The sequence below is a fragment of the Polyodon spathula genome, chromosome 6 (assembly GCF_017654505.1).
Source record: "Polyodon spathula isolate WHYD16114869_AA chromosome 6, ASM1765450v1, whole genome shotgun sequence".
In the NCBI taxonomy this organism is placed as follows: Eukaryota; Metazoa; Chordata; class Actinopteri; order Acipenseriformes; family Polyodontidae; genus Polyodon; species Polyodon spathula.
In genome coordinates this window covers 18144785-18288963 of record NC_054539.1, presented here as the reverse complement: position 1 = coordinate 18288963, position 144179 = coordinate 18144785, and the positions used below count along the sequence as shown (strand labels likewise).

Sequence of the window (144179 nt, the reverse complement as noted above, 5' to 3'; positions counted from 1 at the left end):
TTTGAACTTCTGTTATGTTTAATTGTCCATAAAGGCATGCATCTGTGTGCACCACCCTCACTATATATATATATATATATATATATATATATATATATATATATATATATATATATATATAGACTTTGGTTTACATATACAGTAACTTATTTTTCTTTACATAAACAGGGCTGGTGACTGTGATGGGGTTGTGTAACATGTTGCCCCTCATATGACTAATTAATTAAAATTGCATCCTTCAGGAAAATGTATTTACTGGATCTCTCTCTTGCAGTCAGTTTCAGCCAAGATAGGTAGAACAGCTAATCTCACAGACATTGAGATATTAAGATGTAGGCTATTTTGTATTGACTAAACTGCAGACTTCCACATTCATTTTCCCTGGGACTTAATTCATGTGATCATAATCGTTAAGGAATTATTTTATACCTCCAGAACAATTTAAATATCTTGTACACCTGACATCATTGCTGCCCATGGTGGCTCAAATTACCACTGTTATGGCAGGTCTTTGTTTTTTTTTTTTTATATAGCTGCTGTAATTCATGGAAGTTGAAAATTCAAATATCTATGTAATTGGAATGCAATTGTTTTTGCTGTTGAAGGTAGAAATGCATTACCAGTTTACCAAATATTACTTTGATGCAATTGAATTCCAAGTCTTTACTTTAGATACTCTGAAGAAAAAAGTTCCATGTTACAGCCTGGCTTGGTATTCTGCTACTGGTACTACAACTGAACAAGGCAAGTAATGGGAATGCAATACCATTGGACTGGGCTGCAGCTCTACTGAAGTTTTATGCACATGATGTTGGTAATGCTTTCTTTACAGTTGCAGTGACTTCTATTAAAATAATATGCTGCTTTAAATTTCTTTATATATATATATATATAGTTTTTTAATTGTTATAATCACTAAAGGCATTATTGCTTCATTCTGCCAAGTACAGTGAATGTGTTTGTTCATCTTTTTTTTTTTTTTTTTATCACACAATGCCACACTGGTTGTATTTGGTGAATAGCAAAGGGTTTAATTACAATATGTGGTTGATTCAAATAACCAGTGATTACAGCAAGTTACTTTCAATGTACTAAGGCTCCAAAGAATATGTTGTATTATTTAACCCAGTAAATGCTACAAGCACAACTTTAGCTTAATTAATTTGCTTAAACACACTCGACTAGACGAGACAATATAGACAAAACAATTATTAAACCAGAATACAAATCAAATACAATATATCAAAGTGTTCATTGTAAGAGGAAAAAAAGAAAAAAAAAAACACATAAACAAGGTAGACCAGTTGATTGTAACATGACAGCAACTTTTGTTTTTTACAGTTTATTTGTGAAAATGCAATCATTCAGTTAAAATATGCAGGCTATGTTCATAACATGGTCTACTGCCCCCGTACAAAAAAGAATAGGAACACACCACAAGCTGTATATAAGAATGCAGTTATTTTTGAAAATTAAGCTAGAATATTAAAGGCCTTTTTGTTTCTGTTCTGTGTTAAAAATTAAAATGAGTTTTTCACGAATACTGTTCCTATGCTCTGATATGGTTTAAGTGGTGTTTTGGGTTCATGAAAAAAGGACCCCTTTTGGAGTTTCAGACAAAATTGCTTACACATTCATTAACATTTCTGCTGTGATAATAGTGATCACTGCTGAAGTAATAACATCACGAGACACATGCAGATTTTCTATATTAGGATGCACCTTTCATGACTTACACCATTCTTGATTTGGTGGCTGGTGTTACATTTGTTAAAAGTACCAAATTATCACTGGTCCATTTTTATTATTCTGGGAATCTTTTGGTATTTTTTTTTTACGTTAACTCAGGATATGCAACTATTTCAAAGGCTTATAGCCAATAAAATAATTCCATAAGTTGTACCTGTCATTCACTTGCATTTGCTAAGTAGGTCTCACATGTGCAGTTTCAGAAGAAGCACGTTTTCTATCAAACATTCATTTTCATTTTAAAATTATATCTGAAACCTTACTAGGTTAAAGAAAACCCCCAGTTTGTATGTCTGCCAGGAATCCGTTATACTTGAACATTTGGCAATTGGAGCTCAGAACGCATTTCACGTTAGGGGAAGTAGGCTTTGAAGGTGTATCAGAAAAAAAAAAAAAAAAAAATTACAATGAAAGGTACAATCTTGCTATAACATGTGCTTCTTTCAAAACTGCACATGCAAGACCAACACATTGTATGGAAGAGCATGACAGATAAGATCCATCATTAACCTCGTCGGGAAAATGAACATTATATACAGCCAGGATATCTCTTAGGTTAAGAGGCAACCTCTGAGTGGTGGTGAATATTCGACAAGGTCAGCTGAGCTTGCATTGTGGGATACTGCCCTCGTGACCGCACCCAGAGCTTTCCAAATACTCCAGTGAGTAAAAGAACAACCAGCAGCAGTCCTCCTAGCACAAAGGTCTCCACCGGTGGCAGATGTGCAGTGCCTGCAAGAACACACAATAGAAGGGTTGAGAGAGTACATTTCATGCTAGTATTTACATTTGTAAGTCAAAAATACAGATTGCTGCCTGTGCAGAATATCAGTTTCTGGCACTTGCCATGTAGGCCATCACAGATGTGAATGGGTGCATGATATAAAATGATAATGGTAAGTACATTTTTAGTGAAGAATGAATCTGTCTGATAAAGGCAATACTTTACAAAATCCACCTCCAAAAGGAAGACAGTATTGAATATGATAGTGAAGCGGGTAAACTTTATTCATTTGAAACAGGTGCCAGATTTGGTGTATGTTCGTCAGAAGACATGATAATGGTTCACAAAGACGGCTGCAACTGACACTTAATCAGACTACAGCTGCAAGTCAATATTGCATACATTACTCCAGTGGTGCACAACTCGGTCCTGGAGGGCCGGTGTCCCTGCAGGTGTTTATTCCAACTTCACACTAGAGTACTTTATTGGACCTTATTAGAAGCTTAACTGGTCCAATTAACTAATTTAGGGTATGGTTAGAACAAAAACCAGGAGGGACACCGGCCCTCCATGACCTGAGTTGTGCACCACTACGTTACCCTCTCACTGAACAGTGGATAAGTTACTGCTGGAGTAAACCGACTCCAAAAGTAGCTATTCTATTGGGTTACATGAGAGTGGAATTACAGTTAGTAGCTGATCCCTGAGTAAAAACACAATCACTTAAAATCAGTAAACCGAAATTTTAGTAAAGGTGTTTGGTAGCATAGTACAGTGGTTCTCAACACTGGTCCTGGGGACCCACTGTCCTGCTGGTTTTGTTCCAACTGACCTCTCAATTACTTAATTGAAACCTTAATTGAACTATAATTTGCTTAATTTGACTTGATTAACTTACAAAATGTTGGGGAATTCAAGTTCCTTATATAATTTTATATTTAACTTGAAATCTCCAACTCTTTTAAATAAGTAAAAGGCTCCGATTAGTTCCATTAAGGGTTCAATTAAGTAATTGAGAGCTCGGTTGAAACAAAAACGAGCTGGACAGTGGGTCCCCAGGATCAGGGCTGAGAACCACTGCCTTAGCATGTTTTATTTATTTTTTTATTTTTATATTAATACCGCTTATAAAGGTGTCAATTGGAAAGAAATGGTGAAAAAAATAAATCAAGTTATCATAATCATGGTATGGTGTTTGTATTAGAAAACAGCCCATTTATTTATGGTTTGAAGTCTTTATTTTGATTAATAAATACAAGCGCAGCAGCACAGTTTGCCTCGCATTCCTACCTTTTGTGTACTGACTTCCTGAAACCTGACATCACCACCCACACCACACCCCTCACATCCTGACAGCACTCCATCATAACGAACCAGTCGCCATATCGATATGTTTTACTGGCTTTCTGTTGATTTAACTTTTAATTAAAACTGTAAACATGGTTGACTGACCCTCGTCCTTTCATGTTTAAAGGGGTGGAAAGATGATTACTTACTCTGACCTGCTTTTCCTTTACTGGATGTCTGTCTTCTAATAGGACCATAGGAAACTGTGTGAGATGGTACAATATCTCTTTTTGTCCTTGTCATCCCTTCTTCTTCTGAACAGTTCTGTTGATAGATTGCTCACAACTTTTATATCCCAATATAACCACTAATCTTCTTTCTAGGCAGGATGTACTTTAACTAACCCTTTACTGAACAGAGCACTTAAAAAGGATGCTAATTTCTTGTCAATTGCTTGTATTTGTATTATATGAAACAAAAGCCTTAAGGATGCATTCAAAACTTCCAGTCATAGTAAACCATGACAACATTGAAAATAAGAAAATAGTACATTATATGCAGAAGTTTTATGTTAGTTTTAAAAGGAGCTGCATAAAAAAGACAGTTTTGTCTAGGTTTACAAGTTAATGAAGACTATGTCGAAGACGACTAAGAAAATGTGAATATAAAGTGAAGAAGCATGAACTATGGTAGAACACTTACTGGTTGGCAGACCCCCACTGTGTTGTGACATATTTGAACATTGCAGTGCAGAAATACGTCTTTATAGGAGTCTCCCACAAACTTGAACATTTGTATCCGAAACATTGCCTCTGAACCCTCGCCGTTCTTTATTACTACTAATGTTTGCTCATTAGTTCCTTCAGGACAGCTGTGAATGAAATATAATTATGGGAAGGCATTCATCTTTGAAATCATTATCCAGTACTTAAGTCCTGTCTTCACAGATGTCTCTCTGGCTTTGATAAGTATGGAATCCTTCCAAACCTTCTAACTAACACCTCAGTTTCAGTGACAAATAGGGGTGAACTCATTTCTACTAGCTGTATGTTTTATTGGGAGCTGATGACTTGCCCAAATTCAAACTGAATTCCCAGTTTATTCCCAGTAACCACAATTTTAGCCTATTATTGTAGTCCTAGGAGTCATGAGCTTGGCTCATACCAGTTGCCCTAAAGAGTATCATTCACTTTTCAGTTCTCAGTACCTGTATTATAGTAACTATTTGACTGCTGTAAATGTTATTTACCGCTACTGATATTATGCTACGTTATGCTATTTTTTTTTTCAAAGTGTATCCTCTCAATCTTAAATTGTATTTCTGTTTTAATATATTGCTAAATTAAACTTCACTATCTGTGCAGGAAATTAGACAGAAGTCCAGAAATCATGGTTGGACAAGATTTGACATGACATTGAATAAGGATGTTTACCGAACAGCTTGGTAAACAAGACTCGTTATTACAAGCTTTCATCCCGTGACTGTAAACAGAAATCACAATGTACTTCTTAATTAAGCAGTTGCTAGCAGACCCAAAATACTAGACAGTTGTCAAGAACATGTGCAGCTGTTCAGTGTAAAACAATACTGTTTCAACATCATGCTCAACTGACTCTAGTCACAAAGTTGTCATTTCACTGCAACTTACTATTCACTAAGTATACATGGTTTGACTGACTTCTGCATTAGAATCTTCACTTAATCCAAAGTCATTTGTCTCTTTAAATGTCAGTTTCACTATTTGTGATATTTTAAGGGGATATATTGGAATATTGCAGGATACTGTAGGAATATTACACTGTTGTACCACATTATGCACACAGACCTGTCTCTGATGAAAGTGTACTGAATGTTACTGTATGGGTCATTTGTTGGGGTAGCCCAGCAACTCTCGAGCCGCATTATTAAATGAGCTGGTACCTGCAAGGCAATAGAAAAGGAAAAAAAGTGTTAAATCCCACAAGGTTTATTGCACAGCAACAAGCAGTCCTGTCGTAAAAGCAGGTTGAATCCACATCTGCTCGATCTAAAATTACATTTTACACGTATAATGAATAACAAACTGCAGTGCATTATTGAAGAATTATTTTTAAAAATTACAGATACTTGATTATCAGTGTATTCAGTAGTATAGTAATTTACCTATGTAACAAAACAACATATAGCAATAATTAACCAGAGCACAGGGCACAGGCAAAAAATGCACATACGCTGCAGCTTCTTTCAAGAGGATTTATTTAAAAACTTAATGACCTGGCAGTAGAGTTAACACAAACCCCTTCTACCAAAACAAATCACACTGCATAAGCCTCACAGGTGCAGTTTTAAAGGAAGCATGTTATATCTGGTACCTATACAAGGTCTCAGTTTGTATGCCTTTATTTCAGACAGTCTGTTATTCTTCACTTCTTAGCTCATTTTATGTCAGCAATACGGACGACCTTGAATTTGTGTAGTGTAGCAGACAACCTAAAGAATGGTACAAAACATTTTTTTTAAATGAAAATACATGTTTATTATAACATGCGATTCTTTCAGAGCTGCACATGTGAGAGCAACATTAGCGAACGGGCAGGTCCAATTTATTGAATTATTTAATTAGCTATAAACACTTACTGAGCTACATGACAGTGTCTGCAATGTGTTCCTGTATGAGACATATTTGCTTGGAAAAAGATAATACCAGGACAGAAGGGTTAAAAACACCTTTTCCACTGGCCATTTTAATCAAATTCTTGCTGTCTTGTAACTAGAACAGTTCCTGACTGCACCAAAGTCAACTGTGGTAAAGATTCAAATAAATGTATTATTCTCTCATGCAAGCAGGCTATCTGTACATACTATCGGGCAGATAAAGCTCATACAGAATGAAAGCTTGACTGCTAACGTGCCCACTCAACTATGATCTTCAAAAACTAGCTGAAGATGTAGGTTGTATTTGTAATGGTCTTCATATCTAAACTTGGGGGAAACGGATACAAGGGGCTGTGGCTGATAAAGCCAGTGGGAGCTATTAGTATTCTCCAGGAGCTCAGGCTTTCCTTGTCACATTCAGAAGCTGCAGATTTAAAAGTGAGCTACAGTATATCTTTCCAGTGAAGGAAAATATCATCAGCTGTAAGTAAAAGTTACTGTTCCCAGCTCCAGTTTTCAGACCACAAGCAGTTTAAAGCAGCCTTACAGTTTGCCAGAATCCATTTACTCAAATAACTAAAACCTGATCTCACACTCAAACCCCTAGCTGCAACACTGCTGAAATATAACTGGGATACCAGTTTTAAAACTCCAAGGTCATTCAATGTTTCATGCCAAACTGTACATTACAAGGGTGTGGGCAATTTGCCCATAGTGATAATATATACTCCTATGACTAAAACGCCAGCCATAAAGCTGGTCATGCTTAGCAGTGCTGATCATTAGAACAGATGCTGCCCCACACAGAGACAGTAAGGGAAACTAATACTGAATATCTTATTATTGCAGACGCAGCCATAACTAGGGTCAAGCTCTATGTTAACTAATGTTATTAAGCTGGTCTTACTGTATACACTGTACAGTGGGAAATGCCTTTTCATTTTAAATGCACAAGGGCCAGCTACAGCCTGATTTTCTTCCCAAATTACAGGTAGAATGTCCAATTACGTTCCCTCAACACAGCAATTCCCCACTCAGTTGAGGAGAGCTGGTTTAGTGGGTGGGTGTCCTCCGATCCCACGGCCAAGCCAGTTTCCTATTTACACCCAGGAACATAAGAAAGGATGTCAACAAGCTACCAGCCTCTGGAGGACAAAGGCCAGCCCCATAGGTGTCCACTTTTGCTCAGCAGGAGCCTGGCCAGTAGGCTGCATTGTATTCTCCCTGTTGTTTACAATGAATTTGTATATCATTTCCTTTTTCCGTCATAACATCCTGGTAAATGTTAGAAATCACAAATTGAAAGCAACCATGTGGCCTCAACTAAGACATTAGAAACTTGTCTAACCAGTAATGGCTACTACACTCAAGTGCACAAGATGTACTCAAAGATAAGATGTGTGAGGGCTCTAATGAGACCACAGGGGTGCTTTAACAATGTACCAGGATGTGATGACCATAAGAGAAAATTGCATAAAAAGTTAAGATAACTGCAATAGCAATACCCATACCCAAGGTGTTCTTTTAATTTACAGAACAGGTCATACCATATAGACTTGTACATAAATGTTGTCTTCCAGTGCTAGAAAAGGAACATCTGTCCATTTGTCTTCAAAACCCTCATCCTTGTACAGCATCATTGAAACAGAAAAGTTGCCATCTTCCGTGCTGAGTGTAATTGTCCTGCACAACATACATGTATTCCATCGATAAATATAAAACCTTCTATTGCAGTGCATAATAAAGGGAACTTCTTGACAAATGCCAGGACTTAGAGTTGAAAGATTTGTCCAGAAAGTATACATTTCTTTTAGTATAACTGTATACATGTATTCCTCAGTTTAAATACACTGACACGTGGTAACATGTGTCCACTTAAGAATTGAACTATTATGTTTTTGTTTTTTTTTGGTTTTTTTTTTTAATATAAACAGGTTTGGAATGGTTCTGAACAAAACTGTCCCTGAGCAGTATTTTTAAGATGAGCCACTATGTATTTCAATTGCAGTAATTAGCATTTTATCACAGCATAATGAAAATCTAGCTGCATTTTATCATATAATAATAATAATAATAATAATAATAATAATAATAATAATAATAATAAATATTTGAGAACGGGGTCCATTTAATCAAAAATGAATACAATACTCTTATAGACAAGTGCTATAATTAAACAGCTTACCTTAGTTCCGTAACAAGGAGAAAGTTATTACCTTATATCAACATTTATCATGTTTTTGCCATTAGTTTGCTTGACCATGTAGTTGATAGGGTAGCGGCACACAAACGTGATGTTGATGTAGGTTCTTGTGATGACATCCGAGTTATTATTATGTATGTTGTTTATAAACATGATGTGGGTGTCATCAGAAGCCTGAAGTGTTGAGAAACATGTTTTACATTCAAATAAATATGTTACACAGGTGGCATCAGCCAAAGTGTCTTACTGTTAGTAAGCAGCAGCTCCATCTAGTGAACACCTACTCCACTCTATTTTTGTGATTTGCAGTAGGAGCCAAATAGAATGACCGCAAGCAACAAAAAACTGGAACTGACTGCACTTATCAGAGACGTGGAACTGGATAATTGTCAGTTGGCAATTGCAACTAGGTTTGTGAACTTTGATTTGTATACAAATAATTTGACTCTGGACTGTCTCCATATTTCACTTGTTTCAAAACATAATCATTTTTATGAATCCTGTAAGAAATTGTAACGGTACAGTTTGTAGATTACTGGACTGCAGCAAAATTAATAGTCAAGATTTAGTCAAAATAATTGATAAACATTACTTAAATATGGCTTGCTTTTTCAGCCAGTTTAAAGAGATAACAATATTATTAATAACAGCTCAATTAATTTATTGAGCTCCCAAGCGGAGCAGAGGACTGAAGCAAAGTAATGAGGCAAAATGCATTGCCACCATGGTAGCGCTCCACCTCCTTTTGTGAACAGTCTGCATTACACATTACTTTTTATTTCATAGAAACCCATGCTGAATCACTAATTGTACTAAAACGTGGCATCTGCGTGATTGCCAGTAAACAGTGGTGGAATGAAAGGGAAAGTGGCCTATAAACCACTCTTTGAATTTTACACCCCTTGTGTAGAAAACTATATAGTGGCTATATAGTTGGATGAATGGCTCTTTACTCCAGAGGCCAGACAGCCTTTATTAGGCCAGACCAACTATGCAATTGGTCTGAGGCATTACCTGACCTGGAAGTTTCTACCATTGGCACTAAATGCCACATACAATAAAAAAGTTCAGCTTTTGCCAAAAAAAAGAAACAAACAAAAAAAAAAATAAGATAACTTTGTTGTGTTGGCATTTTATGGAGTGTCCCTTATTCTTTGTAAAAGGTTTTTTTTGTTGTTGTTTTTTTAATACTAAATCATCTGGTGATAATAAACACTGATTCTGTATAGCATACAGCACTAGCAATGAAACAGTTTCCATTTACCATCTCTACATAGAATACACTACCTGTATACTGTAAATACTTCAATGGTAAGTCACTTTAGGGGCTGTGTTAACATTGGATATATACAATTCAAAACACTGGATATACAAAAATCTTGTAGTTTTGTAACCTATTAGATCAAATAAACCCAGCCACTTAACAAATGCTGTTGTTAATGGATGCTGTTACTATTCCCAGCTTGTTTTAAATTATTTAAAACAAAATGATATTATTGTCTCTGTTGTTGCAGGATTTATTCTGTATGTTAATGTAGATTTAATTGATTGAAGTTTATAAAATCCAATATGTAATAGATAAGGTCAAGATATATTTTCAAACTTTTGACAAATATTAGAACAGTATAAGGAGCAAAAGCAGGTTGAGTAAAATAAGCTCAGACCGAAGCATCATCTGAGGTAATCCAATTTGGGCCTTTTTGTTTTGCCCAGGCTGGTATGTGGAGGCCCTCGTAAAACTGCTTGAAACTAAGAAATCTTCTCCCTCACAAAGTCAATTTAAACTTTTACACGCTTTATAAGGAATGATCTGTGCATTCTAAGTAAGAAATTCAAAGATAATTAAGGCTGCTTTGGGCCCAGATTTATCTCTTGTCAGAAGGAAAACGATCCTCCTTGCAATGTGGTCACAGCAAGAGAGGAGCAGGAAAAAATACGGCAACTGCAAACAGGGACATTGACATATGGATGGCCTATTCACAGCCCTCGCAAACACTACGATAATTTCCATATAAATCCAGATAATTTAGTGCCGTGAAGCATTTGCTCCTTAACAGTGTTCTAAAGAAGCACTCAGAGAATGAATGTAGGAGAAAATCAAGACACCCCTTCTTGGAAGGCAGAAATAGCCACCACGCATTAGCATATATTTCATAAGAGTGTAAAGTCCCCATTAAACTTTAAGGAAGACATTTCTCCAGTCATTGTTAAGCAAAGTGACTCCATGATTCATGGATAATTGTCATCCGCTCTGAATTAAGTCTTTTAAGAGATTTAATTTATTTTGACCATTTGGCATTTTACAACTAATCCAAAGGTTAAAGCTTGTGTACTCCACTGCAGAGCAATCACTAGCTGTAAAAAATTCTTCATTTAATATTATGCTATTTATTGCCATTGGGGCCATGGTGGAAGAGAAATAATAAAACAAGAACTTGAGGTCATTTACATTTTAATGTCAATGCTGTGATAGCCACAAGGACTTATGTGGTTATAAAGGGATGTTATAAAAGTTTCATTAGCTTCAATTATTATTCACACTGTTTAAGAACTACTGCATTCATCAATAAAATAATGGTTATAAATTGAAATTTAGAGTGATCTACAGTTAAAGAGGGTTTGATGGGTCATTTGAGCCATGGAAACAACAGAAGTTTTAAACTTCTATGAGCTGCCTTTTTTCAAGAAGTTTATTGATTCGGGGCTTGTTGGTTTATCAGACAAAGGGCTTTCAATCAGTTTGCAGTACAACTAACTTACAAACAGAGGAAACGAAGAGTAAGAGTAAGAGGTAAGACAGTACCGTGATGGTTCCACAGTCTGACAGGTTGGCTTTAATTGAGAATACATAGGAGTTCTCTGTTTCCATGCCTCGACATTCAGGGTCATTAAGGTGTAAATCCCAAATCTGAAGAGCAAGAAAAACAATAAAGATTGGAATTTAAGACTGCGGCAAGCATTTGAAAAACATTCCACCATGTTTCAAAAACGCAATCATACAGTAAAAGACAGCTGATAAGACTAAACAGTCCTCTTCACCTCCACCTTTCCCCTTTGAGCTAGTTCACTGGAAAACCTCATTTTGCAACTTAAATGAGGCATGTGCTTCTTTGTGGAGATATTATTGATATGATTTATAAGTGAGTTAACTGTACCAGAAATATACACATCACGATTAAACTTGACAGTACTGCTTTATATGCATACTCTCCGAATTTCGGAAAAGATGGACACATGATCTTGCTGTACAAATCAAAGCTAAAGGACAATATTCAGAGGAATACAATTATTTTATTAGTATAAAACTAGCAAGCATCTACTCAGGCTTTTCATTTACCCGGCCTTAACTGCAATATAGTTGTTCTAGTTTTGTAACTAACTTCTTCATCTCTGAAGATCATTGGCCTTTGCAATTGCAAATGTTTACTGTACCACTGGTCTAATGTAATTTGTCAATCCGTACGTTGTTCAGTAGTTTTAGAGCAGTGTGTTGCAGTCGAAGGGGCCCTGGTATAATATGTTCTGTGTGGTCCAGCCCTTGTCAGGTTAACGCACAATAGGCACCATGCCGGTAAAATATGACATTAAATTGGCCTCATTTTGAACTATGTTTGGATTCATTATGCATATAATATGACCTTCTAGTCCTTACTTTCAGTAACAGGTAAGTGATACAATTGCACTGGCTTAAATCACCCCTTTTTTCATTTAGGTTTTTAGATAGCAAAAGTTTTTACTTACATAGACTGGAGGAACTTTGTTGAGAAAGAAGACACTAGGTATGTCTACTTCCATAAGGTCTTTAGTACAAATGACAGTCTCATTGATTTCTAAGAGGAATTTGAAAAAAAAAGGTAAACTATACAACACTGATTATGCAGTACCATTTTACCTTTTAATATTATATACATGTTATGACCTGTATGATGAACTTACTTTACCTTCAGTTTCCACTTCTCACCTGAACAAGAGACCTTTGTATTGTATATGCACATTCAGTGGATCCCATTAAAAACGTACTTTTTTTACATGGACCAGCACAGCTTGTTATATAATACAGTACATACCAGCTTCCCAGTCTCCTCTATTCTATACCTTTTTGCAGCATTAAACAGTCACACTTGGGATTGATGGTGCAGCAGATTTATTTATTAGCCCTTCACTCTGGGAATGGGGGTTCAAATCCACCTTGGATCACAGGTTAAATGTTTGGTGGTCCCATCACATTTAGCACAATTAGCAGTCTCTGAGTGTGACTCAGGATTGCCCGGGCCACTGACAGCTCCTGTTATGAACATTAAATGAAAAGGGTCTATGACAGGGTGGCCAAACCTCCTGACCCTACAAGCCACATACCAAAATTTTCATATGACCGAGAGCTGCAAGACGCATACTGTAAAACATGAAATGTTTGCGAGCAAGACATTTTAAATACTGGAATTATTGTAAACATTCTTTTTTTTTTTTTGCCCTGATTTCAGCAAAAACACCACATAAAAAGACACATTTTTGAAGGATTCTTTTTGACAAGCTCCTCCCCTGAAGATCTGAATGCTCGGTTTAAAAAAAAAAAAAAAAAGAGTGTATTATACTATAATACTTGTATTTGCTCGTGACGAGACCCAATATATGTAAATATAATATACATTTTATTCCATTTTTTAAAAAATATCACATTACAATATATATTCCATGCCTACGTTATGTCCTTTTTTTAGACGACTCTGTTCGATTAAACGATTGGAAAAGTGTTGATTGTGAAATGTTCGCTTCATTTATTTTTTTCTCCCGTAACCTGGTACTGACTAACACAAAGTAACTATTACGTAAAGTTTGATAATTGCTTGCATTTGTCGTAAAATTTAACTAAAATTGAACTTAGCATGAATCGTAATTGGGAATAAACGTTTTGCAAAACAACGTATAAACGTTGTTTGGGGAAGTATAAAATGAAGGTACTTTAGTAAAATTGAATTTAAGCGAAAAACAAAAGCCAACTTAACCTGAAAATTGGGTAATAGTTTACTTTGTTTTAGTGTCAGAGTAACTAACTGAAATCTTTTTTTTTTTTTTTGGAAAAACTAGAACTAAGTCTTGACGAAAAATGCTTCGCAAACTAATCATTGCCACACGGTTGTATTGCTATCAATTTAATAAGTGCACTGTTTCATTTGAATTTTGTTTCTTAAAATGTTTTGAGCCCTTACAAAAACCCGTAGTTGACTTGCGGTTTTGCTCGAACGCCTACGACTCCGACGAAAGGCTCTGATTGAGACAAAGAGGAGGAGTTCAGTCAAGATCCTCCTATAACTCTACTTTTGAAAACAACACTAAAACATTTGTATTCATATTTATGAAACTTGAGCGGTACAGACTGTAAGACATTCGAGCGGAACATCGCCTTGTGTCTCCAAATGTTTTTCGGAAAGCCTCTTTCGTGAGAAGGATGGTCGCACCGAATTCAGAGTTATACTCGTGGAAATAATGAGCACCTCCCAATTGTGTTACGATAACAAAAAGTGCTTTGCTCAAAATTCATGAAATTTAGTTTTAAGACTTTAAGTGAAAATTGACGTGCAGATCGAAAGTGCGCTCCACTAACTTTATGCGTCCTCGGTCGGCGCTGTATCATTAACTGTCCTTGCAGTGAACTTGCTGGCTCAAAGAAACCGGAGAGAGAGAGAGAAGGAATAACAAACGCCAATGAACACATAGAACACAAATAATAAACTTGCGTTGATTTTTTCTTTTTGTTTTTTCAGTTCTTTCGAGCCGAGTGGGCGTCGTCCAGCATTTCACTGGGAGCCGCGGTTTGGTCATCTCTGGTCTATATAACATGGGAATTTTTCTTTAAGTCTTCAGTATGTTGTTGAGCATAGTGAGATGTGATAGTATGACGCTATATATAATATATATATATATATATATATATATACTATATATATAGATTAGATATATATATATATATATATATATATAATATGTTATACTATAACTCTACGAGAGTTTACCAATCGTCGTTGCGACCTTTTTTAACAGATGTAAGCGGAATTTTAATCGATTTAACCTATTACCCGTACGGCCTACGGATTTTATAGAAATGGACAAAAATAATTGTGCCAATAGACAAGTTAATTTCTGCACGTATATCCAAATATACAGCTTCCATAAAAGGTATTTAATTTCTTCCTTTATTAACAGTCATCTCACCTAAACATGCCACTTTTTTAAACCTAAACCTACATACTCAATACTAGATTATGATATGCCAGCCTGATTACAGCTCTTTGCCAGACTGAATGGCTGTTTATGATCCCACTGTCATGCAGCCCTGCCTATCTTTATGTCTCATTGTCCTGTTGCTGCTGCCTGCAGGTCACCCCTGGAAACGAGGTGGGGATTTTTAAAGGGATCTTCCAGTTTAGTCATTGTGAATAAATAACTATAGGAAAGAAGATTCGACTGCAGTTCCTGATAACAAATACATCTGACACAAGACTAAACTATTTAAATATCACATTGGAGCACCTGTAATGTAATTTCTAATAAATCCATGTTTAATATGCATACCACTTTTGAATGTATCAACATCACTTTTGTGTCAACGTATTTAAATATTAAAACTAGACGAGAATTCACATTGCTATTATTATTAAAAAAAACAAAACAATTTCAGTAACTGCTTTTCCACTACTACTCCAGCCACCCCAATCTGGGTTTAATTTGTTTAGCTGTTATTTGATTTAAATGTGTTTGCCTAGAACACAATATATACATTTTCATTAATAAAAGATGGAATCATGTCTAATTTACTTACCCTCCTCATGCTCCAGATATAATGAAGTTGAAGAACCTATCAAAGTTAACAAGGACCATGCAAGTGCCAAACTCAAGAGAGTCATCTTTACAAAAAGTCCAAACCAACTATCAGTTTAATCCTAAAACCCAGCTTGATATTTTTACTATAAGATTTGCTGCATGTATTGTGGGTGATGTACAGAATGCAGTTGTGTTGTCCTCGTCCTCCCTCTGGAAATATGGTAGTGATGGGACCAGTGCCGCTCTCCAGCCCTAAAGCACCAGCTTGAATGATGTCCAAACCAACAATGAGATTCCTAACATGAATAGGGGAAAGCCAGAGGAGTCCGAGGTAACACAACACTTAAAAATCAGAATTGCCCCCCACAGTAAACTTCTACAACAAAAAAAGCTTATTTTTTTCCCAAACAAGTAACTCGTACCCACTTTACACAAGACTGATTTCGTCATTCTTTTTGTGTGTGTTCCTGAACACAATAATACAATGTAAAGGATTTGTAGTTAGGGTTTGTTTTGGCGGGAATCCCTACAATTCTTTAGTTTATTGGAAATGTTGCAGTCGGATCAAGGGCACTTAACCAACCGTTAGGTCTAATTCAACTACACTTAAATTAACAGTGAGAATTTGTAATTATTTAAGGAAGTATTAGGAACATGTAACTGTTTAACTTACCTGACTTGAAAGGTTTTGAAAATGTATTTTAATAAAACAAAATCCAAAATGACTATTATTTGTAGAACATATACATGACTGGTTACTGATAATGTTCACAATGTCATTTCTGTAATAATCCGCTGTGTTACTTTAATTCCTAGACTATTCTATATGGCAACTATAAGCATATAGTGTGGAAGCGAGGTGTTATTCCTAGATTACCAAAAAAAATTTAAGCAGTTGTTTTCATTTAAAAGCAACCATAAATACCTTTAAACTTTGTTATTTATATTTATGAAAAGTACACTCAGATCAGATTCCACCATAATGCACGGCACTGGATGGAGATGTGATTATTTCAGTCTTCTATATAATGTACAATGGGTCGCATTTATTGTTACATCATGTGTCATATAGCACTGCATAATAAAGCATAGTCATGTATGATAAAGTATATTAAACATGGCAAATGCGATAAATTATAGTAAATGCATAGTAAAAACATGGAGAAAAAAACATGATCAAACTGCAAAATAAATGTTACAATGACATGTATACAATCCCTTATTGTTACAGAATATTCTCAGAAATTGCTTTACAATTGCTCTTTTTTTATTAAATGGTATTAAATATCTCAAATGTGCAAGGCTGCACCAGTAGGAGGCTTGTATGTGTAAACAACCTGATCTTCCTCATTGTGTGGATTACAAATGACTTGGAGATGGTGGTCATGTTGAGGTCAGTGATCACATGGCATGTTTAGAAAGAATTTATCAACTGGAGAAAGAAAGATAAAAATAGAAGAGGTCATATCAAGGGTCTAGGTTTTAAAATGCTATCCTCCCATCGGGGAAAGTTAACATTTTCACCACTGGTTATAAGAATGTGTTCATTAACTAGGTTGTATGCCGAAGGAAACAAAGGAGAAATCTATACAGTGATATTGGTTCTTTTCAATTGTTCTGAACAGTGTTAGATCATTGGTCTATGATCATGCTTTTTGCATAGATAAAAAAAAAAAAAAATTCGCAGTACAGCTGGAAAGTGAACTTTTCATTTAGGTACCTCAATTTGAAATCTAGCCTTTGGGAATTCAATAAGGTTAACTCTTAAAGACCTTCATCCTAAGGCATGGTTTTAAAATGTAAACTGAATGTAAACTGATGCCATTAATTGTTGTTTGCAGAAACCTGACTGTCTTTATTTTTGTCTTCTCCCTTTTTATGATCCGATTTTATTGCAAAGGTTTTATTGACAATGACTCACGTTTTTTTTGTCTTGCAAATATGACAAGCCCAAATGTTAAAGCCAATTGTCATTACTTCTAGCAAAACTAGAAAAAAGAATCCATTATGCTTCCATTGAACTAGAGACACTTTCTGTAACATAAGGCAGTGTCACTGACTTTGTTCCCAAAAAAGCTTTTACATTCAGGTGAAACAATTCTGTAATAAAACTTTATGATGTACAGTAAATTACATCAAATACCGGTAATAATAAGAATAATAAAAAAAAAAAAACTTTTATTTTAGTACTTTTGCTCTTGTAGGGTGCAAGAAGGAAGAGAACACAATGAGGTCTATTGAAATTACATAAACATTGGCATATCTGAACACTTGCCATTTCAACGCAGTATCAATCCTGCTGGGGTTTTCCTCCACGGTTGATTTATTGACCTCCTTTTTACCATCAAAAAAGACCATAAAATACAGTTGAATGATTTCTGTAAAAGAGCAGGCTTAAACATCCTACAACGGTGATAATTTGGACATTGCATTGCACAGTTATAATTAGGGCTCTACCTAAATCGCGATTTTGTGGATTTCGCAGAAATCGTGAAATTGAGGAGTCACCGCGAAATTCACCTCTGCAGGGGCCAATACATATGGAAAAAAAAAAAAAAAAAAAAAAACCGCATTTAAATTAACTGCACAACGCAAGAGACGCAAGCTACGCATCTTCCTTCTGTAGAAGTCCTTTTTTATTCCTTCGACGTCCAGTGTGCATTGCACGTAGCAAAAAACAAATAAAAAAAGTCCACAAATAACATTTACAAAAAAAATTAAAATCTCCAAAAAGCAGTTAACGTTGTTGTTTACTATTCAAATGAGAACAAAGTTTTAATCAGCACATCAGTGCATCTGTACTGCTTTTCTGTTACCTGTACTGTGCCGATTGAAGTAATTGTTTTGCATATCTTAATGTGTCTTTGGAGAAAATATGATCGATCGCTATTTTGCTTCAGAATCACACATTAAACAAAAGCTGCTACAGAGGCAGTTGAACAGAACGTAAAATAATAAACAGCTTTCAGAAACCAAATTGGAAAGTCAGCACAGACAAAAAAGTATTCCTGTCTGCAAGTTAAATCAGTACTAAAACGATCTAGCACAGCCACCCCATCTCAACCTGCTGCTTACTTTTTCGCAGTTGAAATTTTAGACCAGAATAACCACGTTTTGGATGGGTCGATGGGACAAATAACACGTCAACGAACATGCTGCATACATAGCCTTTATTAAAGTATGCCAGATGCCCTTGGGTAACCGAGTTTTGGGTCTGTTTCTGATCGAGTTCCACATCTGTATAACTTGGCAAAGCTTTGCCTTAACACCAATTCAGTGGATGCAGAACGCGCAATCTCAATGTATGGGCAAGTCAAAGGCAGGGGGGTGCTGCTTGCTTGCCTTTAACAAATGACAGCACTCTGTTTTAGGATTTATAGTGTTCTGAATTACTGTCTATGTAAGTTCACTTAATGTTTTAACAGGTCCGTGAAATGCCCGCAAAATCATAATTTTATTCCGCAACCTACCCGTGAAAAATATGTACATTTACCGCGATTTAAGTAGACCCCTAGTTAGAATTGTTCGATGACTACCTCTAATCAACTTGCGAATGTATTTCTAGTGTACTGTTTACTTTGTTAGGGTCTGTCATACAAAGAGTGCAAGAAAAAGTATACCCTCAACTTGATTAGAGGTAGCCACTGAGCATTTCTATACATATTATAACAGTAAATCGAAATGAAAACTACATAAACCTGACATTAACACGCTTAATCTGTCTATATAGAAACTGTTGCGGTTTAAACATTTAGAATGCTTTGTAATTGACATTCTGAGTGCGAGCTCTACACTAATCGCTATGCTAATACATTCCAATAAGGATGTGTACTGCACTTCTATTTTGGGATTTCTCTTTTCCAGATGGCCCTCAAGATTGTAATTACATAACTATGTCGTCTAGATTACATTGGTTTCCTGATACTCATGGACCAAATGCAACAAAGTCCTGTTCAAATTTCTTCACTACCTGGCACCTGCCTTGTGTTTAGGAGCTTGGCCCTTATTTACTGACTGCTGGAAAGATCTAAAAACACCCTGTAAGCTGTGCTTGGTGCTGTACTACCTACAAGACACAGCCTGACACTTTGACAGTGGCTATTGCTTTTAGTTAAGATACTGTTTTTTTTTTTTTTAAAAAAGTGATATTTTTAAAATTTCAATCAAAAATCCTAACTCTGTAGTGATCTGTGAGGGATATACTGTCTAGACTGTCCTGTGAATTATTTCAGTGCGATCAAGAATTCCTCAAGTAACAAAACATTACCAAACTGTACCCTATACTCGGTGCATTACTTTTGCTGGTAAAATATATCTTTAAACAATCAGGCCTGTACAGGTGATGTCTGTTAACATTATCCTTCTTATACTGTTGCTACTGCTTTACTATTATTATTATTCTCTCTGCCAGGTATCATTCCAGAGCTTCAGTGTCCTCTGTGAACAGATCTGCCAGGTCTGCTACTGTCAGCACAGACACCTCAGAGTGCTTCATGGAGGCGGTGCCATGGCTAGAAAAATCAAAGGGAATAAAGTTACTATCTAAACAAACCTCAGATAAAATGTCTGTGTTCAGTCCACATACACCAGCAATGATAAGGTCAGTTTAATTTATAGTTGTATTATCATTCACAGAGAATCTACAGTATAGGGCTCAGCCTTTTCCAAGGACAGGGGTGGGCTTACCTTCTTTCTGCTGTTTTCAACATGGTCTGCATTCTTTCTTCTATGGTTGATTTTATTAGAAACCTCTGAACAACAGTGGGCCTGAAAAAAAAGTTAACAGGAGCTGTTTAAAATGATAATGAGGAGACAATAAAACCCTATTCCAGAAACATAGCCATCCTTTTCCAATAACGCAGCTAGACAAACACACATTTCAAAATAAAAGTAAATGGGAAAAAAAAATTAAGTAAAAATACTAAAAGTGCAGTTGCCCTTAACAGCAGTACAAGAGCATTTGATACCGGATTGTGCTTTTCATTCATTATAGAAAAAAAAAAAAAAAATGCATGTTTCTATGTGCTGGGATAAAAAAACAAAAAACAAAACAAAACACAACAGGGACTCATTATCTAGCCAATCTGGCTCATAAACTCATCGCAAAAGGGAAAACCAGTAATAGAGACTCAAAGGTTCAAAGCAAAATGCAACTGACAGTGTTGACCACTATGCAGATTGGAAATAGAAAATCAGATTCCCTTAGGTATTTATGAGGGCCACCACCCAAAGCTCAACATAACTCCCAGCGCTACTAAGCGTTCTGTAGTATAATTTATATATTGTTATTACTATTATTAGTTGTGTCAACAGAGTCAACATGTACTGAGAAGCATTTAGGTAAGTGCTACTGCACGCTCCTTGCTTCATATCATATTCAATAAAATGTGCACAACCTTTTATGGTTGTCAATGTTTTGTCATGTGGATTCTGTTTGGCTTAATGGCTGCCAAGCAAAGAACTATGCAACAGACAGCACTGGCAACCATAACAGTTAATTATCCTAGCATAACAACATGTAGGTACACTTTAAATGAAACAGAGCACCCCAGTCAATTATCATTTGCCATACTAAGGATTGATGTGAACCCGCCCCCTCTATTGACAAAAGATTAAGCACATGCAATAGGCCTAAGAGTGTTGAAATAATAATGAGTGTGGGGTAGACACAATATTCAGAGACAAAGACAAACCAGTGTTGCTGTATGCTGTTAGCTGGCTAGGGTTCACAATTGTTGTACTGAACATGAACAAGTGTGTGGTAGTACAATGTGAAATAGGAGGCGATGCGCTGCTGTATTGTTTAGTTTGGATATGCAATAAACCAATTTTCCAAGTGCTTTCTTAACATGCCAAGAAAAAAAGGCAGTAACCAAATTAGCATTAAAATAAGATTTTTTTTTTTTTTTCAAGTTTATTTTATTAAAGACAGTTACTTTGTCTGTCCTATGCGATGCACTCTGCCAATGGCCTGCAGCTCATGGGCTGGGTTCAGTATGGGCTCTACCAGAAGAACATGCGTAGCTTCAATTATATTCAATCCATTCGAGCCAGTGTGTAGAGGAAGCAGTAATATGTTGATCTTGGCATCGTACTTAAACGAGGACAGGTTCTCCTGAAAGAAAAGTACATCAGTGGTTTACACACTTTGTCGAGATTACACAGCAAATATTCTACTGCTGGAATACAGGTGTCCTTTATTATTAAACACAGTTAGACTGAGGTTGTATTGGTGTTGAGTACTGCTGTGGCTAGTGCTGGCTGACTTTGTATAATGTGGCAATAAAAAACTTTCCAGCCAACCAGACTCATTTGAAATACAAGCAAGGGTGCTGGAACTAGGGGTGCGGCAGCACCACATGCCTTCCATCATATACAAGGGTTTCAGTTTTGTTCAATGGCTTTCAGCACCCCCACTTTAAAAATTGTTCCAGCGCCACTGAATACAAGTGCAGCAAGGTTCTCATAAAGAAATATAATCTTACCCACCTGAAATTTATGAATTCCGTTTATCTGAGAAAACTCCATGCTGTTGTCATAAAGAGCTTTTGCAATGATATCCAGAACACCTTGCCACTAGAATGAATACACAAACAAACCATACATTCATATATAACATGCATGCATGTATGTATACATAAATACATGCTTATCTGTCATTTTTATATGCAAAATGCAAAGCCAAATGCTAAAAAAAAATGTATAGGCAAGATGATTAAAATTAAATAAAGTACAATACAAATTATTGAAATAATTTCCATCATTAAAAAACACTGAATAAAACAGTATAGAAAGTATGGTGCTAAACAAGTAGGTCTTTATAAAGATCATGAATCAATCAAATAACAGAATCACTTACCTGATTTCACAAGCCTAACTGTAGTGCTGTTCAAGACATTTCGTAACTAGTAATGAATGTTCTCTGGGGTTTCTAAGTCCCTAAGATTCACTGACAGCTTAGCTGGGTGTCAAACTCCAGTCCTCGAGGGCCACAGGGTCGTCTGGTTTTCATTCCAACTTAAGCTCTCAATTAACATAATTGATCTAATTATTTATTGAATTTGACATATTTAACATTTCTCCCTGCTGGTCCCCACCAAAACCTGACCAGAGTGAGCCACGACTAATTCTCAACCCATTCATCAGAACAGAAAATACACTAGGCTAGGTGCTGTCTAATATACTAGCCTTAACTTCTTGAGTTCTTAAATGAAACTTGGTGGTCTAAACTCACATTAAAAACAGAACACAATCACTCTTTTTTTTTAATGACCTAAATACAGTAACAAATGTATTGTTTAAACATCTACTTGAGAAAATCAAGAACTGCCTACACACACTATTTAGCTATAAATACAATGTACCGTTGAGAAGACTAAAGCTTTAGCGTCCGGATTCTTCAACTGGATCTTCTTCAAGGCTCGTACCACAGCTTCCACTTTGGTAGAATGGCTACCCTACAGAAGACAATGATATAAACTAGCAGTGGGCAATAGTAACAATAGAATACGTTTAGAACCAACAATAGGACAAAACTGGCATGGACATCTACAAGCACACAACCTGGTCTCATAATAACTGGTCACATTACGGTTTTGGTTACCTTGACAGGGATCTCCTCATCCTGGTTTGCAGTCTCAGCTGTGAACACGTAGGAGATTTCTTTATGGGAGGTGGTCTGTCTGCAGATGGCACACTTGATTGCCCTCCTGCGGGTCCCAATGCTGTACTGCTGCACAATGATAGCTATGCACTCATTACAAAAGCAGTGCCCGCATGTTAAAACTGCCCACTGTGGAAAAAGAAAACATTTTCCTCACAAACTGGTGGACAGCAGCTACATTTTGAACTCTAGATCTGCATTGCGATGCATATTAAACGATATGAACTAAACTATATCAGATTTATACCTGTTTCATATGAATAATACTGCTTACAGATGCAGGTCAGTTGTTAGTGGAAACGAAGTCTGACAATGGCCCATTCCTGGGTGCAGTGGGGCCACAGAATGAAAAAAATGTTGATAATTGCTTACTCGTTAGCCTTCCCTGCCGTAAATCCTGTATTAGCCTGCCCGACACTATGTGCCTGTTGATGTACAGTGGAGAGGTTTGTCCTTCTCAGATCCTTACCTGTTTCCCCAGCTGCCGTGCACAGATAGGGCAGGGTTCTGGATTCTGCTCTCCACTTGATTTATCCTGAGACTACAAAACATACCGAAGCATTTATAATGTACTATTGCAGCTTAACAATTATATTTCTAGATACAAACCAGAGAGAATTTGTACGTCTTAAGATTGTATTAAGATGATACACCACTTCTGTATACCATACTCTTGGCAGGAGAGTAAATAATAAATCACCAATGAAACTAAAATTTTACAAACATATGCAACATGGAAACCATAACAATTGAAAGATACAGTTAAGAAGACTAGGTTCTTACTTTCTCTAAGTTTGTGAGGTACAAAAGTTGCCCAAGTTTCTTTTGTAACTGGGATTTTGCAACCACTTCATCATTTAATAATTTCATCCTGTTTTGCTCCACCTTTAAAAAGGAAAAAAAAATGAATAAAACAGTTTTTATACTGGGAAATGCATCTGTGTGTGTGTTCTGTATTTACAGCTATATTTAAAAAATATTTTCCCATTATTTTTTGGAGGAAAAAAAAAATTACATTTTCACAGTGAGTCTCTCATTTTGAAACCCACTATATGCAATTAAGACTATTGAAATAAGAATCTAAGCACACTGAACAATCTGAATGTCAGGTTTGGTACTATAAATGAGAAAATAGTCAATAATATTGATGCACATAGATCACAGATAAAAGTTCAGCAGGCCACCCGCACAGATAGCCTTGCCTTTACCTCGTGTGGTTCAATGATGTGCAACACTTTGGGCTTGGGTTCATCCGGGTGGCGCACACGCAGGCGTTCTGTTGCCATGCCCAACTCGTCGATTGCAGAGACATGATCCCGCAGCACCATCCAGTATTCATGAAGCAACTGCGCATGGGGGGGGGGGGGAAGGGCAGTCTATCACGCAACAATAAAAGGGTATACTAATACTAAAGGAATTCTCTTTCTGGAGTACAAAACAGCACAGATATTCATATTTGGAATCCTAAGGCATAGTCAATGGCTGAAGATTCCACTTGTACCCTTCTAATACCTTGTATTCCTTCTTCCGGCTCTCAAACAGCTCCATAAATGTGTTCCCATCCTCAATGAGGGCAGCATCCATCCGCCGGGCTTTGGCAAAAGACAAGATGGCCTTCATTACTCGCTCCATCTCGCTCGCTGCCCAAAGCCCACGGCTTGTTGTAGGCAGACGGTCATCAACGAGGCCTTCTTCATCTTCTATCATCTCCTCAAAGATGGCCGTCTGCCCTTTAACACTAAAAACGCCATAAAAAATGTTTTTTACTCTGTGTACTGTGCTTTTAGTGAAATCTTCTTTGTAAAACTAATGAGAACTAGAGGAATAATCAACATATGAAACGTACTTACGTGTGGGCAAAGAGCTTGGATTCATAATCTGTGAAGAGTTCATCAGCTTTACAAAACACACAGCTGGAGAGAAAGACGCACATGGGTGTAGAGTTCAGTACCGCTCAACAGAAAGAAAAAAAAAAAAACATTCCACATTGGTTCGGGTACGCTGCTAAGCATGCCCTTCACAAGGGCATGGCTCTTTCGTACAAAGAGCATTTTAAAAGCTGGGGTTTGGTTTTAAATATCACTTTGTCTCTAAGTAACAGGTCCCCTTTTACAACGGTCTTCCCGCTGGGTAAAGATACAACAGCTGAGGTGGAGTAACAGTTGAAAGAACATTCTCAGACACTTCACTGATAACCTAGCTAAAGTATGATTGTACAGCAATATGTTATGTCACTTATAGTTGTATATGTGATTTATTTGGAGCACTAGGGTGCATATTTTAAACAGTAGCTTGGTGGGACGTCTTCCTCAAGCCACATTCATTAATTGGCAATACTTGACAATAAAAAACAAACAATCAAGGTTAGATTTGGGAAAAGGGTTGCACTGCATGGAATATAGAGGTATAAAACAAATCCGATTCATTTAATTGCAATTACAACATTTGTCCACCAGGTATATACTTAGTTAAAATCATATTAGCATGAAAGAGATATGTATGCATATTGGCCTGCATCACTCATTTAAGTATTGTTAAATGGAATTCAGTGGGAAAGTATACATTGAACTGATATTATTTGATTACTACTCTAGCTGTGATTTTCTTACGTACTTGTTGAGGGGAAGCCTCACAGGGCGAAGGTGGCAAATGGTGGCTTCCTCAATGACTTTCTTAGAGGGAGGACCCTCCAGTTTCTTGACAGCAGCTTGCACGTTTTTTTGGGATTTCATCAAGTGCTCCATCTGTGTGCTCAGCAAATACTGCAGCCCTCTGCAGTCACGGAACCTGACAGCAACATCCATCACAGAACCATCAACATGTACTGCTTATTTAATATTTTAGACTCCGCCAAGACTGTACATTATAACTGCATTATTTAAAGTTGGTGAAATAAATGGTACGACAGGCACATGCTGTGGTGTCTGACACAGAAACAAGATTAAACTGTCCACGTCCAACTTTGGTCATTGGTATTCCCCTTGGATGGAAACTAGTTTGAATCAGACAAAGTAAATACAGTATCTGGTTGTCTCAGTCTGGCTCTAACACTAAAATACAAGCACCAGGAGTAAAAAAAAAATAGGTATATGCAAGACAATTACTAAGAACATAATGGCTTTCCCTTTTGCCTAATACAGTCAACTGCTTCTTGCTCTACAATGTGGTAGTACAAGGGAAAGAGCTGTAACATGTAGAGATTAAGATGTGCTACAGAGGGTTCAAACAGAATAGCAAAGTGATGTAACTGCACAAACGTACTTGTCAGCCATGGAAAGTTTACTGGCTTGCTGTTTGTAGTTACTGATCAACTCATTCTGAATACGAAGAACCAAGTCATCATCAATCGCATACTGGATTGCTCGCTGAATTACCTCCAACCACCAGGGAGATCCTGAGTGAATCTAGACAGCAAGAAAATGTGTCATTTTGCTTTGTGCCAAGCCATTACATAGACCCAGTTCAGAAGACTCTTCATGTAAAGTACATTAGTTTAATTTATAAAAAGGGCTTTATTTAGTACTAAATGAAACTGTATCATGAACAAGGTGCCACTTTCCCTGCTTGAACAGACAGTTGTACAAGACTGCTGATGGAACAGCATATGATAATTACGTCAATGGGAAAAACAGTTAGTGTGCCCACTGAGCAAAATTTACCGAGTTGTTCTGCTTTTTAATCTTTAATGTCAGGGCAAGTGGGGTTAAGTACCTCTAAAGGTTTGCAATAAATACATACATAAATAAATAAATAAATAAAAAGATCAAATGTGAGCAGAATGCACACATGACATATTAGGCAAACTAATTTACTGTTGCTCCAAATGAGACAAGAGTAACAATACTGGATAACTACAGAAATGTGTTTTTTTTCAGTCTTTTTTTTTATTTTAATGCTATGGGACATTACATTACTACTCCACCACCATCACCAAGGTAAGCTGCCCCTACCTTGCAGCTGGATGTATGTATTTAGACTTAGTGTTGATGACTGCCATGCTGATCTGCCAGATCAATCAGGTACATTAATCTGTTGCGTATCCGCCCGTCAGACATCCACCCTAACCATTTATCCACCATGATCACCCTCTTCAGAAATGTTAATTTATTATTGAACAGGAAAGATAAGTTCAGATATTGTAGATCCTACCAAAGTTTTTGTACACTGTGTTGTATGTGCTATGTGCGCTGCCATTGCTGGTAGTGTCATGTGAGCTGTTCAGTGTGTTGATATGTAAATAAATCCTGTTCGTCTGCAGTGTGTATCAACTTCAACCTCCGTCTCAATCTCCTGCCTGTCACTCAGCAGTGAACGCACACAGCCACACGGCAGACTGCTACCCTGTCACATGCATTGATACCCTGTATATTACTAAACAAGCGATTTAGGGAAACTCCCTAATAAAAACTGAATCTCAAAACAATAATTGTGTGAATATAGTAATTGTTACAGCTGTGTCTAACTGTATTTAAAACAGGGCTCATTCATCCAACTTTTTACATAGCCCTTACTCTGGTCCCACTGCAGTCGGATATGCGACAGATTACTGTACTAAACGAGTATCTTCAAATGTCATTTGAACAGTTTTTTCCTTATTTTCCCTTACTATTATCTGATGTTTGTTATCATTCTGAGTGGCTCTAGGTTTTGTTGCTACAATATTAACTTATTATCATTTCTCTCTAAATCTGCCTTACCTGGCTTTGAACTTGCTTTGAGCTTGCCAGGTCTAACAGACTTTCTCGTTACAGTCCAATCATATGGCAGAGTGACCTTTGAACTGTGCCAGCCCAAGCTACTCTCTGTCAATATATATATATATATATATATATTATATATATATATATATATACGATATGCTTAATGAGAAGTCAATATTGGTGCCACAGCACCCAGTATCACTTGGAATGATTGCAAACATGATAAAGCTGTATGGAAAACATATTGTAAAACAGCAAAAGCTAATAACATTTGAATCTACTCTTGAAGCTACACTAGCCACTGAGAGTCTTACCTTGCGTTTGAGCTCTTTGATGTTCTGAAGGACTGGCTGCAGGGCCTGTTGTGCTTCTGCAACTTCAGAGTTGGATTTGGTCATGTAGTGCTGTTTGAGCTGCTCTGCCTGCATACAATGCAAGGAAAAAGATTAGACTAACGGATACGTACGCACGTAGAGGCGTATATATTGATACAGGATAGTTCTTAGATGTAAAATATCACCAGAGCTAGAACTGCAATAGCACGGTCCTCACTCTCTGTATGTAGGGGAACAGTGATCCTGCAATCCTACAAAGCCCCAGCCAGCACTTCCTGACAGTGATAGTGAAAATACACTTTAATAGAAACATCTGTCTTAGTTTAATTAACATGCTACTTGACACACCACTTGATTAGATCCTGGACTGTCAACTAACACAAGATATTACCTTGGCATGTGCTAGCACCGCTCCATTCTTACCTCTACTTTCAGCAGATCATCTCGAAGGGTTGGGGGAATCTCAGAACGGTGTGCTTTCAGCAGTTCCATTAGGTTATGTGTAGCATGCAGCCGCTATAAAAAAGAAAAAAAAAAAAATCAGTTAAAAATATATTTTTTTAATGTATTTAACAGATAATAATCAATCGATTTTTATATATCACTTTTCCTGTAGACCATTTCAAAGCTCTGTACATCTAAAACCAATAAAGTGAGCATGCAAACATGACTACTTCCATGCTTTCAGGACTTATATAACTTATTTATGGATTACTGGTATGGTTACTGTTGCAGTACATTCTTATTAAAGTGGAAATAAATGCTTCAAATGGTATTTGTCTTACCTGTAGAGAATCAGTTTTGAGTTTGTCTTTGTGCTCCTCTGAGGACCGCAGTACTTCCCTGTACCGCTCCGCTGCCAAAGCATGTTCACCTCCAAAAGATAAATGATCTATTTTTCAGAACAACTTAACAGACGTGTCTTATATAATGTATCAATATACATCAAAGTCAGCTACTACCAGCACTCTGTTTTCTTGCTGTTGCATGAAGAGGTCAGGATATTCCCCCCCCCCCCCCCCCCCCCCCCCCCCCAAAGAACAAAGACAAATCAACAGACATGGTGGTGTAAATCTTTCATATCTTCAGGGTTGGTCTCCTGCTCTGTGGAGACACAGCACACAGAGCCGTTGCTGGATTTAGCAGGTGTTGATATGAGCTTACAAACACCCCATATCTTTTTGCAGCTATCGTCTGCAACTAAGTTGAACCATAGTATTTGCAATCATTTCTGCAACTGTCCACTCATAACACGTGGGAAAGTGGTTATGAACATACCACTTGATTTGTAAAGTCCAGAACGAATGCAGCACTAAGTTATGGTGGATCACGAACACGTTAACCTGCTAAAAAATATCCACAGCAAGTGTAAATGTGACATACGTACAGGAGCCTCCACAATGTCCTTGCTGTCTGTTATAAATAAAGTAATATACTTAAAGACATGTGCTCTTACCTCTGATTATATGGACCCCAGCCAGCCCATTGAAAGCGCATACAAGCTGGCGATGTGCCTCCTCACACTCCACTCTGCATTTCTTCTGCAGGGACAACAGCAGCTCCTCCATTGTCATGGTGCTGCAGAATTCAAAGACAACGTGATGAACATCGTATCAAAAATCATGATTCAAAACCAAGCGCATAAATCTACCATAGTTCTTTGGCAATAACTACGACCTGAGTTTCATGCACAGCCATAGTCACCGAGTGTGCACTCACTCGGGAACAGTGCTATGGTAATAAGTTACAGCTATCATGAAGTAAGTCAATCAAAATAACAAATCAGACACAGTAGAATCACTAACATAAGCTGTATCAATAAACTAACACAAAAGATTACCACAGTATAAAGGAGCGGAAATACAAGTTTAACACCTGAGCAGCTGCCCAGAAATTGACGGAATTATGACCTAAAACACCTGCCACTGATGGGGTATAGATCAGTCCAACACCACTGCCCACCTCTTCTGAAAAGGCAGAAACTCTCCCCGCACAGCCTGTGGGTGGCAGCAGGCCTGCCTCACCCTGAGCAGGGGGTACAGGATGGAGTTGACGGTTCTTCTGTCCAGACTGCCGAGCTTCAGGTTCCAGTCAGAAATCTTCCTCAGCTTCACAAGAGCATCCTGGGAGCAGACTTCGTGCTGGCGATGGTAGAAGTGACCTTCCACTGGAGAGAAGTGGAGCCAGTGTATCTCTTCCGTTTGAGGGGGAATCTGGATCTAAAGAGAACAGGTCAGTTATCCAGCCTATAACTAATTACTGACCATGTGGAATTAAATTTCAGTCCCTAGTAAATTTGCACTGAAGCTAATGGCAGTCAAGTGGAAGCTGCTTAAGAAAATTGTCAACATCGTCAGCCCTTCTATATTTATGAACACATTGTTTATTTATATTTTTATTTGGTCACTTTCTGGTCTGCTAGTTGTTTTCACTTCAATGTTTAATTGAAATCTTTACCATCCCCACCAGTCTCCAGCACACTAGAAAGAGATCCACTAACTCTAAATGTACTGTACTTGTACACTAATCTTATCCAGTCAGTGCTGTAAGGCAAGCACATTCTTTGCTATATTTATAATGTAGATACACTTTTTTTTTTTTTTTTTTAACAGTACACTTGCCCTCAGTCAGGGTTGGTACCAGGGAGGCATATACCTTGAAGATCGGTGGAAGAATAGAGAGCCAGCGTCTGAGACAGCACAGAGGAGGGAGCAAACTTTTAAGGGTCAAATGAATTTTAGAGGCATAAAGTTATAAAGCGACTGCTCTTCAAAGGACGGTTAGGGACTGCTAACAAAAAACAGATGACTAATTATGGCAAGGGCTTCTAAACGTCCAATGAAAATGCGTTCTACAAAAGTATTCTTATTTGTCAATTCTAATGTTGTTCTTTGGAATATTTACTTGGTTGTATGTACGCCACATACCTGGTCGAGAACATCTTTCTTTGAGGACCTCCACATGAGCCTGGCAATCAGGCTATAGAGGAGAAGGGGATTTCCTCGACGGTATGGGCGATACAGGAGTTGTTCCCACCAATGTTTCACCCAATATGGGTCGACTCCGAGGAACAGAACCAGGCCATATAAATCTGAGGAGCAGAGACAGCTCACCAGAGTGTGTATTGAGCAACACCACGCTTAGAGCTCATGATCCGATACAATGCAGAGGATCATGATATTTTTTATCATTAGGACACCACAGACGGTATACAGGGCTGTCAAACACAAAGTACAAAATACGTACCAACCTACAATAGTGTTTATACTACTGAGGAACACAGACAGTAGTCTAGGTTATAAGATTATCTTACTTGTAAACAACTACACTTTACAGCATTCAATACATTTTAGAGGCAAAGGGTATGAAATGTAATGTAAAGAATCCTAAGTAACATGACAATGACTATTACGGGAAACAAGCAGTTAATCCCTATGGGGATGAGGTCACCAAAAAAATGTAACAGATCATATATAACACATCCTTGTGCATCCCATATCTGTTATCATACCCCTGAAGGATTACAAAAATATAACCTGGATAAAACTCAGAGCTTTAGAATTGCTCACCTTCTAAACCTCGCTGTACCGGAGTTCCGCTGACACACCAACGGTTGATGGCTCTCAGCCTCAGTGCCATTTCTGCGGCCTGGAAAAAAATTATTGGGTCAGGTTGTGTGACTCTGGAGTTAAGCACAGGTGATGGAAATCATTGTGAGAAGGCCACACATGCCATTCATACCTGAACTGGAAAGCTGCACTATTTTTAACACTTTGATCTTTTTATTACTTTTGTTTGTCACCATCAGATTATATATATATATATATATATATATATATATATACACATACATACACACACACACACACACAGTGCATTTATCATGAAAAACATACAGAAACTAGTAATGCAAACCAAAATAGCGTTTAATGGAGATGTATGCAATACATTAGACAATGATACTTCTAGCAAAATCTTTTCAAAGTGCGATACACCTCCAACCCTGTTTCCCTAGGCTTTTCTGTTAAAAAAAAACAAACATATATACTACAAAAAAAAAAAAATTAAAATACTACCAAGCTACAAGATCATAATACATTTTATGATGGGAATAAGCTATTCAGCCCATCAGAGCTCAAACAAAAAATACTATTCTATTCATTTTTTTTTTTTTAAAAAAACTTTAAAACTAAATAAACAAACTAAATAAACAAGCCTGCTGTGCAATTTAAATTTGTCTTACATTTCAACAAAATACCTACCAACAGAAGTGTTTTTTTTTTTTTTTTTTTTATTGCGTAACAGCTTTTTTTAAACAATTCACTGCTGCAAGTCGTTCTTTTGAACCTTGATAAAGTCCACCATAGTCTTTTGTTTCAGTGAGGCAAAATATGCCTGCTGGGCTTCACTAAGTAACTGCCCCAGGAGAACTAATTTTACAGAAATTAATTTTAATTTAACTCCACAGGTTAGACTGACTCATGCATCTATGTCTGTGTCTGTGTGTGTGTGTGTGTGTGTGTGGATCGATCGCAGGCATTAAATCTATGTTGGCAATAAAGTGCTGTATTTCAGAGATAACAGTCGTCATGGAGCCACGGATAATTTAAGTCGCGGATGAACGGGGTGTGGGTAAATGAGGTTCTGCTGTATATATGAATACATGAAGTACTTTTCTCTTTTTTCTGTTGTAGAAAAAGGTACATTTTGATGTCTTCAAAGCATGTCTGTGTGCTACGGTGTACGGTTTTGTGGCACAGCAGAAGCCCTGTTGTAGTAATAGTGTGTGTGTATGTATGTGTTGTGAATATAGGGTTGGCAGGGAGGGGGTTAAAATCATCCTTGCCAGAATACATGTGGCTGAATAAATGATGATTAACTAGGCCCCAGCCACGTGGTATATAAGGAAGGATAAATCCTTTGTGTGTGGGAGTTTGGTGGGTGTGCACAATGTGTGGTGTTGGTAAAGATTTAGTAACTTGGTCTGTGGTGCCCAGTCTGACGTTAGAATTGTTTTGTTTAAACCTTTTATTTTGGCCCTTGTGCCTCGTTAATTTGTTCTTGTGTTTTGTGTGTTTGTTAAATAAATGCGTGCATACATGCTTTAACTGCAGTTTCTAGCCTCTGACACTACCCTGCTACAGTTTTTCAATTAAAGTCATCCTTAGATAAGACTAATACGGGATGCTCATTACAGAGGCCCATCACCTTTGCAGTGGGGCACTCCACCATCTGTGCTTCATCCAGGCAGACTCTCCACCACTCCACCGCCACCAGGGGGCTGGGGATGGCCATGTAGCGCTTCTGATTTCGGAAGCGACGGCCATCTTCACTGTTGCTGTGAGGAATGTCTACGTAGTTCAGCTCGGTGCGCAGGACGTCATAGGTTGTGATGACCACATCCTGTTCAGCCAAACTGTGAGGCTGAATAAAGCCGTGCTTCTTCACTCCTTGGTAAACCTACAAGAAGACAAAGAACAGCTTCCCTCATTGACGGACAGGAAAATAAGGACTTCAAAGCAAGCTGCACTGGTGATTTGTCTGAGGCTGTCCAGATCAATATTCGTAAGTGGACCCTGGCACCACACAAAAGGACCTCCATAGTAGAGGCTTCTTAATAATGGATTCTATTAAGAAACTAGAACTCACTTAACATACTTCAAAACTGCTTTCTAAATAGTGTTTGAAAATTATCTCCAAGATAAAGCACAAGACTAAATATCAAAGTCTTGAAAGTTGAATTATTACTGAACCCTTGTGGGCTTTTCCTTAAAAAGTGTCCGTTAAATTGGATAAATCATCAATATCAGACTACTTGCAGGCCCGAGGCTTTTTGATGATCACAAAAATCGTGAGCCTCACGTATCAAATGTACCATTTTCATGTACTGGCCCTTGAGGCTTTAGAAAGAATCTTCACTAAAAAAATCTTCACTAAAAAAAAAACAGACAACCGAAATCTTACCAGCACTCGAAGTGAAGATGACCTCACATGCCTGTTGATCTCATCTACCCACTGGTGGCAGATAGAGCTGGGTGAAATGATGAGCGTAGCCCCTGTGGGCACTGGCGTCATGGCAACCAGGCAGTGCGGGCAGTAGAAAGGCTTGGTCCCCAGGTCCTCCTGCTTGTAGTTGACGCACTCCGCGTGCTGCCACAGGAAGCAGTTCAGACACTGCACTCTGGCTTTATAGTCAACCAGGCCAAGCTCTCCACAGATACATTCAAACCGATAGACAGACATGTTGAAAGGAAGAACTGCTGTGGACTGTGGACAAGGTGCATTGGTGCTGCAGTGTGAACCTGATTCTTGCATCTCTGGGCAGCCTTCATTTTGCTTTACCTTGGATTCACATTTGTTGTTTATCATATCCAGAGCTGAGTGACTCTGTGTGTCATCGGCTTCTATTAATAAGTTGTCCTGGGTCTTAACCACAGTCTGGTCCACAGTCTTATCTAGTGGTTCACAGACACCCTCTCTCAAAGTACTGTCTTTTGAAACCCTGTCTTTGCTCTGACCACAGTAGTTATGTTCTTCTAGCCCAGGATTCATTGGTTTTATGCTTTCTGGGTCACTTTGAAGCAGTTCATCTTTGTTTTCTGCATCAGTCAGAACATCTTTTTCCACCCTTGCATGTTTCCTTGTGGCTCTCCTAAGTCTACAGTCTGGTTTACTGTCCGGAGGGTTTGATTTCTGAAAATATAAAACATAGATGCTTAACAGGCTGATATACACTAATCAGAATGTCTCAACTGATGAGAATCCTGTAAAATTGCATTTGATGCCGGTAAACCACTATTGTGTACAATCAATCACAGAATATGTTTAATACTTCAAAAAAATAAATAAATAAATACAGAACAAAAAATATTACGCTATTGCTGTTCATATTAGAAATGTATGGAATTAATGTCAAGAATGGAATTGTATATCTTTTATATTGAATAATACCTGAACAACTACTGTGCCTACCTGTTTTGCAACTGTCCCGAGTTTCTTGGTCTCTTTATACTTCTTTCCCAGCTTGAACGACCCGGCAAGCCCCCGGCCTTTCACCTGCTCCACCAGCTCTTCAGCGACCAGCTTCTCCAAAGTCTTTTTAATGAGGCGCCGGTTTCTCTGAAGGTCGTACCTGTAAGTGGCACGGATGTACCCAAAGATAGCGTTGACTGAGGCCCCCTTCCCCACCCTCATCTCCTTGATAGCAGTGAGAAGCATCACCCGTAAAGCTGCAGGTACAAAAAACAGAACAATTCAAAATGGCAGTGCCTTCTTTTTGAGGAACTGCTCGTTTTCGCTGACACTGTCAAAATTATGCCTTCAAGTGTCAACAGGAGAACACTGCCATTTATGCTGCCCCTGCAACTGTGGCAAACAAGAAATCTCTATATAAATGAACAGTTACAGCGTGAACAAAAATTACAGCTTCACACTCATTTTTCAAAGCATTTCGGCTTTTAGAAGTATTTTAAGCAGGCCCAGTGCTTAAGCGATAATCTAAGTGTAACAACGTTGTGTGACACACTACTGTTTTGGATTCTGTCCCATGCTGGTGAAGTGAATGAATGAAGACAAGCCTAATTTATTTGAATAGTGGTTATGACGCTTGCTAATGTTGTGCGTGGACACCGGTACGCGCCCAGCCTCTGCCCTGTTACATAAGTAGAAACAACAAAAGAGAATGACAGAGAACACATAAAATAGGATATTTAACAGATAAAAAATGTAATATTAAGAAAATGTGTAGATCACATAAAGCATCCCTTTAACTTACAGTGAATGCCACACCTGACAGAAATTAGAAATGTGATGGTGTTGATTGATTTTAAGGACACCAATTAATAAAGTACATTCAGGGCAAACACTTGAAAATCTCTTTATGTACTATCCCTCGCTTATTTGAACTTCAAAAACATACATGTCACAAATACTGAAGTTAACAGGCTTGAGACAGATATCAAGGACACTGGAGAAAAACAGCGCCATCAATCAGATTACAATGGATAGATTTTAAAACAGAAAAGTCTGTCCTTGCTGTCAAGACAAAACACCGGAAGATGATTGTTTTTTTTTTTTTTTTTTTTCTGCTGTCAGAAGAAAAAGGAAAGATATGACATCTGATGAGTGAAAAATGCCTGAGCAGTTGGTAACACGTGTCTTCCATTAAAATAAAACTGGCATCATCAACCTCACTGCTCATGCCTCCTTGACTTTCAGGTAGATTGCTTCAGCAATACATCAGTTAAAACATTTAAACCACCTAATAGATTGCTGCTACCACTCCAAAATAAAGCTGAATCGAAGGTTCAGTGCTAGCCGTCTTATATTTGGCAACACCTGAGCAGAATTGTAAAACTCTGTAAACAATCCAAGTTTAGGGAAAAGAACGAAAGAAAGTCTGCAGTTCATATGATGCCTTACTATACAGAGTAAATATAGCACATGAACTGTGTTGAGATGAGGTGATATATAACTAATGAAAGAACTTTATGAATCTTACCTGTCATGCACGCAAATGTAGACTAGGCTAAAAAGTATGCATGTCTTAAATCTGAAGTAGTCTGTTACACTTGCCGTCAGTGTTTCCTGGATCAAGGCATGTCACGGTAGGGATGAATTTCCCTTGTTGTAAGGAATGCAAACCAACAGCTTTCTGTAATCTAGTATGCTGCCAGATAACATCTGTAACATGTGTTTCTTTAAAAAATGTGAGATCTACCTTGCGAATGGAAATGCAACTTACATCATTATTTTCAATAGTTCTAACCCCTTTAAATCAATAAGTTAGGGAAAATATAGTAACAGTATTCACTGAAACACTGTTAAAATGTCATTTACTGCTGCTTGATATCAACTTCAACATTCACTACCACACAACCTACTACAGAAAGTCAGTACTTACTGGGGTAGACCACTTTTTCTTTTGGCTTTAAGTCAGACTTCTTATAATGCTGTTTCTTTTTTCCGTCTGTAGGTGGAGGTGGGACAAAGTAGTTTACTGACCTTCCCTTTAAACAAAAAAATATATATATTGGCCATTATAAAACTGTACAGTGTATAATGAATATGAAAGAGTATATTTATGGCAACAATACTGAGAGAGTTTATCTTGATTTTATTAAGTAAATAACATCTCTAGCTTTTATGTTTACTACAATACTTAAATCCTGCTAAAGATTTACCTCGGGTAGCGTTAGGCCATGTTTTCCAACACCCTGCCATGTATTGATAAGAATGAGTGCCAGCACTTCCACAGTTTTCCCCAGACCCATCTCATCTGCCAGGATTCCTCCTGGCCATTCAGTGCCAGCCACAGGAAATTCACGTATCAAACTACAACAAAGAATAACTGGGTCTGATTTGGGAATTCAGCATAATGGCTACTAGTCTCATAACAGTAGGTAGCAGTTATTTTAAGAAGACAATCGCAGCGTCACAGAAAGATCATTGTAAGCTACACAAATTACAAGTCTGAGAAATTAGCATTTATAGATAATATCAAAGCAGCCATAATATGTTATTTAGTTTTTTTGTAGTTTTAATCTCCTTGCAGATGCATATTGTAAAGATCTAAACAATAGTGAATCTAAATGCCAATTTACTTAATTTAACTCCTAATACAACCCCCTTTTACCAAGTTAATATCACTAATAAATCAATGTAAAAGCTGGCTTTAGAGGGGGATCGTACTTAGAGAAATAAATCAGTCCCCAAATAAAAAAAGACAAAACTTTAAATAAACTTAATCAATAATCTTTTGATAATTTTGCAAACGCTTTTATTTTTACTTGTAATGATACATTTCAGTAGGCAATGTAACTTGAATTAATATTTGTCTGCTGTACCTTTTCATCCCATACAGAGGAGATGCATCTCTGTGGTTATTCTAGTGAAAAAAGTATACAATAAATACATTTCTGTACAAGATTGTTTCCTACCAGCCTGTATATGGGTTATAGTAGAGCGTCTTTCCACATAATGTAGCAACTTCTTGCCACAGGAAATGCAGTGATTTTTCTATAAAAAACAAAACACAAAATCAATTTCTCAATAACAAATTCTGTTCATTTGCACATGGATTTCAAATCTCCAGTGTAGGGAGTTGCTGATTTTTAACTGGGCTGGTTTATTGGATCCTCCTCGTCGCATTGAGAGGGTGGCTGTCCCTAAAGGAATCTGTGACAAGAAGCAGACACTGAAATGCAGAAATTGCAGGTATACTTGTGGGACAAATGCCAATCCTGCTGTGTCCAACAGGTGGTGCTATTGTTCTGTGGTGTACACAGAGGGTGCTTTGGAATGTGTCTGTTAATTCTTAGGTCTTGACAATGTTGTATAGGCCACTTTTGTTTTTCAACATGAACCTTTTGGTTCAAGACATGACTGCCTGTGGGTACCCAACACCTACCATGTGTTTGGGAGCTTCTGTAGTTCTCCCTTTTCAGCATCCAATTAACAGCATCACACTGGTAAGGTCTCAGCACAGGGATGAGTGCTGGGTGTTGGATGTCTTCCTGAGGGCTGTGGGCTTCATTTTGATGGGCACGTCTCACATAATCATACAGCTCTTCAATGTTCTGCCGCTCCAGGTCAGTATCTGACTCTTCTTTTTCATCCTCTTGTAAGTCTAAAAACAAAGCCAGGCTCTGTTTAATAAAGGCAGTCAATGTGTTGATACAAAAAAATTGGACTCTGCAACATTATGTCGTCATCCACCAAACATTGAGACAAAAAATAAGAAACACCTGTATTATGATGCATGCTGAAGCATGCTGTCCCACACATGACCAATTCATCCGTTATGCAAATGGTCCAACAGGTTAAATATCAGGTCAGACTGGCCCAGCGGTTTCAAAATGTAACCATCCCATTCAAGTCTTGTAACCATAGATACAATGCATTTTCTTTAACTAGTAGTAGCAGTTTACCTGGAATTATAAAGTCATAGAAGAGCTCCATTAGTTTCTGGATCAGCTGATTGGCCTTTCTTATTCTTCCACTTCTTTCACTCAGAAACTCTGGTTTTCCTAGTCCGGATTCCAAGAGGAAAATACCCACCTGAAAAATCAAGATTTAAAAGGCACATCACAAACTCTAACACATATTTTACACGTACCTGTTACACAAAAATGACACATTGAGTTACTTAGGTGTTAAATAATGAAAACAGCAGAAATAACACCATGTGACAATTATTTTTTTTTTTTTTTTTATTTGTTCCTGGGTAGTAAGTGTTATTTCCCATGCTTATGCCTCAAAAGTATAGAAAATGGCTATTATTCCCCACAAACTTTGCTTTTGTGACCAGGACAGTGATATTTCAAAATATCACTATTTCCAATGGAAAAACGGGCAAATGTGTGTCTTTTCGTTCACATAAAGTCAGAAAAAAACAACATATGAATCCAAATTAACATGTATTTATACTAAAGTAATACAAAAATGACTACAAAAGATTTAGAAGCGAGTAGTTTTTCGAGATTTACGATTATACTGTATTTACTGTAAAAACTACTCACTTCTAAATCTTTTGTAGTCATTTTTGTATTACTTTAGTATAAATACATGTTAATTTGGATTCATATGTTGTTTTTTTCTGACTTTATGTGAACGAAAAGACACACATTTGCCCGTTTTCCCATTGGAAATAGTGATATTTTGAAATATCACTGTCCTGGTCACAAAAGCAAAGTTTGTGGGGAATAATAGCCATTTTCTATACTTTTGAGGCATAAGCAATTAGGAAATAACACTTACTACCCAGGAACAAAAATTGTGTTACATAGTGTAATCATAGCATTATACCTTTAAAAAATCACTGTCTTCGTTTGGTATTTGATAAAGCTGGACAACTCTTCTCTTCTTAAGCCACATTAGGTCTTCTAACACAGTACTGTCCAGAGAACATTCCACAGAGTAAACGTCTTTGCTGCTGAAATCAGACTCTTCTGTGCACACAATGAGCTGATCATTAGTCATTCTAAGGGTGAAACTCAGGTCCTGAATGCCACCAGGAAAGACATGGGCTGACTTTGGATGAAGACGACACTCACCAATCAAGGCCTTCCAGACAGGGCCTAGCTCACAGGGTGACAGCACCTTTAGATTGATTGGAATGGAGCTGGGAGACGGAATGCATAAGGACTCTCCAGGGTCTGTTAACCCCAAGAAGCTCTGAGGGCTTGAGATTCTGTCTTTCACAGCAATGGAACATCCTTCCTCTAAGGTATTGTCATCTTCAACAGTAAGAGGTGCAGCCGAGGAGCTGGGACCGGGAACGTTGTCATTTTTTAAGTCCTCGTGCATATTCCAGCAGAGCTTCTTCTTTGTCTCCTCATCCACCTTGACCGGAGGGGCCCGCTTCCTTCTGCTGCTCATGGCTTCAAGTTGGTACTTCAGGACCTGGGATGAAGCTGCAGCAAGAAAAAGGAAAGATGTCTCTGGGAAACACTATATTTACAAGGGGTCCTAAGAAGTATTAAATCAAATGCTAGAATAATATAAATGCTTCAATAATACAGGAGTAGTTTGAACTTTAAAAAACAAAAACAAAATCAATTTGGGGTTGAATTCAGTTTCTGATTAACATCTGGTTCTGCGGCAGGGATGGGAATAAAACTCATCCATTCCAGGTTTTACTACGCGCTTGAATAGCCACAGTCTATACCTAACAAACTCAGGTGTGTTTCACTAAACTCATAAGAAAACCAGGAATTGATCAAATTGCTGTTGAGTCTTATTTCGATCCCTACTGCTGGGATGAGACTGTATAGCAGTTTTTGTCATTCTAGACGTAACTGTGAGTTAAACCACACAACTCTGCATCAAAAGTATGACTAAGGGCTGTTACCTGACTAATCCCAGAGTTTACAAGTGCAGTGCTATGAAATACAGAGGGTTAACCCCAAATCTTGTTTGTACATCCATTATTCCTAATCTGAAACCCAAAAAGGCCTAAATTCAAGTCTAAACATAAACACTGTCTGCCACACGCCATGGTTTATATATAAAAAAAAAAAAAAAAAACACTCCTGTGCAGTTTAATTCAAATTAACTCTCCCATTTATTGCCATTGTAAATTAACATAAAAACATACATATTTAGGCAACAATTCGTTGAAGAAGTGAAGGTGGCAAAGTACCGTCCGCATTTACTTGCAACCTGAGAATACAGGTCCAGTATGTAATCGTATAGTTTCAGGGACATTTTATTAAAAAAAACAACCAATAAATAACAACAAATAACAAACTTTCAACGCGTTTTTAATATAGTTTCTGTATTCTGGCGTATAGTATTTATTTTGCACGCAGCTGAATCAATTAAAAATACCACACTCGATCACAAAAGACACGCTTTGTGTTAGAAAAATGTAGCACGGAATGAACGACAAGCAAGAATATTTATATCTTTCACGGCCTGTGCAGGTTGCAAAAAATGATTACACGTTCTCGTTTTTAAATTCCAGTAGAACCGCCCATTTGCAAGAATAAAAAGCACGCTTTGTGACCGCGATGAGTATAAAAACATCTCAGCCTACAAATAAATGGAACCTACGTTATCAAATGCCGGCAAGGGAAGCATTCACCTAAAACACTTTCACAGTAACCAACTGTTTACATCGCCATCTTTTATTTACAGGAAGTAAAACCTTTATGATAAAGTGGAGCCTGGGTAAAGTTGTATATTTGGCACTAGAGGGCAGTCTGACGCTTCGCTAAGGATGTCAAGTGATCAAGATTAGTTTTATTTGAGCTGATGACGATGACAACATAATTTAATTAGCAAGAAGCCACATTCTGACATAAAAATAATCCCGATTACTCAGAAATCGGCAAGGTTTTCACAAAAGAATATATTAGGGCAAATGCATTCTGATTTATCATTCCTGCACGTCTTACATTCATTTTGTATGTATATCTCATCAATGTTTGGCCTGATTCCAGTTTTACCGGTGTAGGCAGGAGCTGTATTCTACTTCTACAACACACTAATCTCTTCATCACACAATCTCTCGCTTTTTTTTTTTTTTTTTTTTTTTTTTTTACCAGTAGGCTGTAGTTAATGACATAATTTCATATTATATGTGCAGTTTTATTTTAAAGTAGGACATCTCTTACTATACTAGGTTAAAAAGAGCATACCTTCCTTTCAGGTACTCTTTATTGGTCATTTCACCTCAGCAGCATTTTCAGGATCAAATGATGTCACTGTCTGTAAAGCATGTCAGTAACTAGGGGCTGACTGAGAGAAGAGTGAAGATGAGACCAGTATCACTGGAGGTGAAATGACCTGGCAAGTGAAGGACTGCGTACAAATAATATATACAAATAGAGATTAATTTAACCTAGTACAGAACAAAATCTGAAATACAAGTTTGCTATAATATGTGATTCTTTCGTAACTGCACACAAGCCCTATAGCGAACAGAAGCGCAAGGCAGAAGATCTATGCAATCATTTTGTATATAACCACTTTACATTCTTTCTTCCTTATACTTCTCATGTTTAATTAAACACAGCTATTTTCCAGAAGACAAGTCTTCAGTTTTTTTTTTTTAAATAACACAAATACTAAATAATTGTAATGACTTTGATACCAACCTTCTGTTCAAAGTCATATTATTGCATATTCCTTTCACACCCACTTAAAAGAACTGAAGGAAGAAATTATACCGTACAAAAAATGGATGTTCTGCTCCTTGTAAAATGTTGAATACAGTATAATGACTGGTTTCACCGTCAATATTTATGGGTACTTTGAAACTCCAAAATTAATTCACATACACCTGCCCTCAGAAGATCATAACCTTGTGCACTAAACACAAATTTCACCTTGTTTTTAAAGAAAACATACATTTGCCCTGCATTGAAAAATGTATTCAAACATCAAGCATATTTACTATTTACATATGTTCTTACTATTTACTATTTGGTGATGTGGGGCTTATTTTGTTACTGTAAAAGCATGTCAATTTGATATTTTACTCTTTTATATATCCTACAATATGTTTCTAATTTAAAACATTGAAATGGATACAAAAAATTACAGTTTAATAACACACCCGATCACAACACTGGGCAATCTTAATGTATGTCAGATTGTATGTAATTTCTATGAACTCCATTTGCAGAATATTCAATTTTCACACTATGTCTTATAAGCCATCAGAGAGTGTGGTTGTCATGGAAAAAAACAGGTCCTTTTGAAGCCATAATAAAAAGCACTGGGGTTGTATGTTTCTATAGAAAGCAATCTTAGCTTGAAATCCCCTCTGCTGTCTTTACATGTGCTGTATTATCCTGATTAAGTATTGCTAGTTGAAATTCCATTTCAACACTGTATTTCTTTGCAGTGTGTACTTAATGTTTGTCTTATAGGTTTCCTAATAACTATTATAGCTTCTGTGCAGATAGATTGTGACTTGACTATTGCGTTTTTAATAACGTATCTTAAACACCTACAGCCAAGGATATCTGTCCTGTGGCTAAGTTTAATCAGATACTGATACACTATTTGGATTCATTGGAACAAAAGTGTTAAAAAGATCTACCAAGTATTAACTCTATTGATAACATTGATGCAATGAATTGTCTTAAAGATAGCGTTGCAAGTTCAGTAAATTTCAAGTTCATTGGTCTCTTAAATAAATTCCAAGAGCTAGTTTTTAAACTCATTAAGCAGGTTGTACAAGTTATTTCAGCTAAGAGCTAGTTCTTTCAGTTAAAAATAAACAGTAGATTTGCAGAAACCAAAACACTTGTGTTTTTAATCCTCTATTCCCGCTGTTCAATTTCTCTCTACATTTTTGAGCAGCTGTGTGTTCTAGTTTACCAAGATATCTTGTGTTATAGTTGGAAGGATGTGAGGGTACCATAGTTAGCATCTGGTATGGATTGCTATTTTATCAAACCAAAACTGGATTTGCTAAACTTTTCATTACATATCACACCACAGTTGTGTGTGTTTTCTATCATCTGAATATCCAGCAGGATGTGGTGCTTTGATGCACTGGAGTTTTCAGCAATAGCATCATCATTCTATCAGTTTTAATGTCAGTGAAGTGCATGGTACCTTGAGACTGCAGAGGGAAAACATTGCAATTAATAATCTACCCATTTTAATAGATTTGGAGTTGTCCTTGCTGGCAGGGATATGCATACAAAATAACACTTTGTGACTTCCATGTTTATACAGTGACAGCATGATAGATCCAAAACCAGTGAGTCATGATGGGATTGTGATTAGGATCTGACAGCTGTGGAAATCTTGTCAAAAATGAGCAGAGACATGCTGTTTGTTCTTGGAATTTCAAGTGAGAAAATGAATCTTTGGGTCAATGACGACGGCAATATAATACCCACTAGGTCTTATTATTTTAAGACAACCGTGTTAAAATTTGCGTCAGTTTATTAAAAGCTAGGTTTTTGTTTTCCACAAAAGGCCTTTGTAGTTGGAAACTGCAGCACCATTCATTACATGTTCAGCTGTATGCATTGTTTTCCTAGCATTACATTAGCAACTTGTTTGAACTCTCCATTGCATATTCATGTACCTATTGTGTGTGTGATGTTGCAGTCGGTTGCAAAAAATGTGTTTGAAAAGGAGTCATGACATTAAAGCAGTATTTGATATGTTAATAACAGTGTTTCTTTTTATGTTTGATAGTCATGAAGTTGTTCAATACTGTTAATTAATGAACCGAACAGTTTGAAATAATGATTGGAATAAGGTTTAACGATGATTAGACATTGTGTATAAAAGTATATACAGTAAGCATGGATGTCCCCACATCTCAAGCAAAGAAAGCATTTGTTTATTTATTCATATCATTTTTTTAAATTTCAAAAAGCATACTGTTAAAGTTGAATTTATTGCACAAACATGCATTAGATAAGAAACGAGTATACATACATTCAGTATCAGGAAATCAAACTACAGATACATAAAAAATATATATATATTATTTTAATTTCATGATAAGCCAGCATCTGTTGTACAACCAGCAGGATAAAATTACCATTTAGTTATTTAATCCAAATCTCAGTTGTTTTTAGTCGTATTTACCTCATAAAGTACTTGAGTGTGGAGTTTGATTTAATTGATTACCTCTGTCCACTCATTGTGTGTACTGATGCACCGTCTTGGTTTACTGTGATCTGGCTCCAGCTCAGTTAGTCTAGTCTATACTCTACATTTTTCCAGTAGAAATATGACGACATTAGAAAACAAGAGGTACAGTTTAACAGTGTCTCTGGATGAATTTGCAGCTTTCTGTGTGTGAGGCGCTATAGCTTTAAATGGGTTAATTAACATAACCTGAAAGAACAAGAAAGGGCATGCAGATTCTATACTGTTCAACCCTGCTTCCCCTTCTTGCATCTCAGTGGGTAGCAATAATCAAATAATGACTTGGTGCTATTATATTTGTACTTTCAATTGAACCATTTGCTTGTTCTCCATGGACTACCTTCAATGATTCCAGTCTTTTTAGACGTTGAAGATATTGACAAGACAATGATCTTTCATTACTACACAAACTGTGCAGATATAATGTTTGTGAAATGACTAATTAATTTTTTTTTTAAATTGCCAATGGATATGGTTGAATTTATTCATGTATTGGTAAAATTGTCCAATGAGTCACATTGTTTGAGGTAATCACATTAGCGTTCATTATATAGTTTCCGGTGTATTAGTTGATAAAACATATCAAGGACATGAGTACATTTTAGACAGAAACAAGACAAACCATGACAGTGTGGCCTATTCATAATACTTGCTGTTTTTTTATGTGTGAAACCTTTCTAGTCAAAGAGACCAACAGGTGTCTAGACAGTTTCACCAATATCAAACTTCATTTAATTCATCAAAAACAATTAAAAAAAAAAAATTGTCACACAAAAACACATTTCAATGGAAGTATAATACTTTTAATGGGAGACCAGTTGTCAGATAGTACATCTGTAATATACAGTTTCATGTTCATAGTTTTTTTTTTTTTTGTCCCTTTACACTTTGATAATGCTTCCAATTATTCTGATTCTTCAGTTCTAGTTTCCTACCCTAGACATATGTAAGCCAAGTGCCAGTGCATCTGCCACTCGGCATCAAATTGTCTTTGATTTTACTGACCATCCTGTGCTGTGCACTAGATGGTGCTGGTGCTTTCTAGAGGCAACTATAACTAAGAGCACCGACTGAGTGAACTCAAAGAACCTTAATAATCAAAGAACCTTAACCCAGACAGAAAGTGACTGAAGCTAACAAAATAGTTCCATACATTTTCTCTGCCATGCACACCTATTCATTACATATGTCTGAAATGTGCAGTTTTGAAAGAAACATGCATTTTAGCAAGCATGCGTTTTAATTAAGAAAAAAAAAAAAAAAACATAATATCTGCTACAACACTAGGTTAAAGAAATCCCTGTGTGCAAGCTATGCTTTTAGACTGTCTTGCACGTCCGGGTCATTTGGCACCTCAGCATCGCTGACTTCTTTCCTGTCAATAACCAATCAGCTGTTTCCCCTATTGACTGACATACTTGTCAGTAACATGCTTTGACCCAGAATACACATCTAAGGTGAAATTGCCCAGTAACTGCAGTATATAAAAAAAAAATTCAATGAAAAGGCAAATACCATTTTAAAAACTGCCTTTTTGAGACCTATTTAGCTAATACAAGTGCAAATCAGGTGAAGTCTACAAGATTACAGCTACTTTAAATAAACAGTTTTTAAAAGTTAATTGTAAGATAAAAGACACGTATACAGTACTCGCATAAGTGCTACTCACTTCAATATGTAGAATTCTAAAGATATGCAGAAGTGAATGAATCTTTTACCACTAATTACATCACAGTAAGAAAACATACAAAAATCATTGTATGAGCAAGGCAATTTAGGTAAACTATGAATTGTTTATACCACTCGTCTAAAGAATAACTTAACAAATGGTTATTCCATTATTAATCCCTTTTACTGTGGAATCTTAGGCCAGTGTACACAAGGTTTTCAGCTCTGCACATGGGCACTTTAAAATCAGTGTTGCATGCATACAGTCATTAACCTGTACCAAACTGTAGGAAGCAGATCTTATTGTTGCCAATGGCTGGAGGTTAAAGGGTTAAGTGACTAACCCTTCTTGAAGCCAGTTTCATTATATATATATATATATATATATATATATATATATATATATATATATATATATATATATATATATATATATATAATATATATGGTTTGAAATTCACCTGTGACCCATGTTCTATCAATGGACATCACTGTTTAAGCAGTTGATTAATTATATGATTTACACTGTTACACAATCCTGGATTCTTAAAATAAACCACAGTAAACAGAGGCCATAACAACCCAATTGCTTGTTTTACATCTTAAAGCCACATCAGTTCCAATAATGTAATACATTTATATTTTCAGTAAAGGGGAATAACAATTTCAAATTAAATTTTTTAAATGTTTCAGGTAAAGTAAGCAACATTAAAATGGTAAATTATTTCACTGATTGACCATGGCATTTCTTTGTTATATTACAGTGAGTGCTGTATATTTACTTTTCGATAAGAATATTGGTAAATGAATATTGCTGTTATCAAACTTTTTCCAAACACATTCTGAGAAACAGTTTGACATTTTCCCCCCTGAGCAGTATGCTCTAAGAATATGTATTGAACTTCTTTCCCATAGTACCTGGGGATATGTGGCCCAGCTGTACTTCATGTGCCCCTTTGTTAGTTACTATGGTTACCTTCTGCAGCTGGTGGCACCCATCTCCACTCCATTATGATCTGAGACCCAACTCTAGTCCCTGATGTAGCTTCCACATTCAGTCAGAACATATGTAGCACTAAAACTAAAGTAACTGATCGGGAGTAAAAAACCCTGTTCTTTCTTAGATCAGGCTTCATTTTGTTTTGCTGGCGATACACTGCGGTACACTAGATAGTGTTGGGACTTGTTAATATAAAGACATTGGCTTCTACCACACCTATATGGATATGATAGGCAGATGGAACTGAAGAGCTGCATCTGAAATCATTGTAAAAGCACCTGTAAAAGCACACAAGGGAACAGTAAAAAAGAGAGTAAGAACATGTCATTCTTTATTACTAGCTTCAAACAAACACTTCATGTGTCATATTGTATGGGACAGTAGTAATTCAAGCTCGGGGTTCTGTGTATTGCTATATATTATGTATTCTGCATGTGTAGCTGGTTGGAATGTACTTATATCAGACAAACAGCACTGGTAATCAAATTCCCAATTGAAAGCTGAAAATGTATCAAATTTTCTGTAACCTTTGAAGTCATTACTTAATGTACAGTATTTGATTGTGAACAAATTATATAAAGGTATATTTGTATAAAAGTGTTTGTTTTAGTATTATAAAATGTAATAATGTGTATGGGCAAAGAGAAAAAAAAACATTTAATTCTGTTCACATAATACAAAAACACTGTCTTTTCAAATAAATAAATAGAAATGTTTAAATAAGCAGTGTATTATACAGTATATGTACATTATGTGTTTGTGGACAGTGAATAGAAATCCATGAAAGTAAAAGCAATTTTAAATGTATGGCACCATGGATGCAAAATGTACAGTTCTCCAGTCAGTAGATACATGCACAAGGAGGATCTCTAAATTGCTATGATAATTGTGCATCTCACACAGGCCATTAAGCTTAATTGCAAGCTGACACGTTAAAATGAAAGTTGAACTCTTACATAACCACGTGTCCTTCCACTAAACTTAAAAAAACAAACAAAAAATGTTACGAACAACAATTCATTCAGTTCTTGTATCCTGTATAATGTATGAGGTGAACAACATTGTGAAGTACAATGCAGCAAAGCTTTGATAATGAATGTGCATTGATGCATAGCCAGACCTGTCATTTAATGTAAATGTTTGAATTATTTACATACACCTTTCAGATGTACTCGCATATATAAAGTTTGATTGATTGATAATAGGAATTCGCTGACATAATGATAAACAATATAATAAACAATATACTGCTAAACAGTATACCTGCAGTTGGATTGTTAATGTGTGCAAAACATTTAAAGGCAACCTGTTAACAAAATGGAAGATCACAGGCAATAAGTGTCTCCACCAAAACTGTTGGAATATGAGGTGTACCAGGGAGGTCTATTGGGATGCTTCACTGTGGTGATACACAATCTCTGGGGGGCATACACTGTGGAAGTGTCACTCACTGTGTTATGCAAATTGTACCATGTATCCATCTGCCATCGGAACTGACTTGAAATCAGACTTGTGTATTGCCATTATCAGCAGATTAAATGGATTTCAACTGGGAATCCCCCAGATTGAATTGCAGGTTTTCCCACTCTAATGGTGGTACTTACCAAATGAGCATCTAATGAAATCATGAAGGCTGTTAATATATTATACCGTCAAGGAATTATTTGAGGTTGGTAAATGAATTAATAACTAGCAGATTGGATTGTAGACTGGTTATGACAGCAGCCCCATTTTGACATTGGAAACAAGAGATTCAGATTGAGTTTTCAAGACTGGTGTCATGGTGCAGATGGAAAAGTGACATTTGCCACTGTGTGAATTACAAGAAAGTTCCTGAAGGAAGATAAATCTGAGGTCCTGCCATAGCCCTGGCAGCATTCTCTTGACCAGGCTGTCATCCATTGAATATCTAATGGAAACAGCTGTGACACACTTGTCTTGGAAGCAAGAGCCCAAGGACAAAGACTAATCATCTGTCTGTCATTATTTTCAGAGATTTGTTTACTGAAAGAAATGAAATATTATTAAGAATAACACTAGATTGTTGTGGGGTAGTATATTACAAAGAAGCCATATGTGTGTGTGTGTGTGTGTGTGTGTGTGTGTGTGTGTGTGTGTGTGTGTGTGTGTGTGTGTGTGTATCACTAGCAGCTCTTGACTTTAATAAGCTGGGAGGCTAAACAACAAAACCTGCTTTTTATTGCTTATTTATTATCATAAAGCTGTAGAAGGATACAAGAAGATTTCCAAGCATTTGAGTATCCCAATTTCAACTATTGTTTCTATTATGAAGAAGTACAAGACTCATGGTACTGTCACAACGCTCCCTCAATCTGGAAGAAAAAAGGTTCTTTCACCAAGAACAAGTTGTTTTGTGAGGAAGGTTAATAACAATCCAAGACTGACTGCCAGAGATATTCAAAGTAAATTGGCTGCAAGTGGGACTGGGGTTTCCATTTTAAACATAGGTCGAATATTGCATGATGAAGGTCTCAATGGTTGCAGACCAAGGAAAAAGCCTCTCTTAGGAAAATGTCACAAGGACAATCTCATGAAGTTTGTAAAATGGCTTTTATTTGAATGATGGGTATGAGTTCTTGTCAAAAGTTTTGTGGAGTAATGAAAGAAAAATGAAGCTATTTGGTCACGCTGATAGTCGTTATGTTTGGAAAAAGTCTGGTGAGGCGTACAAAGAAAGAACCAGGAGGTGGTAATATCCTTCTATGGGGCTGTTTTTTCCTCTAATGGCACATGATATTTAGTTCCAATACATGGTAAAATGGATTCCATAGCATACTAAAAGATATTGGCCGATCATCTGAAACCCTCTGCTACAAAACTTGGTTCAAAGCGCAACTGGACGTTCTAACGCGACAACAATCCAAAGCACACATCAGAATCTACTTCAGAATGGTTAGAGAAGAATAAAGTCAAGGTTCTGGAATGGCCTAGTCACTCCCAATCTAAATCTTTGGCATGAGTTGAAGAAAGCTGTGCACAAGAGAAGTCCTTGGAATATGAATGAACTGGAACAATTTTGCTTTGAAGAATGGTCAAAAATCACTAAAGAATTAGGCCAAAATCTCATTGTTAAATATCCTAATCTTTTTAAAATAGGTTATTATTGCTAAAGGTGCCTCAACTAGCTATTAATTTCATTTTTCTTGTCAGGGTATGAATGCTTTTGAATTAGCATTGTTTGAGTTTTGCAAAAATAATTACTGAAATAAATAATTGTAAAACATATATTTTGTGTAACTTTTTTTCCTCATCCACAAAAGCAAAACTTTTGCTACAAAGATTTTTCCTAAAATTATTTGTTTTTGAGAAATTTCTAGAAATTATACATTTCCATTGTTGTATGTAAACTTTTGACTACATATATGTTTGTGTACTTTATATTATAGGCAATAAAACGTTGCATGTTTCAAAAGGTACTTCTTAATTTAATAAGAAATGGAATACAGTAATATACTAAACACAGCACATAAGGCAAGCAACTGAATATAACAAATACATTTTGGACTTACTTGAATTATGAATCTTGACTGATATCATTTGTAGAAAAAACACCCCATGGAAGATTTTTTAAATCATTGCAGCCCACAGAAATCAACGGGGAAGCTGGTTTGAAAAAACAAACTGCAAATACTGTACTCTGAGTCAACCTTTTGTTTTTTTGTACCATCAGCAATTAAAATGGCAATTTTGCTTTGATACTCCATGTTGAAGAAGGTCCAGTTTAGGTCAAATTTAGTCTTTGGACAACCATTATTGTTATTTTTTATTCTTATTTTTTCCTCAATTGAAAGCGAGGAAAATGCAGTATGAATTTTAAAAAAAAATCTACAATGTTATAAAAAATATAGCACATACTGTATACAGAAATCAAAACTTAAGTAGCCAATGTGACCCATAACCTGCCTAGCAACAGATACGCCAAGATTAAGTAATTATGATTGGTAGAGGCTAGCTGCAAGCTTGCATCGTGAAACCAGTAGAAATACAGTATAGAATAGTTTTTCCTCCATCTTTGTCAAAAAACTGTCACATTTTATTTTGAATCAGTACATGAAAATGGATGAACTGGTTTTAAAAAACATTTATATATTTTTACTGCGGGTAAATACCATGATAATTGTTATATAAAAAAAAAAACAAGGTAACAAAGTACAGAAAGGTAACAAAGTACAGTATTGAAAACATTCTTCAGTCTGCAGATTAGTTTTCACAGATTTTGTTTACTTCTATTGCTTCATCTTTTTTACAGATCTTGAAGAGCGCTGAATCTATTCTTCTTTTCCAGCTGAAACACCAGGCTTTGCTTCGGGAGCATTTCAACGTTGACTGTGTTGGATTTCGTCATCAGGAGTTTTGCTCGCTCCAGTGCTGTGTTTAGGTGTATTTTGCATCTTACAAGTCTGTGGTCACCTCCTGTGTTAAAATTGTTTAGTACTGAGACATCTTATGCGGTGTGGTTCTTGTTGGCGAGTGTGTAGTCAATTTCATTCTTCACTCGGTTGTGTCCTCTCCATGGCCATTTCCTGAATAAGTTCTTGTTCTCTGTAAATTTGATTAGTCTGTCACCCCTCTCTTTTCTGTCACCATGTCCAAATTTGCAGACGGAATTCTCATCTTCTTTTTTTGGCGTTGAAGTCATAAATGATGAACTTATAGTGGCTCTTCCCATTTTTGTGCAGTTCTTGTATTTATTCATAAAAATCTTTGACTTCTTCATCCAAATAGCTTGTTGTTGGTGCATATACTTGAGTAACCTGAAGTTCATACTTACTTAAAACTTTCACTATCAGTCTTGCGGACCTCTTTGACATGCTGTCAATTGCTACTACGTTGTTCTTGATTCTCTTGTGGACAATGAATCCAACGTCTCTTGTTCATCCATCTGTAGTGCCTCGGTAGAAGAGAAGATGTCCAATCTTGTGTTCTAGTAGTACTTCATCTTTTCACTGAACTGTGCTTAGTCCTACGATATCGCAATTCAATTCTTGAAGTCTTGCTTCACCTGAAAGAGATCTGCAGTTATGCATGGCCAGGGTCAGTGTTCTGCCTTCATACCTAACCAGCCGCTGCCTTTGTTGGTGACGCAATTCAGCCTCTGGGGAATGAGGGCCATGTTTTTGTCTGTGCTTTCATCACGGGGGGGCATGGTTGGGGGGGTTGGCCATAACTCACCACGCTGCCCAGGTGGATTGGTGAGTGTGCCCCTTCCACTTTGGCCAAGTATGTTACTCAAGCTTTCCTGCTAGAGTCAGGGGACCCCTCTGTACTTCGTCTTGAGAACTCATTGCCACCCTCCTGCCACTCTGAGGCAGTGGAAGTTGGGAAAAAAGCTAGCTGATGAAAGATTTATAGAATTGCTTTTTCATATAATGAAATCTCTGCTCCCAACATCTACATCTGTATAAGAACCTGTTGCTGGGTATCTCAGTGTTAATACATCTTTACTTTAGGTCTATCGCACAAAATATTTGTGTCAGAGAGAACAATTTTTGCACCCTCAGCACATGATTACAGACACTGAAATTTAAATATAGACAATATTCTCCTAAGCTAAAGAAGTAAAAACACGAATTAGCATTACATTGATCTTTGATATCCAAAAACAATGAATGCAACACAATTAAAATATCAAATCAATGTGATGGTTAATTATACAATCTATTGCCCATTGTTACTTTTGTTGTAATCTTCAATGAGACAAAATTGTGGTAGTGACATTATTTGGCAGGGAGACTGTATTTCACACTAATATTGCCAAATACTGCCAGGTGACACTATTTGGCAGCAACACTAATTGGCATAACACTGGGACTTATTTTCTCCCAGATTTTGCTCAAAACTTTACTATTAAACCCAAATTATGTCATCAAACCTTAGCTTTTTGAACATCAACATATTATAGCGTTTGTCAGGTTTGAGGGAAGCAGTACTGAGATTGCAATAGTACCGGTTTATTTATTTCAGGAAACTGATTGAAACAACAAATCCCTATTTGGGCCAGGGTTCACACCAAACATAAAATAAAAAAAACTCAAAATAACTACTAATTGACTCACTCTCTTTAGTGGCCTTCCTTTCCCTATCACTCTTTCTGCCTTACTCTCAGGCTCAGGATTTCAGGATTCGATCGACCATTTCACAGTGAAGGCCCCTTTTCTTGGCACAGTCTCCCACTACAAAGGCTTGTTCCCCATATATATAGCCTCAGAGGGGTCCCGCCCACCCCCTGGATCGACCAGTCGGGTCCATTCCCTGCAACCCACTAGCTCCTGCCAATTCTGAGTGGCAAAGAATGATTCCAACTGATGCATCCCTCGGCAGCAGGCAAACTCCCCCACCCCCCTCCACCTGCCACATACACACGCACACACACACTGTCACACGCTTTCTCCTTTTCCTCACTCTAACAGTGTGACCTGTTCCCTTACAAGATCACGAAAGTTGCATATGCAGAGACTTTTACATGTTGTGACTAGTTCAGCAAATCAGTACTAGCCATGTTCCCAGACTCACAAATTGCAAAGCATTCTGCAGGAAAGCCTGAAAGTCACACAAATAGTGAAAGGTGATTCTATTACAATTTCAGCCTCAATGACTTTCAAAATTAAGGTTGATTAATAACATGTGCAGTGTAATGATGTATGATGGACTTATTGACCTGTTTGCAAAGTATTGACTGCTGCCAAATCAGCCAAATACAACAGCACGATAAGAAGGGGCCAAGAGAGAATTTTATTGTGAAGCATTTATGGTTTTGTAAGACTTTTCACAGACTTCATGTGGGTTTAGAAAATCAAGACCATTCCAAATATTGTTTCTAACAACATTAATTTAATCAGAGTCCAACATTGGAGGCATTCAACATTAACTCACTCCATAACATCAGCACACTTCCACTCACCTGAGCAGAACTGCACTACTGCTAAAACATTGCCTCCAAGAAACACTGCAAGAAACACTACACTACAAACTCTTATTGGTTTACTTTTAAACAGTCTATGTGGTTTCACTTTCAGTTGTTAACAATAAATGTTATTTAAACTTTGTTATATTATAACTTCTACCCTTTTATTAGCCATTGCATTGAAACTTATAACTGCTACAGTTGTTTTTCTGTTTGATATTTTTCTTTTTTAAAAGCTATTAGAAGGAGCACCATAGCTATCATTCTACCAAGTGATAAAATAGGAAAGCTGTATGCCTTTGTCTTATGTAGGTATTCACTTCAGTTCAGGCACTATTTTAGAGGTCGTAGAAAAGAGATGTGTAACGTTTTTAAACACACAGAAACTAACATACCAAATAAAGGCTACCACTTAAAAAAAGGACAGTGTGTGTGTATTTGTGTGGGTATAGTTACAGCTAGTTACAGTAGCGCTGGACTCCAATACTTTTCAACTGAAATTACTGGATAGTTGGTAGATTATAAAGTTTGACTGGTTAGGTATTCAATTTGTGGCTCAATAATATTTGGTAAAGTTTGGTAACCACCATGTCACAGGTATAAGTTGAAAATATGAGTAGAGCTGACGCCGCGGTAATAAATATACTATCTACTTACAGTTTCCCTTGAGTCACTGGTGAACACTGCAGCTTAGATGGCATGTTTTTATTGTAGTAAATTACTGACAAAGAAAGAGGGCACTCGCGTTCAAGCGAAAACTCATGCTATTTGATCAGTGGCGAAGCAAATATCACAGCCAAGTTGACAGAGACTGCGTGCTTGAAGAACAGACACTTCGCGGATTCAGGTATTTCCTTTTTCTATGTATTTAAAATTAGTACACATTAATGCGATTGATATATTTAGCACATTTGGGAATATATTCAACACGCATTCATCGATGACTGTAAAATAAGTAGTTGCTTCTGTGGTCTTATCGTCATTGCATGTTCTTTGAGTGTGATCACTGGATTGCTGAACTGAACTAAGCTTAAGCAAATGTTAAAATTCATTAGTATCGGTTATTTTTTTAAGTGTTTAACACCTAAAATAACCATATGGGTAATAAAAAAAAGCGAGTTGCGAGTGGCCGTGAAACCGTCTTTAATTGCAAGTTATCATTGCTAGTAGCATTTCAATGAAAGGGAGAAACCTGTTTTTACACGGAACTGTCTGTGCACTTTCCAGGGTGCTGAAACATCGCTTATTGCAAAATGTGTTGAGACGATCGCGGGACTCAATGAAACACTCCTGAATAAAATTGCTTTGGTTGTTATTCATAGCTAACAAGTTAATCACAAAAGATGGTAAGATGTATGATTATTTTTCTATATTGAAGTTTAATCTATTTTTTCGCAAGTCAAATTACGTTTATTATTATTATTATTATTATATTATTATTATTATTATTATTATTATTATTATTATTATTATTATATTATGCTCTATAAACGAATTCCTTGTCCTTATATAAGTTAAGGAACAGGTCGTATCAGGTATATAGGCCATATATATATATATATATATATATATATATATATATATATATATATATATATATATATATGTGTGTGTGTGTGTGTGTGTGTGTGTGTGTGTGTGTGTGTATAGAGAAATAGATAGATAGATAGATAGATAGATAGAGAGTCGCGGTTATGAGGGGTGATATCTTGTTGTTCCTTTGTTGCGTAACTTAACCGTTATTCATAAAAAATAAATGTTTTGCATCATACAGATTTTTCATTTTACATTATTTGAGAAATCCTTATGTTTATATTTTTTTACTGACAAACATTGAAGTGGGATTTGCTTTAGACAAATATTCATGGTAAGGTGCAGCAGAGATTCCTTGATTTTGTTTTAGTTTAATTCGTGTACTGTACCTACGCTATTGTTGTTTCCTAAATCAACGATTGTTATGGGAAAAGCTGTCTATTTTTTTGTTTTTTTGTTTACTCGATTCAAATACCTTTTGGAGGTGATGCAAGCAATATACTTTATTGCACATCATGCATTTATGGAACATTTTACGTTTATATATCACTACTGTATATTAAGAATATATCAACAATAATACCTTTTTTTTTTTTTTTTTTATTCCTATACAGGTATTTGAACCTAAACTTGATTTTGAAAATGACTCTTTATAATAATAGTAACAATCCTGGTCCCTTTTAAAAGTTGGATATTTTGAGCAGTAAACAAGAAACGTTACCGAGCACAAGAAATGGATATGCTTAGACAAGGGTCGCCATAGGCATGATTTGGATAGCACCATATAAGAAAATGAATTTAATTGTGCTAGTGTTATTCCCTGCATTCGTTTTTGAAACTGTTTTCCCTCATAACAATATGTATGAAAGGTCGTTGTTGACGATGGGCTCTTCCCAACGCTCTGTTGCTAGATTAGACGGGGATATAATTATCGGAGCCCTTTTCTCCGTCCATCACCAACCTCCAGCAGAAAAAGTTCCAGAGAGGAAATGTGGGGAAGTCAGAGAGCAATACGGCATCCAAAGGGTGGAAGCCATGTTCCATACATTGGACAGGATCAATTCTGACCCTACCCTTCTGCCAAACATCACCCTGGGTTGTGAGATCAGAGACTCTTGCTGGCACTCTTCAGTGGCTCTGGAACAAAGTATTGAATTCATAAGGGACTCCCTTATCTCAATTCGGGATGAAAACGATGGATCCAGGTGGTGTCTTGATGGGTCAACCTCATACCTCCCCCCAAAAAAGAAGAAGCCCATTGCTGGAGTCATTGGGCCAGGCTCTAGTTCCGTGGCTATCCAAGTCCAGAATCTACTGCAGCTCTTCAACATTCCTCAGATTGCTTACTCTGCAACCAGTATTGACCTGAGTGATAAAACCCTCTTCCAGTACTTCTTAAGGGTTGTGCCCTCTGATACTCTTCAGGCACGGGCTATACTGGACATTGTCAAACGCTACAATTGGACCTATGTGTCTGCAGTCCACACTGAAGGTAAGATCAGCCAAAAATATTAGTATTTTTGTAAACATACTGTTTTTAATGAAATGTTTCTGCATTATTAGTCATATATAAAGCAAAATCTAAAAGGCCCTTTTAAACAGGGTTAAGGGTTCTTTACAATGCCCCAGTGGGTTTCCATAGAAGGGATAGGTAAAATAGTTTGTTCTTTGGGAATAGTTTTGTTCCCATGGTGAACCTTAAGGAATTTCATAAATCACTCCAAGGTCAATCAGTTTCTTAAATGATTTTCTATGGTCATTGATTTCTAGTTTTATAAGAACGGTAGAGGGGTCCATTTGAATAGCCAAGTATATTTAAAATACTTAAGCTACAGAGCCAAGAAAATGTGATCTGGTCACAAAAGTCTACAACTTGGTATATTCTAAAAATCGACGAGACCTATGAAACATTTTTAGGACCATACCAATTATTATTATTATTACTTATTATTATTATTATTATTATTATTAATAATAATAATAATAATAATAATAATAATAATAATAATAATAATATATAATAATAATATAAATATAATAATAATAATAATAATAATAATAATAATAATTAAAGTTATACAAATAAACATCTGACAGCTTCTTCTTTCAGTTGTTTTCATACATGTTAAGCAGAGCTGTTAAACATTTTGAGTTCAAGATAGTAAAAAAAAAAGTAAATCTACAAATAATTATTTTAGCATGAGTAGTCTCTCCTTTATCCTTGTGAACTGCTGTCAAATGTGTAAATTAGGAAAAATAATATTGAGTCTAACACACGTAGCTCTATTAAAAATAGATATTAAAGTACAATAGGGTTATAGTCATAACAAAAAAAATCAAGAGTATCTTAATGAATGGTAAATGTTAACCTTAAACCCATCGACTAATATATAAAACACAATTCTACAGCCGCACAAGTACAACAGCCATAACTATGTTACCACATCCACACCTGAGTGTACTGAAACCATACGTCTCTGAGTTCAATCACCCATCTTCCAAGGATGTATTTAATCAAGTGCTCCACATTTGCTCGTTAGCACTTTCCAAGTTAAGGCCTACAGAATGCTAATTATGAAACTCTAAAAAGAAATGGTATTTTGGGCTACAACATTTTCTTAAAGTATGTACAAAGAAACAAATTGCCACTGGGCTTGCAAATGGGAGAGTGTGAAATCATTGTGTCATCATCAAAAGTTCCAATTACATGATCAAAACAGAAATCTACAAGAACCTGGTATTGCCTTGTCCTGGGAGCTGAAACGCCTTTTTTGATTCATTCTTGACAGAATCAGCATTCACTATACCTAATTAACTACACTTGTTAACTAATACAAGGTGAATGTACAACAGTCTCTTATTATACAAAATAGATTTAAAGGACTACATATACATTCCAAAATCAGGATCTCAGCTTAGAATAGATGATGCAACACATCATCTTCAATATTAAATCACTTACATAAAGAATGGATCTGAGTTATTTAACCCAATGCTCATTACCTTAGAAACAGAAAAGTCTGATACTGTATTGTTTTATGAATGCAAAAACCTGCTTATAACCCGCATATTATGTTAGGTTAAATGCATTATGAGCCTGTGTGTTACCTTGAGGTAGGAATTAGGATTTATGTAACCTTTACTGGTGCTTTTCGTGGCAAGTCTTACATATTGTATACTGTAAACAATGAGAGGCAATAAGAATGAGTTTCACAATGGAATCTTATATTTAAGCTAAGTTCTAGGTGTTCTGTCTCTTATTCAACACTGCATCAAAACAATATTTTAATTTTGTGCCGCATTCACTACCATATTGCAATCCAAACATCATTTTAACCACATTTAATTTGCAACACACCTCCTGTGTGAAATTTCCTGATGAGCATTTGAACAAGAAAACGTTCCTGCATTCTGTATTTCCATAGATTGTGGGAGGCAATCAATTGTACTCACCCGTATAATGCCACCTGCTATCTTGTTTAGTGGAGGTTTTGGCAGTACAGAAAGACAAATATTGTACACTACAGCCCAAGTTTCACTCTGTGGGTATTGTTGGTGCAACGTATAACTGAAAGTGACAGCTGGCAGCTTGATAAGGGTTAGATGGGCAAACTACTGTTGTTTTTTTTTTCTCTTACAGATGGGATACTAGCATGGGTGCATGAATGCGCTTGCTCGTGTGGATTTTCATTGCTCAATACTCAAGAGCCCTCAATGTAGCACAAAGCAGATGATAAAATACTAAGAAAATGACAATTATATTAAACCCTGTTGATATATAACAATAACACCACTGGTCCCAAATCAAACTCCCAAGAATCGCATTGTTTTAGGGTTAATTTACTGACACTACTTACAATGCAAGCAGATATTATACAACTAAAAATGTAGTGCACAGGCTCCAAAGTCCCCAGAGAAATAATTTCTTTGTAGAGTATGAGATAAACATCACATTTGCATTAAAAATAGCTAAATGGGTCAGTGTTTATTTAGCCTAGTATCATTTTTCTTTTTATTTACATGACATAATAGCATCAGGACACCAGGAGATGTGCTAACAAGAGATTATCACACACTTAGGGCATAACATATATAATGCCATGCATTACTGTATAAACATGCAATATATGCTTTCTAAAAATGAGTACAATAACCTCCTAATCCTGTATTTTATAGGATAAGAAAGGTAAAGATCACATTATATTAAATTATTTCTACTGTATATGCAAATAAAGATCAATGTTTTCTTAACGGTTACTGTAATTTAAATGGACTCCATTCAATTTGAAAAAATTGTTTCATGTAACCTCTTTTGCACAGTGATTTTTTTAAATTATCATTTATACTACGATACAAGGTAGGAATACCTAATCAAAGTTCTGATATTATATTTATGGTTGTAATATTAAAGAATGGCTATTAAATTATTTTCAGTCACGCTGTTAGTAGGTCATTTATGAATTAAATTAGATAAGTGAAGTTAAGGTCATTAACAAGTTGTTTTAAAGGTATTGAGCCGACCATCCAGACCCAGCCAAATCTCCCACGTTCATGTGTTGCCTTTTAACCTCAGAACGAGTACGACTATATTTCTAGTTATGTTTGAGTTTTTGTACTATTACTAAAAATGCTTATTATCTCAAGTAATTGCTATTCTGTGTGCTAATTGGGACATTTTTTATTTTCATATATAATGATTAGTTAACATTTTCATCTTGAAATTATAGAGAACGTTTTATTTGGTCGAGTCAATATGCACAATTCATCATCAGTAATAACAATAATATGCATTGTGACATACACCCTGTTCAGATTACATACATGAAGTGCAATCAACATTGCTTTTTCAGGTAGTGTCAATAGTCTAAGTGTTTTATTGCGTTTGACACCAGCTGTTGAAATGTATTTAAACAAGCAGTGTCACAAAATCAGGTTTAATTGTGTTTGGTACCTGTCCACTGCCATCCTCTACAGCCTAACCAGCAATACATGTACACATTCTTATAGGGTTACTGTTTAAGGGGGTTTTACAAAAATGTGATGGTAATATACTGTTAGGCTGGAGAAACACACTTTTTTCAAGCAATTGTTTGCCTGTGTATCTCTGGCCTTAGTTCAACAACTCCAGGTGCATGGTGCCTATTTTCTATAAGTGCAATGATCTTCTTCCACAGTTTAATACACTGTCCCTAGTTGTGTATAAGGTGTCATAATCAGTTAATTGTTTCTAATACTGTTAGTGTTATAGTAGGCTCACAGCACTCCAAATCAGTTGAAGCTAGACCCTGTTTAGATAAGTGATTTACTCAAAGTACACAATCAGTACCATGCTTAAAAAATCCTTGTGTTTTTGGTACTCTTTCAACTATGAGGTCAGGATTAGAGAGAGTGTACTGTAACAATAAAAACAAAACAAAAATCAGTAGCTAGCACTTGTATTCTCATTATAATGTGGACAAACTGTGCGGTCTCTTAACTGTGGCTCCTGACTAGTGTTATAAAGGAGGATCGCTGCATAAATACAAATTGGAGTAGAGTTGTTCATATGTGGAAATCACACTGACTGTATGTTTCCTTCATTCGAAAACAGGAAGCAATTAGTAGTGCTGTTTCCAAGCTCTGATCAGAAGTGAATCTTTTCAGGATTCGTGTCTTTTAAAAACACCTGTTGTTTCATGATATGGAAACTGTCTCAAAAATAAAGAATATAAAACTCAGCTGCTGGTTAGATTTATCTGCCAGAGACAGACTCATTAGGAATGTTATGCTATTTTGTTTGATTGCATCTCTGTAAGTACGCCAAGTAGAAGACAACACATAGATATGTTGTTATGTGTATTTACTTGCTAATTGGCTACTGTCTATTACTATAGTTCCAGAATGCAGCGAGGGCTCTCATTGAGTCAGTAACCTTCTAAGATTAAAGGAGTTTAAAGGACATATTGCTTATATTCCATTTAGAAGTTAACTCCATTAATGAGTTATCTTGCCTCCTGACAATAAAACCATACAGGATTAATTGTCCTCAGATTAGTGTTGTGCACAATTAACTGAAACCAATGTGTCTAACCTGTATTGTTTTAATATAAAGTTTAGTTAGTTAGTAAGTTAGTTGTTGAATCTCTATTTCCGATGATCTGTGCAACAATGTGAGGTTGTGTTGTGTTTGCTACCACTCTGTCTTGGATTTTATCCACTTGGAAGACAATTATTGTTCTATGCATCCTGTAGTTATCACTTATTTAAAGTACAAAAATAAGTTCCTTAGAATACTTTTAGTAAGAAATTCTACAGGTTTGTGTAAATCTGAAGTTTGTTTTATCATCATGACCCTTTTAGCTGAGTAAAGAGCATTCTTGTGACCAAAGCTATGAAAAGTATCTGTTTTAGGCAATGCAAAACCACTACTTATCTACCATCGTTTGAATCAGACTACCTCAAGGGTGAAGCAGTTGTTATCTGCAACAAGCCATTATAAATTTGCTGCAAACTGTATAACTGGGTTTGACAGACTGGTGCCCAATTAAACTGAGAACAATCTTAAACCTTGTTGTAGAGAACCTTGCAATTAGAAAGTGGACAAGCTAACGAGATGCTATGAAGCAATAAATAAATAAATAAACAGGTGGGCTTTTCTGCAGTCAGAATGAGGTCAGCATGTCTTGTCACAGTATATGTTTTAAATAGTTAGCACATAAAATGTTCTTTAGCTATAATGAACATTAGTTAAAGCATCTGCGATAGTACAGGTAATGCATTATGTAAAGCGTCATTAATTACAATGTACTTGCATATGCACAGCTAACTAGTGAACACCCCAGCATAACTTTATGTTGGCTTTGTAATCCCAGTGTAGGACTTCTTTCATTTGGAATGTGACCTTCCTTAGGACAGTCTTTTTAACTGCAATCTTCAGGTAAAAGCTCATGATTTGATTGTTTTTATACAACACCAGGACTTTCAAGGTGTTCAGGCAAGAATTTTATTTTATTAATTTACTTATTAGGAATCTGAATACCCCCCACCACACCCCATACTAATATTAATGAATGTAACCACTAATTTGTATATTAGTGAGCCATATTCTCAAGCCGTGGCATTTTGGTAAGTGCATTGCCAGTTTACTCCTTGTGTGTCTCCATGCCCTGCTGAGGCTGCCTCCTCGCTGTCCTTCCTGCTTGCATTAAAACCCAAGGGAACTCACTTATCAGAGACATAGTGACGCAGTTGCAATTGTTTCTGAAAACATACCTGGCTTCAAGCTGACTGCACATTACTTTGAGATACAAACAGCAAAGATCCTTTAAGAATGGGAATTGTTTTGCTACTACTCTATCAAGTTGCTAAGGGGAAAAAAAATCCATAGTTATTATGAAAATATAATTGTGTACTGGGGGGCTCAGTTTTATCATGTCCCATTTGGCACAGCTGTCATGCTCAGGGGCATGCTGAAGCAACTAAACCCAATCTTCTTTCCTGCCAAAATCCCCCTGATTTTTTCTTTACATTGAAATCGTTTCACTGTGCCGCAGTCATTTGTTTTAGATGGATCATTTGTAAGCTTTTGTCTTTCATACTCTACAGTGCTCCTGAAAACAAATCTGTAGATTCTGAATGCCATTTCAGAGGTAGAATCAGTACATTGGATCATTGCTGTCCCTCTGTAACAATAGCGCTGTGGAGGAAGTTGTAAATGTAATTTGAAGTTGAAGGTTGTTTCATTTTCCTTTTCATTCATAGCAATCTTTTTTTCTGAAGTTCAGTTTTTGAGCACAAAATCCTCAAAAAGATAATGGCATTACAATCTATGTAATTGTATATGTAAATTCCAGGGCCTGTCTCCGGATGACAAGCACCCTGAGACATCCTAATGATCCAGAATGTTCTGGATGATTTTAATCCTATTCCAACAGTGAGAAATTGGAGACAGATGTCCATGTTAGGAGAATTCAAAAGCCTTCATTTAAACTTGATATTCAAATAATAAGATTCATTGGTTTCAGTTAATTGTGTAAATTAATCATCTGAGGATAATGAGTACTGTATAGTTTAATATGTGTTGAGGGTATTAAGCTTTCTCTTTAGTTTTCTTTAGGCGAAATCATCATGTTTTATGTTTTTGTTATCAGCAGGCAAGATAACTTATCAATGGAGATAACTTATAAGTAGGGGATAAAGGACATGGGAACAATGCAAATTTACATTATATGTGCAGCTGAAGAGGAATGTGTTAGAAAAAGCTAATAAAAGGCTAGTATTGGTTGTATAATACATGTGTACCCCATTTATAAGTCACAGCAGCTTTCTGGAGATATACATTTATGAAAAATAATTTTTATTATGTATTCAATTTACATCATATAACATACTTTTATAATGCAGAAGGTTTGGTCAGAAGCAAAAATGAAAAGTATACTTTTAAACAACTTAGTTTTTTTTTTTTTTTTTTTTTTCTTAGGAAACTATGGGGAGAGTGGAATGGAAGTTTTCAAGGAGCTTGCTACCCAGGATGGTCTATGCATCGCCTACTCCGATAAAATCTACAGCAATGCTGGAGAGAAGCACTTTGACAGACTTCTGCGGAAGCTGAGGGAGAGGTTACCCAAGGCCAGAGTCGTCGTGTGTTTCTGTGAAGGAATGACAGTCAGAGGGCTGCTGATGGCCATGAGGAGGCTGGGGGTGGCTGGAGAGTTTCTTTTAATTGGGAGGTAAGGCATACAGGCTGAATTGTACTCCTCAGGGCATTTGACTGTTTTGGCTATTTTAATATGTTCTCTAGAGTGCATAAATTAAGTGAAACATGATATGATGATATGAATTCACTGCCATCCTCTCCTCCCCTAAACCCGAATAGTTTTCAAATGAAGCACGGAACACCGTAATGTAATGACTTACTAATCCCAGTGTCATGTGATAAGTATTTTTTTTTTTTTTTTTTTTTACAATCAATATTATGTGATAAATAATTTAACAATGAAGGAGCCACTGTAGGAGTAAGCATGAATTCAACTGTTCTAGGTTTAGTCGACGTCCTGGTATAATAATAATAATAATAATAATAATAATAATATAATAATAATAATATTCTTTTTTTATATAGCGCCATTCATGCAACACATCTCAAAGCGCTTTACAGTCCAAGAATAATAATACATACTCATAAATAATCACAGCAGGCTATATACGTTAAAACAAAATATACAAAATACAAGTACTGTGCAAACTCATGAAAGCCAGTTCCTTACACAGGCCAATTTTTTAAAAAGAAAATCTTTTTAGGTGCCTTTTAAAAATATCCAAATTCTTTGAATCCTTGATTATCTGTTGAAGAGAATTCCATAGCTTAGGTGCATAGCAACAGAAAGCCCTACACATAATTTAATTTCCACCAAACAGTGTGAAAGTACAGAAACAGCTGTTGTGGTGTCAGGTTTAGTTTGAAAATATCATCAGCTTAAGAGAGAAAACTAACTCCATGGCGACGATTTATCTGGCCAAGTGGTAGCACATAGATATTAAATAAAACGAATATTAATGACAGAAATGACTTTTAATTTTTTGAGTTTTTTTTTTCTTTTAAAAACAAACTGGAGTCCTTGCTGCTCAACAGAATCAAATGCTTCAGAGCAGAGAGGAGAAGTGAAACGAGAGGTAAAACAACTTTTTTAAAACAACAACACATGCTGGTTATTCCTGTGGCAAAAGCAGACGCAGATCACTAATACACTCATGTAAGAGGGTTGTGGGATATCCGTTGACAAACAGGCGAGGTGCAGGAGGTTTGTAGTTGCAAAGCAGCACAATCACACTGCATTTGCGGGCAGCCACCACTAGAGTACCAGCAATGGTAAGCCTAGTGAAGGGTTGTTCCAGGGTAAACCATGTGACCATACCAACAATGGCATAGTACATGCGGGGAGTGATTTGCAACTTAAATTAGTAGTCAGATTGTTGTGTCTAGGCATCTTTTAGTATTCTCACAGATATTTTCTGGCTACATTTGGTGATGGAGTCTGCTGTCAGGAACATTAATGTTTGATTCTGACATGTCTTTTGATTACCATAGGCTAGGTTTGCAATGACTTTTTTGGCATCCAGAATAGAATTTTCTTTTTTATTAATTTTGATCTCATCAACTGTCATCGTATTGTAATTTTCTCCAACAGTGGAACATCATTCCATTTATCAAAATGTGTCAAATCTTAATGGAAACATTTAACAAATAATTACATTTAATCATATTCAGAGATTAAAAAAAAAAAAAAAAATCCTCTTACATCAAATGGCCAGTAAAAGGTAAGTAAAGTTGGAACGTTTCTGTAATAACACCCTTTTTCATGCAATCTCTGTTTTTGTTGTAAACATAGCTTGTCTGTCATTAGTGCCATTCATTTAGCGTGTAAAGCACTGCTGACCCCTGCAGGTGAAACAAGGTAATGGACCACCACCTTGAAACCTGACACTCAAACCTTTAGGGGTGGGGGGATGTAAGGATATGCGCAAAGTGATTTATCGGTGCAAAATTCCCATAATGCTGCCGTAAATCGTATTCAGTAGCCGTAAAGTCTGATAAAAAATGTGGAGTATGTAAAGAATGGTATTCACCTGGCGTCCTGCACCCACCATGAAATGTGCACTTTGCCATCATTAGTCCATTAAAATGATATTGAAATGCATTCAAATGAAGAAAAGAGCATGGAATTGGGTGCGATCTGGAGACTAAGCAGGCACAAACATTACAATGTGATGTAAGGATTTTGCCTTGCACTTAGGCAATTGCTGACCCTCCAAAAACTTTACACCTCTTCTTGCAAAGCGCGAGTGACTAAGAGCTGTATAAAAGCACACACTTGCAGAGACCTGTCATTGGTTTCCAGATGGCTGCTGTGGTGCACTTCCTGATGCGGCGACACTTGGCTCTTGTTGAGGAGAGACAGGAACACGTTCGCAGCAGAAGAGCAAGATGAAGAAGACCCCGCATATTCAATCACAGGGTCACTTTGTTTGGGATGCCAGAGAATGCGATGCTAAAGCATTATTGTCTCACTCCGTAGGTCACCCTAGACCTAATAGCTGAATTGAGGGCTGAGCTAGACCCCAGCATCAGTCTAGGGACCGCTATCCCTGTACATATGAAAGTGCTATGTTCTCTGCACTACTATATAATTTCGTAAGGATACTCGCATAACTGATGTTTGCTGAGGCTTTTCCAAACAACAGGGTTTAATGCTGAGTGACCTCAGTCGTAAGACTCTCAGCTCCTTCTCAGAAAACCTTTTTTTTTTTTGTCACCCTTCTGGTGACATATTTTAAAACTGTAATACATAAAGCCTATGCAGATTTACTAATAAAATGAGAGTTCCTTGTACTTTGTTCCTTAATTTATATCTGCATTACTTGAGACCTGTAACAAACAAATGTTCAGGGGGAAGGCTGAAAGTAAGGCTTGCAGAATAAACAAGATTTCAATTTCAACGGCTGGTATTTTGGTAAAGTTCATTTACATTTCTCATTAAAAGTGCTGTGTCTCCTTCCTTCCAAACATGCATTTTGAAAAACGTATCTATCAATTACTAGCAGGCTGTTGAATAAAACATAATGTTTTGAAAAAATGTAATCAAGGAGATGTACCACACAATTGAACAGCAATTCACACACAAAATATCTATAAAAGTCTGTTTATATCTATAGCGCAGTTGCCCCTTTTTTATAGGTACAGCCAGGCTTGCTGTGAAATATAATGACAATAAAATATTCAGTGAAAAAAGGGAATTTACAGAGTTTTTAAAAGGGACCAAAAACAAAGTACATAGAAAGAGTACACAACCGCAAACGTAAGTCGAAAAGGAAGTTAGAAAGGCCAAGAGAGAAATAGAAATGAACATTGCTAAGGGGGCTAAAACCAATTCCAAAATGTTTTTCCAATATTACAACAGCAAGAGAACATTCAAAGAGGAGGTTAAATGGCAAAATCATAGATGAAAAATCATAGATGAAGAAAAAAATAGCAAATATATTAAATGATTACTTTTCACAAGTTTTTACAAAGGAGGATACGGACAACATGCCCCACGTGTCAACCAGTTCCTATCCAGTTTTAAATAACTTTAGCATAACCGAGGCAGAAGTGTTAAAGGAACTAGGACCTCTTAAAATAAACAAATCCCAAGGGCCTGATGAGATCCTCCCAATAGTACTCAAAGAAATGAAAGAAGTTATTTACAAACCGCTAACCAAGATCATGCAAAAGTCTCTTGACACAGGGGTTGTACCGACAGAATGGAAAATTGCAAACGTAATACCAGTCCACAAAAAGGGAAACAAAACCGAACCAGGTAACTACAGAACAGTAAGCCTGACTTCTATTATATGCAAACTTATTGAAACTATAATAAGATCCAAAATGGAAAATTACCTATATGGTAACAGTATCCTGGGAGACAGTCAACATGGTTTTAGGAAAGGGAGATTGTGTCTAACTAACCTGCTTGATTTTTTTGAGGATGCAACATCGACAGTGGCAAACCATGTCAATTGCAAAGCATATGACATGGTTTTTTTAGATTTCCAGAAAGCTTTTGACAAAGTCCCACATAAAAGATTAATTCTCAAACTGAACACAGTAGGGATTCAAGGAAATGCATGTACATGGATTAGAGAGTGGTTAACATGTAGAAAACAGAAAGTACTGATTAGAGGAGAAACCTCAAAATGGAGTGAGGTAACCAGCGGAGTATCACAGGGATCAGTATTAGGTCCTCTGCTATTCCTAACTTATATTAATGATTTAGATTCTGGTATAGTAAGCAAACTTGTTAAATTTGCAGACGACACAAAAATAGGAGGAGTGGCAAACACTGTTGCAGCAGCACGGTCATTCAAAATGATCTAGACAACATTCAGAACTGGGCAGACACATGGCAAATGACATTTAATAGAGAAAAGTGCGAGGTACTGCATGCAGGAAATAAAAATGTGCATTGTAACAATCATATGGAAGATACTGAAATTGAAGAAGGAATCTATGAAAAAGACCTAGGAGTTTATTCTGACTCAGGAATGTCTAGACACTGTGGGGAAGCTATAAAAAAAGGCCAACAAGATGTTGAGATATATAGTATTGTGTTGAATTTAAATCAAGGACGTAATGTTAAAACTGTACAATGCATTAGTAAGACCTCATCTGGAATATTGTGTTCAGTTCTGGTCACCTCGCTACAAAAAGGATACTGCTGCTCTAGAAAGAGTGCAAAGAAGAGCAACCAGAATTATTCCGGGTTTAAAAGGCATGTCATATGCAGACAGGCTAAAAGAATTGACTCTATTCAGTCTTGAACAAAGAAGACTATGCGGCGACTTGATTCAAGCTTTCAAAATTCTAAAAGGTATTGTCAATGTTGACCCAAGGGATTTTTTCGACCTGAAAAAAGAAACAAGGACCAGGGGTCAGAAATGGAGATTAGACAAAGGGGCATTCAGAACAGAAAATAGGAGGCACTTTTTTACATAGAGAATTGTGAGGGTCTGGAACCAACTTCCCAGTAATGTTGTGGAAGCTGACACCCTGGGATCCTTCAAGAAGCTGCTTGATGAGATTCTGGGGTCAACAAGCTACTAAAAACCAAACGAGCAAGATAGGCTGAATGGTCTCCTCTCATTTGTAAACTTTCTTATGTTCTTATGTTCTTATGTAATTGAAGGGGATTAATTGTGCCAGAATTATAAATGTGGTCCAGTTGCATTTTAGTTGTAGCAGCATTGTACAACAAGTAATAAAAATAAACAAATAGTTATTTTCAGATTTTTTAATGTTATAAGATATTGGTCATGCAATACTTAAGGAGTATGAGTCACTATTCTGTGATGTGCTGTGTGGAATGTTGACTTCCAGCAGCATTAATACAATCTGTCATATTCTTGCTGATATTTGATTTATTTATTTATTTTTTATTAAAAGCTCTAAAGGCTGCCTTCATAACCAAGAATGAGTGATTACAGAAGCTAGGGCTCTTCTTCAATCACAAGGCAAATCCAGTCATTATAAAAATGATTTTTAACCACTGAGGAGTAATCAGTGTTATAAGTCTACAGAACAGAGGTGATTATACCATTGTCTGTCCTGTGGGCACTGGTTTAACTGACATACTCATAAGAATGCAACCCTAACTGCAGTCAAATAGTAGGTAAAGTTTTATGTCGGTTCAGTCCTAAGTGCTGGTTTGGTTAGATCCCAAGGGTTGGAAGAGAGTGATTGGGGAATGTAGCATTCGCATGTTAACTGCAATGGGAAGGAAAAGCATGTTTGCTGGTTTAAATACTGTTCTCAAAAATCAAGTACCTTTCAAAAGGAGGACTGTTAAATATGCTGTAGATTGTTTCAACAGCACTCACTTTAGGAAAGTACCATTTGATACATTAAGTGGTGGATGTATGCATCATTACTCCATCATTTGTAATATCTGCTATTGGTCACATGCAGTTGGAGATTTTACACTGATGCCACACATCATTATGTCACTGTGCTCTTATTTATTTATTTGGCAGATGCCTTTATCCAAGGCAACTGCTAAATGTAATATAAACGCACTCTATTTTGAAACTCAATTTGAAAGATTATAGGCCCTGCTAACAATCTATGTACCCTATTGAGCCAGGGCGGAGATAGCCACTTGCTGCAGTTCCAGGTTTTGCAACACAGCCATTGACTTGAATGGTAATGCCGTGCGAAGCAGTTGCACTGATCTGATTGGCTGTAGGTTAGGGCATGTGGAGGTTGACGTCTAAGAAATGTGTCTGGTGTAATTTGATTTGTTGCTGCTGTGCTACGCAAACTTTTCATTGACTGAACACACTATTCAAACGTACACAATTGTTTTGCTATTTACACCTACTTGCACAGTAGGCCAGAGTGTTACAGAAGAAATGCATTACCTCTGTCTACAAGTCCTGACCATTATGACTAAAACAGGATGTGAAAAGCTTTCAATTCTATTCAATAAAACTAAAGTTAACACATAAACGAATACCCTGAAATCTCTAACATTTCAAATAAACACATAAAACTATCTACACTAATATACCCATTTATACAGTGCGCTGGCAAAAAAGAATGTATACGCATTTTTGTTTTAAGTTTTTGTTTTGATAATCCTGAAAGTAATGTGAACCGTCAGTTTCTTAACTTAGTTGTAGATTAAGAAACCTGTCAAAACAATCACATCACCCACAGTACAAGTAACGGGTGAGATTAGGGCTGCATTTATTGAGTAAGGAAAAGTGATTGTAGTGTAACAATCAAATGTATAATACATGATTAAATAATTACAAGAATACAGCCTTCTGACAAAACATGTGAAGGCACAAAAGAAAAGCATGAATAAAACATAAAAGCACATACATAAAATGATAAGTGATGGGCTACAGTACTGAATATAGATCTTGGTATAGAATTAATGTCAGAGCTGGGTAGTAAATGAAAGTAAATAACCCTCAAGGAAAACACTATCCTGATTTGGTTTGCAAAATCTGCTTATTATGCAGACAATTTAAAATGTTTTTTTTTTTTTTTTTAAGTTAATGAATTGAACAGTGCTGTATGGTGTTAGAAATATGACGCCATTTAAAAATATCACCTGAAATGTAGGCAGCTGTTATCCTACCTCAAAACATAAAAAAGAAAAATAAACAAAATGTTTAAAAAAAAATATTCACATTCAATATTCACATTATACTGCATATTCAGTAATATTTCGGCAATTTATGCCATTTTAATCTATCTAATTGAAGTGTCAATTTAAATAGATGTTGGTCGTATCATAGTGATTGTACATTAAGCTTAAGATTAGTTTAGCGATATAATGTATCTACATAACCATAACATGCTATATCCAGAATACAGTATTTGGCCTAAATATGTATTTACATAAACATCATCAACCTTAATAACAGTATATGAACCAATTACATTTAATTGCTATTGACCATTTACTTTGACTGCTTTACATGTTGTTGAAGAGCATTCGTTTAATCATTTCATTTAATTCATAAAGTTTACATTTTCCTCTATGAAAAGAGACACACGCGTTATGGTAAATATGTATCGTTTCTTTTCAAAGCTATTAGTAAAACAAATGTTCGATCATTCGGTTCACACTTCTAGTCACATGTTACTTCGGGGAGATTTACAAGAACTCAGATTCCCAGAAGCCTTGTGCTTTAGCTCTACTTCTTTGTACTGTAACCAGTCACTGCCTTCTCTGCGACTTGCATGTTTTCAATGTGTCTGCTTTTCTTCATTTTCCTTTGTCGACTTCAATGGTATTTTAACCCCCCCCCCCCCCCCCCCCCCCTTTCTAAGCTTCAGTGCTTTTTTTGCTATTCCCTTGATCAATGCGAAGTAGGCATTTCAGTTTTCATTCCTGTGAAATGTATAAAGAGCCAACTTTTACACTCTCTAGGGGAAAATCCAATGTATAATGATTACCCAAATCATACTCCTAACAAACCCCTGGTAGGAGGAAAAAAAAAAAAAAATGTTGTAGTAGGCACTTCATTTAAAACACATAATATACTGCTAATAGAAACTCTCAAAAAATGATCAAATATTTCCATAGGACAGGTAATACTATTTAACCATAACAAAAACACACATTTAAAAATTACACTTTGCAAAAAATAAATACACCTGTCTAATACTGGCAGACACTTTTAAATTGACTGACCATATTCCAGAAACTATATCCATATAGCATTATTTTGAATAATAGTGTATACAGTGCCAGTTGCAATGCATTTACCAGAGCTGTAATGCAAGTTTATGAATCCATTGAATAGGGTTTCTTGAAGTGGAGTCTGTGCAAACAGTTTATATGTGTTAGTGCATAGCAGTCAGTTATTTATAAAGCAAGAGTATTCCCTTTCAATGCCTCAAATGGCTTTAAACCAGGATTCTAACAATAATCCATAAACACTGGAGCTGTCACACTGTTGGCATGGATGTTATGGGACATAGAAGGCACAAGATATTCAAGCCTGCTACTACAGGGTATTGCCATACACAGGATGTTAGGAAATTCTGAATCTTGACATCTCCTATTTGGAGGTACAACATGGGGTCCTTAAAAGGCACTTATGATGGTGTGAGAATGCATTTCCACATAACTGCTTTGCATTTTTTAAGTAGAGATAATGCATGCCTGGATTTCGCAGTGTGCAACTGGTCCGAGAGAATGGCTAAGTGAATAATGGAGCCATAGCAAATCTATACACAAGCAATTAGGTTGAAGTTTCATATATTACCTATGGAGTCCTTGATGGATTCCTTGAAATATACTGGTATGTATAGTTCAAATAATCCATGTTTATACTGTACACCCCTGAAAAAAAGCCACTCAGCCACTCTCACTGTGTGTTACCTTCCTGAGCAGGTCACTTAACCTCCTTGTGGTCTGTCCTTCGGATGAGATGTTAAACTGAGGTTTAACATCTCAGCTGTGATCAATAGTTCACCCCCTAGTCTCTGTAAATCGCTTTGGATAAAAGCGTCTGCTAAATGACCAATTAATAATATATAGGTTTGTACACTGGAAGTCAGGCCCTACATAACTGCTTTATTGGTTAGAACTGATGCCAGCCAAAGGTTGGTCAAGGTTGAGTGTCTTTGTGGACAGCAGGGTGGAAGGAGAGGGGATAAAAGTCATATTAGTAGGTCCTAAACATCTATTGTTGTTTCATGTAGTGTCTGCTAAATCAATAAAATAAAAATGCTTTCATTGAAAAGTTTTCATTAGTGATTACACCATCAATAAATGCTACAGTACATCCCTGTAATAAATAATGAAGTGCGCTCATGAAAAACTAAAAGCTCTAGCATGTATCAATGGGATTTTATCAAGTTTGAATATTTAATTTCTTAAAGTCTGCTTGGCACAGTTAATCCTCACTTTAGTTTAATGCAAGCGTGTAAGACAAATACTTTCAAATTTTAATAGGATATGTATTTAAGAAACAGGATTAAAAAGCATCATAGAACAGGTATTTATTATTGTCTAAATACCACGTGTTAATTTTAGAAATGGTACATACATCTAAAATGTATAGTTCGTGTTCCTGCTTCTATTTTTAAAACAATTTACCCAGCCTGTGACGACGAATCCCACAATCCACCAACTCAAGCTTCCACCTCTTAGCGGTGGGATAGTGGTCACACACTAGGTTATGAAGCATAGTATTATTATTATTATTATTATTATTATTATTATTATTATTATTATTATTATTATTATTATTATTATATATTCTTGTAACACTGTATATTATTGAAATCTGAAGTGGCGCCCCTGCTCAAATCCAGAGCAACAAACTTGGGAATAATACTCTTGTACAGTACCTTTCACTGTCATCCCACCAGGCCTTAAAGAACAAAGAACAGCCGTGCCAGCCATCAATCACAAGACTGCAGTCACCACAGGTGCATGTCAGTAACTCAGGGGATGTACACATCTTGTACCTGGGCTCTAATGCATTTAAAAATCTTAAGATACAGAGAGATGTTTTTCTTTACATGTTCTGCACTGGATATCTTCATGTTTAACCTTTAGCAAAGAGTTTGCAGTGCAATATTTGTTAAGTATACAAACACTACTCCTGTGTTACAAGTGGAATCATCATATAGGATAAGAAATACTTATACAAAGGGAAACTAGACCATGATTTAGGCTTTTCTCTGCTATATGTGAAGCAGGCTGGGCGCAGGCCATGCAGTTCCCTAGCAAGCCACTTTTCAAACTCAGAACTCATTGTGTGTTTCTCCCCTGCAGGATACAACAGTATCCATAAAAGCAGTGACTCATACAGCACATCCCTCACCATTAATGCACTAATTTTACAAATGTTACACGCTTCCTACTCATTCCTTTCAGATAGGCTATATAAATCTGCCAATATACAAAGGTTAAAGTCACTTTTACAGGAAACCTAAAGGCATATTTTCAAACGCATTTACTGCAGTCTAATCAATTAACTGCTATTTAAAAAAATATATATTAAAGTTACAAAATATGAAACAGTGTTATAAAAAGAGGTAGCACACTGTGACAGTAGCACTATTATTCCTGAAAAAAATATCCTGGAACCTGTCATTTTTACGTTAACATGGGTTTACAACAAACTTCTGTGTACTGTGTAGTCATTTTATTGTAAGTAAGGGGGTCTGTGCTAATATATCAGATGTCACACATCGTAAGAACCGTACTAGAATTAAACTTGCATTGCATTGAAAATGCTGTTGACAACTTCTTTGTAAGATTTCATAATATTATTACAGAAATGTTCAATTTTTTTTTTTTTTTTTTTACCTAGTCGTAGCCTTCTGGGTTTAGAACAAATGTTACTGGAACGTTCTACTTGTCATCTTTGCCTTTTTTTTATCCCCTTGCATGGTTAAAAGCAATTATTTGTTAAATGTTTCCTTTAAGATTCCCTCATAGCACAAAAAGATGTGTTAATGTGCTGTGCTAAAGTTGTGCCATTGGGCCTTCACTACTACTAATTATATTATGTGTTTTGTTTCATCGGTATCAATAGCTTCAGTGTTCATTGAACCTCATTCAAGTAAAAACGAAATGTGTCTCGTAAAAGATGTATGATTCTTAATTCCAAACCAATTAAATTTTCAAAGAATTTCTATAAGTACTATAATTATTATAATAGAAGTACATAAATGCTTTCCAACATCAGGATTAGATGATATGATCTTAGAAATTGCAATCAAAAGCTTTGGCTTGCTGCTGAGATTTCAGTGTTATTTTGAGCGATAGACTGGAGGTGTGTTCATGTCGACTAACGTATTTGTAATTTGTATTGATACAGAAATGTACTTATACAACTACAGTACTCCGGGAAGTCTGTTATGAAAAGCCTGCGAAAGTAGTGTTGATAATCATGGCAGTATACTCATACAACTCTGTGTCCAGTTCCCATGTTGGGATTTTTTTACATTTTATTTCTTACCCCGAGATTTGTTTATTCTGATGTTGTGCGATAAGCATTTCTCAACACAAGATTTGCAACACAACTACAAAAGATAAGAAGTATATTTTCAGTGATGATTCCTCAATTTGTCTTTGGAATTCAGAGCATTTTGATGAATTGCACGATGTTTATCAAGCCAGTGACACTGACACGAATACAGTAGAACCTAATTTATCCACACCCCATTCATCCACAGCTCCTTGACGAGTTTTATCTATGAAATACAGTACATTGTTGCCAATGTAGACTGTGGTACACACACACACACACACACACACACACACACACACACACACACACACACACACACACACACACACACACACAGCCAGCACTGGGCCAATGTGAGCAACTATTTCTATGCCAATGAATTGGGCCCCGATTTGCAAATCCTCGCGAGGCCCACACCGGCTGCCAGTTATGGGCCAATATTTCAGCCCGTGTTGGGTCATTGCTGGTCAAACGTGGAAATTTTTGCTGGGAAACAAGTACCCGTTGTCAAACACAAAAATAAGACACTGCATTAGCTAACTGCATACAAAACACTCTGTGAACACATAAATATTTCACAACACACACTAATCATTTGAACTTAATTAACCCTCCTTTTTAGTGTTTCTTACCTGAAGCATTTTTAGTATTTAAACAGCACACCCCAGTTCCCAGCATTCGATTTCTTTTGCAATTTTATAATTTTTTAATTTTTTGGAAATAAACCCCCGAACCCCAGAGAGAGAGCGCCATGTCGCCAGAGCCCCCGAGCGAGATCGCCACATCGCCAGAGCCCCCGAGTGAGAGCACCGCTTTGCCAGAGCCCCCGAGTGAGAGCACCACATCGCCAGAGCCCCTTAGTGAGAGCACCGCTTTGCCAGAGCCCCCGAGTGAGAGCACCACATCGCCAGAGCCCCTTAGTGAGAGCACCGCTTTGCCAGAGCCCCCAAGAAAGAGCACCGCTTTGCCAGAGCCCCCGAGAGAGAGCGCCACATCGCCAGAGCCCCCGAGAGAGAGCACCGCTTTGCCAGAGCCCCCGAACGAGAGCACCGCTTTGCCAGAGCCCCCGAGTGAGAGTGCCGCGTTGCCAGAGTCCCCAGGAGAGAGTGTCGCGTTGCCAGAGCCCCCGAGAAAGAGCATTGCTTTGCCAGAGCCCTCGAGTGAGAGCGCCGCGTTGCCAGAGCCCCCGAGAAAGAGCACCGCTTTTCCAGAGCCCCCGAGAGAGAGCACCGCTTTGCCAGAACCCCTCAGAGAGCGCCACATCGCCAGAGCCCCTGCAAGAGAGTGCCGTGAGGCCAGAACCCCCGAGCGAGAGCGCCATGTGGCCAGAACCCCCAAGAGAGAGCGCCACATCACCAGAACCACCGAGTGAGAGCGCGGCGTTGTCAGAGCCCCTGAGCAAGAGCCCCACATCGGCAGAGCCCCCGAAAGAGAGCGCCGCATCAGCAGAGCCCCCCCAGAGAGAGCGCCACGTTGCCAGAGCCCCTGGGAGAGAGCTGCGTGTCGCTGGAGCCCCCGAGAGAGAGAGCTGAACGGCCAATACCACACGAACCTTAGGTTTAAGGTTAGGTTATTGTTATGAAATAAACTAGGTTTTAGTACCTAAATTGATCACCCTTATCATGTGATCGGGCTGTAGCATATAATGATGATGTCTATTACGAGTTGCGCACGCAGCACTACCTTGTGTGAGCTACGCTGTGGGAGCCTTTCTTCTGCTGCAATATCACTCTCCATCTATTGGACAGAAAATACTAAACAAAGATACAATTGGTCCAAATTAATTTTATTCTTCACTAAAACTAGCCTAGTATCTTCCTGGAGAAGCCATGGGGGTGTCATCCCAGTCAATTGTCAGATTGTGTAGAACTGCACAAGCGACGATTACATGACTCGCTCTGCTGGAAGTAGTTCTTAAACCAAACAACAGGCAAGCAAATTGTTGTTTTAAAATACCAAACAACTAGGGGGCAGGTGTGAGCATTTGGAGTTTGTTGCAATTGGTAACATTTTAGTCCACAGCTAGAGACTATTGTGAGAGACGAGGTTTGTTGCAATTGGGACTTATTAGAGCAATAATTTAGTCTAGACGTGGAGGACTAACTACAAGATCATCCGCAGCTAGTCAGATTCTTTTGTTCATTGCAGTTGACCCTCAGGTTTTAACTAAATAAACTGTTCTAATTACTTCACTTTGAAAAGATATTCAAACATATACGCCAGTCGGTTTCAATACTTGTTAGAGGGTGTTATATCTTTTATTCATAAATAATACATGTAAGAAGAACTTGCTAACACTAATTTGTTACACAAAGCCACAATGTCCTGAGTATGTATTCTGTAGCCTCTGATCCTTATTGTTCCCATTAGTCTATGGCTTTTAAATATTTTTCATCTTGTAAGCATCTATTGATCACCTTACCAACATGCTGCTTGATGCAGGGTCCATTACTTGCCAGCCTCCGTCTCATGATTCAATACATTTCAAGGCTTTTTTTGCAAATCAAAAGGCTGTCGGTCATTCTAATGCTAATACAAACCTTCCTTGAAGTTCAAGCAGAGACTGTTATTTAAGCAAATGCAGGAGAAATTAATGAACCAGGTGTGTTTTCATTTTCTTGCATTTTTACAAAATGAGCATTTCTGTATTTGAAACCTTGAAAACAAGCACAATAAAAATAAACGATCAAAAGAATGCGTAGATAGAAGATTTTTGTATTCTATAAATCCCTTTGTGATTATAAAACAGTGCCCTATATATTATTGCCATATCTATTGTTTTATCTATTAATGAAATACATTAGATTTAAATTAGAAGCTTGCTAGGTTGGAATCCTGGTTGCCTATCTTGGCTGGATCCACATAAGGAGCTCTATATTTCCTGTGGTATTCACGTGCATTGGTGAAGGGAAATAAGAATAAAAATTAAAAGATAATGGATAGATCTGAATTGTACGGGCTTTTAGAATTCAGTGTATAACATTGTGTTATGATACTAGTGTTACAATTCCGTTTATTTCAATTATGTTGCTATTCTTTTTTTTTATTATGCCTACCCTAACAGTCGTGTCATTTTGTGTGGGTGTTTGTAAAAAAAAAAAAAAAAACCCACCAGACTGAACTGAAAGTAATCCTCCACAAAAAACAACACTAATCAAATCAAACAAAATATAATAAAATAAATATTTTCATAGAGGAATTATGTATGGAACTGTACGAAACTATCAACAAACGACTCGGAACAATAACTGATCTGTTCCTGCAACTATTCTTTGAAGCATACCACCGATTCCGCTGTACAGAAGAGCCGAGCTCCTTTGCAAGAACAGATATCGGGCTTATGTATTCATTTTTAGATGCATCACCTAGCAGCCCTGACCCCTACCCCCGTGCGCTACAGTATAATGGACACATTATTAGAATATGTACTGTACAGCAACCTGTACTGCAACTAAGGCCAATGGTTTTGCATCACCCTAGAGAATTAACTAATTTTGCTCATAAAGTTAATTGAAACCTGCTGAATAATGTTACTTTAACATATTTAATTACATACCACTTTTTTCTATACAATGAATGAAAAACTGACAAAAATGAGATATTATATATATATAATATATATATATATATATATATATATATATATATATATATATATATATATATATATATATAACTAAACCTAAAATTTTAGGTGATGCTAAACTTTTGGCCCTAGCTATGCAGTATTTGCTGGAATAAATTGTATGCAATTTAATGGACAATTAACTACAATATTTACAGCAGCATACCAGTTACCATATTTGAAATGAAAATGTTAATATGAGCAAACTAAATTAAGAACACTTAATTTTTTTAATTACAAACAAAACCACCACTACCCTGCCCTTGTGTAGTTATGTTAAGCAGGTTTAACTGTATTTCAAAGCAAGTGATCAGTTCTCATTTACTTGTTAGTGAGAGTAGTGCATGGTAGAAGGTGGACACTGTGTTACTTTCATTAAGGTGCTGTTTCTGTTCTTCATCTAGAGTTAGATGACCAAAGCCAGGAATTTGGAGGGGTCAATGAACAGATGGGCGGATATTGTGGAGGTAGCTAAAAACATAAACAAAACCCCCAACTAATTTCTCCCGTCTAAGCCAAAAAACAGCAGGACTAATGGACCAACAGTTCGAACTTCTTTCCAGTTTGTGGTATATTAACCAGTTTTCTCAGTCAGCTCTAAATGAAGTACAATATTGTAAAAACTGTTTGAGAAAGTTTTGACTTGCTTCATCTTATTTGACTTAATTCACATTATTTTATGTACACCAGATTAATATATTCTAACTATATCTAAAATATAATTAAACATACATGTATACATACTTCCAGGCTGGGTTTTTTTGCCAGTAATTTGTTCATGTAAACGGTATATGTCAGTTGAAAATATGGAATGTGAATTTCATTCCTTTTTTTTCACTTGCAAGGCATTTTAGGTTTTGCATTCTTCATCGGAGGAAAATAAGTTTATTACAAATTTGTTTAGTCAATCACTAGTCACTAGTTTGACAATTAACATATATGTTAATATTTGACCAGTAGTAACAGCTGTGCTGCTGTGCTTTTATCTTTTAAAAGACACGATATCTGAATCAGTTAGTAATTTTCTAGTAATTACTGTTAACTACAAAAGAGGAATGATATATATATATATATATATATATATATATATATATATATATATATATATATATATATATATATTATATATATATAAGGACAGCTTCTGGTTTGAACTAAGCTGCACTTTACCAGCAACCATCTGTGATGATTGTGGGGGAGGAAATCTTTATTATTTTGAAATGCATGGTTTCCAGTTCTTCACTGTCAGCTGTATAATAGAATCTGCTAAAATGTCTTTGAAAAAGAAAGATTTTTTTGAATGTTCCCATGTCTCATATTTAATTGTTTCCGACAATTACTAGAGACAAAATCTCCATAACTAATGCAACAGTAGTCACTGGTGTCATTCTAAGCCCTGTACCGGTAGCTGTTAAAAATCAACTAGACATATTTCCTCAGCCATAGACTGGAATGGATTTAATCAAACAGTTTCAGAACAAAAACATATTCTGCAACCATTAGAAGCACCATTAATGCACCACTTTGGTACAACAACCCTTTAAATTATTGTGAGAGTAAATCAGTGTTGTAGCAGGTAGAATCTACTGAGCAACATTGTAAATACAGTAAATAAATGAACATTAGCAGCACTTTGTTTGAAATCTCCTCTATATACCCAGTGTAAATCTTTACGATATTTCATATTACTCCAACTACTTTTCTGGGTGACAAAAAATAAATGTATCTTAAAGGTTTAATGGAATATAAAATGCTTCCATACTGAAGAACAACAAAAAAATTGATAGCATCTTGTGTATGTCATCATTTTATTTTACCATATGAAAGAAGCCATTTCTAAGTTACCTGCCCTTTACAGTTTTGAAACATTTCAAAGCTGTTATTATAACCGATATTTGCTTTTTAAAAAAACGCATAAGTATACCTGATTAAGCTTGGGGACAATTTTATTTTTTTCCCTCAGCTTATTGATTGGAAGACTGCTAAAAGTAATAACCAATGAGATTGAAAACCCATAAAGAGTAGTAAACTCCCAGCTTTCATCAAAGCTTGCAGACGTATTAAATATTAATCGGTTATAGAATTGTGTAGTCTTTACATCATATTCATAAAAGGTTCTGAGAAATTAGAAACCAGGTCTAATTATTAACACACTATTTACTCAACACAAAAAGCAACACTAATATTTGGTATTAAGGGAACAAAGCCCTGCCACCATTCTTTATATAAATCTTTTTTTTTTTTTTTTATCACAGATGATTTCCAGTTGTCAGCTGCAACGGTCCAGATAAGCTGCATACCTGCCTTTTTTTACGCATTTTAAAAAATCAGAAATACGCACTAAATTTAAATTTAATGTGTAAAAATACACACAGCAATTTTGCTGCACAGCTTGCCTTCCACCCCCAAACTTAGTTTGCAGCGTGTCGAGATTAATTCATTTTTAAATGTTGTACTGTTTTTAGTTTAAATCGTGGAGGACGTGATTACACAACACATACCCACATGTACTTGGGCACGGCTTTAACCACAACACTGGGGGACATGTATCAGGATTGACCGACGCAGAACTAAACTGGTGGAGTTTAAAGTAGCGCTCTGCCACTGCACAAATTTTACCCCATCCCGAATGTATTAACTGGCCCAAAATGAATGAGGCATGGTGTAAGATGCCACATTGAAATGCATAAATGTGCTGAGCTGGTGCTCAAAATGGGATAGCACAGGCTAATTTGAAAAATAGCACTTCCACACCAAATGGGCTACCTGAATTGAACAGTAGGTAGGTCATTGGAGAAGCAGAAATGACCGTTCAAAATGGGCTGACCTGTGTTTTAAATAAAATGTACAGGTTTTAACCCAATAAAGCCCAGGCAGCTTATCTGGAGAGGTAGAAATAACCTGTGTTGAATAAGTGTCTTGATTTTATATTATATTATTATTATACAATGGATAAAACCAAATATACATAATGAAAACACTAACTTAACGAACCAAGTTTATTATACGACGAATGTAAACAATTGTACACAATGAAATATATTGAGCTTTAATTTCATCCTGAGGGAGAGAAAAAAGTGAAAAGGAGACCCTAAATACTCTCCCTTCTTCTCAGTACTCTCCCTCTGTTCCTGGGTTGTTCAGGAAGGTTAGGAGCCTGCACTCTCTGTCATAAAAAATATTTTATAACTGCTACCACCCTCTTGCATCAGGGCCCATGAATCTTACAACCGACCCTGCTAGTACTGTAGTGCTTGTCAAAAAAGAACATTAGTAATCATGTAGAAATGAATTGAATTGTGTGGTGGTTGTATAAATGTTACTATTAGGATTGAATGTAGTTAGGTAAAGTATGTTTTATATATGTTTACAGAATTTGAAGCCTTGGTCTTCAATTTGTCCATAAAGTCAAAAACATATATTATAGATGGATGTGTGGACTTCACATGCAGCTATTCTATTATAGTTTTTAATAACTCTCAGTATGTATTGTCTATAGGGATTACAGCTGGCTCCCAACACCTACCTCTTCGTATTCACATCTGTTTTCTATTAAAAGAACTCACAATAGTATTGTACAGTATTTAAAGCTTATGCACCATATTGCTTACAAGTTGAAACAAATATTTAGTTTACTGGGAATAAGACAATATTTTTTTTTTATTTTTTTTTTTATTGTTGTTGATGTTTTATTTTTAAAATGTTAAAATTAATTTATGGTCTATGGGGAATATAGAATCTAATCGATATTTCATAAAGCAAAATTGGTTATATATTATACACTGCCAAGAAAATAAGTCATTTTTATATTTACTACAGTGTCCTGGTATCATGTGAAAGGTGTGGCAAAAGTATACTACGTATTAGGGTGACTAATTATAAGGGACCAAAAGGGAGTTAGAAAATACTGGTGAGAAGTAATTGTGTGAAATGTAAGTGTAGGCATATGAAACATATATTGAAATATCTTAAACAAATCTACATAGTGAATGTAATTATAGCCACATCATTTTTCCTTTTTAAATGTTTCCTGTTTTTAATGTTTCCTAACAGATGTTGTTCCAGGAAAAATCCAGGGGAGAAGTAACATCCTCTTAACTAGGGTGTTGAAACAGCAACACAGTAACTAATACACAAGATGAAACATTTTAAAAGAGAGAAATAGAAACTAGGTCTAGAGCATTGGGTCCTATGTTATTTTAGGACATCACAAAGTGGAGCATAATAAATTAATAAGACATCTTTGATGGCCTAGATTTGAGCAGGATTTTCTTTTGTATATTCTCCAGAGGAGCTGAGTTGACTTAATAAACAGCTATCTTCTAGTGTAGGGAAAAGGACAGTTTAATTCATATTAAAAAAAAAAAAATGCTAGTGAGTTAAGGTTGCAATATCTTTCACTTTTGTGGGTCACTTGAGTTTGGTAGTTATGCTGTAAAGCTACTTTTACTGTTACTCAAGGACACACACTATAGTGCGTTGCCATGGATGCTGAGTAGTGATGGGGAAATGATGTCTCTCACACACAGGTAGTCCTGTTTAACCCACATTAGTTTACTACTGGGAAAAAGGTGTATAATACAGTCCAACCACAATTGTGCCGAAAGTGCAGTTCCAATGGTAGTGCTCCGAGTTCCCCTGTGATGTGCTGTGCAGGTCCGCAGTGTGGTAGCAGAGGGGCTGGTGCAAGTGCTGAGTGGAAGCCTCTGCTCCAGTCCTCTCTTTGTGCTGCTGCGCTAGTAGCCTGAAACAAAGCAAACAAAAACACGACGTTCTCTCTCTTCTCGGTGAATACAACAGTGCTGATTGCACAGATGGGATTCAGCTGTATTACAGCTTCGCTCCTCACCAAGATGGCAGACTTCAGATTCATTCTATCCTTGCCACATACGAACATTGTTTTCTAGTTGTTCCCAGATTGTTGCAGCTGTAAACTGGGCTGGGAGAATCTGTTTTACCTGCCAACACCTTTACTGCATAAGACACAAGGGCTGCCTTCCAACAAGATGATTGGCATTTAAAATGGCCTTATGAGATGCATTTTAAAAAAATCTGCGGTTCAGCAGTGGTGTGTTTGAAGTAAGAAATAACAATCTCTCAGATGCATTTATTCCCGTCATCATTTTTTCTTTCACCTCAATAATCCTGAGGAAGATGCAGGCATATTCTTTCAGAGAGTAATTGAAACAAAATGGTCCCTAACTCGAGACTTAAATTTTACAGGGCTTAAATTTAGTGTTGAGCCTTCATTCAGAATGCTTACAAATCTACCATCTATTATTACAGTATAATCTCATTGCATAGTAATTGGTTCACCTCTGACTCATGGGAATAGGTTGTTAATTGAAAGTCTTTAAAGATAGGAGTCCCTATCTTATCGTAAATGTCATGAGTAAACTGCATTGTAACATCTGACCTTCTGTATCTATTAACGTATTAAGTCAGCATGTAATCTCTAGATGTTTCCTTGGTAACAGCTGTAGAATACTGTAAACCTTCATCATATCTGCAACCTTGTTATAGTCAGCAATTAGCAAACTCAAAATTAGATGCTATAGAATTTAACAATGAAGGGCAAGCAGTATAGTGTATATAGGCTAAATTGTGAAATCATCAGTCATTTACATTAACCGGTAAATAAATGGACATGGCGAAATTAACTTAAATACAAATAAAAGGAGGTTTATAGTTACCATCGATACACTGCCAAGCACCATCGTGGTGTAGTATGGAATTAAGATCAGGTTGATTGATCCATATTTGATTGTGTATCAATTACTGTATAATTTATACAATTTACTCCAAAAGAAATTATCAAACAACAAGCAATTACTTTTAAGAAAATCAGTTGATCTATAAAGAAAAAAGCCAGATTTCTTTTCAGCAGCTAGATTTTGTCTTGAGATATGTTTATTTAACATCATACTTGTGTTATCGAGCTATTTTGGATTAGTAAGGACTGGGATTAAAGATGTTAGAGTTTTGATCCTAAAGTGATACATTAAACATAAGAAGACATTCTTTTATGTAGCTTTAGAGCCGTTGCATTTTCTGCAGTAGCAATTCTGTCCCCTAATGGCTAAAAATTACCCTCCACATTCTGGACTTAGTGACTCATCTAAATGGGCAGACACAGCAACCTCAGTGCCATGAACAGAAACATCAGGATTATAGAGAAGCCTATTGGGCGCTGTTGTGTCTGATATGTTTACTGTCAGTTGCCCCCATTAGGGACATGTGCTTTCACGTTGGGATCCACTTCTGGATCATTTCCACATAAATTGTTGTTTTGGGCATAGAGCCCTTTAGTGTTGTTACGTTTTACATATTATGCACAGGGGCACAGGACAAGCACGCTACAGAAGTAAGCTGAACTGCCCCCCTGGGAGCTGGTACTTTCTTTCTGCTGAGTTGAGGAGACAGCCAAGTAATTTTAGCACTGTGGTTAGGCTTAGAGGTTTCTAGCTATTGTAAAAGAGGAAGGAAAAAGACAGTCCTGAGGTCCCCTCTGGTGATACAGATGCTCTTCATATCCTCTCCTGGGTGTTTTCTTTAATGATAATTATTTCCCACACTAGTATATGAACACAACTAAAACCAGGTCTGAGATGGACACGTTTGCAACTTTCCAGTGATTGACACACTCTCCACCTTATTCCTGAAGAAAAACGTAGAAGAAATAATTGTTTTGAAACCTTTCTTTAGAAGTGTAAAATGTAAACAATAAATATAGTATGTAATGTGCATTGTGATGTACAAGTATAACCCCCTTGACAAATCTCTAAGAGACTGTAGGAGTTTCAGTGAATTCTTTATTTCTTCTGGGCCATAGAGACTGGGATTTCATTGAGCTCAAGGAACAGCTATACAAAGAACTACTAAAATAACTCTGGTTTATCAGTCTGGGAACAACCTGTGCAGAGTTGAGCTGTTGGGGGGGGGGGGACTGTTGGGGGGGGGGGGACACTAGAAGGTGTGAGATACAAACATGGAGAGAGAGAGAGAGAGAGAGAGAGAGAGAGAGAGAGAGAGAGAGAGAGAGAGAGAGAGAGAGAGAGAGAGAGAGAGAGAGAGAGAGAGAGAGCATCCCGCTGGCTTGGTTGGATGAGTGTCCTGAGAAAGAAAATACTTTTTTGTGAGGATTCTCAGCTGGAGAACCACACAGCATCTACAAACACCCGACCTGGAAGAACGGTTAAAGAAACTGTTAGGAGGACAGTGTTTTACTGCCACAAATTCACCAGATGTGAATGATATTGTTTTAGACTAAAAAGGTCTTAAAAAACTCAAAGAGCCACATTAAGGAGATTTATTATTCCATTTATTTTTGGATTTGTTTTGTAAAACAGCCATTTTTTGGAACGGGACTCTTAGAAATGTATTGGAACTGATATTGTATTGTGGGATCCCAGGTTTAACTGAGGCTATAAATATCACTATAAATATATAAGTACATACATTTGACAGGTATTTTCTCACTGTGTATTGTTTTTTTCAGCAGTGTTACTGAGAAAGGGAAGCTGTGATTTGTGTTTTATTATTCAATTGCATTGCTATGTGTTGTAAATTAACCATTTCTTTCTCCCATGATCCTGGTGAATAAACACTGTATTTTGCCTTGAAAATTGTTAATGTTTGAGATTTAATTTGAACTATAAAGTGAAGGGTACTGGGCAGGAATATTTAAAACTGTTAAGACTAGATGTAATTGTAACAGAGTATCCAAAGGTTGACTTCCCCAGACCAGATAGCTGACAGAAACAACACACAGGCAGGTACTCGGGTGAAAGGCACTTTCTTGCATCGTTCTTATTAGCAAAAATAAATAAAATATTTTAACAAAAAAACAACAGTGCTCACAGAAGTTTAAACAAAAACAGGTCACGAACACAAACAGAACATGCTGGTCAGGTTGGGCAGTAGCCTTTACTGATGTTTTTCTCTGCTTGCTCTCTTTCTCTCCTCGGAACAACCGCCCCCCCCCCCCAAAACACAGAAGCTGCAAGGTTTTTATACATGACCATCTAACAATAATTACAAATACTCAAACAATAATTCAATAAACAACACCAGCCACATTCTCACGAGCTGTCTGGCAGAGACGATCTACTAACACCATCACTGCCAGACCACATTTAAAACAAACACTAACAAAACACTTGTTTTAAATAACGACAAAATAATATACTTGTTTAAGTAAACAGAAAACACTACAATATTTGCAATACATTATTTTAAATAATAATACACCAATACATTTAAAATCATAACAATACATTCACCCGTGCTTAATAAACAAGCATTATATTTACATGCAGGGCTTTGCCTTGCCCCCTTTAACTATTTGCAGTGCTCTCTTCTGCCCTGCCACAGTATATAATTCCTAGTGAGCTATTTCCCTGTGCTCAGGGTGCAGCTGAAGCTTGTTAGGTGAAGGCACCCCGCTGTATGTATTTTCATTACACAAACCCAGAGATTCACAACATATTTACATATTTACATATACAACTGTGACTAAGTGCCCGCCCCTGTGTGTATTTTCTGTTATATGTTGCGTGTGGTGTGTTAAATGTTGGTGTATAGTCATTGGTACACAGGATATAAATGGGTCTGTGTAACACGAGTGTTTAAAATGTATATTTGTATTTAGGCACGAGGATTGCACAGCACTTCACGTGCAAGTAAAATGTAATAATATGTGAGCACAGGGAATTGCACTTTATTAATTCACGTGCAGTTGTACCACGACTCCAATTGAATGATTGATTAGCAGTCGAGTCACGGTACAGCTGCATAAAAGCAACATGTTTTCACATACTCGGGGTTTTGTATATGTTCGGTGAGTGGAGAATAGGATTGGAGACAGAGGTAAAAATAATCATCAGAATAATAATAATCGTTAAAAAGAAGCTCACCGTGTTGTGTCTGTATAGTACGTTTTGTTTGTCTGTTTATTTTGGCTACCAGTGCAATGCCCTGTATTTTTGTATGTTACAGACTTTTTATTTTGCTGTTCTGTTTATTTATTAAATGCTGAGCGAGACCATTCGCTCAGCTCCTCCAAACTCCACCTCTCTCTTGTTTCCTGGCTCTGGTCTGGACAACACATTTCATTTCAATTGCATACAGTCCTTAAACACCACTATCTTCAATATATAATATTAGACAACAGCCAAAAGATCCCAGGACCCATATCTCTCTGTTGTTACTGCAAGGCACCTAGAAAAAGTACAAAGTGGAGAAGTGGGGTTACAGATGGAGATGCCGCTGGGTTGCATTGCTGAGAATTACAATTGAACATAATGACATTTATGGAAAAAGTCAGAAGATGGAAACTGCTAGACTAATGGAGTGGTGTCAGCGAGAAACCATTGATCCCACAAAAGCATTAGTAATGATTGGAGTTCAAGAAGAATGAGAAACAGCTCACGTTAAAGAAGTGCTGGATAATCTTAAAATGTTATGGCAGCTTAAAGTGAGAAGTCGTATGCAACAGGCCCAAGCCAATGTGCTGGTGGAGAGCACTGCCGATCTCATTGTTTTGTCTGTGCCATTGAAGATTAAGGACACTGAAAAGGGCATTGATTGGAAAATACAGCCACCCCTCCAGATCCAGCACCTGCAAGAGATTTGGCTAGTCAATTTCAAGTTTTTGTGAGCCCTGAAGGAATTACTGATAAAGATATTCAGAATTGCTTCTGCTTCTATTCAAGAGCTAATAACAGAAGGGGAAGGGTTTTTGAAAGAAACAGTGAAGCCACACTAGGAAACCGGTCCATATAGACGACTGTGGCCTTTTAGTGGGACAGTGCCAATGCCCCCTGGCGAAGATGATTTTGACTCCTGGATGGAACCAGTCAATCAGAATGGAAATGCTCTAACCTGGAGAAAAGAAAGAGACTGCCCTAGTGTAGCTACATCACTGAGAGCCGGTTGCAAGGACACTATTGTGGCAGATTATTTGAAAATGCTTGAACACACTTATGGTACAGCTGCCACTGGAGAGGACCTGTATTATATATTCAAGGGATTAAGACAGAAGCCTAGTGAGAAGATATCTGAATGTCTTCTTCACCTTCAAAAACTTTAAGAGAAAGTATTAGTGAAAAAAGGAATTGAGGAATCTAGACTTGACCAAGTCAGAGTAGAGCAAATAATAAAAGTGTTAAATAACACAGACATTTTTAAGCATCTCAGACTGAGAGAGAAGAAAGTCTCAGATTCTCCATTCCCTACTCTCTTACGCGAGATAAGAGAAGAAGAGAGGGAAGCTGAAAAAGTTCTTTCAGAGTTCCTGTATCCCAAGGGCATTCTCGCGAAAAGCCTGTCTCAACCGCTGAGGTTGACATAAAAGCTTTTCAGAAGAAAGTGCAAAATTTGCAGTCAGTTATAACCTCTATGCAGAAAACACATGTTTCTTCACAGAATACAGAGATTTTGAGTCCCCCTAAAACATTCACTCCTCCCAAGTGGCCAAAGACACAGGAGGACATCTTTTGTTATAACTGCGGAGAAAGTGGACACACTGCACAAGAGTGCCGGAACACCCAAGAACCTTGAGGAAGTGAACCGCCTCCTTATTCAAGCTAGGGGGCAGAGGAGTAGAGGGGGTAGAGGGGTGTGCTGCGCCTCCTGAACAGAGAAGCTCCCATACACCTGTTTATACTCGTCCTGTGCAGGGACCTCGATTAAAGAGAGGATTTCCCTCAGGCATACTGGGCCCTGAGACCAGCCTCACAGTAAGAGTGAATGGTCAACCCTAACGAGCTATTTTAGATAGTGGTTCGCAAGTGACCATTGTACACAGACCATTTTACAGCTGTTATTTGTTGTACATATGATGGGTACATTGAAGTGACCAGGTAAGACCAAAGAATGGCAGAGGGCCAGTCAAGACACTTCCCCAGAACCATCTTTTGACATTTAGTAGAGAAACCAGTTTCTGAACCCCAGAAACTGCACCACCCATCAGGACACGAAGCAAGGAATAGACTTACCCAGTCTACTGCCAATGCTACAGACGATGGTCCTGGCTTTGTTCCTCCAACTGCTGTTGAAGACAATGGGAGTAGTTCTGAGGATGACCTTGGTTATCCTCAGCATGCGCCCTTGGAGTTTCAAAACTTATGCCTACCGATATTGATTCCAAAGGCTAAATCATTTATGCCAGTTGAAACTGTAATGGTTGTATCTGAGCCTCAAAATAATTTCCAATGTCTCCAGTTCTTAGCCGGAAGAATTGCTTACTGATCATCTGGCCTGTGAGAAGGAACATGAAATCACAGAGCCCATGGTTGAAGAAGTCAATCTATCCCCAGAGCCAGTGGTAGATTCTAACCCAGAACTTAATACAGAAATCCAACAGCAACATACCCAAAGAGATAAGATACCAGTTAGGCCTGTGGTAAAACTTACCTATGATGAGCTTGGAGTTTCACAAAACACCCCGTTGCACATAGCACACAGAAGTCTTGCTGCTTTTTGTAGTTGACAAAACACATGTTCACTAAAGGTTCTGCTAACACCTAGTACCCTAAGAGTTTCACTGTGTAAAAGTTGTACAAATTGGATGACAGCGCCAATAATCATTTAATGGAACAGCTATTCAAAAAACTACAAAAGTAACTCTGCCTTTTCAGTCCAGGAACAACCTATGGATAGCTATGTTGTTGTGGGGGGGCACTAGAAGATGTGGAACACAAACAACCAGGGGGAGCACATGAAGAGAGCTGAATGCATGTCCTGAGAAAAAAAGAGAAATAAATAAAGAAAAATACTTTTCTGTGAGGATTCTCAGCCAGAGAACCACACAACATCTACAAATACCCTGACCTGGAAAGTGTAGAGCTGAACTATAGTGAAAGAGAAGCTAAACCACAGAGAATAGAAACTCTGTGTAGTGAGTACTGAGCTGGGCTGCCTGGTTTTGCAAGTAATATTATTTTCTTTAGTTAGATTAGCTAGTACACTGATTTAACAGCCTTCAGTGGGAATTTGGACTTTGTTACAAAATCGATTTCACACTGAAGTGAAAATATATTTCTTTCAACCAAGTTATATGTTTATTTTTTCAGCAATATTACTGAAAAAGGGAAAGTGTGATTAGTGTTTTATTATTCAATTGCATTGCTATGTGTTGCAAATTAACCATTTCTTTCTCCCATGATTCTGGTGAATAAACACAGCACTTTGCCTTCCAAGCTATTCATTTTTGAGATTTAATTTAAACTATAAAGTGAAGGGTACTGGGCAGGAATATTTAAAACTGTTTAGACTATATGTATATAATTCCTAGTGAGCTATTTCCCTGTACTCAGGGCCCTTATCTCTCTGTTGGTACTGCGAGGCACCTAGAAAAAGTACTTGGTGGAGAAGTGGGGTTTCATAAGGGTTTAACAGTATGTTGACAAAAAAGTACCTGACAAGGAAAATGTAAGCAACAGAATAGCATGTGTTACATACAGTGCTGTTTAAGGACAGTACATTAGTTTTCACAGCTAACATTCTTTTAACTGTAATAAGGACCCCCTAAATCATTTCTTGCAGTTGTTTGAAAGCTTTGCACATGAAAGGTCCTGAAGGTGTCCTGGGTATTAGAAGTCTCTAAGAGAATCCTTTTGGTCTTCTTGCAGTGATGGCTGGGCAGACAGGGATGAAGTGGTTGAAGGCTACGAGCAGGAGGCTGTGGGTGGTATCACAATGAAGTTAAAGTCACCAGAGGTCATGTCCTTTGATGACTACTTCCTGAAGCTGCGACTTGACACAAACACCCGAAATCCCTGGTTTGCTGAATTCTGGCAGTACCGTTTTCAGTGCCGCATCCCGGGAAACCCAATGGAAAACCAACATTACAGAAAGATTTGCACAGGTAAAATAAATAAACAAATAGTTATAATAATTTGGACTTTTATTGTTTCAAAACTGCTGAACCTGTTTTCCATATCTCCCAAATACATTGTGCATCTTTGTGAAAACAGTTCACAAGACATTTTGCCCTACTTGGTTTACAGGAAATCCAAACAGAATATGATGATGTCAACAAGTGTTGGTAGATTCAAATTGGCCCCAGTAGAAAACCTCTAAAAAACATCTGGTAGAAAGAAATAATGGGCTTTTTAAACCTGTTTTGATGAGTTTTCTGAGCACTCAATATGCCCTAATTCATGTTGATATTAGTTCCACTTGGTAAAAGTTTTTATGTTTTTAAATTGTATGGCCAATATTAAAATATTTGTCTTTTTTTAATTAAGCCAAGAACAATTGCGCAAAACATCAAAATTTGCAACTATGACATTAAATATGAACGTGAAAAAATTAAGAACAATTAAAATTTTAACAACTTTAGTAGCAAATTGTTATAAACTATTTTCTTTCATTTCCTATTTTATGTTATTGCTGAGAAGCATAAAGGCAGCAAACTAAAACAAATCAGTAATTTGTGGAATTTTTTCACATGCATATTTTGCTTTAGCATTTTAAAGTCATTTGTTTTACATTCTTAATGTAATTGAGTATAGTACATGAATATCCGTAGGTCTATGTTTTTATACAGAGAGCGTATATAGTATGGCTTGCTTTTACTTTCATACTAATAAACTGAATGTCTATGTGTTATATAACAAAAATGTAAAAAATACCCCAGCAAACTTTTAACCCACTCTGCACTGATGACCACCAAGCGGAATAAATAAACTGTACAGTCACAACACTGAACCTTTGTATTTTTTTTGTATTTGTTCAGAACCTCAAAACAAAACTTCCAGTAGCTGTTTTGGTGAAATCTTCTCATTTGTAGTTATTTTACATGCAGATGAATATATCCTTGCATTCTTGAAACGTTTTAACTGTAAGGAACAAAAAACAAACAAAAAAAAACACCCACACTAGATTCCTGAATGAAAAAAAAATCTTTCGAAAATCATCTCTTTCATTTAATAGAGGGTATCACTTATAGCTTGGTGGTGACGTCAGACCAGGAAGAAATGCACAGGCTCAGTACTTCGAGTTGAAGAGCTTATGCATGTTTATAGCAAAATAAAGGTTTAAACACAAAACAAACTTTACAAAAGAAATGCAGAACATAGTGAACAAACAAGCATCGTGCTGATCCAAATCGAGCACAAGTAGTAATTGTTTATATTTCTTTTCACTCACATCTGTCTCTCGTTCTTACTCCCTGAACACCCAACCTAGACTGATAGTTCCTGAATCTTTTGTGCAGCAGTGGCTGAGCTCAATTTATTTAATCGGACTCAGGCACATTCTACATGTGAAGTGATTTGGCAGGGGAGGCAATTTACCCTTCCCTGCTGACCTAAAACAACAGTGCACAAATACATGCATTTAAATCATAATAACACAACAAATACAAAATATGCACAGGGGCAGCGTATACCCCACCTCACATATCTTCTTCTTTGTGCGTAGCACACATGGCCTTAAAGGCCACCTCAACCTTAAAGGCATAAAAGTCTCGGTCTGGGTCCCGGCACATAAAGACGGTACTAATGGGCCCACAGGTGGCAACTGTGTGAGGCCCTCCTCCAGTGACAACGCTGGCAGCGGAAAGGCTGACAGTGGTGCAAGGTCCTCCTTTATTGTCAATGCTGGCACCGGAAAGGCTGATAACGGTGTGGCACACTTCAGCAGCAGAAATGCTGTCTACTCTGGACATGTAGCCAGCACTGGCAATGCTTACAGCAGCAGTGCTGTCAGTGGAAATACTGACAGCGCCAAAGCTGGCTCCTCCAGCAAAGGCAATGCTGGCAGTGGACATGCTGCCTTCTCTGGACAGGCAGGGGCAATGATGAACAGGCACCCCAGGGTGGTTGCGAACAAGCATCCCCGGGCGGTGACGAACAGGCATTCCTGGGCGGTGATGAACAGGCATCCCTGGGCGGTGAGAGACAGTCAACCCCGAGCGTTGCAGGCTTGGCATCCTCAGGCGTTGCAGGACAGGACAGGCGCTGACCCTTGGGAGGTGACGGCAGGCGCTGACCCTCAGGAGGTGATGGCAGGAGCGGACCCTCGGGATGCGACAATAGGAGCTGACCCTCGCAAGACGATGGCAGGAGCTGACCCTCGGGAGGCGACGGCAGGCGTTGATCCTCGGGAGATGACGGCAGGCACTGACCCTCGGTTGGCAGCAACAGGAATTGATCCTTGGTGGTGGAGGCTGGAGCAACAGGTAGTCTTTCACTGGCGGGGAGGCTCCGGCTCCCCCCTTGTGTGAGCTGCATGCTTGGGCTCCTGCCTCATGGGCGTTGGACGCTCGAGCTCCCCCACTTTTGGGCGCGGGACGCTTGGGCTCCCCTCTTGTGGGAACTGGATGCTCGGGCTATCCCCTTTTGGGTGCTGGAGGCTCGAGCTTCCTTTTTCCCCTCCGGCCCTTCTTGCTGGCTTTGGATGTCCTCGGATTCTCCTCTGGCATCAGGAACAGTGGATCATCCAGGTTGGTATATAGATACCAGAAGAGCATCTCGAAGAAGTTCTGCAGCGTTGTCGAGTTGTGCCACTTCTCGCACGCGGTCCAACGGTCCCTTTCCCTCTGTTCCAGAATGTTAATGGCCATTGGGTCTGTCTGCTCACATTCCCCTTTGTTCTTGAGGAACCACTCCATTAGGGTGATTGTGTCCACCTCCATTCTCCACACATAAAAAAAAGAAAGAAAAACTATTCCTGCAGTAGTTCTCCTGGCCTGCGTCTGTGGAGGCGCTGTTTCCCATTTCTTGACACGATATGTCCACCACAGAGGGGTACAAATGTTTTGTTTTTCCCTGTATTCCATTTTCCATGAGAATGAACACAGATAATGAAGTAAATATCAGTCACTGGTTTAATTTGAGTTGAATAGCTAGCGATGTTCAATCCCTGATTCATTTTTTAGAAATGGGGACCATTCCACAGCTGGGACCCAACTGTATCCTTTTAGAAAGGGAATGCTTATGTTTCCCACAAAGAAACATTTGTGCACCTGTAATAGAAAGTTAATACTGTACTGTTACCATGTCTGCAGTTTTTATGTTTCTTTTGATACATTTGCACAGCAGGATGCCAAAGGTGATTTAATATGACATTGATAGTTCAGGGTTCAAGATTTGGGTCTGTTTTAATGGTCTAAACAGTGGTACCATTCAACTCTTCAACTCTGGTTTATTGAACCCCCGTATAAACAATACAAGGCAAACACTGTGGTAAGAGGCCCAGTTATATGAGTTAAAAGTCAATGGTTACAAGTATGTTTTAGGTGTCATGCTTTTCATTTTTATTCAGTTTAAAAGGCCACTCCTAGGTACTGTAATTGTTTACTGCTTCTACTATAGCTTTCTTGCCATTCTATAAACTAAATAGGCACACTAGTGTGGCCGTGGAAAGTAAAAACTAAAATGAAATAGCAGAAAATTATTATAAACAATGTATAATAAAAAAAATATCTTCAGAGAGGATTTATTTTTTATTTTTTTACCATGGGCCTAAATGTAAAACTCCAATATGTAAAAACAAACATTATTTTAAAACGATTCTATTTTTTCCTGTAATATACCACCCAACTCGACTGAAGTCCGAGTTCACTGGGGGTAGGTTGACTTTGATCCAAGTACGAGATGAGTTTGGTACGTGATGACTTTTGGTTGAGTTGGTTGGTTGATTGATTTTGCGGCAAGTTGGCCATTACATGTTTCATATGGATACATCTGTCTACATCTGCAATTGCTTGTGAGGATGTATGTTTTTTAAATATTTAACATTCCAAATGGTCTCATTTTGTTCCAGGCAATGAGAGTTTAGAAGAAAACTATGTACAGGACAGCAAGATGGGATTTGTTATTAATGCCATTTACGCTATGGCTCACGGCCTGCATGACATGCAACAGAGTCTCTGCCCAGGTCACACAGGACTGTGTGAAGCTATGAATCCCATTGATGGCAGCAAGCTGTTGGGATTTCTGTTGAAGACTTCATTCTTTGGTGTTTCTGAAGAGGAGATTTATTTTGATGAAAACGGAGACACTCCCGGCAGGTAATAAATAGGTCACTGTCTTTATTGTATTACCGGAATTATCAGAGATTAAGGGATGGTTTGGGAAGTAATAAACCCAACTCCCTGTATTTCTGGAAGTTCATGTGGAAGTAATTATTGCGATTACATGTTGATGAAGATCGTATTTTGCTTATGTATTTATTTAATGCATTTTAGTCTACACTTTTCCTTAAAAATAAGTTTATTTACTTTCTACAGGCCAATATGGAGCATTTTAATCATGTATTTATTGATGTACATTATAAACAAATTGTGTCTGTTGCTCTAAGTGTGTTGCATCATGCAACATTTGGAAAAAGTGCATTTATCCAGACATTTAACTAAATATGTGGAAAAAGGCCAAACTGCTTGCACTCAGTGAATTCAAAACTGAAATGCTGGAATATCAAATAATCTACAACATATGGATTGGATTTTAAATAAGAAAATGCCAATGAACTCAAATTTAATTTTAGCCCACCTAATGATCTCCTTAAGGCCCAATAGTCCTAAAAGTCACGCTGTCCTATACAGTATATATACATATTTGAAAAGGATTCTCAGCTTCCTACTTCAGGTGCCTGTGGAGTGTTTCTTAAAATTATCAGCAAATCACATGAAACAGCTGCTTCTCTTATCACCTCCTCTACCTTGCAGCAGGTGCCCACTTCTCAGGGCCTAGCCATAGCTTATAAGGTTCCTTACCTCATTTTTTTTTTTTGGTGGCTGCATGAAACCCGAGAAGACAAGTGGTCCAAGATCTGGTTACTGTATTATGAAATCTTGACAATAAAGTTATTTGTCATCTTTATTTCTTGAATGTGTAGGCCAGTGGCTGAGTATATTCAGTAGAATGTCAACTAACTTGGACCAGTAAGGATTTATAATACATTTGATGTTTTGAACACACATATGTATTACCTTTGCTGCATTTGCATTAGGTTTAAACAAGAGCTTATGTACTGCATGTATTATTAAATGGCAATACACATTAACATCAGAAGCGTTTGAAGGCTTGAAGCCTCTACAAGTGGAGCCTTTTGTGCTTGTTGAGGCAGGTGTCTCATCAGCAGTCAATTATCTCAAGTGTCATTTCCAGACTTGCATGTTTTTGCTACACACATTTTTACAGTCATTTACACTGGACATGCGATATGTTCTAACCCTAACCCTAACCCTAACCCTAAAAAATATATGATTCAGAATTGTATTTGGGTCATTTAAAGTGGCTGTCTCTGGGTGGTGTGTAAACAAATACACTGAGTTGTTGTTCAAGGTGCAATCAATGTTTATATTCAGTTCAAGTGAAGACACAACACGAGCACAGCCCCTCACAAAACAGTTCCCACAGTCTAGTACATACATAAGTACAGTATCCCAGGTGGAAGGAAGTGTCCGCCTCCTGATGCAGTCTCACCCCGAACTGCCTGCTCCCAGTAGCGATGTTGCTGTACTGCTCACCGCCCTGCTTGGCTCCATAGACAACTGCTCCGTCACGCTACTCCCAGGAGAACTAAGGTCCAAACACGTCAGGTTACAAAAATAATACTACTGCAGACACTTCCAGGTTGCGCTCCTCCCTGCCTCGTCTCCCAGTCACCATCAATGGTCAACCCCTGACAGTTCAATTTTATGATCCAAGCCATGGCCTGTCAATCCTTTGACAGATGCGCAACTCGAAACACCTGTGTGAATGCCCTTACCAAGATGGCCACCACAAGCCAACTATACTTAAGGTATGTTCCATCTTGGTGCAGACCTGTTTAATGATCGCTCTAGTGCCACCACCTGTCGGGAGGCCAAGTTTTACTCCACCTCCTTACCTTTAGTCTGCTACAGTGAGTGGCCTTATAGCATTCTGTGTTTAGTCCCAGTTTCTTTTTTTGGTCTCTTCTCAGTTGTTTTATTTGCTACAGCAGAACAGATGGTGTGTCTGTATCCATAACACTTTTTCTGTTGCTTCTGTTCCCACTTGTCCAGCAGCAGTTATCACACCAGATTTTAAGTGAGCTTGGCTTCACTTAGTCAGCCTGGTATGCTAAGATGTCAGGTGTGATCTTATCAAGTAGGCTTTTTGATATCTCTGTCTGGAATGAGAACTTGCGTCGTTTACTTGAATGTGTCCCGACTCTAACTGTGGCCAGAAATCTGTTTCAGGTATGAAATCATGAATCTTCAAAACGTGGAACCTGGCCGGTTCGACTATATGAATGTCGGCTCCTGGCATGAGGGGATCCTGAATATTGACGACTACCGGATTCAGATGAACAGGAGTGGGATAGTGCGCTCTGTGTGCAGTGAACCCTGCTTAAAAGGACAGATAAAGGTGATTGTGACCACTGATTGAACTTCAAGTGCACTATTTCTCTCCACCATTCATAAAATACAATCCATAATGAAAACTTCCACTGCAACCAGTACTGTACTTTAGTACCATGCTACAAATACACTGTCATTCAGCAATATGGCAACAATTCAAAGTCCCTTATCATCATCCTGTACCACAGCATCCCCTTTTGTATCCACAAAAGGTCTGGTATAGTATATTACACTGCCCAAATAAGTTACTATAAAAAATGTTGCTGTTGTTTTTTTGCATTATAGTCACACATTAATTAACTTGCTCATTAAAATAACAGGGTTGTACACATTCGGAGTGTTACTGTAATACATGAAGGGAGGCACACCAGTAATTTGCTGCTTCTGAAAGTTGATGCTTATATTAATGTATTAATCTGTTACATTGTATCTGTATGACTTTTATAAAAGAAGTTGTATGCAGATGTAAAAGAATAGGAAACTGTGCACAGTAAGATGGGATTTTATAGCCATGTTTAATTTAACTAAGCTTCCACTGAATGTTGGGTTGTTGTTGTTTCTATTGCAGGTGATCCGAAAGGGAGAGGTGAGCTGCTGTTGGATTTGCACTGCTTGTAAGGAAAATGAATTTGTACAAGATGAGTTTACCTGTAAGGCCTGCGACCTGGGATGGTGGCCAAACGAGGAGCTGACAGGTAATGCACAGTGGAACAATCTATTTCTGTCCCACTGTTGTCCATAGCTAATATAATACAAAGGAAACCAGCGTTTATACACATATCAAAAGAGCACCAGAGACTGCTACTTCTTTTGAGTTCACTTAGCCTGTTCATGGTGCAGTTTACTGTACAACAAATCATGTTATTCACATCTGTGCTGCTGTTTTTTCTGATATGCCCAAACATATCAAAACTCTAGAAAATGTAGATTCCTGATGTCTTTACCCTTAAATAGGTCTAAAGACAAAGAACAAAAAAAACATTTAAATTCAGAAAGAACATGCTGTATGTCACAGTGTTGCAGAACATAGTTGATTTCAGACTCAAAATAATTTTATTTTTAGTTGAACTGAAAACCTACTTTGATAGCTATTACATTTTAAAAAATCTGTCCACCCAACCAGGTGCATGCAATGGATATTAAACCAACCAGGATACATAATGATGTCATGCGGTTTTAAAATTAAATCCAGTAAGGCTGAGTCAAATATAGGCTACCTACTTTATCGCCAGTTGCGCAGACGCTGTATCATAGCTGCCAACTGTTCTGCTGCTACCTGTATGTGCCCAAACACACTATTGTAATTGTTAGACATGTAAAACTAGTCCTATATATAAATTGAACCAGCTTTTGTATCTTACACTATTATTCTTACATACATTATTTGTTGGCATGTTTACATTCTTATTTTACAGTATATTACATAAACTAAACTGTTTTAATGATTGAAAAATCCATTCTCGGAATGTTTTTGTAACCAGCTGTGTATCATTTTCCAGGCTGTGAAGGAATTGTTGTCAGGCACCTCGAGTGGAGTACGACAGAGTCCATAGTGGCAGTGGTTTTCTCGTGTCTGGGAATATTGGTCACGATGTTCGTCACCTTTATCTTTGTGCTGTACAGAGACACTCCGGTGGTCAAATCCTCCAGCCGGGAGCTTTGTTACATCATACTGGCAGGGATTTTCATGGGCTACATCTGTCCCTTCATACTGATTGCGAGGCCCACTGTGGGATCCTGCTACCTTCAGCGACTCCTGGTGGGACTCTCCTCATCCATGTGCTACTCAGCTCTGGTGACCAAAACCAACAGAATCGCCCGGATCCTGGCAGGCAGCAAGAAAAAGATCTGCACCAGAAAACCAAGGTTCATGAGCGCTTGGGCTCAAGTCGTCATTGCGTCTCTCCTAGTCAGTGTGCAGCTTATGCTGGAGGTGACCCTTGTCATCATGGAGCCTCCCATGCCAGTCCTGTCTTACCCCAGCATCAAGGAAGTCTTCTTGATCTGTAACACCAGCAACTTGGGAATGGTGGCCCCTCTGGGATACAACGGGTTGCTCATCATGAGCTGCACTTACTATGCTTTCAAGACCAGAAATGTCCCTGCCAACTTTAATGAGGCCAAATACATAGCTTTCACCATGTACACCACCTGCATCATATGGCTGGCCTTTGTGCCTATATATTTTGGCAGCAACTACAAAATTATCACCACCTGTTTCTCTGTGAGCCTGAGCGTGACAGTGGCACTGGGGTGCATGTTCACTCCCAAGATGTACATTATCATTGCCAAGCCAGAGCGGAACGTCCGCAGTGCGTTCACCACCTCCGATGTTGTGCGCATGCACGTGGGTGATGGAAAAAATGCCTGTAGGAACAATGGTTTACTTAATATGTTCAGGAGGAAGAAAAACATTACTGGAAATACTAAGTAAGTTGCAACATTTCAATGTTCATGTGCAGTACAGTTTATTTTGTATCTACTTAGTTGTCTTTTCATTTTAAAGGCTGCTTATCCATTCCTTTGTAACCAAGCAGTTGATAACCAGTCTTGGGAGAGCTCATTAATTAGAGTGGATCTTGAGAAATCTCTGCAGCTGTGCACTTTAGATTATAAAACTAAAAGAAAGTGCACACACTACAGCTATTTGCCTTCGTTACTGTTTGAAGAAAGTAACATTTTTGTGTACCTTACATTGTTTTTATTCCAAACATAGCTGTGATTTGTTATTATCAGTAGGTTGTTATACTGCAGATATGTATAAGGTAAAAAATTACACCATGTACCACTGACAAAATGTTGCCTGTTCTTGAAATTGTGAACTGCCTAATGAGTAGACCAAATGCGTCTAATGAATTACTTTTTAGCATAAATATCCAATTATTCTCACAAATCACGAGATGAAATACAAAAAAAAATGTAAAGATTGTATGCATAAAGGTATGTAAGAAGCCCAAGGGTTTATATATTTTGCAAATGTACTTAAATACCAAATAGTTTGGCTAGTAAGGGATCTATTTTGGACCTGTGCAGCAGACTACATTACTTTTTGTGCTGCACTGTATTAAGTCCTAAGCCCCTTCACTGTAAAGACCAGTCTCAAAAACAGAGTAAATGTAGTGTGTAATATGGAACAGGATGTATAATCAAATAGGCATTTGGGGGACATGTATCAAGCGTCTGTGACTGCATTAAGGCCATAGTGCCGAGTTTACTTTGGCCTTAAAATTGCCCCGTATGTAGCATGACACTTTTAAGCAAGTTACGGCTGTGTTAGCACTGTCAAAATGCGCTCCGTCGCTCATTAGCCAGACGTGTCAAGCCTTAATTATATGCATGGTCAAACTGTAGGTGGGGCTCATTTGTAAATTATGTCTGTGATATTAAAACTAAATTTATGACGCGGCAGAACATCAGCGCCGCTGTTCTGACAATTTGAACTGCCGCTCAGGATGAGCTAACTATACAAAGTACGCATGCCCACACAAAATTCGCAAGTGCCCTGATATCTACCGTATTACTTCAATTTGGCGCCGACCTCTTATAAATGACGCCCTGGTATTGACACCGCAGTCGTATATCAGCTTTATAACAGAGGCTGCCCTCGAATAAACGCCGCTATCAATAAAGACACATTAAGGTATCCCCCACTCCCACTAAAAAAACACACAGTAAAGAAATAAACGAGAAACACTCTGACTATGTGCATGTAATGCTAACGAAGACGAGAGCCTCAATCTAGCACGTAAATTATAAAAACTAATGCACACACACATAGTAAGCACATTTTATTTTATGGTAGCACATTTCAGAAAGAAAATGCAAGATAAACTACGTACAGAACATAAGTTTTGTTTTTAGGTCAATTGTAATTTCCGTACTAAATCCCGTACAAATAAAAACAAACTTGCTTACTATCTATGAGAAGAGCTAGTTTCAGTTTCTCTTGCAGAGAAATTACAAACATCAAGGTACAGTGATAAAAAAAAACAAAAAAAAAACGAGTAGGATATATTGTAGTTATTACAGAAATCAAACTATATTCTGAGGTAATTTTTGGTGCCGAAAAACATTTACGTCACACTCTTGGATTTAATGCCCCGCCCCTTAACAACCAACACACACTCCTGGTACAGTACTCGCCATTACCTTCCAACTCCCAACTAATAGGCTCTCAGTCACTGTCACCGATAAATGTACTGTAGTCACAGTAGGTTAGCCACACATGGTGCTAAAACAGGTAGGCTACCGTATTACAGAAAATAAGCCACCACGATATTTCTAACATGTAAAAAAAATTTGAAGTTTGAAAGTCATAGTATTAATGAGTTTGAAAATCATAGTATTAATAATAAATGTCGCCCTGGTAGAAAGGCAGCCCTCTTTTAAGAACTGCAGTCATTTTGACCAATTTAAAATAAACACTGCAGTGCCAAATTAAAATAATAAGTTAGGCTATATATATTTTTTACTTTCATTCCTCCCTCTTCAATACACGCCCATAAATCCAAGCTACCATTTTCGGTAAGTTATAATATATTAGCTTATAACTTTGTACAGTATCAAATACGGTCAATATTGCTATTAACTACAGCATGTATGGGCTACCCAAAACCGCATGAAAAGTCCACCCCATAAGATAGTACACCCCCTCTGATCAACGGTCTTTAACTCACAGATGCATCACAAAACATCACCTGATTTATAGTATTAAAAATCCTTTAATAAAAAAGCATATTTTGTTGAAAAAAATGTATTGACACTAAGGGTATAGTTCACTGCCTTTGAATGAACTTCTGCTTGACTTTTTCATTCAGGGGAGCTCATTCTGAGGGATAGCGTAGTTTTTCAGACTAATCTGACAATCTCAGCTACCGGGTAGCTCATCCTGAACGGGTAGCTCAGATTGTCAGAGCACCAGCCCAAAAACGGTCCACCAATAAGTCCAATTTCATATTGGTCTTATTTGGGCGCAAAGAAAAAGTCAGAAGGCAGCTTATAGGAAAGAGCATATGGCAGCAGTCATAGGGCCCCAGAAAATTCACTGTATTTTTAAAAGAAATTAATGAATGACAATAAAAACCAATGAATTTCTATTGTAAAAAAAAAAATCTATTTACATTATATTCTACTAAATTGCCTAAATTGTGTTATCATTGATAGTTCATCAAGAACATCACCCAAAAACCAGGGCTGAAACATTTTAATATTTAGCCTAGCTACTGAGTCAACTCGTTTAACATGTACATTGTAACTCAATAACCTATTGAAACAATCTTTATAATGTAACAAACTTCTGATGGAAACAAGACTGCAAAAAAAAAAAAAAAGCAACAACCTTGAATGACAAATTCAGCAACATTTTCGAGTTTTGTAAACCTTGAAAACTTATGGTGACACATCAGTTAAAATGAGCATGTAATTTGTAGCCTTTTTTGCTGCACGGGAGAAGCGTTAACTGCAAACTGAAATGACAAAACTGAAGCTTTTGTGTTTTTCTTTATACACACTGTACATTAGTAGGATGTAGAAATGTCATTATACAGTATGAGGAATTTACCAATCATGAAGCTGGTATTTGTTTGACCCCGTTGTCGTAGTAACCAAATGCATGGCATTGAGCCGGACCGTGTACGGCTACTGTGGCGCTGCTTCTACTTGATATAAGAATGAAATCAACAGGGAAGGTGAAGAGTACAGTGATGTAAAATACTGTAAGGAAAATAAAATGCACATTTTTCATGGTTTTCAAATACGCGATTTCCATGAAATTCGTAGTATCGTGAATTTTCTGGGGCATTTCTTACGACGGAGAGTGCAGTCTCCAAACCTTCCTGAACAGCCCAGGAGCAGAGGGAGAGTACTGAGAAGAAGGGAGTATTCAGGGTCTGCATTACCCTTTTTGCTCTCCCTGAGGATGAAATTACAGTGGCTCTCAAAAGTATTCATTCCAACTTGGACTTTTCCACATTTTATTGTGTTGCAACATGGAATCAAAATGGATTTAATTAGGAGTTTTTGCCACTGATTAACAAAAAAAATAGTCCATAATGTGAAAGTGAAAAATCTGATCTACAAATTGTTCTAAATTAATTACAAATACAAAACAGAAAATAATTGATTGCATAAGTATTCACCCCCTTGAGTCAATATTTGGTAGAGGCACCTTTGGCAGCAATTACAGCCATGAGTCTATTTGGATAAGTCTCTACCAGCTTTGCACATCTGGACACTGTAATTTTTATCCATTCTTCTTTGCAAAATTGCTCAAGCTCTGTCAAGTTGGATGGGGGCCTTTGGTGAACAACAATTTTCAACTCTTTCCACATATTCTCAATTGGATTAAAGTCCAGGCTTTGACTGGGCCACTCCAGCACATTGACCTTTTTGTTTTTAAGCCACTCCAGTGTGGCTTTGGCTGTATGTTTGAGGTCTGTATGTTTGATTGTCCTGCTGGAAGATGAATCTTCTTCCAAGTCCCAGGTCTCTTGCAGACTTCAACAGGTTTTCCTCCAGGATTTCTCTGTACTTTGCTGCATCCATTTTGACCTCTATCTTCACAAGCTTTCCAGGCCCTGACACAGAGAAGCATCCCCATAGCATGATGCTGCCACCACAATGCTTCATGGTAGGGATGGTGTTCTCAGGATGTGGTCTCCCACATGCCTTCTGGCAAACTCTAGGCGAGATTTGATATGAGTTTTTTTTCAACAATGGCTTTCTTTTTGCCACTCTCCCATAAAGGTCAGTTTTGTGAAGTACCCAGGCTACTGTTGCTGTATGCACAGCGTCTCCCAGCTCAGCCGTGGAAGACTATAACTCCTTTAGATTTGCCATAGGCCTCTTGGTGGCCTCCCTGACTAGTGCCCTTCTTGCCCAGATACTCAATTTTTGAGGATGGCTTGTTCTAGACAGATTCATAGTTGTGCCATATTCTATTCGTTTCTTAATATTGGACTTTACTGAGCTCCGGGGAATATTCAGTGCCTTGGAAATGTTCTTATATCCTATCCCTGGCCTGATTGTGCTTTTGAAGAACATTATTCCAGATTTACTTTGAATGTTCCTTCATCTTCATGATGTAGGTTTTGTTAGGAAATGTACTAACCAACTGTAGGATCTCCCAGAGACAGGTGTATTTAACCTGAAATCATGTGAAACACCTTAATTGCACACAGGTGGACTCCATTCAACTAATTATGTGACTTCTAAAGACAACTGGTTGCACCAGCAGAGATTATTTAGGTGTGTCATAGCAAATGGGGTGAATACTTATGCAATCAATTATTTTCTGTTTTATATTTGTAATTAATTTAGAACAATTTGTAGATTTTATTTTTCACTTTGACATTACAGACTTTTTTGTGTTGATCAGTGGCAAAAACGAATTAAATCCATTTTGATTCCATGTTGTAACACAATAAAAGGTGGAAAAGTCCAAGGGGGGGTGAATACTTTTGAGAGCCACTGTATAGCTTGATACCAGCTATTTCATCATGTACAATTGTTTGTATTGGTAATATAATAAACTTGGTACATTATGTCCTTTTCATTATGTATATTTGGTTTTATCCGTTGTATAATAATAACATAATATGAAGTCAAGACACTTAATCCATTTTCACGCTACACCATCCAACTCCAGGTCTAGTCGCCACAGGGCTGCCCTGGGGTGACTCACCGTTGAGTTCAGCCCTGCCTGCATTCACATTTGCTGTGCTCTACAATCTACGGGGCGAGATTTGTCCCGTGGTTGGACATGATCATTTCACACTACATATTTTCATCCCAGGAAGCGCCGATGCGTGACCCTTGCCCCTCGACGTTTGTTTTGTGGCTACTGCCATGCAAGTTTTTCAACCCAAGGCGAGCGTAACCCTGTTGCATTCATATTTCATTTTTCAACCCAGGGTTGACAGTTTCGCCCTGGGTTGAAACTGGAAATGTGAATGCAGCTTACCTGTTCACCCCTTTAGTTAACACAGGTCATTGCCTCTATTGCCGCCATTTTTCAGATCAGTCTGTTGATCTGTGCTGCTGGTAGCCCATTTTGAGTGTTTCAGAACACCGGTGCAGCAGAACTTTTGTATTTAAATGTACCAGCTTATGCTGTGCTCCATTAATTTTGGGCCAGTTAATACATTCGGGATGTGATAAAATTTGTGCAGTTGCAGAGCGCTACTTTACACTCCGTCAATTTAGCGCTGCATCGGTCGATCTTGACACATGTCCCCCTTGGTTATTAAAAATTAGGCTATGCTGACTAAATAAATAAACAAGTCCCAATGGTTTTCAAAAATGCTTCTCATTCTTAGGTAAAGTGGCTGATATGTATTTAAAAAAGTGACAAACATTGTCAGTGACACTAATAATCAGGGATTATTTTTCATAATTATAGTAATTACTGTTACTCAGGATTTTTTTTTTCTTTCATTTAATAAAGAGTAAATCCGGACACAATGGATATATTAAAAAGCACAATTTATGGCGCTGACAATATTTTTATACATTTTCACACTGTGATTAACAAAAAGTAATCAGATAGTTACTCAGGAAAGGATAATTAGTAGACACTCATTTAAATATGCAAATGCTCATCATTATTATATTAAGCTAACATAGTGCAAGAAAGCACCCAATCAAATCTAATAAACCTTAACCTGACCTGTCGTTTACCTAAAAAGTTATGATACTCTATGAATATTCTTTTTTTTATAAAAAATAATAGCAGTCCCACTTTTTTTGCTGAACATAACTGTTATCTGAGAAAGCAGAAGATAGAAACTCCAGCTTCTGATTATGTGACGGTGGTTTTGTTGGCCATTGCAAGAAAATCTTTTTTACAAGAAGTCAGAGTATGTGAAATGTACCCATTGAATTGAATTAACTCTTTATCTGGGAAAACGATAAACAAACTCAATATGTATCAATATGAATTGATTTGATGAAGTTAACCCATCCGTTACAATGTAGTCATTTATTCTGAATAATAATTTATAAACATGTGTGCATTCATTGAATGCCAATTCGTTTTCTTTAAATTATTTTTTCCCTGCTAAAAAGTCCTTAATGTATTTAAATATTTAGACTTTGTTTACCCAGTGATATAATCACAGACAAACTAAAAACAATCACTGCCAGTCAATGAATGTATCTTGCAAAGATGGCTGTGATTAACTTGAATGTCTTTCAGTGGCTGTTATGTAACATTTAAACATCAATAACTGCTTACTCTTTGAAGAAGGTGAGATGTACCCTCCCAGAGGGCCAGCCCTAAGAACATTTTGAAAACAAGGCTTGAAATGTTTTACTTTGGTGAATTCTGTAGCATGTTTCATTCTTTTATTTCATTAAAAAAAAAAAAAAAAAACAGTTTTCACTCAACAATACTCTAGACAGGGGTGTCAAACTCCAGTCTTCGAGGGCCACAGGGTCTTCTGGTTTTCATTCCAACTTAAGTGCTTAATTAACATAACTGATCTAATTATTTGTTCAATTTGACATATTTTATATTTTTCAAGGTCTTTTACAGTTGATGAAAAATGCACTTGAGTCAAGGTACACTACCTACGAAACATTTTGAGGCCTGAAGAGAAGTGTTACATTTGTCCAGTTAATCAAATAATTAGGCCAATTAAGTAATTGAGAGCTCGGGTGGAACAAAAACCAGAAGACACTGCGGCCCTCCAGGAACTGAGTTTGACACCCCTGCTCTAGAATGTACAGTATGTGTTTTCATTTTGATAAAAGAGTATTAGAAATGCCACAACATATATTTTTAATCCATACTGATGGTATCTGTCCAAAATGTTTTAGTCATTCATAATTTGACCATTGCAGTAAAAACCACAATACTCTCAGAACATTGTATTTTATTTATTAAACACGTGTAACATATTGTGCTATTTGAACCCCTTGAAAAAAATAGTTAAGATAAATCAATGTCAGCAGATAAACTGAAACAATCATTTCTAGTAAGAGGACCAGGGTTAACTGACATATTTTAGCCCTCCTGGGGTCCGTATTAGTTCATAACACTAAATTAAAAGTAAGACAAAAAAATATATTCTTCTGAGATTGTGTGCTTTTTTTGATACCGGTTTGTTTTGCGAATGGATAAACTTATGTTGACATTAAGGCTATTGCATAAAACCACAAAAGGCATTGGGTGGGGAATGTAAAACATAAATGGACAGCTTTTTCTTAGACCATCACCACTACTTCAAAAACAGAACTACTGCACTGTCGTAAAGCAGCTTAGTGAATGTGTTAGAAATAGAACGGGAAGTAGAGATGGTAAAATTATGCAACAGAAGCTCACCAATAAGACAGGAGACCATTGCAACATTATCAAGCACGCTGTTTGTTAATTATTCTTGTCTAAGCTCAGAAATAGCTCCAAATGAATAAGACTCAAACTACAGTATTTGTTATTTAAACCCCTTCCAGTGCTTTTTACACACCTTGACAAGTAAATTAGCCACACTATAAGCATACCATTTATGCTACTGTTTAAATATAACTGGTAGACATTTTTTTACATGAACCTCTGCTTTTCTGGGTTCCTGTGAAATAACATAGTCGTCTTTATTTTGTTCATAGTTCTAATGGAAAGTCTGTGTCATGGTCTGAACCAGGTGCAAGACAGCCACCAAAGGGGGAGCACATGTGGCACAGGCTGTCGGTCCATGTGAAGAAACAGGAGGCAGGATCGAATCAGATGGCAGTCATCAAACCCCTAACTAAAACCTACCAGAACAAGAGCCTCAACTTCTCGGACATGAGCACCAAGACCTTGTACAATGTGGCCGAAGAAGATGAGAGCAACCCTGTCAGGTACACCAGGCCCAACAGCCCTTCCATGATGTTGCACAGGCGAATTCCCTCCATGGGGTCACTAAAGGAAGGGGAACAACCCCAGCTGTACACACCAGAGCATATGCAGAATACCTTCCTTCCCCAGCAGGTCATCATGGACCAACTTGTCAGCAAGTACACCACAAGCATCCCGGACCTCAACTCCATGATTACCCTTCCAGGCCCCGGGAATGGAGAGAGGCCTATCTACCAGCCCCACCTCATGCAACAGCAGGTCTTTCCTCTTCAGATGACTACCTTCAGTGAGGAGCCAGTTTCCCCAGTTGAGGAGATGGAGAGTGAGCATTTCAACCTGATTCAAGGCTACATGTATGACAACTCAGAGATACGTGAGGAGGAGGAGGAGGAGGAGGAGGAGGAGGAGGAGGGAGGGGAGGAAATGGCGCAAAGCAAACTGACACTGGATGACTCCCCTGCCCTGACACCCCCCTCCCCTTTCAGAGATTCGATGGGCTCTGGCAGCACGGTTCCAAGCTCCCCCGTGTCTGAGTCAGTGCTTTGCACACCTCCAAATGTGACATACGCAGCCGTCATTCTAAGGGACTATAAGCAAAGCTCTTCTACACTTTAAGACAGTGCAGCAAAAATGGGACAAAATAAATATAAGCCAATTCAGATCCTTTTGAGTGAATAAGGCCGAAGCTAAAAATAAGGCAAACAAACCGATGATTAACATTTTTAAAGGTCTGTTTATGCCATTTTACTTTGGTAGATTTAAAAATAAATAAGAAAAAAAACTTTAATAGCTTATGTAACAATAAAGGACAAAGCACAAAATAAATCATATAATGATGTGTACAGTTTTTCTTTTTTCTTTTTTTTTTTTTTTTACAATATTAAAGAGCGTACATCAATCCTTTTCAATCTGATGCCCCTGGAGAAAATGCAAACTGAAATTGGAAGAGACTGTGTGTGCGGTGAAAGCAGGCAGCAGAAAGTACTGGGGAGTGACAAAAGACAAGTCTCTATATAGCTGCAACCTTGAACAGAGGCGAAATATCAAACACCAGTGGCAGAGCTAAAAGAAGAACAGAATGGATATCTATATACATACATGCAAGGGCTGTTTTCTTTAAGCTCATGAAAAGAAGTAAGACAGTCTTATTTTCAGCAGTTTGAAATTGTGGCCTCATAATATACAATCTGAAAAATACAGCTATAGAAAGGAAGGTCAAACGTGCCTTTGTGCAGAATTTATTGAAAACATCATTAAAATGTTAAAACCATCTTAATTTAGTTTCCATCTTCCAGTGCATGTTTGGAATGAGATGAAAGAGGTGGGGTTAGTAACTAGAAAAGGTTTGGATATAGTTCCAGTGATATACCAGAGATATGATTAAATAAATGACCTCTAATTGTAGAGCAGATTACTCAGTAAAATCTTTTGCATCAAGGAGATGATTCTATTTTCAAGGATTCCAAGATAAGTAGGGGAAAAAAAAAATCTTTACCCCCTGTAAAATGTAAAATAAATCTCCCTATTCCCTGTTGTTCTAGCACCTGTTGTACCACTGTACTTGTGAGATGGCCTTTCTAGCTTTTCAGAGATACTAATATACTTTGTAAGAATAGAGGGATAGCGTATGCCTCACTCCTTCATCACCTGTCCCAATATGTATTGGAGGATTGAATATGCTGCACATGACACCCAGTACAGAGCTTGAACTGTGACTGTTTTCTAATAAAAAAAGAAAGAAAAAAAAGATGTCATAATAATATTGTATGTAATACCAGGAATCTAGAATCTTCTTATTATTAATATATATATATATATATATATATATATATATAATATATATAGATAATATATATATATATATATGTGTGTTCTAAATAGTTTCCTGTTCCTGATATTATTATGTCACTGTAATGATTTTAGATCTTTAAAAGTTTGTATTAGGTCAAAACTTGTTCTTTCATACAAAAATATATGTTTGTAACATGTAATTGCTTATATATTTGAAAATGTGAAATAACAATAATCTTGGAATTGTCTGCAGATGTTTTGTGGAAAAGTAAATGTTAACATTAAATTTGGGTATCTATTGAGACAAGAAATGTGCAAGTCAGTATTAAAAATCATAAACGTTATAGTTTAAGTATATCAGTTTGTATTGTAGTTGCTTCTGGTGAAAAGTTATTACAGATAAGACATTGCTAATAATAATGTACTCTAATGTGAATAAATTAGAGCTGGGTTCATGATACTAAGTTAGTAACTTAGCTGTTAGAATGTCTAAAGCATAAAACAGTATTATGAATATTCTTTGATATTAATGTTATGACAAATTATTAGTCAATATAGTGTATGCAGTTTCACAAAAAATGTTCTTAATTTTAACTAATAGAAAGCTCTTCTGTTTGACATGTTCTAAGCTATTAATGAAAAAAAAACTTTGTCATGCTAAATAATGCTGTAAAATAAATATTTTCTATTTACTTATGAGTCCCATGTCCTTACTTTAAACACATATGTGACAGGGTAGTGTCATGGCCCAGGCTAGTTACCGGCAGAAACAGAAAGCTGCAGTTTTAAAGCGATTTTATTAAACAAAAACTGTAATGCAAAAACTAAATAAACACACCACAAGGGTCAAAACAAAAGGTTTCCACAAACCAAAACACACTACAGTATAGGCTAGGGACACCGCAAGTGTGAAAGACTGAACTAATTAGTGTAAAAGCCACAAGCAAGTTATCACGTTATCATCCTTACAAGTGTTTAAATCTCAAATGTCACTTGATTCTAATAATCACATAAAAACACTTAACTATTTATTTTGTGCTGCTGTTGTGTTTAGATTAGATGTAGACAGAATAAATTAAAAGCTCATCTGATTGCTGTGAATGCATTTGAAGTACAAAAAAATATCACAAGTTAGATTTAGTCAGGGATGAGAAAAATGTTTGCTTTCAGCAAGTGATTTACCTTTTTTTTGTACAATTTGCAACCCAGTGCCCAGCACTGAATACGTTATGGGCACATACTGTAAGGGAGGGGTCTCCAACCCTGGTCCTGTTGAGCTACTGTGGCTGGTTGAAACAAAAAACAGCAATCTCTCAGTTACTTAACTTAACCAATTATTGGCTTAATTAGTAAATATTAACAGGTGTCCCATATCTTTAGCCACTGATGATGTAAAGACACATATAGAACCTGCTGAATAAGGGCTCTCCAGGACCAGGGTTGGTGATTCCTACTTTAAGGGTCCAGCTACTATTGCTATATGAGAAAAGAGGGCAACTTAACAGTCATCTCATAAGAACATAATTTACAAACGAGGAGACCATTTGGCCCATCTAACTTGTCCAGTTCCTAATAGTTAATGGATCCAAAACAAAAAACTGTATCACAAGTTGAGTCTTAAAAGATTATTTTTTTGTAACTATTTGCGAGTAAAAATAGAACACCAAGGTTAGATGCTTTTTGAAATGCGATCACTTTTAAAAAGCAGACTAGTTTTGTACCAGTTTGTGTGCAGCTCAGACAGTTTGGGGTAACTTTAACCGTGTATATTAAAACTGTAGTGTGTGTGTGGTCAGCACGAGTTCAAACAGCGATGTACACGCCCTCACTATTATAAATATTAGCGATATGACAAACATTTTGAACAAAACCAGTAAGTGGTTGATTTCGAGAGCCGGCGAATTTCCGGGTCTTGTGACATAATAAGTCAGGTGGGTTTGTGGCGCGCCATAAGGAGGAAGAGGCAGAAATTGTAATCAGCTGACCTACTTTCAATTTCTAGAAGAAACAAGAAATTGCATTTCCGAGCTAGCTGTTACAGAAAGAGCGGCGGTTTATTCATTTTTATTTGTGTTTTTTAAAAAGCTTGATTATGGCGAGCGGTACTGTAACAGAATGTAAAGAGTACTTGTTCAAAGTTTTGGTAATTGGGGAGTTAGGTGTGGGGAAAACCAGCCTCATCAAGCGATACGTACATCAACTATTCTCCCAGCACTATAGAGCTACAATCGGCGTGGACTTCGCTCTGAAAGTTATCAACTGGGACAGCAAGACACTTGTCAGGCTGCAGCTTTGGGACATAGCAGGTAAGACTTCACAAATAAGTCATGGAAGCATGAACTGTGGCTGTGCGGTTCTTAGAGAGGATTAATATTGGCTTGCATGGTGTACACTGTAGGCTGCCTGTGAAATAAAATTTATTTCTGTGATGTGCATTAATGCTTCAGATTAATAAAACACATTTTGCAGAGATTTGAGATATATATGTATTTCTCTATGTGATTTGACCAAGAACAGTGTCAGTGGTTGGTTATCAATCCTTTATATATGTGTGTGTGTGTGTGTGTGTGTGTGTGTATATATATATATATATATATATATATATATATATATATATATATATATATATATATAGGTCAGGTCACCCTATTGACCCCCTCCTCAGGAGTTGGCTGATTAGAGCTGCAATGGTTCACTTAGCCCTACAGACCTGTTCAACTACTTGACAACCATATTGGGTTGCCAGCTAGTATTGCATGTTTGTGTGGAAATGGTAATTAAAACACATTTTAAAAGTTTAGATGGCGTAATGTATTCTATGTTTTTTGGTTAAATACAGACAGGTATTTTTATGTTTGCAACAGAATGTTGAATGAGTGGAGCTGCCTAATTAGTGTTTTTCAGCCTTTTCATGTCAAGTACCAGTGTTTCCAGCAGGGTCCACCAGGTGTACCAGTAACTGTGTGCAATCTTAAAACGCCTGTTGTACACAGAAACCTACCCCATTACAACCAGTTTTCTCCCTGGAAATTTGATCCCATCATCTAATTATCTGACACGCGTTCACCACAATCAACAACACAGAGTGGCTGCTTTGGTCTCATCAGTGATTTTGAAAGTTCACAACAAACTTTTTGCCAATGGCTCCTAGGTCAAAACAGATTACAAGATGCCACTTCAGAAGGAAGTTAGTTGCTATTATATTCAACTGCTTAAAATACAACAACTTCCTAAGACACCATACAGTAACTTAATGTCTGTATTCACTTGTTTGTCGCCTCATTCTGCTGAACGGTTAAACTATGCAGCTGATGACTGGCATGTTTGTATTATAAATAGTGTTGTGTGTGGAACTGGTGACCACACCTTTGTGTACAGTTCTGGCAAGTAGCAATTTGCAGCTACTGTGGTCATTAGTAGTCCTGATCTGACAGCATGTACCACAGGCAGCTGTTATGATTACATGTCACTGTTTATTTTTCAGTAAGAACAAGTTTAAATTGCAGTGAGTTAGTTCTGCTATTTATGATATAAATACACCACAGCAAGTGCATTGGCATATTTTAGATATTTTTTAGTACCTGAGAGCTAAATTTATTGAATGGCAGTTTTTATTTTACTGCAATCAAGTAAGCTGCTGTGCATTTTTTCCCTCAGCAGTACAATTACAATCTAATTACAGTCCCAAGTATTGTTATGCGTTTTGGTTTCACCTTTCTTGAAATGGTCAGTTGGTTTTCCCTGAATCAACAGAACCTGCTTAGAACAGAACTCGCTGTATATTGGGGTTTTTCATTTTGGTAATGTCTTGAATTACCGTTTCTGTTTTGGCTGAAGAGATTATCAGATCATCATCTAACTGGGGAATCTGTTGTGAAGTTGCCAACGTTTTGTCGCATTTGCAAACATTTGAGTCACAATCTGTTTCCATCAACAAGACGAACACATTTCTAGCAACATTTCGCACAAAAATATATGCAAATCGTACCATAGAAAAGCCAGTTTCCATTAAATGGATTCTAATTAACAAACAGCTCATGAGCTTAAATTGGTTATCGCACAAATTTTCTTGATCCGAACAAAAAAAAAAAAAGTATGATGCATTTCCAGCTATCTTTTTGTGTTCACTTGCTAGACTAGAGTAATCAACCTCGCTGAGCATTCTGGTTATATAATGTGTTGCTGGACTGAAAATGGTCCAAGAAGGAATATATACAGTTATAGTCAAAAGTTTACATACCCCAATGGAAATTTTATAATTTCTAGAAATTTCTCAGATTTTTTGAAAAAAAAATTTGTAGCAGAAGTTTTGCTTTTGTGAATGAGGAAAGTTACAAGAAATAGATGTCTACAATTCTTTTTCAGCAATTTTTTTGCAAAAACTCCAACAATGGTAATTCAAAAATATTCATACCCTAACAAGGAAAATGAAATTAATAGGTAGTTGAGGCACCTTTGGCAATAATAACCTCTTTAAAACGATTATGATATTTGTCAATGAGCTTTTGGCATGATTCTTTAGTGACTTTTAACAATTCTTCAATGCAAAATTGTTCCAGTTCATTCAAATTCCTAGGACTTCTCTTGTGCACAGCCTTCTTCAACTCATACCAAAGATTCTCAATTGGATTTAGATCCGGACTTTGACTAGGCCATTCCAGAACCTTCATTTTATTCTTCTTTAACCATTCTGAAGTAGATTTTGATGTGTTGGAATGTCCAGTTGCGCTTTAAACTAAGTTTTGTAGCGGAGGGTTTCGGATGATAGGCCAGAATCTTTTAGTATGTGATAAAATCCATTTTTACCATGTATTGGAACTAAATTTCCCGTGCCATTAGAGGAAAAACAGACCCATAGTAGGATACCACACATAGGGACGCATCAATAAATACATGTATTCAAAGTAAAACATGATTTAAACGAAGAAATAATACATAGCAGAGGGGTTTTAACTGTAAAATGGAGAACTTCATAAAACGGACCTTCAAAACTTTCAATTTCATTTTTAACACCCTTGACAACCTGTATAAAATGCACAACACAACAGCTTAGTAATAAAGCACAACAAATATGTTTGCTCAATAAAATCTATGCTATAGTACAGTATAACATAAAAACGGGATGTACTGTATTCGTACTTGCCGATTCCTTAATATAATAATCATTTAAAAAAAAAAAAAAAAAGTCTGATTTCCGGAATCAAGCTGATATCAGCAGACCAATAACAGAACTCAATGGTTTATCATTGCCCAAGTAGCTTGCACATCGCTGACTGCTGTGCACAGTAAAACTAAAAGATGCAATGCTTGTTTGTTTTTTTGAGACATTCTGTGTTTTCTTCCAAAGTAGCAGATGGGTTCTTGTATTTTACATGATTGAGCATTTAACTCAATTTGTTAACACATTTGTTTTAGAAATGAATGATCAAAGTAACGAAACTTGATCAAAGTACTCGAATATTCTGACTCGCCCCTAGTAATGACAGCAATCATCCTATGCCTAACCTTTTTATACTCTAAGAATGTTCACCTACAATCCAGCATTTTCTAGACTTTTATAGAATTAGATTCTGCATTATCATATTGAAATTTCTAGCACTTTGTACACAATACTATCATAGCATCAAAGGGCATTTTTGGAGTTTTGCAAAAAAATTGCTGAAATAAATAATTGTAGATATCTTTTGCTACAAAAGATTTTCACTAAAATAATTTGCTTGAGATATTTTTAAAAATTTTACATTTCCATTGGGGTATGTACACTTTTAGACTACAACTGTGTATGTGTGTGTGTAATATATATTAATGCTGTGCAAAAGTCTTAGACCATGTTGCATTTTTCTACTCTTCTGCATTATCAGCATCAACAATTTACTCAAAGCCTCCACTAGTGTTTTCTACTATTATAACAACCTTGACTTGCATAAAGAAGGAAAAACATTGATTGAAATAGCTTGCATCACTTGATTTTCAAGGTGTGGTAGCCAAAGCATTATCAACAAGTAAAATGTATGTGGACGGTACAATCATAGATATTTATTCAAACAGTTTGATTTTGTGTGCCCAATTGTCAAATTGCTATTTTGAGGCTTAACTGACAGCCCTAATCTACAGTATGATACAAGCTAGTGGACTAGTTAATAAGATCAAATGGGCTATAATTAATTATTAAATTAAGTTTGGTCTTCATGGTCTAGGCAGTTACATACCAAATTTTAATCCATCTAAGCCAGCTTTAAATAATGCATGAGCTTTGTGTATAGGCGTCTGGAAATGAAAGTTAATTAGGCTTTGAACGTAGGTACCGTTTAGCAGCTTTGGCACGTGTTTTATTGGAAGAGACTCTTGCGTTGCGATTTCAAGCTCTTTAGGCGTCATTTGTGGGTTAATGACAATTCTTTTGCTTCAGATACAGTTTGTTATTCATGAAACTACAGTAGTCTAATGAGTGGAACTATGTTTTATGCCTACAAAATCATAACTGTGAATAGGGCCTGTCAAACCACACCTGTAAGGTTGTGTTGGTGTGAAGAGAGAAGTCTGTTGGAGTGAGACTGCAGCAACAGAGAGACTCCTTTCTTAAATTTTAAATAATTACTGTATTGTTGTTTTAACAGCACAGCACCTTTTTAATAGCTTCATTGATTTTAGCTTGTTTAAATGCCATAATAACAGAGTTTTCAGAAGAAGTTGTTTTGTTAGATACCTGATAATACCCAAAATAGCAATATAGGATATTCTAGGCTGCTATTAGTATGAGGAATTGCCCATATCTAAGAGCAAAAGATCAGTGTTTCTGATCTTGAAACGCTAGGGCTGCAATTGAATCGCAGTCTTTGAAGGTGACCATTTCGATGACCCAATGACAGCGGCTCATTAATTGCTGAAAAAAGTAAAAAAAAAAAAAACACAAACATTTTTTGCACTGTAGGTTGCAACAAAAAAGATATTGTTGGTTCAGTAAGGTGTGCTTTTGGTTATTCTAATATTACAACTTTCCAAAAAGATCCCTTTACCTGTAGTTCTCTTAGTGTTCAACAGGGTTATAGTGGCCCCATAAAAAATATTTGTTTCCTGCAGTAATTTAGCAAAATGCTCAATTTATTTCCTGCATTGGTTTCCCATAAAATATCTCTTGACAGAGGTGCTAATGGTTAACTTGTAGTAAAATAGAAAAGTAAAACTTAAGGTATTTACTGGTAAAATGAAACCACTGCCATGACCAAAGCTGGGAAATACATTGTTGAATTTGCAAAATTACTTTATTAGCTTTAAATATTTTTCTGCCAGTTTGTTCATTATAAAATTAGAGTAATTAACATGACTGCATGGCTGATAAAGGCTCGGTTGCGTAGAAGTTTGAGCAAATCCGGATTTTAATGTGAGTTTAAGTAGCCTTGTCTTATTGAGCTGAAGTGGTTAATGCCATGATAGCTGTAGGCTTACTGCCAAGCTAACTCAAAGCCCAAGGGGTTCTTCAAAGGGTCATAGGGGGTACTCGGGATGAACAGGAGATATTGTTTACATTTAAGAAGAGTTGTCAGACAGATGTTTAAATGTAAATAATAAAACCTGTTTCTTTAAATGTCTGATATGCACATTTTCAATGCTCCGCTTCGTTTCTGATGGCAAAATGAAATCCTAATTCGCACAGAATGACCACCTTGAAGTAGAAACACACCAATGACAGGCTTGTTGGGGAGCAAAATGTCGCGCAAAGGGTGGTCGAAATGACAGCATCACTACAGTTCAAGGTCTATGCTCGCACATAGAGGGCCAGAGCCAACCTCGGTCTGTGTTTAAGTGTAAACAGGTGGCTTAAATGATAATAATCTTTTAATTTGATCAAACTCAAGCCAGTTGAGGTCTGAGTTGTAAGTGTAAACACACTGTAGTTGTCCTTTAAGATTTCTTTTCAGGTCTTGTATCTTTGCTAGTTTCCATGGAAACCAGCCCACAGAAAATAGATAAGTCTACTGTAGTGTTTTGAAAGAAGGTCGTTTGAGTTTTTCGTAAAACTATTGCCTTTCCAGTTTGTCAAAGGATGTTATTTGAAACTTTTAAAGGGATGGGGACATTGCATATTTTGGAGATTAGTTTTAAGGCGCTTTTAAGTGAATAAACAAATTTAGTGACGGAGTAGTTTTGAATTTATAAAGTGAGTGAGATACAATGGTACTGTGCAGCTAAGAGTAAATGCAATTGGCATATTTGATCTAACTGGTGTAATAGCGGCAGGATGGATAAAGAAAGAGAGAAAAAGTGGACTGTTGCACCTTTTTAAGATACCACACACAAGTACATGCTATAACTGCCTTTTAGGATGGCTGCCACATTCAAAAAGCATCCATTTAAAATATACTTTACCCAGGCCCTGTTGCTGACTCAACTACCTGGCACTAATGTTAATGCAGGCCAAAAACATTTATTGATAAAATGATATCCTGAGGATACTTCAGCAGAACAAGTCAGTTATGCATTTATTGCAGAAATGCAGTTTACATCAAAGTTAACTGTTGCTGTAAAGAAACTAAACTATCTGTTCTTTAAATGTTTGTCACTGCTTAGTGTTTCTAGAGGTCTATTTGTATCTTTGGTTTCTTGGTGATGAATTTGATGAGGGTGATTATTTTGGGCTAATGAAAGACAGTACAGTGTACATATTATTAGCATAAATTGTTTTTAATGTGCCCCATTGTCTCCACTGTTGGTTAGAAGTGGCAAAACACCTCTGAACTTCATGAATTTTTGACACTTAAATAATTTCATTCTACCATGATATATTTTCTAAAAGGTAGAAGTCTGTAGATTTTGTGTGTGTGTGTGTGTATGCTATATGTATATATATATATATATATATATATATATATATATATATATATATATATATATATATATATATATATATATATATATATATTGTGAGCCAGCTCACAAGTTTACCACCAGGAGTCGTTCATGGCAGGCTTGGTATGAGCCCACAGAGGTTGCCAGGAATGATCACATGGACCTGTGGGCAGCATACATGCCTGCCATGATGTCAAGGAGTTAATGGACCAACAGGCTGCAGGTGTGGTTAGGTAGGCAATTAGGGTTTGACTATTGTTAGACTATCATTGGCCTTAATTGGCCCACACCTGTAGCCTGTAACGGCCAAATGCCTGGCTGGTAAAAGGGAGCATGTGCCGCTAGTCTGGGGGGTTGTTTGTTTTGTTTGCCTGCCTGAGAACTTCTGAGGATTATCTACAATAAGATCGGAACGGGATAACGTGGTGGTCCTTTGCATCTGCAATTCCCTGTTCTCTGCAGGGGCTATGAGGAACGGCCTGTCCGCTGCTGAGATTCGCAAAGGGACTGGACTGTAGAATAAGGGTAGGAGAAGGGTTCCTAAAGAAGAAACCCAAAACCCAGGTGGAATTACCTATTCACCAACTGGACGGGGTTATTGGTCCGATTGGTTTACATCAGCAATTTTGCTTTGGTGGTTTGGTTTTTGTTTGAAACTGTTTACTTTGTTTTGGACATTGCAATATAAGAGCCAGCTGTATAGAATACTGGAATAAAGACTTGCTTTGTTTTGGAAACTACTGTCTGTTTTCTTCATGTGCACCTACCTGCTCACTAACATATATATATATATATATAAAACCATCTATTACACATTGTAACTTACAGGTAACAAATCTATCTTTGTTGCTTAATACACACACAAATGCTTCAGTTCTGTAGTTGCATGCTCATACTTTCAGGTAACAATCTAAATAAACCAATGGTAGAATCCCATTTGGTCATGTGACTGGAGGCCTGCTTTGCAAGTGGAGTAATCAAGATGGTCAGTCCAGATCTCTCTGTGAACCATTAGTCCAGACGACCTCCACTTGCACTCAAGCTTGCAGCAGACAGACTTAAGCAATCAGAGTTCAAGGGTGTACCATAGGCAGTTTCAATCTTTTTTTCACCGTTTCTGGTTGTAAGCGGGCGGCAGCGGTGTTGATGATCTTAGTAACGGTGGCATTGTAGAGGGTCACTGCATCGTCAACTAAAGACAGGAGAGTACCAGTTAGAGGGGATGAAGAGACAGTCTGAGAGTTTCAGAGTATTGAGGAGATTCTTGGGGCGGAAGGAAATGACAGTATCAATAGCAGAGGAAGGAGCAGGAAGATTAATATTAGCAGTGAATAAGAAATAGTCAGAGATATCTGACGGAGGGATTGGAGAGATCAGATACAGGGTGTTTCCTTGGGTGTTAGAGGGGACTTTGACAGATTTGAGAGAGCCCAAGACAGTCCAGGAGCGTGTTGAAGTCGGTCACTAGGGGGGAAGAAGGCAAGTAAATATGAATGTTGAAGTCACCTGGGAGTAGGATTTTGTCAGAAGTGCAGATGAGGGAGAGGAATTCAGAAAACTCGGCAATAAAATCAGAGTTATTCTTTGGTGGACAGTAGATAACAGCAAGGGTGAGGGGCATAGGATAGGGGAGCTTGATGGCGATGCTCAAATGAAGAAAAGGCAGGCAAAGAAAGAACTGAGGAAACAAGCACAGGATTAGCAGTAACAGCAGTGTCAATGTCTTGGCCAAAGAGGTAGTAGCCATTTTACAGGGACCAGTTTACACTCCATCAAAATTCACTTCAATCTACCACAGCTCTGAACACTTAGAAAATTAATTATGTCAACCAGCTGATGTAGTTACATAAGCAAACTAGCATTTAAATGAACTTATCAATTGCTATTTAGTTTCTTTCTGTCTAACTGCAAACCGCATCAGAATCCATGTACCAAACAGTTTGAGTCGCCCGAGGAGACATTTTTATTTGCTTCAGCACTTTACACTTCTGTTTGTTTTTACTTAACAAAAATCTAATTCCAAATGGCTGTGGTTTATGCCAGTTTGACCTTTTTATGACTACATTTTTAGAAGTTGCAGGCAGTAATATTTACCCTTTGCCTGCTTAAAAAAAAAAAAAAAATCCTTCCATATGCATCTTGTTTGTACTTCAGTGAGAAACCTTTAGGAGTTCCTTGACTCTTCAGACATCATTGAGTTTACAATTACTTCAACATTTAAAACCCCTTTTTTTTAATCAACACCTGCTTTCAATCCGTACTGAACAGTATCAAGGCTAGTACGATAACTTATTTTTATTTTTTTTTTTTTCCTCGCCAGGAAGCAGCTGTGATGTTCCTTCACAGTGTGAATTTCCTGAAATAAAAAGTAGTTAACCAATTTTAGTACAGCTGAGGCGAAAAGAAACTCAACGTAATTGCTGTGCAGTCTGATGAGGGATGAGATTGTCACACATCCAGTCTATCATCTGTTTGGCTTTTACTGCTGTATGTTCTGTGCCTGGTCCCCTGCTGATTTGGTGTGTGACTTTGAACAAACCAGACAGGGGCTGATGGAAGTTTGCCAGTGTGTCTTGCTGCACAGCATCCCTACTGAGACCTGTGATAAGTATGACTTTTTATTGACATTTGTATTACTATCTGTGATATTAATCTGTTTTAGAAGTTGTCAGACAGAAAATACATTGGCTTTATTTATGTCGTTGCAGTATTTACAGTGTGTGTTAAAATCTCTCTCTCTCTGTCTCTCATTCTGAACGCTGGGTTTGGGCTGCTAATGCACTGGTTATTTTACGGGTGTTTTTTTACGACACACATAACTGAACACCTTGCCAAGAAGATTTGTGTTTTGCGTTCCCTATTTGCAATTCTGTCCTGTTTGTACTTCATGTTAGTGTTGGGCATGCATTCAAAGGCATAAAGCGTCGTGTGTTCACCAGAAATCTCACGTCATGTAATTGTACCATAAGAGCTGCCACCAGTATTTACATGCAATATATTAACTGACATCTGAAACAAATTACACTGTACTGTTGTGCTTTATATATTTATAATAGTGCTTTACAGTCCTGACAGCTGATGGTTGCAGCTATTAATGCTATCTCTTAGGGAACTCCTTTCCCTGTTCTGATGCGATGGATATAGGTTGGGATGATGTGTTATATCATTTGCAGGAGACAGTGTGTTACAAACAATTTTCTGTGTTGTGGCAACTCTGTCCTATTGGAGTCATATGACTTTTTGGCTTCGAGACATTCAGGGTTGATTGTGGGTGAAACTATTTCCAGACAGATTTTGTTTTTTTGGTGCAAAGCTGTGTACTATATCACAAGCCATTTTAGGTAGTAACTTAATGTTTATAGGGTTATATAACCCCTTTGTGTTAAATGTGTTGCTGACTGTGGAAAATCACCTCTGATCTAATATTGCTGCCATATTAAGGTCAGGTGATTTTTGAAATTACAGCTGCATAGAAACTGAACACACTAGATTATTGTCTTAATGTGTGGTGCATACTAGCCATGGTCGTAACTAGCTATGAGGTCGTGTCATTGGTTGTTGTTGTTGTTGCCCACTAGTTCTAAAAAGGTGCTCTGAGTGTACACTGGTAGCTATAAGGCACAAATATTTTCTGGCCAAATTGATTTTAGATTTGATTTGTTTTGCAGCACTTCAACCTTGTTTTTCCATGTGCATCTTGTTTCATGTCTACACAACAGACGCGCATGCTTGCACAATGTTAAAGTCACAGCCAACAAATCTGCATTAATGAGTTTAGGCAAGGAAAAGTTAAATATTAGCTGTTAAGTGCAAAAGTCTATTTCAAATTTCAAACATTTAGCTTCAAACGTTTTTTTTTTTTTTTTTGGTCAATTTATTTTTAGACCTAGTTTAGACTATTCCATGGATATTATACTTGCTTAATGAAACATTTTATCCGGACCTGTACAATGGAGCAGTGGTTTTGCGGCAGTGTAAATCCATAATACAAGTTGTTTAGTTATAAAATTCAACAGAGCACAACACATATTGTACTGCAGACTACTTTAAATCATTGCTGATGCCAGAAAAAGCCACAAAACAAAATCTCTAATTAAAAAAATATATATTTTTAAATTTATTTAAACATTTGTGGTTAATTTGTTGAAACATTTGTAAACGATTGCTTCTTTCCCTTACTAGTCAAGCCATCTAGCAATGCAACATGGGTGAATTCTGTATTAGTCTGCCTTCCATACTCTTATTTACAATACCGTGATCCCATGGTTATCGCGATAATATTTTTTGCTACGGTATTAATACCGTGGTGAGAGAATATTGCGGTATACCGTCGTAGTCATATCTGTGTGAGGTTGAATAGTAAATGCCATGAGGATATAGGGTCTTTTATAGTTGATACACAGAAGTACTGTATTCTTGTATGATTTGATTCTCTCAAAGTCCCATTACAGGTGGTGTTCAGTGAGTACCACATTTTTCATGTTTTCATTTTACTTGATTTTTTTAAACCATTTCATCTGATATGATGCTAACAGGGATGCTTTTTTTCTAGTTTATACAATTCTAGTTTATAAAGTGATATCCGCAATACCATTAAATAAATGCATTTTATTGCTGCTTCCACAGATCCCGATTTCACATGCATCTTGGACAACCTAAGGCGACATTTGGTACGCCGAGATTAGTGGTAAAACATGTTAGTCTAGAAACGGAGTAAGTCTCAAAGTCCAGTGGTGGTATCCTTAATTCCAGTTCTCTCCCCAGAGAGGGGGGGTCACAACAAATGCAAGTATGGTTAAGAGTTTTTAAAGGCAATATAATTTGTCATTGTCTTATCTATCTGTGTTTCTAGGACAATTCTCACTGAGGGTTAGACTCACCTCCAATGAGGGTCTCAGGAGTTTATTTAAGAGTGTAAGCACTGAAGGCTTTTGGTGAGGGTCTTTGAACACTAGTAGTGGAGAATGGCAGTTGTGTTTTTGTTTACATTGTCAATAGCACGTACAACAGAGATATACAGATCTGACAGGCCACCCGATACTGGCGTTCTCTTTGTGGATCTGGATGTTTTGTACGGATGTAGCATTGGAATTTGACAGCCAATTCTGCTTGTGGGTATGTCACTGTAAACAGGACATGCAGGATACAATGATGTCAATATACAAAGACCTTCTTTTTAAAATAAAAGCAAATAAGCACTGTTTATAAGTAACTTCTGTTTGTTACCTTTGTCAAGGGAATATCTGTTTTGAAAACAAACATTGGAGGTATTTATAGACTTGATGCCATGGTAACCTAAGTTTATCTCTTTAAATCTAATGTCTTTATGATGTCATTCACTATGTCTAATGATGTAACAATCTACTGTTCCTTCTGTTTAAACCTTCCGGCATCATGGTATCTAGTCTACTTACTAATTTATTTTCTTCAATACTGTATCTTTTTATCTATTTTTCTAAAACTACAAACTTTAGGTAATCCATGGTGTGTCTGTTCCCTGTAAAGTGCTGAACTATTGGTTCATTTTTTTTTTCTTATTGATAGGTGGTTCTGTATTCTTTTATATAATGATGTACCTGTCTCTCGTACATATTTTATTTTGTTACATTTTATGCAGAATATACCATATGCAAGGTTGCTATTCTTGCATTGCAGATTTGAGACTGAATATGTATTTTCTTTATTTGTGATTTCACCTTTATCTTTACCAATGTATTTGCACACTTTCCATGTGCTTTTACCAGGTTGCAATGTCCCTTAATGTATCTGTGATGCCTTTGTTTACTGTGGACTAAAATGTCAGCTAAGTTTACAACCCTTCTAAGATCAGTGCTTTCGGAAATGTTTTTTTTCATGTTTTCTGAAATATGAAGTATATGTAAATGCTTCCAAACAATTTTTGAAATATTGGGTAATAATTTAGATTAGTGGTACTCTCTTAGCTCTCTCTTCCCTTTTCTTATAATCAAGTAGTTAATTGAAAGCTGAGTTTAATTTCTCAATTCTCTCTCGATTATTTCTTTTATATCCTCTTTAAGATGTATTTTTACTTCCTTTCTCTGTTTTTTGTAGTCATTTTCATCAGAACAGATTTGTATCCTTATACCCAGTCCTTTAGGAATTGCTCTTTTAGTATAGCTAGGATGTGCAGATGACATATATAGGTACTGATGCATATCAGTAGGTTTCAAGTAAAGATAAATTTTAATAGATCCTCAATCAATCAATCAATCAATCTTTCTTTTATATAGCGCCTTTCATAGTGGAGCACCATCACAAAGCGCTTTAACTAAGGTGTCTAAGAACTCAATTTCAGATTTTGTCCACCTTAAGATAAATCCACCGAAATGTTAGGATTTATATCATTTGCTAATTTGTGAGACTATAGAAGAGATTCTTCTCCATGTGTCCATATTCCAAATATGTCCTTGTGGCAATGCGGTTTGCAGTGCTCAGGAAGGATAGACACAAAACATTTCACAATGAAAACATCTCCATTTGGCTGGGTTGCATGTTGCCAACTCTTAAATAGTAACAGGCTCTACTCAACAATGTGTATTGCGCTGTTCAAACAAGGGTTCAGTCCCGAAATAATAGGACACGATGCAGGCATACACAGCACAGTCATAAGTCCAGAACGATTGCTCTAAGTGCAGGTGATGAATTACGGTGATTGTGTATAGTGAAGAAGTGCAGTCCTGGCTTCTTGCTACAGCACCCAGATACTTTAGTCGTCTAGCAATGACAAACGGTTACTAGACAGGACAAACAAAACACTCCTGGTTAGTACACAGGGTTTTTCCTCGTAGGTCTTTGCGTAACCTTAACACAAGGAACAGATCGCTTGGCCACATCCCCTGATCTACCTTTAGTCCCACCCCTTTGGTAACGAGTGAAATCACATCTCCTCCAATCCATGACTGACACGTCGCCTACCGTATAACGATGACGTCTGGTATTGTGGCCCCGCCCCCTTCCTGGATAGCTGACATCCACCTGACCCTGGAGTGAACTGTCAAACCACCCAGTCTGGGGCAAACTGTTCCTGTTGCACAATGTCCTCACAGGTCGGGAGGGAGATTGGGATGATCAGTGTCAACATAGTGATCTTCCATTTGTTTGTTTTAATGTTGATAGTCTTACTTTCGTACACCCGATTGTTAATTAGTTGCTTAGTTATTTGATGCTTTTCCTAAATCCCTGTTCACATTCTTTTTTTTTTGTGTGAATGTAATTTTTTTTTTTTTTTTTATCTTGATTCTGATTCCTTGCTGTTTTAATATAGTTATGTATCTATTGATATTACATTTAAGTCTAATTCAAAATTATTATTTTTATATAAGTGTGGCAGTGCGATTGCCCTGCACAGTGGTAAATTAGTGTTGGTGTGGTTTATATGTGGGAATGGGTTTATTTTGTGCCGTTTTGGGACTTGATTTGTTTGATTGAATTATTGTTTACAGACGGGCGCTCGATTGAGACTTGCTGCCTGCTATGCTTAGTTGAGGGAAGGACATCTCCGCGGGAGATAGCTCGGGGCTGCTGCAAGGCCTGCCGTTTTCACGGCACCTTTTGAGTTATAGTTTGTTGTACTGTGTTTTATTTTGCACTTTTTGTACAGTTTGCTGTATTAGTCCTCTATGCGTTACCATCGCTGGTAACGTAATATGACCACCTTTATTTTACTTTCGTTTTCTGTTTGTTTGTTTTAATAAATCGTGCGCGCCTGTGCCGGCGTTTCAACACCAACACCACGTCTGTCTCTCTGTATGCTTGAACAGCGGCTACCCACACGCGTGACCCGAGGAAGACCTTGTCACAAACAGATTAATTGGTTCTACATTACATGGAACTGAAGTATATTTCTGCTGGCAGCAATTTACGACACCATACATATTTTTTGAATTTCAAAACTAATTTTCTCATTCTTCTAATTTGATGTTCTCTTCGCTTCCTGCATTACTTTTAAGTTATTTACATTATTTCTTTCTGAATAATTCGTCTTCATTTTATAGCTAATTTTATCAGAACCTCGAGAGGTACACCGTTGACTACTTTATATATATATATATATATATATATATATATATATATATATATAACCAAAACGTCACTGTGGTAGGTATTCATTATATTTCATTTCTGTAAATTCTTGATTACACTGTAAATTACATACCGGTACATTTCTCTTTTAACATGACCAGTAACATACCCCGTTATATACATGCTGCAAGTAGATCCTACATCATTGCAGTTTGCTCTGTATGCATCTGCTGGTTTAGCTGGAACACGATTTCTCTTTTTTTTTTTTTTTTTTTTTTTTTTTTTTTATTGTTTTTCTGATAATGATCCTCTTCCATTTACAACATCCGTTTCTCAGTCGTCTTTGTTTATAGATCTGAAAACTTAATTTTAACTGTTTGACCCTGCTAGATTTGGGGTGAGCGCTACTGCGCAATATATGGCTTTACAACAGAAATAGATGTAGCACAATGTGATAGTGGTGCTACTTTTCTTGAAAAATATGCACTTGACCCTACATTTGATTTTTATTTTGAAATGGGTTTACAAGAAACTTCCAAGTGCTGCACCGTGGGTGTCATTTTATGATGTTTACAGGGTGGTTTTTTTTGGTTAATGATAATACAGAAACATTGCAAACTGACTTACCTGATCATACCCACCCCCCTGGTTTACAACAGATGTAACTGGATCCTTCTACATGCCATCCTTGCTTTTTTTTCTGTCTCGGAGGATGGTTAACTGTTATTTGTTACATTTCTTTCATAACACAGATTGATTCATGTGCTGTGCAACGGTTGTGCCAAAAGGCTATCGTTGCTACAAACATGCTTTGTATGTGGATACCCCTTCTCAATGCGACCATAAGCATAGCTGCTGTAAATTCACTAATTAGGTAACATACTGCATATGATTCTTAACTCCAAACCAATTCAGTTGTCAAAGAATGACTGTAGCTACTGTAATTATTATAGGTACCTTTGTATTAAAAAAAAATGGCATTTGATTTGACGCAAGGTAAAGCTTTATTGATTTAAGCTTAGAGTTCACTTTGCTGCAGAGACTTCAGTGGTTTTATCAGTGACAGTTTGAATTGTGTATGTCTTGACTAAATACTGTGCTGTAATTTTATATTCATAAAAAAAGTATAGTATAAACAGATTATCCTGTTTTGTGATTTATTCTTTGAAGTCTTTTGACAATCATCGGGAAGTATTGTAGCTCTCTCCCCGTTCGCTGGCTTTATTTTATTTATTTATTTGATACCATTTGTACTGGCCCTTGTGTTCTTTGTTTGAAGTTGTGCAATAAGCATTTCTTAACAAAATTTGCAACAGGATAACGGAAGATAAGGAAGTGTATTTCTCAGTACGATTTAATGCTTCAATTTATTCCTTGAATTTGATGCATTTTGATCCATGGAGCGATGCAAATCGAACCAAAATGGTACTGGCCTACCCCCTCACTCATTCACAAAATCTAGAGAAGTATAATACTGTGATGGTATGGTCACATCAATTTTCTAGAAAAAGTCTGGGTGCCAAAAGGTAAACCATAGCCATTGACTACATAAATCATCTGTATACACTCAGTCATACAGTATATATGTTACAGTAAAAGTTAGAATGTGATAAATCTTACATTTTACTGGTAACTGTCAACATTTACCAAGTAAGGTGGTAAATGTCCAGAACAAATTGTAAAATCAAAGAAAAATGGCATGAAGCATTGTAATAGTAAAATTTAAAATGTCTAATGCATGGCACTCCATAGAGTAGTGTAACATGAAAACATTTACCAAGTCTAAAGCCTTGCTTATGTAGAGGGAAATGTTGTATCCTCAGTTGTGGTATACAGAACGGCAGGGCACCAGTAATGTCTTGAATTGTGTTCAAAAACCACTGTTGTACACACTCAATCTGCAGTGGTGATTGTAATGCAGCAGTGTGTTACTTATTTCTGTAGCCACTTCATTTCCTTAATCTGAATTCTCAAGCTACTGAAAAAGAGCTGCTGTGTTGTGAAATCGTATTGGGCAAGTTTGAATAAATGGTCTTCCCTTTTTTATGGTGTTTTTTTTTTTCTATGGTACAGTGTACAAAGTGTAGTAAACCATTGTAAAATGTTTGACAAGGGGCTTGCAATTAAGTGATACGTTTAGATATTATTGATAACCACAATAAATCGCAGTATAAGAAAAGCATGGTAACCTACAAATTTGCCATGGTAATTTTTTTTATAAGGGTTTTTAAGTAATTTTGTACAGGGCTGTTTTAAAAGCATTGTTTATTAATCCAAATTGAATAGCAATTGTTATTAGGCACTCATACAGTGTGTGTAATGTAAACTGCCATTTCCTCATTTTTGTGTTGGCCCCACATGTATTCTGTCGTCTTGCCATCTGTATGTAGAGTTTCTAATATGAAACTCATGCTTTTTTAAATGAGGCGTGGCAGGGCACAGTGCCTTGTCTCCTGTGAATCCAACGCATTTAGGTTCAGGCTTAATTAGCAGTGCAGTAAAGTACAATTCTATGACTTAGTTTTACCAGCTCTACTTTAGAACTATATCGTTAGTTAAATTGGAATATTATCTTAAATCTAAATCATAACGGGACTGGATTCATGTAAGCTTTTTAAAAAAATGTATTTAATTGCTATGCATCTTTTTTTAAACTTGAGACCTAATATGAATGAGCTTTCTCTCAGTCTCATCCAAAATGGCAGATGAAGCATGAAATATAGTCAACTTTGGAATTGTTAGATTGTTCTTATGTTGTTGTGAATAACCCTTTGCATTCCCTAGATCACATAGAATTGTCTGGCATAAGAACCAGTGCCTTTCAACCGATACAACTGTTGCCATACCATAGAGAAATCTACAATTTTAAAAGGAATTTAGAATTTACTGAACAATGCGTTTCTGTTTGGCAGGCATCCTGGTGTTCAGTGGAGCTTATTTGAACAAAGATCCCCAGCCTTTTAATGCTCTGCAGTCAGGCAGTGTAACCCAGTGTAACGGATAACGACAAGCTGCGTACAAGAGGCAGTGGGGGTGACTTAACATCTCGGTTGAAATCAGCTAAAAATAAAGAACGCATGGGATTTCCGATTACATTGTATTATGCTGGATTTAAAGTTTAAGCTAAAGACATTGGATCTTAGATCAGTGGTTGCAGTGTAGAGAACATAAAAGATAGCTGTTACCAACAGTGGTGTAGTCTTAAATCTTAAAGTACTGGAGCGACAATTTTAAAGTATAGATTTTTTTAAAACAAGTTCACCTTATATTTGTACATTGAGCTTGAGACAACTTTTAGGCTACTCCTCCTTGATCGCTGCTGCCAGATTGGCACTTTTCCAGCCGATTTTGGCTTGTTTTGAAAGCATCAAGCGGGTAAATATTGTCTTTGGTGCTTTTGATTTATTTTCCAGCTATTTTTATCATGCTTGTGTTTTTTTTTGTTCTATTCCTTTTCATTATATGGTTATCACCATGCAGAACTTCAGTCGCTACAATGCCCTGTATAGTATATCACATCCTCACCGTCTTTTTTTTCTGGAGCTCTGCATTCAGAGGCGCTGGAACGTTTTTTATAATGGGGTGGAGGGTGGGGGTGCTGAAAGCCGTTGAACAAAACTGTAAGCCCCAGTCCTTGTCTGCATTCAGTAAAATTACCAATCACACAAACGCTCAGTTATTTATTCGGCCCCAATTTAAGAACTGTATCGGTACAATTAGAATTGTTTTTAAAGACTTATCTGCCGACCAGTTGTGGAAAATTTAATTTTACACTACATTTGAATATCATTTTTTTTTTTTTTTTTTTTTTTTTTTAATGCTGTAGGTCCAGGAAAAAAAAAAAAAAAAAAAAAAGTGGGGCTGTGGTTCTGTAAGTTGTGAGAAAAATAAAAGTATACACAACTAATTCGTTTATAACATTACTTACCAGTGTTGTGTGTTTTTTTTTTTTTTAATTGTAGCACTTTTTGTAATATATACTTTTGTAATATATATAATGTATGTCGTTCATTCCAAACCACGGGAGTCTGCACTGACAGATTTCTATATAAAGCAGCTTTAAACCCGTATTTATGACTACAACCATGGGTGCACTTTTACTGTAATCTGTCAGCATTTTTACAAAAAAAAAAAATGGCTAGCTTTCTTAAAGTAGTACTGTAGTTTGTTATAGAAGTCCCTAGTGTTCTCTTTATTCCATCACAGGGACAACTGACTGAAATCAGACAGCTGTGCGAGACGTGTGTGACTTAACTCTACGAACATATAAAATGTGCGCCGGTTATGAGACTCCGATTCTCAGTGTGCCATCAAAACTGGTATGTAGGGAATCAGACATTTTATTTATTTATTGTTCATACTGCATATTCAAAGAAACTAGACCAGTCGGGCGCCATATAAGCATTTTCATAACACATCGGTAATGATTCTTAAGTTCATTCTTAGTCAAGGTTCTGCCTAGTACCTAAGTACCAGAACAGTGTTCTGGCTCGACTACACCACTTTACCAGTAGATGCTGTCTGATTTTTTTATTTTATTTATTTATTTATTTTTTTATCCCAATTAAGCAATTTACCAGTTTACTGTCCATTTAAAATTATGGTTCTCAATCAATTGCAGTTAACTTCTGTGATTTTTAATGCTTTAATTTCTTTGGAGATAAATGTTTTAAACGGGTGTCAATGACGGGTTTTGTCTTTATTTACTTTTTTCTTTTCTTTTTTTTATTAAGTAGTCACCAATTGATTTCACCCCGTTTTTTCTGCCAATTTGAAATGGCCAATTGTATTTAGACTCAGCTCGGCTCGCAGCTACCACCCACGTGCTGACTCAAAAAGTAGTAAAAGCCAAATGGCTCTGAACGCAGACAGAGGCAGCATAGCAACAGAGGCAGGGGCTGTGGCCCCTGTGTGTGCGCCTTTATTTTACAAAAAGACCTTACAATATGTAACACATTTAAAATAGAAACATGTCTTAGGAGTAAAGAATACGTTTTGTAGGACTTGCTTTACCCCAGTAAATTAACTACAAAACAAAGGATGCCAAATAGCAGTTCAAGTTAAACGTTGTTTTGTTTATTCCCAAAATAAAAATAAATACAACATGAAGAGATTCTGTCTCGCTCTAAAGCAGCACAACTCATTTTTGTCCCAGATGACTTTCCATAGAGTTCAGTATGCGTGCGCGTGCATAATCTTTTTTGTTTACTTTTTGCTGTTTAAAAATTTTAAATGGAGGCTCAAGAGCTGCTGTGTCGATTCTGTGATATATGCACACAGTCCACGCCCTTCATTATAACGAACCTGGACCCCAAATAACATCTGTACTCGCTGGTTGCCACCTCTGCAGTGAAGCCAACTTTCTGTCTTAATAAAACTCACGAGCTGTGTAACTATGCCTCCAAAACAAAAATGAATTTATGTTGCAACAAAGCTGGGAACTGTATTGATCGTTTTGAAAGAAGTAGAATGTCCTGGCTCCGACAGAGTTCAAACAAATTTTAGGGACTGTCAGAAGACTAGCATTTTTCCGATCTCGGAACGACCAGAGATATATGGGGTCATCAGATCTTGAAGATAAAAAGGTCCAAGACCATGTAAGGCCTTATAGGTAATAAGAATAACTTTTTTTTTTTTTTTTTTTAATTAATAGCATCAGTAATAAAACAAACACATGAGATGGACGCAGTAATTGTATCAATTAAATATGCAATTAAAACCAAAATTAATTACTTTTTAAATCACTTGACAACCCTATTTAAAATATAAGGATATACTGTAGTACTTACCTAATTTTAGCAGGAGTCTTCATGTTTTTTTTTTCAAAATTTCTTGTCTGCAAGCCAACTATTCATTTTATTTGATTCATGTGAGTGCTTGTGCAGGACTTGCTGTTGCTTTTTGCATACTGTACATAGGGGTGCAGTGGGGAAATACTGTACTGTAGCCTCAACCTTTTCTGTTTAGAATACCTGTAAATATTCTGTTACTTGAAAAAGGTAACAAATAATAAACCAATGTCAGGGACATTGTAGACCTCCTTTTATGTTCATCCTATTGGTGCTACAGTATTTCTTTTAAACTATTTCCCCAAAGTTGGTTTGACTGTAGTCTTTAATTAAAAAAAAAAAAAAAAAAAGTATATTTTGATAATTTCTGTCATAGCATATTAAGGTAATTTCCACTGACCTTTTAGTTATGTTATAGGTCAAATCTTATTGACGGCATTTTTGACAATGTTAAAGGGTTGAGCAGATACTGATTTAGATTGCCTTCAGATCAATATACAATATATATGTATTACGCTAGACCAGTTTCCAAGATTGGCAGGCCATCTATCCAATTAAGGGTGAAATGTGGTATTGATTCACATCTTTGTAATTTTGTTAATTGCCACACTGAAACTATGGGAGGATACTTCTGCAATATGTAGGTTTTGGAATACAAATATGACCCACACCTAAGTAAATCAGTCCTAGCCTTCAATACAAATTATTGGCCTTTCCCATCCCCATATTTCATTCAAAATGAAGCGAGAAAGAATATGTTTTAGACCCAATGCTCTAGTCTAGCTTGCCATCAAGTGACTTTAACAGGTGTTGCTTTCCTCTTTTAGGTCAGGAGAGGTTTGGCAACATGACCAGGGTGTATTACAAAGAGGCTGTGGGAGCTTTCGTGGTATTTGACGTGACAAGAGAATCCACCTTCGAGGCAGTTTCAAAGTGGAAACACGACCTGGACAGCAAGGTAAAGCTGCCCAGTGGGAGCCCGATCCCTGTTGTGCTCCTCGCCAACAAGTGTGACCAGAAGAAAGATGGCAATGGAGACAACTCCACCAACATGGACCAGTTCTGCAAAGAGAGCGGCTTCCTAGGCTGGTTCGAAACTTCTGCCAAGGTGAGTGACTTCAGCTGCCCGTGCGCATGTCTAAATAGGGAACCTTTCTTTACAGAATGAAGAGAACAGAGTTTAAAATAAAAGTAATGCATGCATGATGTACTCTTGCACCTAACATTGCTGAGAATTCAGATTTTAAAATAGCATAGTAAATTAGTGTGTATTAATAATTTGTATTTGTAATAACCAGCAAAACCATAAAATAGAACTGGGAAACAATGGACAACTGTGTAAACAATGGAAAATGTGCCACATACTGTGACTAATGTAAATTATGTACCTACCCCCCCCCCCCCCCCCCCCCCCAAAAAAAAAAAAGGTATAAACAAGCAAAGAGGGAGCAGGGATAGTCCTGCAAGTGCTATTAAGTGGCAAGGAAGTTTATTCTTGGTTAGCTCTCCTTTTTAAGTGTACTTTTGACGACCCAACACAGTCCCTGTTGTACATACTTGTTTCCAGGTAGGGGATTTAAAAAGGCTGTCGGGTTGGGAATGAAAATGAGCCTGGCAGGTGTTTAACCAGGTCACCTTGATCAGTCTGGTTCTTTTTCTCGATGCATCACTGAATTGACATCTGCAATGTGTCATTTGAAGGACAGGACTTCCAAAAGTACAGATTCCAGACACGCCAAGCTTCAGTGCTTGTTAAATCCATACAAATTTCAACCAAAGCCTTTGAATTTTTCATGACCCCACAAGTGTGTTATGCAGTGGGATTTCACATGCCCTTTTTAGAGTGAAAATGTTTGCTATTTCCAAGGTTAAAATAAGTCTTGAAAGTTACACGACTGCTGCCAAAGTATAGGTCAGTGTCGGAATGTATAACATCATTAGGCACTTCCCCTTTTGAGTTTTGACAAATATCCTTTCCCTGGTACCTTGAGGTTCAGCAGCCTTAGTACAACCCCCAACCTACACAATAACTTTAATTAGCAGTAATAGAGAATAGTGATTCAGCAGAAGGCTGTTTATTGAATAAGCATGAACTCTGAATTGCAGGTGGTCCTTTCAAACCTACGCTGATTCATTGTAGCTGAAATGTGTCACAGCGACAGTCATTATGATTTGTGTGTCTGTCTTCTAAATAAATTGAGATCTTCATTCACTTTTCATTGTATCGGGGGGGGGGGGTAGGAACACTTGCAGATCCCTGGCCTACATAAAGCTCAAGGACATTTACGAAAACAGCAAAAGAAAACTCCCAATATGTAAAAAAACATAATTTTATGAAATTCTATCAATAGTAAATCAGTTAGTCCTTTTCTTCAAGATTTTGAATGCTATTATACAGCCAGTTTTATTCCAACAAATATTCATTTATAATTGCAATTCACATTTTCAGGTTTCAGAAGTATCTAGCACATTTGATATGTATTTTTGTATACAACTGTAAGTAGCCCTGGGTAAGGGTATCTGCTAAGAAATTATTATTATTATTATTATTATTATTATTATTATTATTATTATTATTATTATTATTATTATTATAAATAATAATAATTTTTAAAATGTGTTGAGGTCTAGTATTTATGTAGACAGGTAGGTAGTCAACCAAATCCAGAAGTGCATTTTTAAGTTGAAACTCTTCTATTATTAGAAGTACTCAAAACACAACACAGTACACCCTCTCTATAACGCCCTTCATTATAACAATGTTATAGGTCAAATCTTATTGACAGCTATAACGAACCTGGCCTCTGGACCCCCCCAAAAAAAATAAGATAATATTGTAACGTATGTGAAATCGGTGAAGTGCAGGAACGCTTGGAGTAGGAGGGGCTGTGTTTCACATCGGTCGAACAGCCTATGGGCGACAGACACTGACCACAGAAGCTGCTGGTGATTGGCCGTGGTGTGGGATGTGCGTGACTAACAGGGGCTAAAGACCAGTGATAGGGGGAGTGTTTGTTATTGCGAAGCAAATAAACAGAGACCAAATAGTTCCACCCCGAGATTGCTTTAAAAAATTAATTAGTTTTAGCGGTCTAGGTCAGCTACCTGTTAATTGCTAGTTAACAATTGGTAGATTTGTCTTTGATATTCAAGGCGTTTGATATTTTTTTTTATACCCATCCCCTGATCTGTGCCTTTCAACAACTTTATCCCGGTGTTCTTTTGAATGCGCCTTGGTGCATATGGTTGAGTCTTTGTTCGGAAATGCACTACCCAGCAGAGGGGAACCTACAGGAACTGCTGGATTTATCCTGAAATCATGTGAATCACTACAATTTAACACAGGTGGAGACCACTTAACTTGGTGGGTGATTTTTGAGGCGACTGGTTACACCTGAGCTAATTTATAATTGTTATTACAAGAGGGGTGGACACTTATCCAACCAAGCTATTTTAGTTTTTATTTTTAGTTAATTTTCTTCAAATTTTCTAGAATATTTTTTTTCACTTGGAAGTTGTGGGTAGATTAATAATAATAATAATAATAATAATAATAATAATAATAATAATAATAAATAAAAAAAAAACTATTTTAATGCATTTTAATTCCAGGCTATAAGGCAATAAAAGGTGAACATTTTAAAAGGGGGTGTAGACTTTCTATAGGCACTGTATGTTAAAGATCAAAGAGGTATTGATATGAGATATCATGCATGTCTTCACTAGCAGCTGGTGTACTACAGTGTAACCTTTAACCTGTCCCCCGGAAACATTCTGCCCCTAGTTTGATGTAAGTAATACCTCATGCACTAGATTAGTGTTGCAGGGAAATCGGAGTCTTCATGGGAGAAACGGCTTCTCCTGTTAATTCCTTTTTTTGGCCCTTTTTGGTCAGTATACTTGTCCTTCACTGCATGCCAGAAAGTTGTGGGTTGTTGCCGTCCCCACTGTAAATCCTTCAGACCTTCTGTTATGTAAGTAAATAATAAATACATTTAATAAGTTTGCACTGCATACACTTCATTTAATCTAAATTCTAAAATGTTAATAAGCTTTTTATGTAAAGTGTGAAAAAATGATCTACATTAAAAATGCTTTTAGCACAGAAATTTTAATCTTCCAGCGCTCCAAAGGGATGCATACTGAGAGCGCCCATTAGAACTGAAAATAGGTCAGAAGGACCCTGTCACTCCTGAAGGAAGCATCAGTGTTTTGCAGTTAATGTGAAGATTAGGAGCCGTAACCCCCAGCTTGGTGCCTGATTTTAGCTGTTTAACTGGGGGAAAAGCCATGCCTCATTGGCTCATATTTTGTTTTATAAAAACATTGTAAGTGCATACATTTGGGATTCAGTATATTGACATAACTAAAATGTTGCATTACTGAGCTGTAACTGGCTTGCATATAACATTTATGGAAGATCTAGATCAGAATGTTAAAACAAAGATAATGTGAATATGCATGCTACATATTTAGAGTGCTAAGTGGCACAGTGGATTATGCAACTGCTATATACCACAGGGGATACATGCCTACTTAATAATGTGATGCATAAAATTCACAAATCCTTTTATTCCAAAATATTTTATTAATTTTTACAATAACTAAGTGCCACTGTCTGCTTACTGTATACTGAGTTTTTATTCTGTTGAACTAATAAAGAAGTCTCCCTTTCTAGGAAAATAAGTGCTGTAAGTGGAAAATAATGTCATGTTTTTGTATCTTCATGGAGTATTAACAAGCACATTCGGGGGGGGGGGGGGTAATAAACAAAAGCAATAAAGAAGTTGAATAGTTTCTGTTTTGAGGTCCAGTATTTCCAGTTCTACTGGACTACGTTTTACGGAAATGAATCATTGACTTCTTGTCAATGTGTTTCCTTTTAAGAACCCATGTTCAGAATTTGTTTTTTGATGGGCCGTCTAAAAAGTATGTAACTATGCTCTGTTAAATATTCAAATAACAGATTTATCAAAAGCAACATCACCAGACAGGTATTTATTGAATCCTTTTCCTATCAGATGTTTTGAGGTTGTTGGTGTTGGATTGACATCATTGTTTTAAAAAAGCAACGTCATCACGCACCATAGTGTTAGTACAGTTTTAAGAAAATTGTCTCGCTGTATCAGGCTATTGGCACACATGGTGTTGGGCAATTGATTTTTCAGGCCATTAGATATTAAGGGTATTTTTACACTACCCCTTCATTGTACCCCAGCTGCTGTGTGGATCCGATGACACGCTATTATTAAAGATACTATACAGTTGACTCCTGATGGTGAGATAAGGTAATAGAATATAAGCCCTGTTCTCTAAAAACTTAAGATGGATCTGATTCTTTCGTCAAGTAGTAAAAAGCACCAAAGTTTGAAAACGGATGTACTCTGGTTTTGAGGTTCTGACACTCCCTAAAAAACAGTAGGTAGTCATCAATCACAATATTCTGTCTCACAAAATGCCTTTGTGTTTCTCTTCTCAGGATAACATTAATGTGGAGGAAGCTGCCCGATTCCTGGTGGAGAACATCCTAATCAATGACAAGGGTCTCCCTAATGAGGACAGTAATGGGGATACAGTAAAACTGGATGAGGAGATGGTGGCAGCAGAGAGCAAATCCCAGTGCTGCTAACAGGCATGGGTCTCCCAGAGTGGATTCAAGTCAGAGGCTGGATCTCTGAGCAGCACATGACTCAACAGTAAACCTACCGTGGTCAGGTCAGGTTGGATTTGGCTGCTCAGGACACAGTGTAATAAGGCTGGGCAATAAGCCCTACAGTTCTCTTTATCTTTGCTTGTGGCATACCACTACCTTAATATGCTTCAGAACCAGTAATGGAGCTGTGGTACTTCTAGAAGGCGTACAGAGTTGTTTTATCAGTCGGGATATAATTGTGATTTTTTTAAAAAACAACAAAGCAAAACAAAAAAAATTGTTTTGTTTTAGCTACTTATCTGATCCAAAATAGTTTTTCCCGCAGCCTGAATAAACCCAGGAGACAAAATCCCAAACCTCAAGCCTTAACTAAAATGCCTCTGGATATATATACACACACACACAAAAAGTAAAACCAGCATGTTAAAATCAAGGACATTTTATGATGCTGTAATTTCCAGTAAAAAATACAGTTGCTCCAGTTACTGTATAATGATAATGTTAAACAACTGCTGAGAGAGTATTTGATTTTGTATGCTTCTTTTCTTTTAAGTGTGTTTTGTTATTTAATTACATTACCAAAAGATCTCGGCACCAAGTAAGCCTTATCTAATACTGTACCCCCATGACATTTGCTATGAAATATCATTTGACAGTTACATCAAAAAAGCCATAAGTCTCAGGAGTGTTTCAATGAGTGCTTCAGTTTGTAGGTAGTGGTAAGGCACTGAGGATAAACTAATTTAATTCTGGCCAGCCTAACAGGACTTCTATTATTTTTGTATTTTATAACTACATTTGTCATTGGAATGTAATTTTCTGTGGGATGGGAGTTCAAAGCCTTTAAAGTACATGGTGACTTACAATGTTAATGAATATATGTTACAACAATTCTACAGCACAACCACCTCAATTACAATTGTGGGTGAAGGCCTATGAATGTGCCATTCTGCACACACATTTGATACATCTTTTATATAACCTCTTAGACTGATAAGAATGTAACGTACCTAGTGCTAGATAAAATATGCACAAGAACACAGAAATTGGATAAAGGAACAGTGGTCAAAAGTGCTTTGGACTGTTGATGGATGAACAACGGTACGTGTATATTTTAGCCTTTTAGTCTTGTTTCCCTTTCTTAACAGAGGTATTCTTACTGCAACACATCCTTTAAGTCCTGATTTCAAGAGTGACCTTCGTACTGCTGATTTGATGGACATCACTACCTGTGCCTTCTGCCAGTTCTGTTGTCAACTCAACGCTTGTCTTCAAGTATTGCTCATCCTTGTTAGACAGCTTTTGGGGTCTTCCAGTCCTGGGTTTGTCAATTACAGATGTTTCTCTGTACTTGTAGATTATGCTTTGGATACCACACCTTGAAAATGAAGTGATGCGAGCAAGTTTTTCCTTCTTCATGCAAGTCAAGGTTGTTATAATAGTAGATAATGCTAGTGGAGGCTTTGAGTAAATTGTTGATGCTCATAATGCATCAGAGTAGAAAAATGCAATATGTCTAAGACTTTTGCACAGCAGTGTGTAATATATTTTAAAAGTAAAACCAGCATGTTAAAATCAAGGACATTTGTGATGCTGTAATTTCTAGTAAAAAATCTGTTGCTCAAGTTTATGTATAATGATAATGTTAAACAACTGCTGACAGTGTTTGATTTTGTATGCTTCTTTTCTTTATCATGTGTTTTGCATTAAGTAATGTAATAAAGTATTTTACAATTTTGGTAATGTAATTAAGTATTTTGCAATATTTAATTACATTGCCAAAAGATCTTGACACCAAGTAAGCCTTATCTAATACTGTACCCCCATGACATTTGCTATGAAATAGTTTGATTAATCAAATTTGTATACAGAACAAAGAGAAATAGCTTCTTAAAGGTAATTATTTCTCCAACCCATCCTCACTAACCAACCTGCCTGCAAGATGACCGTTTTTGCTTGTGGGAAGCTTGTGACCAGGCCTCAAGCCATAACATGGTGAGTTTACTGGCTCCACTGTGTGTTTTAGTCCAACAAATGAGCCAAGTTGTCATCTAGCTGTATCTGAAAACATCTCGAGAATGAGAACATTTCCCAACTGCTGATTCAAATCACACATTTGTGTTGGTGCACTTAATGTACATTTGGTCCCAAATATATAAAAGCTGAGTTTAACAATAAGCACAGTGGTTGATTTCTAAGCAAAATCACCTTGTTTTGCAGATATCTCCACAGTATCCTCTGTTACTTGTCCCATTACACCCCTTGGGCCACAATCAACAAATGGCATTGCAAATGCAACGAGTTCACAGTCAGTTTAATTCTGTAATTTGTCAATAAAGTGGAATTGTGAAAAAAGCAGAAGAATCTTGCTCCCCAGTTCAGTGCTCATAATACTTGTCAGAGTACGTGGTACTGTCTGCCTGGTATTTTTGGCTGTAGAGCCTCGTATTAACTGCATCCTTAAATTCAGTAGACTGATTCACACAAATGTCATGTACCTCAAGTGCTGTACAGTGTAGAGTTACAAGTGCATTGAGGAGTTATCGGAGTGCATTAAATACAACTTATTTTCTTTAATAAGCAAACCTGTTTGGAGAAGTTTAAACACAGACTAATTTGACACACATATACAGTATACCAGTGACAGAGAGGAGAGATACATAATATACTGGAATGTCCCACCATATGTGAGAACTGGTCTCCCCTTATTTTGTGAATAAAGGCTTCTAAATCTAATATACTTGCAATAGTTATAAGGCCTTGACACGCAAATGTAGGGAAGTCTGATTGATCATTCAGGCTGTTATATATTCATTTTATACTCCAGGCCATATATACACTTCCACTTAAATGCACCTTCTTTCCAGTAACAAACAACAAAGTCAATGTGGCTGAAATAATTTTAGTCCTTTTTAGTACTTTTTTTGTTTGTTTATGTCACTGAGTCATCAGATTTGATACATAGAGCTATAAGAAATTAACCTCCAAGTATGTCAGGTAGACCAGCCATTAACCTGTCCTGTGGATCGAAGAACTTCTGTATTTATTGCATTCACTGGAGCCGGGGGTTGGTAATTTATATGTCTGTAACTGTACTGAGAGGTTTCTTTGAAAAGTTGCCTTGACCATTACATAGCTTGTTTTAAAAAGTCTGTTAGTCTTGTGTTTCAGACACATTCAGCAGCATCTATTATAAAAGCTAACCTATCACCTGTGTATTTGACACTAGAGACCTGGAGCACAATGAATGTGCTGTGAAATACTGCTAATAAAAAAGATATCTGCACTATACGGTATTTTTTCCAGAAGGTATTGATCCCCATTAAAAGACAGTTCAGGACATGCCATTAAAATATTGAGAAGCAGATGAGATTTACTTAATTCAAGGCTAGATGTTTGCAAATTAAGAGGTGTGGATATGATTACAGGTTTAAAATCTGGTGGTCATGTTATAATTAATGAATACAATTCTTCATTGATTAAGATGTGTTGCAAGTGTTTTCCCCTCCTAACAATAAAGGCTTCAAATGTATATCTATGATTTAAACACCAAGCATTCAGATCTGTAACCTTGAGTGGGTACCATATGAATAGGAAGTGCTGCAAAACTGCATTGGAAGTACAGTGAACTGGAACAAGCAACAGCAGGCTGTAGTTAGATATTGAGGTATTTAAAAGTATTTTGAAGGCCGTTTTTGAATTAATTCTTCAATCTACGCCACTCTGCAGTTATTTAACTTCTATCATCTTACAAAGAAATATGGAAGAGGTGAACAAGTGTACTAAGCATTCTCAACGCACCTGCCATTCCGTCATAGACATATATTACATAAATAAACATCTAGTCCTACTTGTTTCCAATATGCAT

The 144179-nt window shown here is 37.0% G+C and overlaps 4 protein-coding genes across 7 annotated transcripts; 2 read left to right on the top strand and 2 right to left on the bottom strand.

The window, feature by feature from the left end:
* Positions 1-1020: 1020 nt before the first annotated feature.
* On the bottom strand, positions 1021-15727 carry LOC121316954 (pancreatic secretory granule membrane major glycoprotein GP2-like). The gene is made up of 9 exons (XM_041252371.1): positions 15416-15727; positions 12340-12428; positions 11402-11506; positions 8612-8772; positions 7943-8078; positions 5587-5681; positions 4463-4631; positions 3970-4084; positions 1021-2481 (listed from the first exon to the last, which is right to left on the bottom strand). Exons 1-9 carry the CDS (start codon positions 15498-15500, stop codon positions 2306-2308), a joined length of 1131 nt encoding a protein of 376 aa, XP_041108305.1. The 5' UTR covers positions 15501-15727; the 3' UTR covers positions 1021-2305.
* A 3001-nt stretch (positions 15728-18728) lies between these two features.
* Positions 18729-41751, bottom strand: shprh (SNF2 histone linker PHD RING helicase). The gene is made up of 30 exons (XM_041252370.1): positions 41670-41751; positions 39921-40528; positions 39044-39173; positions 38524-38742; positions 38054-38132; positions 37298-37448; positions 37018-37123; positions 35088-35344; positions 34080-34808; positions 33324-33575; positions 31685-31763; positions 31043-31206; positions 30078-30334; positions 29572-29693; positions 28901-28989; positions 28539-28631; positions 28095-28202; positions 26342-26484; positions 25694-25867; positions 24931-24993; positions 24593-24818; positions 24289-24426; positions 23864-23965; positions 23550-23621; positions 23021-23209; positions 22782-22874; positions 21907-21993; positions 21354-21532; positions 20104-20184; positions 18729-19928 (listed from the first exon to the last, which is right to left on the bottom strand). The coding sequence occupies exons 2-30, from the start codon at positions 40491-40493 to the stop codon at positions 19832-19834; spliced, it is 5052 nt and encodes a 1683-aa protein (XP_041108304.1). The 5' UTR covers positions 40494-40528; positions 41670-41751; the 3' UTR covers positions 18729-19831.
* A 13837-nt stretch (positions 41752-55588) lies between these two features.
* LOC121316952 (metabotropic glutamate receptor 1-like) lies at positions 55589-111968 on the top strand. 4 transcript variants are annotated; one of them, XM_041252366.1, is made up of 9 exons: positions 55589-55682; positions 56983-57860; positions 64827-65076; positions 92648-92883; positions 96789-97035; positions 99193-99361; positions 99923-100049; positions 100854-101784; positions 109957-111968. In XM_041252366.1, exons 2-9 carry the CDS (start codon positions 57134-57136, stop codon positions 110801-110803), a joined length of 3534 nt encoding a protein of 1177 aa, XP_041108300.1. In that variant the 5' UTR covers positions 55589-55682; positions 56983-57133; the 3' UTR covers positions 110804-111968. The 4 variants fall into 4 exon arrangements, with proteins under 4 accessions (XP_041108300.1, XP_041108303.1, XP_041108301.1 ...); XM_041252369.1 differs by having other exon boundaries at positions 109992-110201; XM_041252367.1 differs by lacking the exon at positions 55589-55682 and adding an exon at positions 56053-56181.
* Positions 111969-113929: 1961 nt separating this feature from the next.
* rab32a (RAB32a, member RAS oncogene family) lies at positions 113930-141616 on the top strand. The gene is made up of 3 exons (XM_041252365.1): positions 113930-114285; positions 135486-135766; positions 140138-141616. The coding sequence occupies exons 1-3, from the start codon at positions 114072-114074 to the stop codon at positions 140285-140287; spliced, it is 645 nt and encodes a 214-aa protein (XP_041108299.1). The 5' UTR covers positions 113930-114071; the 3' UTR covers positions 140288-141616.
* Positions 141617-144179: the final 2563 nt, after the last annotated feature.

What these genes read in the sequence shown, in the direction of transcription:
- rab32a (XM_041252365.1), top strand. Translation starts at nt 114,072, where the DNA reads ATGGCGAGCGGTACTGTAACAGAATGTAAAGAGTACTTGTTCAAAGTT. An exon ending in GCAGCTTTGGGACATAGCAG is followed by an intron (nt 114,286 to 135,485) that starts GTAAGACTTCAC and finishes TTCCTCTTTTAG; the next exon opens with GTCAGGAGAGGTTTGGCAAC. An exon ending in GGTTCGAAACTTCTGCCAAG is followed by an intron (nt 135,767 to 140,137) that starts GTGAGTGACTTC and finishes TTCTCTTCTCAG; the next exon opens with GATAACATTAATGTGGAGGA.
- shprh (XM_041252370.1), bottom strand. Translation starts at nt 40,493, where the DNA reads ATGAGCAGCAGAAGGAAGCGGGCCCCTCCGGTCAAGGTGGATGAGGAG. An exon ending in AGAAAAAGTGGTCTACCCCA is followed by an intron (nt 35,345 to 37,017) that starts GTAAGTACTGAC and finishes TTGTACCTGCAG; the next exon opens with CTTTACGGGTGATGCTTCTC. An exon ending in CATCGCATAGGACAGACAAA is followed by an intron (nt 20,185 to 21,353) that starts GTAACTGTCTTT and finishes CTTTTTTTTCAG; the next exon opens with GCCCACTGTTGTTCAGAGGT.
- LOC121316954 (XM_041252371.1), bottom strand. Translation starts at nt 15,500, where the DNA reads ATGACTCTCTTGAGTTTGGCACTTGCATGGTCCTTGTTAACTTTGATA. An exon ending in ATATCTGGAGCATGAGGAGG is followed by an intron (nt 12,429 to 15,415) that starts GTAAGTAAATTA and finishes AATTCCTCTTAG; the next exon opens with AAATCAATGAGACTGTCATT. An exon ending in TACACTTTCATCAGAGACAG is followed by an intron (nt 4,632 to 5,586) that starts GTCTGTGTGCAT and finishes TTTCATTCACAG; the next exon opens with CTGTCCTGAAGGAACTAATG.
- LOC121316952 (XM_041252366.1), top strand. Translation starts at nt 57,134, where the DNA reads ATGATTTGGATAGCACCATATAAGAAAATGAATTTAATTGTGCTAGTG. An exon ending in AACGGAGACACTCCCGGCAG is followed by an intron (nt 97,036 to 99,192) that starts GTAATAAATAGG and finishes AATCTGTTTCAG; the next exon opens with GTATGAAATCATGAATCTTC. An exon ending in AACATTACTGGAAATACTAA is followed by an intron (nt 101,785 to 109,956) that starts GTAAGTTGCAAC and finishes TTTTGTTCATAG; the next exon opens with TTCTAATGGAAAGTCTGTGT.